General features: G+C 43.7%; 1 protein-coding gene across 2 annotated transcripts; it reads right to left on the bottom strand.

The window, feature by feature from the left end:
* Positions 1-48,905: 48,905 nt before the first annotated feature.
* Positions 48,906-106,912, bottom strand: MAPK11 (mitogen-activated protein kinase 11). Of its 2 annotated transcripts, none has more exons than XM_040411982.1 (12): positions 106,862-106,912; positions 87,591-87,720; positions 80,660-80,718; positions 75,929-76,040; positions 61,945-61,974; positions 60,310-60,357; positions 55,575-55,689; positions 55,124-55,195; positions 54,195-54,274; positions 53,035-53,113; positions 52,631-52,804; positions 48,906-50,468 (listed from the first exon to the last, which is right to left on the bottom strand). In XM_040411982.1, the coding sequence occupies exons 2-12, from the start codon at positions 87,603-87,605 to the stop codon at positions 50,395-50,397; spliced, it is 858 nt and encodes a 285-aa protein (XP_040267916.1). In that variant the 5' UTR covers positions 87,606-87,720; positions 106,862-106,912; the 3' UTR covers positions 48,906-50,394. The 2 variants fall into 2 exon arrangements, with proteins under 2 accessions (XP_040267916.1, XP_040267908.1); XM_040411974.1 differs by lacking the exon at positions 106,862-106,912 and adding an exon at positions 95,002-95,216.
* Between the last annotated feature and the right edge of the window lie 37,267 nt (positions 106,913-144,179).

Genomic DNA, 144,179 nt, shown 5'->3' with positions numbered 1-144,179 from the left:
TTACATCAACCCATTGTGTAAGGTAATTGTATCACAGGCAGAGGGGAGGATTTTGTGTGGGAGTGTTTTATTGTACATGTTTATTGTTTTTTTTTTACAAAACCCTGTGGGTGGTACTGATGTGTACCAATGTTATATAAGATCAATAAACACACAGCTCTGGCTGTCCACTGCTTGACCCTCAACACGGAGCCTTGTCTCGTTCTTGGGGGGATTCACTGTATGCTGTTAGAGACTGATTGCTAGGAGTGTAAGCCGCTTGGGTGCGTTTCCTATTCGTCTGCTAGCAGCTATTCGTGAGGTTCCGTTTGGGAGTTTGAAGTATTCCCTTGTATCCCGTTACAATTGGTGGCAAGCGGCGGATAGTTCTCACAGCCCAGAAGGACAGCTACAAAGTAACATCATTCCCTGAAATTTAAAGGGAGTCTGTCACCACTATATGACCATATACAGCACTTACATGGCGCTGTAGCACACCTATACATGATTCTAATGGTACCTTTGTTATTTTCTTTAGACCTCCAAAAGCAGGAAAAACTACGTTTATTTCATATGCAAATGAGCACTCGCAAGTGCCCGGGGGCGGCGTTCAGTGTGTAGGTGCCCAGGGGCGGTGTTCAGTGTGTAGGTGCCCAGGCTGCTCTGCCTTTTTAACCGTTACTCCTCCCCCAGCCTTTTCCTTTGCCCGCCCTCCTATTCCCTTGTATCATCCCTAGGTCCGGCCGAGATCTCACGCCTGCGCACTGCTTCGCTGGCTGGAGCATGCGCACTAGTTGAATTGATGCCATACCCAAAATGGGCATTGCAGTGTGCATGCCCCGACCCGGGGAAGCAGTGCGCAGGCGCGGGATCTCGGCCGGACCTAGGGATGATACAAGGGAATAGGAGGGTGGGCAAAGGAAGAGACTGGGGAGGAGTAACGGTTAAAAAGGCAGAGCAGCCTGGGCACCTACACACTGAACACCGCACTTGCGAGCGCTCATTTGCATATGAAATAAACGTCGTTTTTCCTGCTTCTGGATGTCTAAATAATATAACAAAGGTACTATTAAAATCATGTATAGGTGTGCTACAGCGCCATGTAAGCGCTGTATATGGTCAGATAGTGGTGACAGACTCCCCTTAAAGCAATTTAGGAAGTAAAGAGGACCTGTCACCACAAAATGCAGTACAATGTGCAGACAGAATGTTATGGAGCAGGAGAAGCTGAGCAGGTTGATGTATAGTTTTGTGGGAGAAGATTCAGTAAAACCTGTAATTTATACACATATCTCTGAGTTTTTTAACTGAAGACCACCCTTGTGAACAGCTCTAAGTACACAGGAGAGATTATAGCATTCTCTGTGTAAGTGTGTATACATAGATAGCTGTCAGTCACTGATAGCTGTATACAGAGAGGTGTTATCAGTAATTGATAGCATTACCTGTGTAAGTATATATATATATATATATATATATATAGATAGCTGTCAGTCACTGATAACTGTACACATGGGAGGTGTTATCAGTGATTGATAGCATTCTCTGTGTGTTTATACATAGATAGCTGTCAGTAACTGATAGTTGTATACATGGGAAGTGTTATCAGTGATTGATAGTATTCTTTCTGTAAGTGTGTAGACAGAGATAGCTGTCAGTCACTGATAGTTGTACACGGGGGAGGTGTTATCAGTGATTAGTAGCATTCTCTGTGTAACTGTGTATACATAGATAGCTGTCAGTAACTGATAGTTGTACACAGGGGAGGTGTTATCAGTGATTGATAGCATTCTCTGTGTAAGTGTGTATATATATATAACTGACAATCACTGATAGTTGTACATAGGGGAGGCATTAACAGTGATTTATAGCATTCTCTGTGTAAGTGTGTATACATAGATAGCTGTCAGTCACTAATAGCTGTAAAGGGGGTGGTCTTAAGTTCAGAAATACAGAGAAATAAATGCATAACTTTAATAATAAATAATAATAAATTACACGTTTTAATGTATCTTTTCCCATAAAACTATACATCATTCTGCTCAGCTTCTCCTGGGCTATAACATGCCGCCTGCAGATTGCACAGCGTTTTGTGGTGAAAGGTCTTCTTTAAGTATCTAACAGGCCTAGTGGTTTAGAGGTTAAACAAGTAAATAAAATGTCTCCATATTTTGTATACCACAGACCATATTGCAATTGTAGAATACAATTACGTACTGATGATATGGGTGCATAAAAAAACTCCTACGAAAAAGAGGAAGAGATAGTGAGCTTCTCTTTCCGTAAGGTATTGCTACATTCTGGATTGCATCTATACAGAAATAACCCACAATTAAATGAGTATATTCCCTACGTGTTATTACTGCAGAACAGAAACAAATGAAAGGAAAGGCAAAGATTTCCATTGCTGTCAAGGACTTCATGATCTTAGAACCACTAAAAGCAACTGCAATAAGTGAGGTACTTGCTCGGCAGCAACCAAATACACAGAAAATTTAAAATTTTATTAGAAAGAACATGTCTTCCAAACAATGCACCACCTGTGTCCATGAACTGTGTGAATTGCAGCTCAGCTCTACTGTATGTAAGTGAATGAACCTCAGATGCAATACCACATACAAACTGTAGACAGAGTGGCACTGTTTTTGAAAGAAAGCAGGCATGTTTTTCTAATCCTTTACAACACCTTCAATTGATTTAACACCTTAACTCCTTAAGGACCTGGCTCATTTTCACCTTAAGGACCAGGCCATTTTTTGCAAATCAGTCCAGTGTCACTTTATGTGGTGATAACTTTAAAACGCTTTGACTTATCCAAGCCATTCTGAGATTGTTTTTTCGTCACATATTGTACTTAATGACACTGGTAAAATGGAGTAAAAAAAATTCATTTTTATTTATAAAAAAATACCAAATTTACCAAAAATTTGAAAAAATTTGCAAATTTCCAAGTTAAAATTTCTCTACTTCTATAATAAATAGTAATACCTACAAAAATAGTTATTAATTTACTACATTCCCCATATGTCTACTTTATGTTTGGATCATTTTGGGAATGACATTTTATTTTTTTGGGGACGTTACAAGGCTTAGAAGTTTAGAAGCAAATTTTGAAATTTTTCACAAATTTTCCAAAACCCACTTTTTAAGGACCAGTTCAGGTCTGAAGTCACTTTGTGAGGCTTACATAATAGAAACCACCCAAAAAAAAATCAAAACTGATTTGACAAAAGTCGTTAACCCTTTAGGTATTCCACAAGAGTTAATGGCAAATGGAGATAAAATTTCAGAATTTAGATTTTTGGGCAAATTTTCTATTTTAACCACCTCAGCCCCCAGTGCTTAAACACCCTGAAAGACCAGGCCACTTTTTACACTTCTGACCTACACTACTTTCACCATTTATTGCTCGGTCATGCAACTTACCACCCAAATGAATTTTACCTCCTTTTCTTCTCACTAATAGAGCTTTCATTTGGTGGTATTTCATTGCTGCTGACATTTTTACTTTTTTTGTTATTAATCGAAATTTAACGATTTTTTTTGCAAAAAAATGACATTTTTCACTTTCAGTTGTAAAATTTTGCAAAAAAAATGACATCCATATATAAATTTTGCTCTAAATTTATTGTTCTACATGTCTTTGATAAAAAAAAAATGTTTGGGTAAAAAAAAAATGGTTTGGGTAAAAGTTATAGCGTTTACAAACTATGGTACAAAAATGTGGATTTCCGCTTTTTGAAGCAGCTCTGACTTTCTGAGCACCTGTCATGTTTCCTGAGGTTCTACAATGCCCAGACAGTACAAACACCCCACAAATGACCCCATTTCGGAAAGTACACACCCTAAGGTATTCGCTGATGGGCATAGTGAGTTCATAGAACTTTTTATTTTTTGTCACAAGTTAGCGGAAAATGATGATTTTTTTTTTTTTTTTTTCTTACAAAGTCTCATATTCCACTAACTTGTGACAAAAAATAAAAACTTCCATGAACTCACTATGCCCATCACGAAATACCTTGGGGTCTCTTCTTTCCAAAATGGGGTCACTTGTGGGGTAGTTATACTGCCCTGGCATTCTAGGGGCCCAAATGTGTGGTAAGGAGTTTGAAATCAAATTCTGTAAAAACTGACCAGTGAAATCCGAAAGGTGCTCTTTGGAATGTGGGCCCCTTTGCCCACCTAGGCTGCAAAAAAGTGTCACACATCTGGTATCTCCGTATTCAGTAGAAGTTGGGGAATGTGTTTTGGGGTGTCATTTTACATATACCCATGCTGGGTGAGATAAATATCTTGGTCAAATGCCAACTTTGTATAAAAAAATGGGAAAAGTTGTCTTTTGCCAAGATATTTCTCTCACCCAGCATGGGTATATGTAAAAAGACACCCCAAAACACATTCCCCAACTTCTCCTGAATACGGAGATACCAGATGTGTGACACTTTTTTGCAGCCTAGGTGGGCAAAGGGGCCCATATTCCAAAGAGCACCTTTCGGATTTCACTCGTCATTTTTTACAGAATTTGATTTCAAACTCCTTACCACACATTTGGGCCCCTAGAATGCCAGGGCAGTATAACTACCCCACAAGTGACCCCATTTTGGAAAGAAGAGACCCCAAGGTATTCGCTGATGGGCATAGTGAGTTCATGGAAGTTTTTATTTTTTGTCACAAGTTAGTGGAATATGAGACTTTGTATGAAAAAAAAAAAAAAAAAAAAAAATCATCATTTTCCACTAACTTGTGACAAAAAATAAAAAATTCTAGGAACTCGCCATGCCCCTCACGGAATACCTTGGGGTGTCTTCTTTCCAAACTGGGGTCACTTATGGGGTAGTTATACTGCCCTGGCATTTTCCAGGGGCCCTAATGTGTGGTAAGTAGGTAAATGACCAGTGAAATCCGAAAGGTGCTCTTTGGAATATGGGCCCCTTTGCCCACCTAGGCTGCAAAAAAGTGTCACACATCTGGTATCTCCGTACTCGGGAGAAGTTGGGGAATGTGTTTTGGGGTGTCTTTTTACATATACCCATGCTGGGTGAGAGAAATATCTTGGCAAAAGACAACTTTTCCCATTTTTTTATACAAAGTTGGCATTTGACCAAGATATTTATCTCACCCAGCATGGGTATATGTAAAATGACACCCCAAAACACATTCCCCACCTTCTCCTGAGTACGGAGATACCAGATGTGTGACACTTTTTTGCAGCCTAGGTGGGCAAAGGGGCCCATATTCCAAAGAGCACCTTTCGGATTTCACTCGTCATTTTTTACAGAATTTGATTTCAAACTCCTTACCACACATTTGGGCCCCTAAAATACCAGGGCATTATACCTACCCCACAAGTGACCCCATTTTGGAAAGAATAGACCCCAAGGTATTCGCTGATGGGCATAGTGAGTTCATGGAAGTTTTTATTTTTTGTCACAAGTTAGTGGAATATGAGACTTTGTATGAAAAAAAAAAAAAAAAAAAATCATCATTTTCCACTAACTTGTGACAAAAAATAAAAAATTCTAGGAACTCGCCATGCCCCTCACGGAATACCTTGGGGTGTCTTCTTTCCAAAATGGGGTCACTTGTGGGGTAGTTATACTGCCCTGGCATTTTCCAGGGGCCCTAATGTGTGGTAAGTAGGTAAATGACCAGTGAAATCAGAAAGGTGCCCTTTGGAATATGGGCCCCTTTGCCCACCTAGGCTGCAAAAAAGTGTCACACATCTGGTATCTCCGTACTCGGGAGAAGTTGGGGAATGTGTTTTGGGGTGTCTTTTTACATATACCCATGCTGGGTGAGAGAAATATCTTGGCAAAAGACAACTTTTCCCATTTTTTTATACAAAGTTGGCATTTGACCAAGATATTTATCTCACCCAGCATGGGTATATGTAAAATGACACCCCAAAACACATTCCCCACCTTCTCCTGAGTACGGCGATACCAGATGTGTGACACTTTTTTGCAGCCTAGATGCGCAAAGGGGCCCAAATTCCTTTTAGGAGGGCATTTTTAGACATTTGGATACCAGACTTCTTCTCACGCTTTGGGGCCCCTAGAATGCCAGGGCAGTATAAATACCCCACATGTGACCCCATTTTGGAAAGAAGACACCCCAAGGTATTCAATGAGGGGCATGGCGAGTTCATAGAAATTTTTTTTTTTTGGCACAAGTTAGCGGAAATTGATATTTTTTATTTTTTTCTCACAAAGTCTCCCGTTCCGCTAACTTGGGACAAAAATTTCAATCTTTCATGGACTCAATATGCCCCTCACGGAATACCTGGGGGTGTCTTCTTTCCGAAATGGGGTCACATGTGGGGTATTTATACTGCCCTGGCATTCTAGGGGCCCTAAAGCGTGAGAAGAAGTCTGGAATATAAATGTCTAAAAAATTTTACGCATTTGGATTCCGTGAGGGGTATGGTGAGTTCATGTGAGATTTAATTTTTTGTCACAAGTTAGTGGAATATGAGACTTTGTAAGAAAAAAAAATAATAATTCCGCTAACTTGGGCCAAAAAAATGTCTGAATGGAGCCTTACAGGGGGGTGATCAATGACAGGGGGGTTGATCAATGACAGGGGGGTGATCAATGACAGGGGGGTGATCAATGACAGGGGGGGTGATCAATGACAGGGGGGGTGATCAATGACAGGGTGGTGATCAATGACAGGGGGGTGATCAGGGAGTCTATATGGGGTGATAACCACAGTCATTGATCACGCCCGTGTAAGGCTTCATTCAGACGTCCGGATGCGTTTTGCGGATCCGATCCATCTATCAGTGGATCCGTAAAAATCATGCGGACGTCTGAATGGAGCTTTACAGGGGGGTGATCAATGACAGGGGGGTAATCAATGACAGGGGGGTGATCAGGGAGTCTATATGGGGTGATCACCACAGTCATTGATCATGCCCCTGTAAGGCTTCATTCAGACGTCCGGATGCGTTTTGCGGATCCGATCCATCTATCAGTGGATCCGTAAAAATCATGCGGACGTCTGAATGGAGCTTTACAGGGGGGTGATCAATGACAGGGGGGTAATCAATGACAGGGGGGTGATCAGGGAGTCTATATGGGGTGATCACCACAGTCATTGATCATGCCCCTGTAAGGCTTCATTCAGACGTCCGGATGCGTTTTGCGGATCCGATCCATCTATCAGTGGATCCGTAAAAATCATGCGGACGTCTGAATGGAGCTTTACAGGGGGGTAATCAATGACAGGGGGGTGATCAATGACAGGGGGGTGATCAGGGAGTCTATATGGGGTGATAACCACAGTCATTGATCATGCCCCTGTAAGGCTTCATTCAGACGTCCGGATGCGTTTTGCGGATCCGATCCATCTATCAGTGGATCCGTAAAAATCATGCGGACATCTGAATGGAGCTTTACAGGGGGGTGATCAGGGAGTCTATATGGGGTGATCACCACAGTCATTGATCATGCCCCTGTAAGGCTTCATTCAGACGTCCGGATGCGTTTTGCGGATCCGATCCATCTATCAGTGGATCCGTAAAAATCATGCGGACGTCTGAATGGAGCTTTACAGGGGGGTAATCAATGACAGGGGGGTGATCAATGACAGGGGGGTGATCAGGGAGTCTATATGGGGTGATAACCACAGTCATTGATCATGCCCCTGTAAGGCTTCATTCAGACGTCCGGATGCGTTTTGCGGATCCGATCCATCTATCAGTGGATCCGTAAAAATCATGCGGACATCTGAATGGAGCTTTACAGGGGGTTGATCAATGACAGGGGGGTAATCAATGACAGGGGGGTGATCAGGGAGTCTATATGGGGTGATCAGGGGTGATCAGGGGCTAATAAGGGGTTAATAAGTGACGGGGGGGTGTGTAGTGTAGTGTAGTGGTGCTTGGTGGGACTTTACTGAGCTACCTGTGTCCTCTGGTGGTCGATCCAAACAAATGGGACCACCAGAGGACCAGGTAGCAGGTATATTAGACGCTGTTATCAAAACAGCGTCTAATATACCTGTTAGGGGTTAAAAAAAACACATCTCCAGCCTGCCAGCGAACGATCGCCGCTGGCAGGCTGGAGATCAACTCTCTTACCTTCCGTTCCTGTGAGCGCGCGCGCCTGTGTGCGCGCGTTCACAGGAAATCTCGCGTCTCGCGAGAGGACGCGTATATGCGTCCAGGAGGAATGAATCAACCACCTCCAGGACGCGTCTGTGCGTACAGCGGTCCGGAGGTGGTTAATCCATTTTTTTTACAGTAACAAAGCAAGGGTTAACAGCCAAACAAAACTCAATATTTATTGCCCAGATTCTGTAGTTTACAGAAACACCCCATATGTGGTCGTAAACTGCTGTATGACAAAACGGCAGGGCGCACAAGGAAAGGAACGCCATATGGTTTCTGGAAGGCAGATTTTGACGGCCTTTTTTTTTTTACACCATGTCCCATTTGAAGAACCCCTGATGCACCCATAGAGTAGAAATTCCATAAAAGTGACCACATCTAAGAAACAACACCCCTCAAGGTATTCAAAACTGATTTTACAAGCTTTATTAACCCTTTAGGCGTTCCATAAGATTTAATGGAAAATGGAGATAAAATTTCAGAATTTAAGTTTTTTGGAAGATTTTCCATTTTAATAATTTTTTTCCAGTAACAAAGCAAGGGTTAACAGTCAAACAAAACTCAACATTTATTACTCTGATTCTGCAGTTTATATAAACTGTTCTGCTTCGCGTTATTGAACTGTTGTATAACACTAGTCAGACAGCTTAACAATAATTCAGAAGTCAAGAAACGTGAGACATCAGATCTGTATGTATTCTTTTTTCTGAATAACTTTGTAAAACTACAATATAAACATAAACAAAACATATGTGTCAATACATTACACATAATACAGCAGCCTTACTCCATCAGTGAGAGTACTCACAGACAATTCCATCATAAGTCCAGGAATAGATCAAGAGCTCCTCTGCATGCAGCCTGCTGGATCCAGGAGCAGTCATGAAATGGAGGAAATACAGTTCCAGGTTAAAGGTTACTGCATCTGACTCAGAGAACAATACACTTCCTGTAAAGTTCTGGCGAAGTAGAAACTAACTTTGACCACTAGATGGCAGCAACGTCAAACATAACATTTCAGTATAATCTTTACAGCACATTACACACATTTATTATGCACAAAATGGGCAGAACACTCCCTGTCTGGCATAATTAATTATGTCACTACCTAAATAACTACTGCTATGCAGAAAAAACATATAAACAGGAAATGGAATCCTAGCTAATCGGAAACTAAAACTATAATGTCAGTTATAGGTCTAAGATAGATTTTGGAAGTCCCATTCTTTGCAATCTTGACCTCCACCTTCCTAACCTTGCCATCCCTGCTTGGTAGAGCATTGACAATAAGTCCTACAGGCCACTCGTTCCTGCTCTCTTGGCTGTCTTTCAACAGAACAACATCACCCACTTTTACATTTGGGCGATCCTCAGTCCATTTCCTACGGCGTTGCAGATTTGACAGATACTCTCTCTTCCATCTTTTCCAAAAGGTGTCTGCCAAGCATTGTACTTGCTTCCATTGTTTCGCATGAACTTGTGTTGTACTTATGGTTCCGGATGGAGCAGACAAAGAGTTCACTTTTTGAGTCAACAACATTGCTGGGGTAAGGACCATAGGTGTATCCGGGTCTGAGGACACAGGAACTATAGGCCTGGCATTCATAATAGCTGTAACCTCTGCCATAAAGGTGCTTAAAGTCTCATGGGTCAAGTGGGCAGTTTTGGTTTGTAGCAACATAGCGTCCAAGATTCGCCTGGCAATACCTATAAGTCTCTCCCAGACACCACCCATGTGTGAAGAGTGTGGAGGATTAAAGACCCATGTACATCCTCTGTCTTGGAGAAAGTCTTGCAATTGTGATTCGCTGGCACAAATGTTAAGTTCCTTGCAGGCTCCTACAAAGTTTGTTCCTCTGTCAGAACGGAGCAGTTTTGCTGGGCCACGAATTGAGAAGAATCTCCTCAAGGCATTAATAAAGCTTGATGTTGACATGGTTTCAAGTAGCTCTATGTGTACAGCTCGGGTGGACATACAAGTGAAAAGGACTGCCCATCGTTTACTGTCTGCGCTGCCTCCTCTAGTGCGGCAGGTTAAAACAGACCATGGACCAAATACATCTAAGCCCACATTGGTGAAAGGTGGTTGAGCAATTACTCTGTCCTCTGGTAGCTCTGCCATCTTTTGACTTTGTAACCTTCCTCGCAGCTTGCGACAGATGACACATTTGTGTATGACAGCTGTACCAAGCGTTTGCCACCAAGAATCCAGAAACCTGCGGATCTAATTGCACCCTCTGTGATGTGTCGCCCTTGGTGAACTACTTGTTCATGATAGTACCTAAGAAGCAGTGTCGCAATGTGGTGATCATAAGGTATAATGACAGGCTGTTTCTCTTCCTCTCTAAGTTCTGCAAGAGACAAACGTCCACCTACTCTCAACAACCCATTTTTGTCTAAAAAGGGGCTAAGCTTCCTAAGACGGCTTAGTTTTGGGAATGTCTTTTGTTTTTTGATGCAGTCAATTTCCTTCTGGAAATGTTTGTTTTGAACAGAAGTGATTATAACAGACTTTCCCTGAGCAAGTTCTTCTAGATTGACCTGTTCATGGAAACTTTCCCACCTTCTGACCTGATTGCTGCTGGTTTCCCTCTGGAAGGTTTTAGCGACATGGATGAGTCTGGCTAGGGTCTTACCTAATATCTTCCAGCAAGAAAATCTATCAAAGCAATGTGAGTGAAGTGTGGCTTCAGAAGCTCTGGTGCTGAAGCTTATAATTTCCGATCTGATTTCAGGGTCAGCTTCAGTCTCTATTAGTGGAAAAACATTAGCAGTGTCTATATCCTCACAGTGTGGTTGGTACAGAAAGGATGGGCCTGAGAACCATATAGAGTTCTGAAGGCATGCTGCTTGAGTAGGCCTAGTGGCATAATCTGCAGGGTTTTGCTCTGTAGATACATAGAACCACTGATGCTGGTGTGAAGACTGCCTGATTCTATTCACTCTGTTGGAGACATACAGATAGAACCTCCTAGTGGTGTTGCAAATGTACCCTAGGACAGTCTTGCTATCAGTGAAGAATTTCACAGCATCAAAATCAGTGTCTAGTTGATCTGTGATTAGCTCAGACATTTCGACTGCAAGTACGGCAGCACACAACTCTAAACGAGGAATAGTGTGGGCTGGTTTTGGGCTTAATTTGGACTTTCCCATGACAAATCCAACATGACACACATTTTCTGCATCAATTACTTTCAAGTAAGCTACTGCACCTATAGCTGTGGTGGATGCGTCTGAGAAGATGCATAGTTCTTTCCTGCAAGCTGATGATAGAGATATAGGCACATAGCATCTGTCTATCTTTGGGTGCTCTAATGCTTGCAAGGATTCTGTCCATTGAACCCACTCACTTAGCCTCTCTTGTGGAAGCAATGCATCCCATTCACTTTTCCCAGATGACATTTCACGAACTAAGGCCTTACCTCTTATAGTCACAGGTGATACAAACCCTAGGGGATCATAGAGGCTATTTACGGTGGATAGAATGCCTCTACGTGTAAAAGGCTTTTCCTCTGAGGAAACTCTGAAAGCAAAACTATCATTTTCTAGATCCCAACTTCGGCCTAGGCTTTTCTGCAAGGGAAGGGTGTCCATACCTAGGCAAAGATATTTAAGGTCCTTAGCTCTGTCTGCTACAGGGAAGGCTTTTGCATGCAGTATATAGCGACGGCAGGAGAGGGGCTATTGCCAAATACGTGCACTTTCATTCTGTACTCGACAATTTCTTTGTCTATGTCATTGTCTTTGTACCAGAGAAAACGTAGAAAGTCTCTGTGGTCTTCTCTGACAAGAAAGCAATAAAACATTTGTTGCACATCTGCTGTGAAAGCAACGGGCTCTTTTCTGAAGCGCATGAGGACACCTAGCAAAGTATTGTTTAGGTCAGGGCCACTCAACAGTACGTCATTTAAAGAGACTCCTTTATACTCTGCGCTGGAATAAAAAACTATTTTGATTTGGTTAGGTTTGTGCGGATGGTAAACACTAAACATTGGTAGATACCAGTGTTCCCTGTCTGTCTCAAGTGGTCCTGCAACTTCAGAGTGATCATTGTCTAGCATCCCCTTAATGAATTCAGTGAAATCTCTTTTCACTTCTGGCTTTCTCTGCAGTGTTTTGCTGAGTGAATGCAAACGCTTCATGGCTTGCTCCCTGTTACTAGGCAGAACACGTCTGGGTGTGCGAAAGGGGAGAGGAGCCACCCAACTGTGATTGTCATCTTGGTAAGCCTCTTTATCCATAATCTGCAAGAAGATCTAATCCTCTATAGCAGGGGTGGGCAATTATTTTTTCGATGGGGCCACATGAGAAACTGAAAATATTTTGGAGGGCCGGGCCAAAAGGCTAAACTCAATACTGCATAAAATCAATTGTATTTCTTTATAAAAAGCAGTAAATATCATTGTTGGACAACTGGTACGAGTACTTGTTATAGTTAAACAATGAAAAAGTGAGGTTGCCTTACAAGAAAAAAATTTAAATTTATTAAACAAAATTTCCCAAAACAATGAACATTTTTCACTATTTGTGACTCATATTAGTGAAAGCCATTGTCCCCCTGTGAATCCAGCCATTGTCCCCTGTGAATCCAGCCATTGTCCCCCTGTGAATCCAGCCATTGTCCCCCTGTGAATCCAGCCATTGTCCCCCTGTGAATCCAGCCATTGTCCCCCTGTGAATCCAGCCATTGTCCCCCTGTGAATCCAGCCATTGTCCCCCTGTGAATCCAGCAATTGTCCCACTGTGAATCCAGCCATTGTCCCCATGTGAATCCAGCCATTGTCCCCTGTGAATCCAGCCATTGTCCCCCTGTGAATCCAGCCATTGTCCCCCTGTGAATCCAGCCATTGTCCCTCTGTGAATCCAGCCATTGTCCCCCTGTGAATCCAGCCATTGTCCCCCTGTGAATCCAGCCATTGTCCCCCTGTGAATCCAGCCATTGTCCCCCTGTGAATCCAGCCATTGTCCCCCTGTGAATCCAGCCATTGTCCCCCTGTGAATCCAGCCATTGTCCCCCTGTGAATCCAGCCATTGTCCCCCTGTGAATCCAGCCATTGTCCCCCTGTGAATCCAGCAATTGTCCCACTGTGAATCCAGCCATTGTCCCCATGTGAATCCAGCCATTGTCCCCTGTGAATCCAGCCATTGTCCCCCTGTGAATCCAGCCATTGTCTAATGTGAATCCAGCCATTGTCCCCTGTGAATCCAGCCATTGTCCCCTGTGAATCCAGCCATTGTCCCCTTGTGTACAGAACACCCCCCCGGCCCCCCCCATCATATACAGAACACCCCCCCCCCCTTACAATAGTACACACCCCTCCCCCCCCCCTTGCCTTTAGAAACGTAATGCTCAGAGATGATCAGCCATGTGTTAGTCACACTGACTACACACAGCACAGGGGGAGGCGGCCGCAGCTTCATGCTTGTCGGCTCTGTGACTGTCAGTGTCAGACAGTCACAGCCGATACTATGAGAGCCGCGGGCGCTGCGCTGTTACAGAGAAGGGAATAATTGCGGCCGGCCGGGTCCCGGGTACGGCTCGCACGAGGCACCCCCCCCCCTGCTGTGTCTTACCTAGACAGTACTGCCGCTGACGCTGCCTCCCTGCCACCGCGCCATGCCACACGCAGCACGCCGAGTCGGAAGTCCTCTTCATTCGCGGAGGAGGGGTATCGTTGCTTGGCACGCCTCTGGCTCCGCCCGGGGGCCGGATTAAAAGGTCCGCCGGGCCGTAGTTTGCCCAGGTCTGCTCTATAGAGAGGGCCTGTTTATCATCATCTTTAGTTTTCTGAAATACTGTTATCCCTAGATTGTCCGTCTCAATGTTGGAATTGACTTCTTCTTTACCATATAGTGTAGAAGAGTCACAGTGTTGTGTTGACCTGCCAAAGCTTTCCTTGACAATGAAGTTGTTGTGACAGGGACTGAGAAGAGATGTGCGTCCATTTGTTAACACAGACGTCTTCAAAGTGCTAATGTTGTCAGGCTGGTGCACTGTCCCCAGGCAAACTTCTCCTACAATGACCCACCCCAGGTCCAGTCTCTGTGCATAGGGGGCATTATAAGGTCCATTGATTTGCTGGCGTACCTTGTGTACCTGAAGGATATCTCTTCCAAGAAGTAGAAGGATAGAAACATCTGGCTCAACAGCTGGGATAAGGTGAGCAATTGAGCGGAGGTGAGGATGGTGATGAGCTACTTCTGGAGATGGAATCTCAGTTTTGTCGTCAGGTATCATGCCACACTCTATTAGGGTAGGAAGTGGGAACTACACTTTCTTATTGAAGGATTCAATGGTAAAGTCAGTAGCTCTTCTTCCTGTGGTTTCAATTGTCCCCGCACATGTCCTTAGAGTGTATGGAACTGCACTTGCCTTAAGGTTAAAGATATCAAAGAAATCTGACTTTGCAAGGGATCTGTTGCTCTGTTCATCTAGCACTGCATACATTTTCACTGCCCTTTCTCTCTTGCCAGTGGGATACACAGTCACTAGACAGATTTTAGAGCATGATCGTGCACTCTTGCCTTGTCCACATACTTCTGTGCAATTAGACATTACAGAGGAGAGTGGGGTCTCTTGTTGCTCCCTGCCCTGATCTTTCCTGGGTTCTACAGTCTCTAGTGGGGCAGGAGCAGGGCCAGGGTGCAAAGCTGCAGTATGTCTCTCACTGCCACATTCTGTACATTCTACTGGTATTTTGCAGTCTTTGGCAATGTGATAAGTAGATCCACAGCACCTGAAACAGATGCCGTTTTGTTTAAGGAAGGACATCCGCTCTGCAATGGGTTTGCTTCTAAAGCCTTTGCATTTCTTTAGTGGATGTGGTTTTTTGTGTATTGGACAATGTCTATTAGGGTTTTCTATGGTGTGTACCTTGTGGGTGCTTTGGTAGTCTGTGACTTCTGAAGGTACAGCTGTTTTGTGTGTGGATACATAGGTCCTACCGTGAGGTCTGTGAGGTCTCTCAGGTCTGTGTGATTGATTGCCGCTGGTGGTGAAGGCGAAACTGGGATCACTTCGGATTTTCGCTTGCTGTCGGACAAACCTAGAAAACACAGAGAAAGGGGGAAAAGCGACTCCATAATCTTCTTTGAATTTACCTCCCACAGACATCCACTTGTCTTGCAGATTTGAAGGTAGTTTCTCTACTATGGGATTAGTGCCTCTAGCTGTATCTAGATACGAAAGTCCTTGCAAGTAGCCATCCTCTTTGGCATATTCTATCTCTAGTAGAAGATCACTTAGTTCTTGTAGCCGCACTTTGTCTCTGTAGCCCACCTCGGGAAAGACTTCAAGTTTTTTAACAGTGCTCCTTCTATTGCCTCTGGGGATCCATACGTTTCTTCTAGTCTTCTCCAGGTCATGTTGAGTCCTACTTCAGGGTTGAACAGGTTTGCTCTTCTCATCCTCTTAGCATGCTCTGCTGACTCAGTACCAAGCCATTTTATCATTAAATTAAGCATTTCTGCTGGTGATAAGTTCAGACCTTCAGTGGCATTCAGAAAGGAAGATTTCCATGCCCAATAGTTTTCAGGACAGTCATCAAATTGGAGAAAGCCTGAGCTAACCATTTCTTTGCGGATGAGATATTTGGTGACATCCACTGCACATTGTTGTTCGCGAATGTAATCTATAGGTTGAGGTGATGGGAACACTTGTTTTTTGTTCTTAGGGGTTTCTGGTGCTTCATTCTTGGTTTGCTGGCAGCCGCTGTCCTCATGTGGTTGATTGGGCCTGTTCAGGGGGTATGTTGATCTCGACCTGAATTCCTTTGCTTCAGGTTTAAGAGACTGTTCCTTTGTATGCGCATCAGTAAGGTTCTGGACATACTCACTTGTACGATCTGCAGAGAATAGAGGTTTTTCTGGAACCTCCTAGTCTTTATATGATTTTTCACTTCCTGACCGACTTGTTCCCATGTAGGCAGCGGCCTCTGCTTCAGCAACTGCAGCTGCAGTCTGTCGCTGCAGGATGAGCAATTTTGATTCTAAAAGCGCTTCTTCTTGTGCTATGGCAGCTTCCCTAGCTGCTCTCTCTTGTTCTATGGCAGCTTCCCTAGCTGCTTTCTCTTGTGCTAGGGCAGCTTCCCTAGCTGCTGTCTCTTGTGCTATGGCAGCCTCCCTAGCTGCTGTCTCTTGTGCTATGGCAGCTTTCTTTGCTGCTAACTCCTGCATCATCATGGCTTCTTTTTCTGCGTACTGTAGCTGGACAGCTTCTGCCTTGGCACGAGCTCTAACTGCTGAGGAACTTGCTGAGGGCATCTTGCTAGCCCGTGAAGTTCTGGACACATGCGACTTTGCATCGTCTTGCTGGGCACTGGGAATGTTCTCCCTGCCTTGCTGTGTCGGCGGTAGCGTGGCATCAGCCCGGTACTTTGTTCCTGATCTTAGACTCATGCTGCAATAATGGCATCTCAGTTTATTCCAGACCGCCACGTGGGTTGTCTTTTTACTGTTCTGCTTCGCGTTATTGAACTGTTATATAACACTAGTCAGACAGCTTAACAATAATTCAGAAGTCAAGAAACGTAAGACATCAGATCTGTATGTATTCTTTTTTCTGAATAACTTTGTAAAACTACAATATAAACATAAACAAAACATATGTGTCAATACATTACACATAATACAGCAGCCTTACTCCATCAGTGAGAGTACTCACAGACAATTCCATCATAAGTCCAGGAATAGATCAAGAGCTCCTCTGCATGCAGCCTGCTAGATCCAAGAGCAGTCATGAAATGGAGGAAATACAGTTCCAGGTTAAAGGTTACTGCCTCTGACTCAGAGAACAATACACTTCCTGTAAAGTTCTGGCGAAGTAGAAACTAACTTTGACCACTAGATGGCAGCAATGTCAAACATAACATTTCAGTATAATCTTTACAGCACATTACACACATTTATTATGCACAAAATGGGCAGAACAGAAACACCCCATATGTGGTCGTAAACTGCTGTACGGGCACACAGCAGGGCGCAGAAGGAAAGGAAAGCCATTTGGTTTTTGGAAGGCAGATTTTGCTGGATTGGTTTTTAGACACCATGTCCCATTTGAAGCCCCCTGATGCACCCCTAGAGTAGAAACTCCAAAAAAGTGACCCCATTTTGGAAACTACGGGATAAAGTGGCAGTTTTGTTGGTACTATTTTAGGGTACATATGATTTTTGGTTGCTCTATATTACACTTTTTGTGAGGCAAAGTAACAAAAAATAGAAATTCAGAAATTTCATCTCCATTTGACATTAACTCTTGTGGAACAGTTAAAGGGTTAACAAAGTTTGTAAAATCAGTTTTGAATACCTTGAGGGGTGTAGTTTCTTAAATGGGGTCACTTTTTGGAAATTCTACTCTAGGGGTGCATCAGGGGGGCTTCAAATGGGACATGGTGTCAAAAAAACAGTCCAGCAAAAACTGCCTTCCAAAAACCATATGGTTTTCCTTTCCTTCTGCGCCTTGCCGTGTGGCCATACAGCAGTTTACGACCACATATGGGACATTTCTGTAAACTATAGAATCAGGGCAATAAATATTGAGTTTTGTTTGGCTGTTAACCCTTGCTTTGTTACGGGGAAAAATTTATTAAAATGGAAAATTTGCCAAAAAATAGCTGTTTTGGCACCGTTTTTATTTTTTATTATTTACAACGTTCATCTGACAGGTTAGATCATGTGCTATTTTTATAGAGCAGGTTCTTACGGATGCAGCGATACCTAATATGTATACTTTTATTTATTTATTTAGGTTTTACACAATAATATAATTTTTGAAACAAAAAAAATCATGTTTTAGTTTCTCCATAGTCTGACAGCCATATTTTTTTCAGTTTTTAGGCGACTGTCTCAGGTTGGGTATAATTTCTGCAGGATGAGATGACGGTTAGATTGGCACTATTTTGGGGTGCATATGACTTTTTGATCGCTTGCTATTACACTTTTTTTGATGTAAGGTAACAAAAAAATTGCTTTTTTGACACCGTTTTTATTTACCGTAATTTTTTTTACAGTGTTCATCTGAGAGGTAAGGTCATGTGGTATTTTTATAGAGCAGGTTCTTAAGGACGTGGCAATACCTAATATGTATACCTTTTTTCTTTATTTATTTAGGTTTTACACAATACAGGGAGTGCAGAATTATTAGGCAAGTTGTATTTTTGAGGATTAATTTTATTATTGAACAACAACCATGTTCTCAATGAACCCAAAAAACTCATTAATATCAAAGCTGAATATTTTTGGAAGTAGTTTTTAGTTTGTTTTTAGTTTTAGCAATTTTAGGGGGATATCTGTGTGTGCAGGTGACTATTTTTATTACAAAAAACAAATATATACCCATTTCAATTATTTATTTTTACCAGTGAAACCAATATAACATCTCAACATTCACAAATATACATTTCTGACATTCAAAAACAAAACAAAAACAAATCAGTGACCAATATAGCCACCTTTCTTTGCAAGGACACTCAAAAGCCTGCCATCCATGGATTCTGTCAGTGTTTTGATCTGTTCACCATCAACATTGCGTGCAGCAGCAACCACAGCCTCCCAGACACTGTTCAGAGAGGTGTACTGTTTTCCCTCCTTGTAAATCTCACATTTGATGATGGACCACAGGTTCTCAATGGGGTTCAGATCAGGTGAACAAGGAGGCCATGTCATTAGATTTTCTTCTTTTATACCCTTTCTTGCCAGCCACGCTGTGGAGTACTTGGACGCGTGTGATGGAGCATTGTCCTGCATGAAAATCGTGTTTTTCTTGAAGGATGCAGACTTCTTCCTGTACCACTGCTTGAAGAAGGTGTCTTCCAGAAACTGGCAGTAGGACTGGGAGTTGAGCTTGACTCCATCCTCAACCCGAAAAGGCCCCACAAGCTCATCTTTGATGATACCAGCCCAAACCAGTACTCCACCTCCACCTTGCTGGCGTCTGAGTCGGACTGGAGCTCTCTGCCCTTTACCAATCCAGCCACGGGCCCATCCATCTGGCCCATCAAGACTCACTCTCATTTCATCAGTCCATAAAAACGTCTTGAGATATTTCTTGGCCCAGTCTTGACGTTTCAGCTTGTGTGTCTTGTTCAGTGGTGGTCGTCTTTCAGCCTTTCTTACCTTGGCCATGTCTCTGAGTATTGCACACCTTGTGCTTTTGGGCACTCCAGTGATGTTGCAGCTCTGAAATATGGCCAAACTGGTGGCAAGTGGCATCTTGGCAGCTGCACGCTTGACTTTTCTCAGTTCATGGGCAGTTATTTTGCGCCTTGGTTTTTCCACACGCTTCTTGCGACCCTGTTGACTATTTTGAATGAAACGCTTGATTGTTCGATGATCACGCTTCAGAAGCTTTGCATCCCTCTGCAAGATATCTCACTATTTTTGACTTTTCTGAGCCTGTCAAGTCCTTCTTTTGACCCATTTTGCCAAAGGAAAGGAAGTTGCCTAATAATTATGCACACCTAATATAGGGTGTTGCTGTCATTAGACCATACCCCTTCTCATTACAGAGATGCACATCACCTAATATGCTTAATTGGTAATAGGCTTTCGAGCCTATACAGCTTGGAGTAAGACAACATGCATAAAGAGGATGATGTGGTCAAAATACTCATTTGCCTAATAATTCTGCACGCAGTGTAATATCATTTTTGAAACAAAAAAATAATGTTTTAGTCTGAGAGCCATAGTTTTTTATTTTTTGGGCCATTGTCTCATGTAGGGGTTCATTTTTTGCGGGATGAGGTGATGGTTTGATTGGTACTATTTTGGCGTACATACAACTTTTTTGATCACTTTTATTACCTTTTTTTGGGAAGTAAGGTGAGCAAAATTTCAATTTCATCATAGTTTATTAAAAAAAAAAATTTATGCCGTTCACTATGCGGGGAAAGTAACATTACCATTATAGATCAGGTCGTTATTGACGTGGTGATATCAAACATGGGTAGTTAATTTTATTTTTTTAATTTCTAATCAGTGATAGTGTGTTTTTTTTATTTTAACTTTTTTTTTCTACATTTTTTTGACCCAGACCCACTTGGTTCTTGAAGATCCAGTGGCTCTGATGTCTGTATAATACAGTACAGTACACTATATAGTGTACTGTACTGTATTTTCACTTTACAAAGTCTGATCAGACTTCTGCCTTTATCAGAAGTCTGATCAGCACCATGGACAGCCGGAAGCCTGTGCCACCGTCGCTGCCACAACAGAGCAGTGGGTGATGGGGAGGGGGGCCCCGTCCCTCTGTGATCCCGTCAAGAATCGGGGGCTGAAAAGGCACAGCAGCCCCCGATGGGAGAGGGAGGGAACTCCCTCCTTGTTAACCTCTTCCATACAGTGGTCCCTACGGACCGCTGCATGGAAGGGGTTAAACGGCTGAGATCTGTGTGATGATGTCAGCCGTTTCAAGCAGAGTGTCAGCAATGTGCTGACACTCTGCTTTACAAGCTCGGCCATCCTAAGAGACGGGGCGGGCGGATGATCACGTGCCTGCCTGCCCCCCCAGCACCGCCTCACCTCCTCCCCGCACAGCCCGCCTGCACATCACAAAGAGAGCTTCAGGTGGGGGGTTAAACATAAAAAAAAAGCATTTAGAAGTTTCTGATCCCCGCGGTCACTGACTGCGGGGATCAGAAACTTCTGAAAACGCTGCAAACCGCAGGTCTGAATTGACCTGCGGTTTGCAGCGATCGCCGATACGGAGGTCACAGGACCCCCTTCCGAATTGAACCAGGGTGCCTGCTGATTGATTTCAGCAGGCACCCAGTTCCGATCACCGCCCACCGCGCGGCAGTAATCGGAACTACACAGGGCGGAATGCTATTACTTATGCAAACCATTCTGAGATTGTTTTCTCGCAATACATTGTACTTCATGATAGTGAAACATTTATTAAAAAATCCATACATTTACTGAAAATTTTGAAAAATTTGCAATTTTCAAAATTTTAATTCTCTGCTTTTAAGGCAGATAATGATACATCATAAAAGAGTTATTACTTTACATTTCCCATATGTCTACTTTCATGTTTGCATCATATAAATGTAATTTTATTTTTTAGGATCTTATATGGCTTAGAATTTTAGAAGCAAATTTTTAAGAAAATTTCCAAAACCCACTTGTAAGGACCACTTCAGTTATGAAGCCACTTTGTAGGGCTTTGTGGTGGAAACCACCCATAAATGACCCCATTGTAGAAACTTCACCTGTCACCACCAGTTCTGTGAGAAGGTCTGGCAGACGTCCTTCTCTACCTCTTGCATGACGTTCTTTGTTTTGGTTTCACTTTGTCATCTCCTTTCCTTCTCCCAGGTGTCACCTATTTAGATTAATCGTCTCCCTTTATAATCCCTCCCATACTGCCTCACTTTGCGGTTTATACTACTTCCTGGATGAAGTGTTCACTGCTGGAGGCTGCTGCTGCCGTTTGCTCAGATAAGTCTTTTCATGTATTGTGTTTCCTTGCTGGCTTGATTCTAGGTGACCCTGACTCCTTCCGTATTATATGGTTTTCAGGTGTCACACAATATTAGGTACATGGGCATGCAATCGTCTACATTGAGACCCTTGCATGAGCATAGCAGTCAGGGAGAGCTCTTAGGGTTTTATAGGGCTCACCTATATGCTCCTTAGTTTGGGATCAAACCAGTTGAACGTTTATTCATATGTTCCAGCTATCTGCAACATCATCCGTGACATTATAAACCGCCGTAACCGTCTTAAGCATGGATCCGGTTTCAGCCTTGATTGACCGTATGCAAGGTCTTTCGCTGGAGGTAGCAGATCTCCGTAAAACTGTGTCTCAGTTTCAGGTGACCGGTTCTGCTGGCGTTCATGGAGTTTGTTCCGAGCCTAAGATCTCGCTTCCGGATACGTTCTCCGGGGGTAGTGAGAATTTTGTTCGCTTTAGAGAGGCTTGCAAACTCCATTTTCGCCTACTTCCCCGATCCTCTGGTAATGAGGAGCAGAGGGTGGGGATCATCATCTCGCTGCTCAGGGATAACGCTCAGTCTTGGGCCTTTTCGCTGCCGGTGGGGGCACGGCCCCTCCGACCGGTGGATGAATTTTTCTGTAGCCCTGGGGCAGATATATGATGACCCGGATCGTATTGCTCTGGCTGAATCTAAACTGCGTCTTTTATGCCAGGGTAAACAGTCCGCAGAGATATATTGTTTTGAATTTCGGAGATGGGCAGCTGATACTGGTTGGAATGATGTTGCACTCCAAAGTAAATTTTGCCATGGTCTTTCAGAAAGATTGAAAGATGCATTTGCTTTTCATGAGAGACCAGCCTCGTTAGAATCTGCCATGTCTCTAGCTGTTCGTATTGACAGGCATCTTAGAGAGAGAGAGGAGGCTACTCCTTCCTGTCATATTCAGCCCAAGGACAGTGGGGCTGTCTCATTCAGTGCGCAGGGGTCTCAGTCTCTCTCAATCCCCTCTGAGGAGGAGGCCATACAGCTGGGTTTGCTTGCCTCTGATAGTAGAGGATTCAGCTCTCAGAGGAGGGTTTGTTTCTGTTGTGGGGGTAAAAATCATTTGGCTAATGTTTGCCCCTCTAGGAGATTCATGGAGTTTTCTGAGGGTAATAAAAAAGAAAAAAAAAGAAAAAAAGCCTCTAAAAACTTTCCATTTGCTACTATTTGCAAGGTTGATGCGGAAATTGAAGGTTTGCCGTTTGCTTGTAGTTCCCGTTTTCTTCTACCTGCCAGGGTGGCGCTAGACAGCAAGAACATTGTTTGTGATATTTTTGTAGATAGTGGAGCAGCTGTCAATCTCATTGATAATCAATTTGCAATAACGCATGGTTTCCAGGTATGCACTTTGGAAAATGTTTTTGCTATCGATTCCGCTCCACTTTCTCAAAGATCGTTAAAGGGCATAGTTCACAATATCCTTTTGACTGTGGGTGACGCTCATGTTGAGGATATGTCATGTTTTGTCCTAAGCGGATTACCTACTCCTCTAGTGTTGGGGCTACCCTGGCTTACTAAACATAACCCCACCATTTGATTGGCAAGCAAGGCAAATAAATGGTTGGAGTGAGTTTTGCAGAGAGAATTGCCTCACGGCGTCTCTTTCAGAGGTGTCTACCAAGACTGTACCATCTTTTCTCTCTCAATTTTCGGATGTGTTTTCCGAGAGTGGTGTCCAGGAGTTGCCCCCTCACCGAGAGTACGACTGCCCTATTAATCTCATCCCAGACGCCAAGCTGCCAAAATCACGTTTATACAATCTCTCCCAACCTGTAAAAGTCGCTATGCGTACTTATATCTCTGAGAGCCTAAGAAAGGGACACATCCGACCCTCAAAGTCACCTGTTGCCGCTGGGTTTTTTTTTTGTTAAGAAAAAAGATGGTTCTTTAAGACCTTGTCTGTATTTCAGGGAGCTGAACTGTATCACAATTCGTGACCCATATCCGCTTCCTCTGGTCCTGGACCTGTTTAACCAGATTGTTGGGGCTAAAGTTTTTTCTAAGTTGGATTTAAGAGGGGCATACAACCTAGTCAGGGTCAGGGAAGGGGACAAATGGCAGATGGCCTTCAATACCCCTGAGGGTCATTTCGAGAATTTGGTAATGCCCTTTGGTTTGATGAATGCTCCGGCCGTCTTCCAACATTTTGTGAACAGCATTTTTTATCATTTAATGGGGAAATTTGGTCTGGTGTATCTAGATGACATTTTGATTTTTTCTCCTGATTTCAAGACTCATCGGGAACACCTACGTCAGGTCTTGCTGATTCTGTGGGAGAATAAATTGTACGCTAAACTGGAAAAATGTGTGTTTGCGGTTCCGGAGATTCAATTTCTTGGTTTTCTTCTCTCCGCTTCTGGTTTTCGCATGGAACCTGAGAAGGTCCGTGCTGTGCTTGATTGGGAGCTTCCTGAGAATCAGAAGGTGCTGATGCGGTTTTTGGGTTTTGCCAATTATTACAGAAAGTTCATTTTGAATTATTCCTCTGTTGTTAAGCCACTCACTGATATGACTAAAAAGGGGGTAGATTTTTCCTCATGGTCGGTAGATACGCTTAAAGCCTTTTCTAGTATCAAAGAGAGTTTTGCTTCCGCTCCCATTTTGGTACAACCTGATGTCTCTCTACCTTTTATTGTTGAGGTGAACGCTTCTGAGGTGGGTGTGGGTGCGGTCTTATCTCAGGGTCCCTCTCCTGCCAAATGGCGATGTGTGCCTTTTACTCAAGGAAACTCTCCTCTGCAGAGAGAAATTACGATGTGGGAGATAGGGATAGTTGTTGGCCATCAAATTAGCTTTTGAGGAATGGCGCCATTGGTTAGAGGGAGCCAGACACCCTATTACCGAGTTTACCGACTATAAGAATCTGGCCTACTTGGAATCGACAAGCGTCTGAACCCGAGACAGGCCAGATGGTCTTTGTTTTTTTCTAGGTTTAATTTAATTTTGTTGTCACGTTCCGCCCTGGGGTTAAAAATGTGAAGGTGGATGCTTTGTGATGTTATTTTCCAGGAGGGGGGAACTTTGAAGACCCGGGTCCCATTTTGGCTGAAGGGGTGGTCGTCTCTGCTCTTTATCCTGATTTGGAGGCAGAGGTTCAGGCAGCCCAGGCAGAGGCTCCTGATCTTTATCTTCCTGGGAGGTTGTTTGTGTGTGTCACTTTACGACACAAGGTTTTTAAGGAACACCACGATACTGTCCTTGCTGGGCACCCGGGGAGTAGAGCCACAGTGGATCTCATTGCTCTGAGATTCTGGTGGCCGGCTCTTCGTAAGACGTTTGAGGGTTTTGTGGCAGCCTGCGAGACCTGCGCTCGTGCCAAGGTCCCTCATTCACGGCCATCGGGTTCTCTCCTTCCGCTACCCATTCCTTCCCGTCCTTGGACGCATCTGTCCATGGACTTCATTACGGACCTGCCTCGTTCCTCTGGGAAGACTGTGATTCTGGTTGTAGTGGACCGTTTTAGCAAAATGGCGCATTTAATTCCCTTTTCTGGGTTACCCAATGCTAAGACGTTGGCGCAAGCGTTTATTGATCACATTGTTAAATTGCATGGCATTCCTTCAGACATCGTTTCTGATAGGGGCACGCAATTTGTTTCCAGATTCTGGAAGGCCTTCTGTTCTCGCTTGGGGATTCGGTTGTCGTTCTCTTCTGCTTTTCACCCGCAGTCGAATGGTCAGACCGAACGCTCAATCAGAATCTGGAGACATATCTGCGCTGTTTTGTGGCAGAGAATCAGGAGGATTGGTATTCTTTTTTGACCCTTGCTGAGTTTGCTTTAAATAACCGTCACCAGGAGTCCTCTGATAAGTCACCATTTTTTGGTGCATATGGGTTTCATCCGCAGTTTGGGACATTCTCTGGAGAGGGGTCTTCTGGTTTACCTGATGAGGAGAGATTTTCCTCGTCTTTGTCATTTATTTGGCAAAAGATTCAGGGTAATCTGAAGAGGATGAGTGAGAGATATAAGCGTGTGGCGGATAAGAGACGTGTGCCTAGTCCGGACCTGAATGTGGGTGATCTGGTGTGGTTGTCTACAAAGAATATCAAACTGAAGGTTCCCTCCTGGAAGTTGGGTCCTAAGTTTATTGGGCCTTACAAGATCTTGTCCATCATCAATCCCGTTGCCTTCCGTCTTGATCTTCCTCAGACTTGGAAGATCCATAATGTTTTTCACAGGTCCCTATTAAAACCTTATGTCCAACCCACTGTACCCTCCTCTTTGCCTCCTCCTCCGATTGTTGTTGATGGTAAACTTGAATTTCAGGTCTCTAGGATTGTGGATTCTCGCATTATCCGCGGTTCTCTCCAGTACCTCGTTCATTGGGAGGGTTATGGTCCTGAGGAGAGGATGTCGGTCCCAGTGGCGGACATTAAGGCCACTCGTCTCATCAGGGCTTTCCATAGGTCTCATCCTGAGAAGGTGGGCTCTGAGTATCTGGAGTCCACCCGTAGTGGGAGGGGTACTGTCACCGCCAGTTCTGTGAGAAGGTCTGGCAGACGTCCTTCTCTACCTCTTGCGTGACGTTCTTTGTTTTGGTTTCACTTTGTCATCTCCTTTCCTTCTCCCAGGTGTCACCTATTTAGATTAATCGTCTCCCTTTATATTCCCTCCCATACTGCCTCACTTTGCGGTTTATACTACTTCCTGGATGAAGTGTTCACTGCTGGAGGCTGCTGCTGCTGTTTGCTCAGATAAGTCTTTTCATGTATTGTGTTTCCTTGCTGGCTTGATGCTAGGTGACCCTGACTCCATCCGTATTAAGTGCAGGGAGCCGGTTGTCATGTCCCCTCACTATTATAGGGTTTTCAGGTGTCACACAGTCTCAGGTACGTGGGCATGCAATCGTCTACCATTGAGACCCTTGCATGGGCATAGCAGTCAGGGAGAGCTCTTAGGGTTTTATAGGGCTCACCTATATGCTGCTTAGTTTGGGATCAAGCCAGTCAGTCGTTTATTCATATGTTCCAGCTATCTGCAACATCATCCGTGACAACACCCCTCAAGGGTTTCAAAACAGATTTTACAAACTTTGTTAACCCTTTAGGTATTGCACAAGAATTAAACTTTATTTGGCAGATTCTCCAATTTAATTCATTTTTCCTGTAACACATCAAGGGTTAACAACCAAATAAAACTCAATATTTATTACCCCAATTCTACAGTTTACAGAAACACCCCACATGTTGTCTTAAACTGCTGTATGGGCACATGGCAGAAGGAAAGGAGCACCATATGAATTTTGCAGGGCAGATTTCACTGGGATAATTTTAAGTTTCCATATGACATTTAAAGACCCCGTGATGCACCCCTAGAGTAGAAACTCCAAAAAAGTGACCCCATTTTGGAAATTATAAGATAAGGTGACACTTTTATTGGTACTATTTTGTGGTATATATGACTTTTAATTGCTCTATATTGCGCTTTTTGTGATGCAAGGCAACAAAAAAATAGCTGTTCTGGCACAGTTTTTTTTTTCACTTGACAGGTTAGATTAGTGATGGGCAAACTATGGTCCGGCGGACATTTTTATCCGGCCCGCAGAGCTGTCTGGAGGCAGCAGGAGTGGAGATGAGCTCTTCCATTTTGGAAGCGCTCATCTCCATATTCATCTGTATCGCCCTCCTCAGGACAGCGATACAGATGAATACAGATGAATGGTGCAGAGGAGCAGGGGAGAGGCGTCTCCCTTGCCCGTTCCTCTGATAGGCTACAGGCATAGTGCCTGTAGCCTATCAGAGGCCAGTGCAGGTGGCGCTATGACGTCATTGCGCCGCCTGAGCCGTACAGAGCGGGACACAGGCCGGAAGAGGCCTGCATAGCATTACTGACAGCAGCATAAGGTAAGTATATGTGTTTATTGTTTTTTTTTATTTATAGTATACTGTGGCAAGAAGGGGGGTGGGGGCCCTATATACTGGCACAATATGGATTGGTACTATGGAGTAGTGGGGAAGCACTACGGGGGCCACTATTGAGAAGGGAAGCACTATGGGGGCCCTATATACTGCCAAAATATGGGGGGCACTAGGAAGAAGAGGGGAAGCACTATGGGGGCCACTATGGAGAAGAGGGGAAGCACTATGGGGGCCCTATATACTGGCACAATATGGTGGGGCACTATGGAGAAAAGGGGAAGCACTATGGGGGCTCTATATACTGACACAATATGGGGGGGCACTATAGAGGAGAGGGGAAGCACTATGGGGGCCCTATATACTGGCACAGTATCTATTCTGCGAAATGCAACAACAAAGCCAACTCCAGACTTTGATGCCTTAGCAGAAAAGGGAGACCAACAACACTGTTCCCACTAAAATTGAAGGTTAGGTATAAATACTATGTTATGAAAGAAATACATTGCATAAAAGATTTGCATACATTTACAACCATGTACCCCTTCTCCTCATTTTCATTCACACTGTTTATCAATCACCATCAATAATTTGATCACTATATTGTATGGGTTATTATGATTACAGGGATACCAAATACTGTTGTTTGATATTTAATAAAGAAAAACAGTAAAATGATACGATAAGGCATAAAAAAATCCCATCTTCACAGCAGAGCTTTTCTATAGAGGGGTAGGTAAGGCAACTTAACAATGCACAGATGATCTGAAACCTGTAAAATAATCTTTATAGTAAAAGGTATGGCAGAATTTTTTTTTATATCGGAGACCCGATATGTTCCTGACTGGAAGATATTGGCAAAGTTCTCAGCTTTTAAAATTGGCTTGAGGAATTAGCTAGTATTGTCAGTTGTGTATCATTTTTTTCAGTGATTTGTGTATGTATATATTTTTTCATCTGCACAATGTATCATTTTGTGTAAGATGTCCTTGTGGTGCATGCGGTCCGCCCCGGCATCCTCCATTGTACGCATTTTTTGCTGGGAATTGCCGTTATCTGCGGACCACATGCGGAGGAATTGCTTCCCCGGTTATAGACACGCTACAGTGTCTGGGTTTGAAGCATTTCCACCCGTTTAGGCCACTTTTTTCCGAGAGTTCTTGTGCCCCATTGTATGCTAATTTGTTCCTGGGCTGGTGGGAAGAGACCCTGGTCTGCATATATGGACCAAGTGGGACTGTGGGCGCGGTATATATTGATGACATCTTCATCATATGGAATGGTAGTGAGGTTTCCTTCCATTCCTTGGTGGAGATGCTTAATGATAACAACATTGGGTTATGTTTGACCTGTGAGGCAGACAGTAAACGTCTGCCTTTCCTTGATGTTCTTATCTCTAAAACAAATGGAGGCGAGCTTGATACGTCTGTATACAGAAAACCTACATCTACTAATTCCTTGCTTAGGTGGGAGAGTAGTCATCCTCTCCCGCTTAAGAGATGGATTCCCAAGGGGCAATACCTCCGTCTTATGAGGAATTGCTCCACTAAACGTGAGTTTATCAGGCAGGCTGATGACCTACGAGTTAGGTTTCGCCAGCGAGGGTACCCAGATAGGGTTTTGAGGGGAGCCTTTAGGTCAGCACTACAGGAAAATAGAACTAGTCTCCTCACTCCTAAATTCCACCAGGTACAGACCCCGAGGCTATTCCGCCTAATCACTACATATGATAGGGCGGCATGTGAAATTCGGGAGGTCATTTGAAAAAACTGGGGCACTCTTTTGATGGACCCTGACTTGAGGGAGGTTGTGGGCGAGTACCCACACCTTAACTATCGTCGTAGACGCAGCCTTTGCGATAGATTGGTTTCTAGTGAATATATACCCCCTTCCCATTCTGGCTCTCCGTGGCTAAGAGCAAATGTCAAGGGGTGTTACAGGTGCAGCGGCTGCATCGTTTGCACCCACTTGCAGACCGGGAAAACGTTCCACAGTAACATCACAGGTAAAGAATATTCCATCTATCACTACATCAACAGCCAAACACGCAGGGTGATATATCTCCTGACTTGTGAATGTGTCAGGGAATATGTGGATAAGACCATCTGCGAGTTCTGCAGAAGAATTGGTGAACACCTAAATTATATTTCCAAGGCCAAAGACACACCATTGGCCAATCATATTTACAGTCACCATAATGGCAAAGCTCGCGTGTCTGTTATGAGCATAGACAGAGTCCTTCCCCCACGGCGTGGGGGGGACTGGGACCGTGCTATTCTCTAACGTGAGACTCGTTGGATTTATTATCTTAAAACCATGGCCCCATTGGGTTTGAATGAGTAGCTTAACTTTAGCTGCTTTATTTGAAAAATATGCCTTTACCATTAATTCTATCCCCCCTTTCTCTCTATCTTCCCCTTAATTCTCTCTTGGTCCTCTGATTCAACATCCAGCCAGTTGCTGCGTAGTTAAGGCTGGTGGCTCATTGGTTAGCCATCTTAAGCTTTGTACTAATAGTTTTGTTGTAGTTACCAGAGGCTCTGATTACTATGAGTCTCCATTGCAACCTTTGATGCTCGGCTTAACAGCCTGAGGCATCCAGGTTGCTATGCATACAGCCCGCCTCCTGATCGTATATGTAACCGCCCCTGCTATGGGACGCCGTGCTGGGGCGCGGCATCCTCCTGCGCTGCGATCCATGCCGGTGGGGTGTTGCACTGCAGTGCGCCGCTCCTCTGCCTTGCGTTCCACCGGTCGCGTGACTTCCTCTACCTGGCATCACGTGACCGGAAGTAGGGGCGTTCCTGGAATACCAGCGCGTTGTTTTCTGCATTTAAAAAGCGCTGACAGGTAGGCACTCCTTGCTGACAGCCGTTTATTCTGATACTAGACACTGGGTCACACCTGGACTCAAGCAGGCTTCACCCATTGGTGTGCCTGCGTACAGGTTATTTGTGGTTTTTGGGTGACCTTGTCCCACTGGCTTGGCTCCCCTTTAGGAGTTTCTTTTTCCCTTTTTGTGTGTAAGCTCCAACCACTGCCAAATTTTGTGTTTATAGTTACCCCTCTTTCTAATGGAAGCCTTTACTTTTGCTTGCCATCATATATGTACATCTCCCCTGATGAGTTCATGTGGAATGAAACGTGACATGTCGGGAGTTTACCACCAGTAGGGTGTACTAGGGATAGCGCCCAAGACTAGGAAAAGGTATCCGGACGGGGTCACCCCTTGTGGGGCAAGCACTTCATATAGATAGGTAGGGAGATATAGTCCCTGCCCCTTGTTAGGGTGATTTAGGGACTCTCTGCTCCTGACTCCTATCCACGCCGAGGTCAATCGTTGGCACCATCTCTGAATGGTATCTCAGTCTACTGTTTGGAAGCCCGCCTTATTGAAAGTGATTCGACTATCAACTTCTACAGCCTCTGATGGGTGAGAGCGTTCCTTTTATATGTTATCTTATACTGTTACCATTCAGTGGTTGTTTGTCCAGGCCCACCCCGGCTGTCTTATTGTTTGTCTTTGAGGGTTTCACCCTGGTTAGTGCTTCTTATTTTAAACATATTTGTTAAATGTTAAGTTTTACCCCCTTTGTCCCCTAGGGGATCAGTATATTGTACAATATTGTGAACATATTATTTATGGTGATTGGTAGAACAATTTTTTTCCCTTTCATTTCAATAATATACTATTTAGTGTTATGCCTGTCAAGAAAATAGCCTTTTAAGCACAGGAAATTCAACAGAGCAGGTCTATAGTGCAATGGTGACACTTCTGCCTGACATACAGAAGGTCTGGAGATCAAATCTTGATGAAGACCTTTCAAATCATTTCTTTAATAAAAGTCTATGTGCTGGAAGACGGTTCCCCCCCCCCAACCCTTATCCATCACAGCTTTATTAGTATTCACTGCCATGGATCTGTGATGTCCCAACTGGAAGGGGAAGGAGAGGCAGAGACCTGACACTAAAAAATATTCCCCATGAGTCTTGTGCTGCAATCTAAACACAGAGTGCAAGTCAGAGATCGCAATGACACTGGATGAGTCAAAATGCACTTAGAATGTCATCATCTGAAATTATATAAAGTGGTAAGGTTGACTGCTGGCCTGGTACTATTAATTTTTTGTGTAACTGAAAAACCCCTTTAAACTGTTGAATTATAAAAAATGAAATAAAAGTTTAAGTACACTTTAACACGTATGTAAATGTGTGGAATTTTGGTTTCCTCACTTGTTCCCTTCATTCACACCCACTCCCATCCCTTAGGTGAACTTGGTGACCATACAGTATGCCTTTTTGAACTATGTACTAATTGTTTGATAAATTATTTTATTAAAAAATAGAAAATGTAGTTGAAATGAACCTGTTTGATATCAAATAGACTTGATCCTAACATTCTCAGTTTTAGGCCTCATGCACACGACCGTTGTTCTGGTCCGCATCAGAGCCGCAGTTTTTGCGGCTAGGGTGCGGACCCATTCACTTCAATGGGGCCGCAAAAGATGCGGACAGCACCCCTTGTGCTGTCTGCATCCGTTGCTCCGTTACGTATGCCACACAAAAAAAATATAACATGTCTTATTTATGTCCGTTTTGCGGACAAGAAAAGGCATTTCTACAATAGGCCGCCTGTTCCATTCCGCAAATTGCAGAAGGCACACGGGCTGCTTACGTGTTTTGCGGATCTGTAATTTGCAGACCGCAAAAAAAGGAACGGTCGTGTGCATGAGGCCTTATAGGTGACTGAGCATCTGACAAGAGATTGTTTAGCAGACAGACCCGTACGCCCATAATAGGTTAATATAAACACAAGAACAACGCTGGCCCACATGCCAAAACTACAGTTAGTATATGCAATACATATTGCTGCAAATTCAGGGGGCCAACAAATAAAAAAAATATAAGAGTACCAGCTCCTACAACAAAACACAGAACCTACAAAAATTGAAGCTGCTGACGGCAAAAAGATAATAACCAGGAACCAAGGGAGCGACTCACCTACAGAGCTCAGTGTACCCAAACCAGGATGGCGCTACCCCGACGCGCGTTTCGGCGTGCCTTCGTCAGGGGCTAACGCCATCACCGTGGATCATGTGGCTATAAAGGCCTCTGTAGGCGAGTCTCTCCCTTGGTTCCTGGTTATCTTTTTGCCGTCAGCAGTCTATATATTTCTTGTCCCTGTTTTATGGGCAGTACATCTTGTTGTGACACTCTTTTTTTGGACTGCTGGGAACATTTTTGGAGACTTTGTCCCTTATGCATATTATGCTGTAATATATGAGACTCAGCCACACAGATATAGGTTTACAAATTGCTGTTTATTATAATATGTAGCCAGTGTCCCACTAGGATTGTGTTTTTCTTTGCTGCTACCTTTTGTAATTAAAACGTCTTTTATGTATGTACAATTGTAATTCAATAAAGTATATTTTTGTATTGGCACCCGTGAGCTTCAATTTTTGTAGGTTCCGTACACCCATAATGCCTGATGCAGTTGTTCAACCTGGCCATACAAGTTCAGTGATATCGATGATGAATGATCTTTCAAGGAACGTTATGCCAAAGAGCGATGTTTCATCCATCGGGCAAAAATTAAAACAATGATGAGTTTCACCTGACAAACATTAGTTTTGGTTGAAATTGTCAGTTTTGATCAACCTTAGCCTAATGTGTATGGCCACTTTAAGTGGGCCTTTAAAACATATTTCTTCAAGGAGGCCTATTTAGCTTTTGCGCATGTATGAAACTAGATTTACCCACATTTCATTTGTTGCAGTGCACTGCCAGCTCGGAGTCCAATATACTGTATTCCTAAAATGTGGGTTTCCACTACTCTCCAGCCACAGATTGACTGCTTTCTCCTTTGTACTGTGCATAGTGAGAAAGCTGTCAATGATGGACCTCCCTTATTGGTTCTGCGGGTCTCTTGTTCCTTCCATCACTTTCCCATGTGTTTATACAACCATGTGAGACAGCTGTCATTTTATATAGCATGTACTAGAGACACAATCAATAGTTTTTCATATCAGGGATTTAAGATGGTACCACTCAGTATCAGTAAGGGAGGCTCAAGTGGCACTGGGAAAGGAGCAAAGAAAAAAAAGAAAAAATCATAAAAAGACTAGAACATAGCATAAAAAGAGTGTAATTTGAGATGTTATTTTGCCATTATCTCGCACAATGTTTTTATGTGGTTTTTCATTTCTAACTCACTTATCTGGTTGACTAATAATTAACCTTGGTGCTTCTAACGTTACTTATATCTCCTACAAGACAGCTTATTTTCTTTATAAATTTCCAACCTTGCACTATCATAAGGATTCCTTCCACACTTCTGATAAGGAGACTTGTTGGATGGCTATGCTTGTGCTATCAGCTGTCATTCTGATTTCCAGTTCGTTCAGCAACGACCGATGTATTTAGTGGTACTGCGCACAGTGATCCACAGTCAGTAGATGGAAATCACTTGGATTACTGTCCCATGGCAGATTTCAGATTGGTTAGGTGATAATGCCATTTATGTTCTGCTTTGTCTATCATAGTGACACTTTCTGGTTAGCTTGCTATTATCTCATGGTTTATCTCTAAGGAGGTTGACAAGAGGATTTCCAGGGGTATTCTGGGACATGAAATACACTTAATGCTTCATAAGGCAGAACACCAATATGCTTCTTCAAAATACCTACTTGTCACATATAAATGTGTTTTTTTTTCATCTCTCGGATTACATTGTCTGTATGTCTGATGTGATGTTCATGATCTTGGTACCCTATTTAATGAGACTGATAAGTTGTCTCTGGAAAGCACCCTATGTAGTTCATACACAGTATGACCTGCTGGAGTTGATGTGGAGCATGTTAGAACATCAGAAATAGAAAGGCTTACTTGCATGTAAGCTGTTCTCAACATTGCAGAAAACCCTTTTAACCCTATAGGGTCTCAGCTGATCTACCTTATTCCTGAAAAATACTACCAGTGAATTTAGAACAGGGATCAGCAACCTTTGGCACTCCAGGTGTGGTGAAACTACGAATCCCAGCATGCACACTTGCTTGGCTGTTCTCAGAACTCCTATAGAAGTGAATGGAGCATGCTGAGGGTTGCAGTTTTACAACAGCTAGAGGGCCGGAGGTTGCTGACCCCTGGACTAGAACAAGAGCATGCAAGCTGTTAAACCTGAAAGGGCATTTCTCCTTAATCTAAAAAAAATAATAATCATCAGCAAAAAACATACCACCTTAACTTATCCTTCTCTGCAACGTTACTAAAATTCAATCCAGCTGTTCCTCAGATGACTCCCTGTAGGAAAACCATTGACCTGTTCATGAGTGCAAGAGAACCATTTACTAAGCTATATGCTGATCATCTATAACATTACCCTTTCAGGAAGTCTTGTCTTCAAATATGGGGCCTGCTCGCACGTTCAGCGGGCGTCATAGCCGCCGGGTTTCTGCTGTTTAAAACAGCAGACACCCGCAGCACATGTATGTGATCAGTTCGGAAGCCGCGCGCCTGCTCCAGTAACGGCGTTCCCCGACTGAGATCGGGGAAGCTGTTACACTGATCTAATAGCCGGAAGCCTCAAGCAGGTTTCGGAGGCTATTAGAGGAATATACCAATACTGGCCACTAGGTGGCAGCACTGTATTGTTATATTGAAAATGAAATGTTCAATGATGGCTATATAGCCATCAATGAACACAATGGGCAATCTAATGATCGCCAGTTATAGTCACCCAGGGTGACTTAAAAAAAAAGTTAAAAAAATAAATAAATAAAAAAGTTAAAAGTTTTTAACCCCTTAAGGACGCAGGGCGTATCGGTACGCCCTATTTCCCGAGTCCTTAAGGACTCAGGGCGTACCGGTACGTCCTACCTTGAAATCGGCATTCCGGCGCCCCAGGGGTTAATCGGAATGGGATTTCGGCTGAAATCATTCAGCCGGCATCCCGTAACAATGCAGGGGGGGGTCATTTGACCCCCCCGCATCGACGATCGGAGAAAACCGCAGGTCAATTCAGACCTGCGGTTTTCTGCGTTTCCGGTCCATTCGGGTGTCCTGTGACCCGATGAACCGGAAAAAGACTGCGATCGGTGGCGTAATTTTACACCACCTATCGCAGTCCGAGGATTTGGAGAGGCGGTGCTGGCCCTGGTGCTGAACGCCGCTGTCCAGGGTGCTGATTGGAGCAGGGGAGAGAGGCGCGAGATTCAAACTTCCTGCGCTCCTCTCTCCCCTCCTCTTCCTGTCCAGCACCCTGACCGTGCAGCACCGTCCAGAACGAGCTCCTGTGTCCCCACAATCGGCATCCATCACCCTCCTGCACCCGTCGCCACCCAGGTAGGTTAGGGTCAGTGAGGGAGAGGCACCGTTAGGCAGGGAAAGAAGGGAAAAGTTAGTTAGAAAAAAAAAAAAAAAAAAAAAAAAACCTTTTATTTCCAAACTTTCCTTGATCCATCCATCAGACCCCAGATCCCCCCCTGCCACTTGCCCCCACCACCAGACGCCGGTCAGTGCAGCCGAGATGAGGACATTTTGGGGCCTCGTGCTGCATATGGGTCTAGTCCAAAAACCCAGTGTCAGGCAATACTGGAGTGGGGACGTCCTATACCAGACCCCACTGTACAGTATGGTCATGACACGTCCCCGGTTTGAGGCCATCCGGAAATGTCTGCATTATTCCGATAATGCAGCATGTCCCCCCCGAAGTGATCCTGCCTATGACCGGCTGTACAAGATACGGCCGGTCATCGATCACTTTGGGGCCACATTTCAGCAGGCCTACGTACCTGGAAGGGAGGTCGCGGTTGATGAGTCTCTCGTTGCGTTCAAGGGGAGACTCAGTTTCCGCCAATATATTCCCACAAAGCGGGCGAGGTATGGCGTGAAGCTATACAAAATTTGTGAGAGTACCTCAGGGTACACTTACAAATTTCGTGTGTACGAGGGGCGAGATTCCCGGATTCAACCCCCAGAATGTCCCCCCACTCTGGGTGTTACCGGGAAACTCGTGTGGGACCTTATGTACCCACTGCTGGATAAGGGTTACCACTTGTACGTGGACAACTTTTATACCAGCATTCCCTTGTTCAGGTCCCTTGCCGCCAGATCCACGTTCGCTTGTGGGACCGTGCGGAAAAATCAACGCGGCCTCCCTGCCTACCCCCTCCAGGTACCTATCCCCAGGGGTGAGACCCGTGCACTTACCAGTGGAAACCTGTTGCTGGTCAGGTATAAGGACAAGAGGGATGTCCTTATGCTGTCCACAATCCACGGTAACGGCATCACCCCAGTCCCTGTGCGAGGTACCGCGGCAACGGTCCTCAAGCCCGATTGTATCGTCGCCTACAATCGGTATATGGGAGGAGTTGATCTCTCGGATCAAGTCCTCAAGCCATATAACGCCATGCGCAAAACCCGGGCATGGTACAAAAAAGTTGCGGTCTACTTGGTGCAGGTTGCCATGTACAACTCTTTTGTACTATCCCGAAGCGCTGGCAGCACAGGGACATTCCTCCAATTCTATGAGGCAGTCCTCAAGGACCTGATCTTTTCGGACCGGGAAAGAGCAGGCCGGAGTACCTCGGGAATTGGAGGCGCCCGGATCGTCCCTGGCCAACACTTTCCAGGTGTGGTCCCCCATACTGGAAAGAAGGGACGAACCCAAAAAAAGTGCAGAGTGTGTCGCAGGAGGGGGATACGGAAGGACACCACCACTCAGTGCGACACTTGCCCCGATCATCCGGGCCTCTGCGTTATCGATTGCTTCAGGGAGTATCACACTTCCATGGAGTACTAAATTTTTATAATCCCCAACAGTCCACTAGAGAACATAAAAAACTATGGCTCTCAGACTTTGGAGACACGGAAACATTTTTTTTTTCCCAAAAAAATATTAGTTTTAGTGCAGGCATCCTCAAACTGCGGCCCTCCAGATGTTGTAAAACTATAACTCCCAGCATGCCCAGACAACCTACAGCCATCAGCAGGGCATGGTGGGAATTGTAGTTTTACAACATCTGGAGGGCCGCAGTTTTTAGGATGCCTGCTTAGTGTCTCCAAAGTCTGAGAACCATACATATTGGACATCGTCGCGTGCGTAAAAGTCGTCGCTATAAAAATAACTTTTGCCCAAACGCCTCGGATGAACGGTGTTAAAAATATTAAATAAAAACGGTGCCAAAACACCCATTTTTGGGCAAAATTTCCATTTGAATCCTTTTTGCCGGTAATAAAGCAAGGGTTAACCGCCAAACAAAACTCAATATTTATGGCCCTGATTCTGTAGTTTGCAGAAACACCCCATATGTGGTCGTAAATGGCTATATAGCCGCACGGCAGGGCATAGAACGAAGGGAACTCCATATGGTTTCTAGAAGGCAGATTTTGATGGACAGTTTTTTTTTTGACACCATGTCCCATTAGAAGCCCCCCCTGATGAAGCCTAGACTAGAAACTCCAAAAAAGTGACCCCATCTAAGAAACTACACCCCTCAAGGTATTCAAAAGTTACTTTACAAACTATGTTAACCCTTTAGGTGTTCCACAAAACTAAATAGCGAATGTAGAAACAATTTTAGAATTTTTTTTTTGTTACATTGCCTCAAAAAAGAGTATTATAGAGCAACCAAAAATCATATTTACCCCTAAAATAGTCCCAAAACAACAACCACCTTATCCCGTAGTTTCCTAGATGGGGTCACTTTTGTGGAGTTTCTACTCTAGGGGTGCATCAGGGGGCTTGAAAGGGTACATGGTGTAAATAAACCAGTCCAGCAAAATCTGCCTTCCAAAAACCATATGACGTTCCCCTTCTTCTATGTCCTGCCGTTTAGCCAAATAGTAGTTTACGACCACATATGGGGTGTTTCTGCAAACTACAGAATCGGGGCAACCCATTTTGAGTTTTGTTTGGCAGTTAACCCTTGTTTTACTCCTGGAAAAAATTGATTATTTTGGAAAATTTTCCAAAAAATAGAAATTTCAAAATTGTTTCTCCATCTGCCATCAACTCTTGTGGAACACCTAAAGGGTTAACAAAGTTTGTAAACCCAGTTTTGAATACCTTGAGGGGTGTACTTTCTTAGATGGAGTCACTTTTTTGAAATTTCTATTCTAGGGGTGCAACAGGGGGGTTCAAATGGGACATGGTATAAACAAAACCAGTCCTGCAAAATCTGCCTTCCAAAACCCATATGGTGATCCCCTCCTTCTATGTGCTCCCGTTCGGCCAAACAGTAGTTTACGACCACATATGGGGTGTTTCTGCAAACTACAGAATCGGGGCAACCCATTTTGAGTTTTGTTTGGCAGTTAACCCTTGTTTTACTCCTGGAAAAAATTGATTATATTGGAAAATTTTCCAAAAAATAGAAATTTCAAAATTGTTTCTCCATCTGCCATCAACTCTTGTGGAACACCTAAAGGGTTAACAAAGTTTGTAAACCCAGTTTTGAATACCTTGAGGGGTGTACTTTCTTAGATGGAGTCACTTTTTTGAAATTTCTATTCTAGGGGTGCAACAGGGGGCTTCAAATGGGACATGGTATAAACAAAACCAGTCCTGCAAAATCTGCCTTCCAAAACCCATATGGTGTTCCCCTCCTTCTATGTGCTCCCGTTCGGCCAAACAGTAGTTTACGACCACATATGGGGTGTTTCTGCAAACTACAGAATCAGGGCAACCCATTTTGAGTTTTGTTTGGCAGTTAACCCTTGTTTTACTCCTGGAAAAAATTGATTATATTGGAAAATTTTCCAAAAAATAGAAATTTCAAAATTGTTTCTCCATCTGCCATCAACTCTTGTGGAACACCTAAAGGGTTAACAAAGTTTGTAAACCCAGTTTTGAATACCTTGAGGGGTGTACTTTCTTAGATGGAGTCACTTTTTTGAAATTTCTATTCTAGGGGTGCAACAGGGGGCTTCAAATGGGACATGGTATAAACAAAACCAGTCCTGCAAAATCTGCCTTCCAAAACCCATATGGTGTTCCCCTCCTTCTATGTGCTCCCGTTCGGCCAAACAGTAGTTTACGACCACATATGGGGTGTTTCTGCAAACTACAGAATCGGGGCAACCCATTTTGAGTTTTGTTAGGCAGTTAACCCTTGTTTTACTACTGGAAAAAATTGATTATATTGGAAAATTTTCCAAAAAATATAAATTTCAAAATTGTTTCTCCATCTGCCATTAACTCTTGTGGAAGACCTAAAGGGTTAATAAAGTTTGAAAAAACAGTTTTGAATACCTTGAGGGGTGTAGTTTCTAGAATGGGGTCATTTTTGGGAGGTTTCTATTATCTAAGCCTCACAATATGACTTCAAACCTGAACTGGTCCATAAAAAGTGGGATTTTGAAGATTTCTGAAAATTTCAAAATTTGCTTCTAAACTTCTAAGCCTTGTAACATCCCCAAAAAATAAAATATCATTCCCAAAATGCTACAAACATGAAGTAGACATATGGGGAATGTAAAATCATCACAATTTTTGGGGGTATTACTATGTATTACAGAAGTAGAGAAACTGAAAGTTTGAAATTTGCTAATTTTTCAAAATTTTTGGTAAAAATTGTATTTTCTTATGCAAAAAAATTAACTTTTTTGACCCAATTTTAGCAGTGTCATGAAGTACAATATGTGACGAAAAAACAATCTCAGAACGGCCTGGGTAAGTCAAAGCGTTTTAAAGTTATCAGCACTTAAAGTGACAGTGGTCAGATTTGCAAAAAATGGCCAAGTCCTTAAGGTGAAATAGGGCCGAGTCCTTAAGGGGTTAAAAATATAAAAAAACAAAATAAATATAAAAAAAGTTCAAATCACCCCCCCTTTCCTTAAAAAACTCCCAAAAAACGTAACCATAAACATCATGGGCATTGACGCGTGCAAAAATGCCCATAAAATTAAAATATAACAATATGAATGCCATACGGCAAATGGGAAAAAATTAAAACAGCCAATTCGCCATTTTTTGTAGAATAAAGGTAACAGGTCAATTTGACCACATAGTGAACGATGTAAAAGACAAACAAAAACAAACCAAAAAAAATAATTCCACCCCATTTGGAATTTTTTCCCCCGCTTCCCTCTACATTGTATGCAACTGTAAATGGTGACATTAGAAAGTACAACCTGGCCCGCAAAAAAATAAGCCCTCATAAGGTTATGTGAACTGAAAAATAAAAGTTAGGGCTATGGGAAAGCTGGGAGTAAAAAACAAAAACATGGAAAATCACAAAGTTCTCTAAGGCCCCTTTCACACGGGCGAGTATTCCGCGCGGGTGCAATGCGTGAGTTGAACGCATTGCACCCGCACTGAATCATGACCCATTCATTTCTATGGGGCTGTGCGCACGAGCGGTGATTTTCACGCATCACTTGTGCATTGCGTGAAAATTGCAGCATGCTCCTCTTTGTGCGTTTTTCACGTAACGCAGGCCCCATAGAAATGAATGGGGTTGCGTGAAAATCGCAAGCATCTGCAAGCAAGTGCGGATGCGGTGCGATTTTCACGCACAGTTGCTAGGTGACGATCGGGATGGGGACCGGATCATTATTATTTCCCCTTATAACATGGTTATAAGGGAAAATAATAGCATTCTGAATACAGAATGCATAGTACAATAGGGCTGGAGGGGTTAAAAAAATAATTTAACTCACCTTAATCCACTTGTTCGTGCAGCCGGCATCTCTTCTGTCTTTATCTGTGAGCAATAGGACCTTTGATGACGTCACTACGCTCATCACATGATCCATCACCATGGTGATGGATCATGTGATGGACCATATGATGAACGCAGTGACGTCATCAAAGGTCCTATTGCTCACAGATGAAGACAGAAGAGATGCGGGCTGCGCGAACAAGTGGATTAAGGAGAGTTAAATTTATTTTATTTTTTTAACCCCTCCTGCCCTATTCTACTATGCATTCTGTATTCAGAATGCTATTTTTTTCCCTTATAACCATGTTGTAAGGGGAAATAATACAATCTACACTACAATTAACCCAAACCTGAACTTCTGTGAAGAAGTTCGGGTCTGGGTACCACAGTCAGTTTTTTATCACGTGCGTGGAAAACACATTGCACCCGCGCGATAAAAACTGAACATCGGAACGCAATCGCAGTCAAAACTGACTGCAATTGAGTACCTAATCGCGCGGGTTTGCTGCAATGCACCGGGACGCATCCGGACACGCTCGTCTGCAAGGGGCCTAAGGGTTAAACCCACATTCCTGTATTATAATATATACACTGCTCAAAAAAATAAAGGGAACACTTAAACAACACAGTGTAAGGGTCCATTCACACGTCCGTTGTTTCTTTCCTGATCTGTTCCGTTTTTTGCGGAACAGATCTGGACCAGATCTGGACCCATTCATTTTCAATGGGTCCTGAAAAAAAACGGACAGCTCAATGTCTGATTTTTTTTCAGGACCCATTGAAAATGAATGGGTCCAGATCTAGTCCAGATCTGTTCCGCAAAAAACGGAACAGATCAGGAAAGAAACAATGGACGTGTGAATGGACCCTAACTCCAAGTCAATCACACTTCTGTGAAATCAAACTGTCCACTTAGGAAGCAACACTGAGTGACAATCAATTTCACATGCTGTTGTGCAAATGGGATAGACAACAGGTGGAAATTATAGGCAATTAGCAAGACAACCCCAATAAAGGAGTGGTTCTGCAGGTGGTAACCACAGACCACTTCTCAGTTCCTATGCTTCCTGGCTGATGTTTTGGTCACTTTTGAATGCTGGCGGTGCTTTCACTCTAGTGGTAGCATGAGACGGAGTCTACAACCCACACAAGTGGCTCAGGTAGTGCAGCTTATCCAGGATGGCACATCAATGCGAGCTGTGGCAAGAAGGTTTGCTGTGTCTGTCAGCATAGTGTCCAGAGCATGGAGGCGCTACCAGGAGACAGGCTAGTACATCAGGAGACGTGGAGGAGGCCGTAGGAGGGCAACAACCCAGCAGCAGGACCGCTACCTCCGCCTTTGTGCAAGGAGGAACAGGAGGAGCACTGCCAGAGCCCTGCAAAATGACCCAGCAGGCCACAAATGTGCATGTGTCTGCTCAAACGGTCAGTAACAGACTCCATGAGGGTGATATGAGGGCCTGACGTCCACAGGTGGGAGTTGTGCTTACAGCCCAACACCGTGCAGGACGTTTGGCATTTGCCAGAGAACACCAAGATTGGCAAATTCACCACTGGCGCCCTGTGCTCTTCACAGATGAAAGCAGGTTCACACTGAGCACATGTGACAGACGTGACAGAGTCTGGAGACGCCGTGGAGAACGTTCTGCTGCCTGCAACATCCTCCAGCATGACCGGTTTGGCATTGGGTCAGTAATGGTGTGGGGTGGCATTTCTTTGGAGGGCCGCACAGCCCTCCATGTGCTCGCCAGAGGTCGCCTGACTGCCATTAGGTACCGAGATGAGATCCTCAGACCCCTTGTGAGACCATATGCTGGTGCGGTTGGCCCTGGGTTCCTCCTAATGCAAGACAATGCTAGACCTCATGTGGCTGGAGTGTCAGCAGTTCCTGCAAGACGAAGGCATTGATGCTATGGACTGGTCCGGCCGTTCCCCAGACCTGAATCCAATTGAGCACATCTGGGACATCATGTCTCGCTCTATCCACCAACGTCACGTTGCACCACAGACTGTCCAGGAGTTGGCAGATGCTTTAGTCCAGGTCTGGGAGGAGATCCCTCAGGAGACCGTCTGCCACCTGATCAGGAGCATGCACAGGCGTTGTAGGGAGGTCGTACAGGCACGGGGAGGCCACACACACACTACTGAGCCTCATTTTGACTTGTTTTAAGGACATTACATCAAAGTTGGAACAGCCTGTAGTGTGTTTTTCCACTTTAATTTTGAGTGACTCCAAATCCAGACCTCCATGGGTTGAAAAATTTGATTTCCATTTTTTTATTTTTGTGTGATTTTGTTGTCAGCACATTCAACTATGTAAAGAACAAAGTATTTCAGAAGAATATTTAATTAACTCAGATCTAGGATGTGTTATTTTTGTGTTCCCTTTATTTTTTTTGAGCAGTGTATTATTGTGTAGGTCCCCTTGTGCTGTTAAACAGCTCTGACTCATCAAGGCAAACTCAACATAGTCTCTGAATGTGTTCTGTGGTATCTGGCACCAAGACATTAGTTGCAGTTCCTTTAAACCCTATAATTTGCAAGGTTTGCACTTGTTTTTCCAGCATACCCCACAGATGGTTGACTGGATTGAGATCTGGATAGTTTGTAGGCCACGTCAACACATTGATGATTACTTATTTACCTGATGAAGGTGACATTTTGAACCCCGAAACGTGTTGTTCTATGTACATATGTTTGTTATGTAAATAAAGAAGATTCACCTACAGATACCTGCTTGAACCAGTGATTTTGCGCCTGACCAGAATTTCCTTTACTACATGTCAACACATTGAACTCTTTTTCAGGTTTCTCAGACCATTCCTGAACAATTTTTGCAGTGTAGCATTAGGCAATACTGTTGCCAAGAAGTGGTGTACTTGATCTGCAACAATGTTCGTATCATGAATGCAGGGACAAAGGTTTCCAAGCAGAACATTGCTCGGCCTGATATAAGCGATGCACATGCATCCTGGGCATCAACATAATGACAAGGCTACCTTCTACAATTGACCCATGATCCAATTCTGATACTCACATGCCTACTGAAGGTGCGATTGGCAGTGGACATGGAATCAGAATGGACATTTTGATGATTCAATGGCTACAAAGCAAGTCGTGATGCACTATATGTACCGACACCTTCCTATCAGAACCAGCATGACCTTTTTCAGGAATTTGTGTTACAGTAGGTCTTGTCTGGGACTGGACCAGACAGACTAGACTTAACCCTCCACATGCATCAATGAAACTTGGACATCCATGAAAATGTTGCTGGTGTTAACTGTTGTGGATCCAGCACTGTGTACCGCCCTTACTCTGGCAACCTAACAAGCAGCAGTGACATCACGTCAGCGGGTTATATAAACCTATCTCCAGCAGCAGGATGTCACTTGATTATTCAGGAAGGTCTGTATCCCTGCTACTAGTTTTTTCCACTTCTAACTCTACTACATACACCTTAACAATATTCCAATCCCGCTACATCGGTTCTGCCACTGCATCAACACTATGATATCAGACTTGCCACTATTCCAACTCTGCTGCACTGCATGACACTGGTACAGCTTAGCTACTCTGTGTGCGCTTCAATTCTGCTTCGTTGATTTACATCTACAGCTTAGGGTGGGTTCACATCATGTTTTATGCCTCAATTTGCTGTATAGGTTACAAAAAACGCAGCACAGCACGTCCGTGTATTCTGCACGGTCCTGTTAAAAAAATAAATTAAAAAAATGTATATACAGTCAGGTCCATAAATATTGGGACATGGACACAATTCTAACATTTTTGGCTCTATACACCACCACAATGGATTTGAAATGAAACGAACAAGATGTGCTTTAACTGCAGACTGTCAGCTTTAATTTGAGGGTATTTACATCCAAATCAGGTGAACGGTGTAGGAATGACAACAGTTTGCATATGTGCCTCCCACTTGTTAAGGGACCAAAAGTAATGGGACAATTGGCTTCTCAGCTGTTCCATGGCCAGGTGTGCGTTATTCTCTCATTATCACAATTACAATAAGCAGATAAAAGGTCCAGAGTTAATTTCAAGTGTGCCATTTGCATTTGGAATCTGTTGCTGTCAACTCTCAAGATGAGATCCAAAGAGCTGTCACTAGCAGTGAAGCAAGCCATCATTAGACTGAAAAAACAAAACAAACCCATCAGAGAGATAGCAAAAACATTAGGCGTGGTCAAAACAACTGTTTGGAACATTCTTAAAAAGAAGGAACGCACCGGTGAGCTCAGCAACACCAAAAGACCCGGAAGACCACGGAAAACAACTGTGGTGGATGACCAAGGAATTCTTTCCCTGGTGAAGAAAACACCCTTCACAACAGTTGGCCAGATCAAGAACACTCTCCATGAGGTAGGTGTATGTGTGTCAAAGTCAACAATCAAGAGAAGACTTCACCAGAGTGAATACAGAGGGTTCACCACAAGATGTAAACCATTGGTGAGCCTCAAAAACAGGAAGGCCAGATTAGAGTTTGCCAAACGACATCTAAAAAAGCCTTCACAGTTCTGTAACAACATCCTATGGACAGATGAGACCAAGAGCAACTTGTACCAGAGGGATGGGAAGAGAAGAGTATGGAGAAGGAAATGAACTGCTCATGATCCTAAGCATACCACCTCATCAGTGAAGCATGGTGGTGGTGGTAGTGTCATGGCGTGGACATGTATGGCTGCCAATTGAACGGGTTCTCTTGTATTTATTGATGTGACTGCTGACAAAAGCAGCAGGATGAATTCTGAAGTGTTTCGGGCAATATTATCTACTCATATTCAGCCAAATGCTTCAGAACTCATTGGACGGCGCTTCACAGTGCAGATGGACAATGACCCAAAGCATACTGCAAAAGCAACCAAAGAGTTTTTTTAAGGGAAAGAAATGGAATGCTCTGCAATGGGCAAGTCAATCACCTGACCTGAATCCAATTGAGCATGCATTTCACTTGCTGAAGACAAAACTGAAGGGAAAATGCCCCAAGAACAAGCAGGAACTGAAGGCAGTTGCAGTAGAGGCCTGGCAGAGCATCACCAGAGATGAAACCCAGCGTCTGGTTATGTCTATGTGTTCCAGACTTCAGGCTGTAATTGACTGCAAAGGATTTGCAATCAAGTACTAAAAAGTGAAAGTTTGATTTATGATTATTATTCTGTCCCATTACTTTTGGCCCCTTAAAAAGTGGGAGGCACATATGCAAACTGCTGTAATTCCTGCACCGTTCTCCTGATTTGGATGTAAATACCCTCAAATTAAAGATGACAGTCTGCAGTTAAAGCACATCTTGTTCGTTTCATTTCAAATCCATTGTGGTGGTGTATAGAGCCAAAAATGTTACAATTGTGTCGATGTCCCAATATTTATGGACCTGACATATATATTTATTTTTAACAATAGAACTCTATGGTGAATGGTTGCCACTGTATGGCATCAGTCTGAGGCATCTGTATAACGTATACGTTAAACAGATGGGAAAAATGTGATGTGAACCCACCCTTAGCATTGAACAGTACTACTACAGCTCAGCTACTCAGTGCACTTCAACACAATGCATGTCCACAACTCTGCATTATACAGCACTATTACAGCTTTGTTAGACCAAGTGTTCCTCGGCTCTGTGTCACTGCAGCTTTAGTTCTATTCCAGCTACACCAGCAGATCTTCTATGTCACCGCTTCTGCTGCATTCGTGTTCCTGCCCTGTTGCACAAGACATGCACACCCAGTCCAGCGGCTTAGCAGATCCAGCTTACCAGGTGAGCCATAACTGGTTCACCCGGTTGATACTGGAAACACTTCAGAAGAGCTGCCATTTTTGGAGATGTTCTGACTTGGTGGTCTGGCCATCACAAATCAGCTTATTTTTTTTTAACAATGGGTGGGGGGGGGGGGGGGTCAGGAGATGATTTTTAACCTATTTGCTTCAGTGACAGGATCTTTGCTTATGAATTCAAATTACTTTAAAAAAAAAATAAGAAAGTAAGAAAATTTCTTACACAGTCCAAATTTGCATATGAAATGTTCAACCTGTAAGACCAATTTTAATTAAAGGGCATCTGTCAGCAGATTTGTACATATGACACTAGCTGACCTGTTACATGTGCACTTGGCTGCTGAAGGCATCTGTGTTGGTCCCATGTTCATATGTGCCCACATTGCTGAGAAAAAGGCAGACTAAGGGTCCATTCACACGTCCGTTTTTTCTTTCCTGATCTGTTCCGTTTTTTTTCAGGAACAGATCTGGACCAGATCTGGACCCATTCATTTTCAATGGGTCCTGGAAAAAAAATCGGACAGCACAATGTGTGCTGTCTGTTTCCGTTGTTCCGTTCCGCATGTCCGAAAAAATATAAAACATGTCCTATTCTTTTCCGCAAAAATCGGATCCTGGACCAATACAAAGTCAAAGGATCCGCAAAAAACGGAAGACATTCGTATGTCATTACGTATGTCATCCGTTTTATGCGGATTCCGTTCCTGGAAATTAGGCTTCCTCCCCAGTATTAAATGTGACCAGTGCGGCCCCCCTCCCTCTATATTCATTGGTGGCCAGTGCGGATTCCCAGTAAGTTTTCTACAGATCAGATTTTTCACTTCGTGAAAAACTCAGATCCGACAGTATATTCTAACACAGAGGCGGTCCCATGGTGATGGGGACGCTTCTAGTTAGAATATACTGAGAACGGTGTACATGACTGCCCCCTGCTGCCTGGCAGCACCCGATCTCTTACAGGGGGCTGTGATCTGCACAATTATTGTGCGAATCATAGCCCCCTGTGAGAGATCAGGTGCTGCCAGGCAGGAGGGGGCAGACCCCCTCCCTCCCCTGTATTAAATGTGACTAGTGCGGCCCCCCCCTCTATATTCATTGATGGCCAGTGCGGATGTGACCAGTGTGGCCTCTGTGTTAGAATATACTGTCGGATTTGAGTTTTCACATGTTTCCGTTTTTTGCGGAACAACGGATCCGCAAAAAACGGACCGAAAATCGGGATGTAGAAAAATACGGACGTGTGAATGTAGCCTTAGAGGTTCTTCTCTAACTGTAACTGCCGCGGCGTCGGCACTTTGATTTATAAGGCCAGCCAACTGAAAACATCATCACGCCTGGCCCTGACGAGGGTGCGGCTGTGCCAGAGAAAGCTGAGCCTCTAGGTGTAATGGCAACACCCCTCATTTGCATATATCAGATAATTTTTCTCAGCAATGTGGACACATATGAACATGGGACCAACACAGATGCCTTCAGCTGCCAAGTGCACATGTAACAGGTCAGCTAGTTTCATAGGTACAAACCTGCTGACAGATGCCCTTTAATTTGTACCTTCGTGTCCCTTTAGGAACAAGCATGAAATCAGTGACCCCGACTGAATGTAGTTGGTGAAAAAAAATTAAGATCTATTATCCACCACCTTGATTACTAAGGCCGATTCACATTTTAATTATTTGGTCAGTTTTTTTCCATCATTCACATCAATGGGGCACAAAAAAAAAGGAAATGCATTCTGTTTATGGAATGCACACGGCTGGTATGTGTGTTTAGCAGATCCACAACGGACCACAAGATACCCAACGGTCGTGTAAATGAGCTCTTATTGTGAGCCAAAACCAGGTGCGGGTCAAAAAACACAGAACAGGAGGAACTCTTTCCATTATACCTGATCTCTGAGGAGGCTTCACTACTGGTTTTGGCTCACAATAACTGATGGAAATAACTGACAAAAAATCTGTAATGTGAACCTGACCTTACTTTGCCTCATTAACAGTCATACCAGGAAAAGGAGAGGAAACAGACCAGAAATAATTAAAAGAACGATTTTATTGGCAGCAGGACAAATACAAGGCTTACCAACATTTCTTTATTCCACATTGCCTCCCAAACAGCTAAAGAGAACTAATAGGAATGACTCTGCCCAGCCACCCGGTGAAGGCACCCGCTATAGAAGCTGGCAAAAATGCTCTCCATTCAAGGAGTAAACTTTTCCCTGATAAGTGAATTCATTTTACATTAAGCTTCCCTTCTAATATCATTATAAACTTCATTGTAACATGCAGAAATCACACACTAATAAAAAGCAGATTTTCACATTCATGGGAAATATTTATGTTGCTGTAATACGCCGAGCGGTATAATATAGCAATGCATATAAATAAGGTTCACCCACAGTGTTTACGCAGGATGTCAAAACTACCTCTCAACACCCACACATCACTGTGCTCAGAGAAGTCTATCATAACTAGAGATGGGAAGGAAGTACAGAACAACAACAGACTTTGTCCCATAGTGAGTGTGACAAATTCACTATTCAGAGAATAAAGTGGTAGCCGCAAAACCCAGAAGGGAAAAGCAGGTTACCATTGGGAACAGTTAGACGGAGTGTCTACAAGAGTACAAGGACAGCCATTTTCCAGTAGTAGTACATACATGATTCTATATACTGAATATTCTTAAAAGTGAATCCACCTTTTCTACACATTACCCGTTGATCAGTTTACATAAATGAATGTCCCATCATAACATAAAATGTAACCCGATTCCATATCCAATATTACTGTGTCGTAGTGTACATCTTCATGAGAACAATCACAAAGTGGTAGAGCGGTGGGGAGTTGCAAAATTAGTAATGATGTATCTGTAATGCTGACAGCTCAGAAATCACCCCCTAGATTGTAGAGTAATGTTGGCAAGTGTGGTTGTATGTCCTTCCCTACAATCACCTGCTCATCATGAAGATCTCCTCCACAGTATGAGGAGGAGCAATCGCTAATACAGAATCATCATTTGCCAGCAGCAGATCATGTTTAGACGGCATTATCTGCTGCCAGCAAACGATGACTTAGGTGACCGCACAAGGGTTTCAGGTAATCGGTGAACTTGTACACTTAGTGGTCAGACCATGTCTATGAAGCTAGATAAATTAGACCTTGATCAGTGTTCAAATGCTGGCCTACAGATGGCTATGAAAATAAATAAAACCAAGTTGTGAGCATTCTGATAAGAGCCTGGAAGAGTTGGACAGATATATGATATCTTCTGAACTGATACTCGTACAGCAGATATCCAGGGAACTTAACATTTATAAAAACTACATGCGACTGTGCTTGAGTGTAGTATTTAAAAATCGGGAGACTGGAAGAGTTATTTCCAGAAAGGTGATAGCAGCAGTCATGAGCTTACAATGATGGTATTTTCAGGACCCTCTTGTCTTTGGTCAACAGAAGCCTTTTACGTTGCAAAAGCCAAAGTCAATACTGTAATTGTCCGTTGTGAGGAGGAGAAAAAGCAATCTTTACTGTTCGATTTCCAGATTATCAATTTTAATATCAGGTGACTTAAAGCTAACCACTTCTTCGTAAGTAATCTCTGGTGAGGAAAGAAAGAAATAAAAAGCCATATTAAAGTTTAAATACATAAAAAAAAAAAAAAATTTAAGCTTCTATTCAAAGGGATACTACCATTAAAAAAAAAAAAACAACAACATCATATTAACAGGAAATATTCTACTTATTTTTTTTATAGTACAGCTACACAATGACACTGGTCACAAGACAGCTGTTGTGGCCAGGAACGCAGGGGCATCGCAATGTAGCAGTGATCCCATAGAAAGGAAAGGCGTCACAGTCAGGGCACACAAGCGACTCGTAGCGCGACCCAATTTATTTCTATGGGGTCACTGTTACACTGCAATGTGCCTGAGATCCTGGCTGTGATCAGTGTGGCCATACCCCAATTTATCCTTTGTGTGGACTCTTAGCACAGCAAACAGCCTCATTTTACTTTCTCAGTCAGACCATTCACAGTGGCCAATAAAAGAAAGGAGGATAGGTGACTCAATTAGAACGTCACACATTACAAGTGCAATGCTCTTCTGTGGACATCTTTATCTAGACTGGTCAAGAGAACAATAGATGTGTAATACTGTCATCCCTATTCTACATTTATTATTATACTAATAAAAAACAAAAACAACCATGGGTGTCAGTTGCCGAATAAGTGTACACTGCAATAGTGCGGCTATATGAACAGACTACCCAACATTATATAACTGGACAAGCTTTTTAAATACAGGACAGAAACAAGAGAACTAAAGCTCATAGACGTCCAATAATGAAAAATAGTATACTTTATTAGTTACAAAAAAATCAATGGATAATAAAATACCATAAAAAAGGAGGATAAGAAGCAAGTAACACCATCCCAGCATTACAGAATCTAAATGTATAGCGTCACATGAACATGCACAAAAATTGATAGAGGCGGTCCTAATATAAAAACATCATGGCAAAATTGCCAAACAATATAGCTATAACAGGTAGTACCCCCCAAAGGGTGTTATACAAAAAGACGCAGCAAGCATCTGCTGTATAGACCAACTGGAGCCATATCCTGACTGTGTGACAAGCCATGAATGCTCACACAGTCAGAATATGGCTCCAGTGGGTCTATACAGCAGATGCTTGCTGCGTCTTTTTGTATAACACCCTTTGGGGGGTACTACCTGTTATAGCTATATTGTTTGGCAATTTTGCCATGATGTTTTTATATTAGGACCGCCTCTATCAATTTTTGTGCATGTCCATGTGACGCTATACATTTAGATTCTGTAATGCTGGGATGGGTGTTTCTTGCTTCTTATCCCCCTTTTTTATGGTATTTATTATCCATTGATTTTTTGTAACTAATAAAGTATACTATTTTTCATTATTGGACGTCTATGAGCTTTAGTTCTCTTGTTTCTTTCATTTATTATTATACTAGCAGATAACATCTTACCGTTACAGCAGAGGATTACCTGTCTACATAAGAGTTTTAGCTCTCTCTAATGACTGCTACAGAAGGACAATATTTTGTAGTTAATTTAGTATAGTACAATGGTATAGTACTGCCGAAATGAAAAAACATGCAAACATTTTTTACATTCTGTGAATACGAGTTTAAATAAAATTAGGCCTTTCTGATGAAAAGTGTACCTTTAGTATTAACATTTTTCATCAAAATTTATAGGAAAGCAGTGTGGATCAAAAACATGTAGTCATTGACCACAGTGCCAGTTGTGATAATGTCAGTTATGAATTAAATGGCACATGTCCTTGTCATGGGGACCATAATTATGTCCCAAATACTTGAGCTAACTAATGTGAAAGTTAAAAAAGCTTTGGCAGCAGTTTAATCTCTGAGAACAAAAGGATGGGGTATGTTAAAATCCAACATGTCTGACCCTTCTCTCCCCCAATCATTTTTTGGGATAACTCCTTTTAAGTTGGCAACTGTCATTTGTCCTGTGCATCAATAACAGCACAATTAAAGAATCCAAATAGGAGTATGACTGTATTTTTCAAACATATTATAGCATTTCAGACACTTTTTGGTATGGTGGTGGTCACTATCCAAAAATATCACCTTTCAGGACCACCACCGTCAAGAGCTGACATTCTACATTATAACATTGACATACAGGAAGTGACATAAGTATGTAGGCTTCTATTATTCACACTTGTGTATCTGGCATACAAACAACCCTTTACCTTTCCATTCTTCAACTGTGCGTTCCTTATTCTCTGTAGATTCGTCGTAGGGCTCAGCCTCGGGCTCATCTTCTGGATCATGATACTGCTCAAAGTAAGGATGTGCAAGGGCTTCAATAGCTGCGATCCGTTTATCGCTGTCTAAAATCAGCATCCGTTTCAGCAGATCAATTGCTAAAGGATAAGACATCGCGTCAAAATCTTGCTACGGTTAGAAAAAGAAGAGAGCAACGGACCCGTGGCAGCCGGTCTATGCCAATTTACAGGCTTCAGCTGCCTGATCACCCCAGACCGCTTTTTATAGAGAATGACTGTGCTTGTACATCTACTTGCCATTTTAATAATATCAATTATGATCTACACTCAAAGTACAAAACTCACAGACTACCGCAGAAGTCACATACCTAGAGGATTGGCACCGCGAAACATCTCATTCAGATCCTGCTGCGGCATGTGTGGCAAGGATTCAATATACCTCCTAGCCTAGTTAAACAAAACGGATTATTCACAAAATTTGTAATACATGAATGGCTTACAATAACTAAACTGCGAGTTATAACTTTCTTAAGCAAAAATGCATTTGTTGCAGTTTCTATTATAATTTTAACCAGATTTCACAATAAAAACTCATCATTAAACAGATCTCTTAGACCTGAATAGGCCGGTGTACTTACTGTATAAATCCTTTTTGAAATTTCAGTATAGTGCTTTCACAAGCTAAATCAATCTCTGCCCAACTAATGGACAAGCTCCTTAGAGTGTACCTCCTCGCCTCACACTGCTGGATACAAGCTGCAACTAGTCAGGCTAGGTGGGCAACCTGAACTTGGCTTCTAACTGCACTTATAAAAGTATTCCGCTTAATATCAGAAGGTAAACTTTCAAATAGGATTATATAGTCATTCTGACATGGATTTTCAATGCACAGGAAGTACACTAACCTCATCAAGACCAATAGATCTATTTAATAATGTACGCAGACTGTATTGTGAATTCTGGAGACAGATCCATTTAAATGTAGCAAGTTTCTAGACCACCAATCAGACTTATTACAAAAATCATAGGAATCTTATGGACATTTGATCAATAGAGTTAGAGCAAACGTATTTTCTTTCCGTGTCCATTCCGTTTCTTTTGCAGACCGCATGCAGAACTATTCAATAGGTCAGCAAAAAAAAAAAAAACTTGTGCATTACGTTTCCATATGTCCATATTTCCGGAAAAAAATAAAAAATAAAAATGAATATGTCCTATTATTGTCCACATTATGGACAAGGATAGTACTGTTCTATTAGGGGCCAGCTGTTCCGTTCTGCAAAATACATACTGTTGTGTGCATGAGCCCTTACCATAATACACGTCAGATCACATGAAAAGCAAATGTTGGATGAAATGCATTTGCCAATAACAGTGATATTTGGTATGCACAATCAATTTTGATCAACTGTTTTGATATTTTGAGAGCTTGGATTTTGCAATAGCAGTCCCCATGATCACTGCAGAATGAACAAACCGTGATGGGTATTGCTACAAATGAATGTAGCTTTAAGCGTGAAGAACTTACATGCTCAGAAGAAATTTTCATAAGAAATTCAGAATTAGGTGTGCCTACAACTTCCATTATCCTCTTCAACTGGTCAATATCTGAAGGTATTCAGGAAAACTGTATGTGAAACATCATAATATAACCAAATACTTGATGATTGTCAGATTATTGCTCCTAGAATGAACACTTCAGGGTCCTGTTTATCCAACAAAACCTGACCAATACAAACCAGCTCCTTTCATTCAATTCAAGGGACAATCGGCACGATTTACTATGCTTGCCACACTTCTATTGCAATTTGCACATAAAAATATTTGGTATGTGAAAAATTTTATTAGTGTGCATACACACCTTAAAGGGGTTGTCCCACGAAAACTATTCTGCAGTTTTCAAACCAGCACCTGGATCTGAATACTTTTATAATTGCATGTAATCAAAAGTTTATTTCATAAAATGTATATCTGTATAACGCCACCTGCTGTTTGTTCTTTTTCTTATTTCTCTGTCCTTCTCACCAGTTCCATCTTTCTGCTGCTTCCTGAACTGTGATAGGGAGAGAGCTGCAGCAGAATGGACACGCCCCTGAGCTGCAGCAGAATGGACCCGCCCCTGAGCTGCCAGTTAGACATAATTCTAGTAGAGCAATTGGAGCAATAAATAGGGAGATCTCTGCATGTGAGGTACAGAGCTGGTTCTGGCTTTGTTAGCGATAGTTATGTTGTTTACGTCGTCTGATTTTCATTTTTTACATTAATTATGGGATAACCCCTTTAAAAGGTAGGTTCACATAGGCGGCATATTTTCCATTATTCTGTTCTGGTGAGGTTGGAGAAGGTCACGGCTCTACTGCGATTGTGCTCTCTCAAACAGCTGATTTTTGGGCATCCCAGGTGTTGGACCCCCACCGATCTGATACTGATGACCAATCAACTGTAATAGAAGGATACAGTCGTTTCCTGGAAAAAGAGCTTTGCCTTTCAACAGCTCTGCCATAATGCATCCAACTGACCATATGTCAACTGAAATTAAAAAACAAAAAAAATAAATAGAAAAAGCACATAAAATATTATTAAAAAAAATAATTTTATGTTTTTGACCTGTGGTAAAAGTTTAATCTGTAGCGGTCAAAAAGATGATAGGCCACTGCTTTAAAGACTCAGGGGTAATCTTACATAAGGTTCTTTAGGGGTTAAAGTGGTTTATGGTTTAGAGCGGCATATCTGTTGCTAGAGTGGCCTTCATAAGTGCTAGGGTTATAGAAACATATGAGTGGGCTATGCTGTTCCTGTAACACCTATGAATGGCTGAGATAACAATACCTATTTCAGTTTATGATTAAAAATATAACAATTGCTTGATCAAGAGCAATCCAATTGATTTTGTATCTTTTTCCACTACCTGTTTGGTTGTAGTGCATCCAATTTAACATTATCTCTGGCGCTCGATACCATCTGGTTGCTACATATCCAGTCATTTCATCATCTGTCTGTCTTGCCAGCCCAAAATCTAAAATCTGCAGGAAGAAGAAAATAGCTATTAGCTATTTTTGACTCATATCATTAACAAGATGTCTTAAAGAGGACCCATCAACACAAAATGCAGTGCAATGTGCAGACGGCATGTTATAGAGCAGAAGATGCTGACCAAATTGATATTACAAGTTTTACATTTTCAACAAAACTATATATGTACATTTAAACCTCTCCTTTTTTATACTTCGGACCAGCTATCTACAGTTGCAAGAAAAAGTATGTGAACCCTTTGGAATGATATGGATTTCTGCACAAATTGGTCATAAAATGTGACTTAGATGAAGATCAGATCACAACAATAGACAATCACAGTCTGCCTAAACTAATAACACACAAAGAATTAAATGTTACCATGGTTTTATTGAGCACACCATGTAAACATTCACAGTGCAGGTGGAAAAAGTATGTGAACCCTTGGATTTAATAACTGGTTGAACCTCCTTTGGCAGCAATAACTTCAACCTAACGTTTCCTGTAGTTGCAGATCAGACGTGCAGAACGGTCAGGAGTAATTCTTGACCATTCCTCTTTACAGAACTGTTTCAGTTCAGCAATATTCTTGGGATGTCTGGTGTGAATCGCTTTCTTGAGGTCATGCCACAGCATCTCAATGGGGTTGAGGTCAGGACTCTGACTGCGCCACTCCAGAAGGCGTATTTTCTTCTGTTTAAGCCATTCTGTTGTTGATTTACTTCTATGTTTTGGGTCATTGTCCTGTTGCAACACCCATCTTCTGTTGAGCTTCAGCTGGTGGACAGATGGCCTTAAGTTCTCCTGCAAAAGGTCTTGATAAACTTGGGAATTCATTTTTCCTTCAAAGATAGCAATCTGTCCAGGCCCTGACGCAGCAAAGCAGCCCCAAACCATACTTCACTGTTGGGGTGAGGGTTTGATGTTGATGTGCTGTGCCTCTTTCTCCACACAAGGTGTTGTGTGTTTCTTCCAAACAACTCAACTTTGGTTTCATCTGTCCACAGAATATTTTGCCAGTACTGCTGTGGAGCATCCAGGTGCTCTTGTGCAAACTGTAAGCGTGCAGAAATGTTTTTTTTTTGGACCGCAGTGGCTTCCTCTGTGGTATCCTCCCATGAAATCCATTCTTGTTTAGTGTTTTACATTTCGTAGATTCGCTAAAAGGGATGTTAGCATATGCCAAAGACTTTTGTAAGTCTTTAGCTGACACACTAGGATTCTTTTTCACCTCATTGAGCAGTCTGCGCTGTGCTCTTGCAGTCATCTTTACAGGACAGCCACTCCTAGGGAGAGTAGCAGCAGTGCTGAACTTTCTCCATTTATAGACAATTTGTCTTACCGTGGACTGATGAACAGCAAGGCTTTTGGAGACACTTTTATAACCCTTTCCAGCTTTATGCAAGTCAACAATTCTTAATCGTAGGTCTTCTGAGAGCTCTTATGCACGAGGCATCATTCACATCAGGCAATGCTTCTTGTGAAAAGCAAACCCAGAACTGGTGTGTGTTTTTATAGGGCAGGGAAGCTGTAACCAACACCTCCAATCTCATCTCATTGAGAGATGCACCTCCACTGTGAATGTTTACATGGTGTGTTCAATAAAAACATGGTAACATTTAATTCTTTGTGTGTTATTAGTTTAAGCAGACTGTGATTGTCTATTGTTGTGACTTAGATAAAGATCAGATTACATTTTATGACCAATTTGTGCAGAAATCCATATCATTCCGAAGTGTTCACATACTTTTTCTTGCAACTGTATGTATACACACTTACACAGAGAATGCTATCAATCACTGATGACACCTTCCTTGTGTTCAACTATCAGTGATTGATAGCATTCTCTGTGTAAGGGCTCATGCACACGACCGGATGTATTTTGCAGTCCGCAAAAAAACGGATCCGCGAAAAATACGGATGACGTCCGTGTGCATTTTGCAGAATGGAACTGGCCCCTAATAGAACAGTACTATCCTTGTCCGTAATGCAGACGATAATAGGACATGTTATATTTTTTTGCAGAACGGAAATGGAATGCACATGGAGTACCTTCCGTTTTTTTTTTTTTGTAGACCCATTGAAATTTATGGTTCCGCACATGGCCCGCGAAAAAACGTAACGGACACGGAAAGAAAATACATTCGTGTGCATGAGTCCTAAGTGTGTATACAGAGCTAGCTGTCAATCACTGATATCACCTTCTTCTTGTAGAACTATCAGTGACTGACAGCTATCGATGTATATACACTAAGGGCTCATTCAGATGGCCGTATGCTGTCCGCAAAAATGCGGTTCCGTTTTTTTGCGGATTAGATGCTGTCCCATTCACTTTTATGGGGCCCTTCCATTGCACGGCTCAGCAAAAAAATTAAACATGTCCTATACTTGTCAGTGAAATTCAGGACATGGCCCTATTAAACTCTATGGATCAGCAAAAAAAACAAATGCAAACCGTTTTTTTGCGGACAGCATACGGCCGTCTGAATGAGCCCTTACACAGATAATGCTATCAATTACTAACATCACCCCTGTGGACAGCTATGTATACAATCTTACACAGAGAATGCTATCAATCACTGATTATGCCTCCCCTGTGTACAACTATTAGTGACTGACAGCTATCTATGTGTACACACTTACACAGAGCTATAACTGAAGTCAGAAAGAGCAGAGAAGTAAATGTATAAATTACAAGTTTTATTAAATATTTTCCCATAAAATAATAATGAAATGTATATACAGTGGATATAAAAAGTCTACACACCCGTTAAAATGTCAGGTTTCTGTGATGTAAAAAAATGAGACAAAGAAATCATTTCAGAACTTTTTCCACCTTTAATGTGACCTATAAACTGTACAACTCAATTGAAAAACAAACTGAAATCTTTTAGGTAGAGGGAAGAAAAAAAATAAAATAAAAATAAAATAATATGGTTACACCCTTAACTAATACTTTGTTGAAGCACCTTTTGATTTTATTGCAGCACTCAATCTTTTTGGATATGAGTATCAGCATGGCACATTTTGACTTGGCAAGATTTGCCCACTCTTCTTTGCAAAAACACTCCAAATCTGTTAGATTGCGAGGGCATCTCCTGTGCACAGCCCTCTTCAGATCACCCGACAGATTTTCAATCGGATTCAGGTCTGGGCTCTGGCTGGGCCATTCCAAAACTTTAATCTTCTTCTGGTGAAGCCATATCTTTGTTGATTTGGATGTATGCTTTGGGTTGTTGTCATGCTGAAAGATTAAGTTCCTCTTCACGTTCAGCTTTCTAGCAGAAGTCTGAAGGTTTTATGCCAATATTGACTGGAATTTGGAACGGTTCATAATTCCCTCTAGCTTAACTAAGGCCCTAGTTGCAGCTGAAGAAAAACAGCCCGTTGGCATGATGCTGCCACCACCATGCTTCACCGTGGGTATGGTGTTCTTTTGGTGATGTGCAGTGTTGTTTTTGGGCCAAACATATCTTTTGGAATTATGGCCAAAAAGTTCAACCTTGGTTTCATCAGACCATAACACCTTTTCCTACATGCTTTTGGGAGACTTCAGATGTTTTTTTGCAAAATGTAGCCTGGCTTGGATGTTTTTCTTTGTAAGAAACGGCTTTCGTCTTGCCACTCTACCCCATAGCCCAGACATATGAAGAATACGGGAGATTGATGTCACATGCATCACACAGCCAGTTCTTGCCAGATATTCCTGCAGCTCCTTTAATGTTGCTGTAGGCCTCTTAGTAGCCTCCCAGACCAGTTTTCTTCTCGTCTTTTCATCAATTTTGGAGGGACGTCCAGTTCTTGGTTATGTCACTGTTGTGCCATATTTTCTCCACTTGATGACGACTGTCTTCACGGTGTTCCATGGTATATCTAATGCCTTGGAAATTCTTTTGTACCCTTTCTCCTGACTGATACCTTTCAACAATGAGATCCCTCTGATGCTTTGGAAGCTCTCTGTGGACCATGGCTTTTGCTGTGGGATGCGACTAAGAAAATTTCAGGAAAGACCAACTAGAGCAGCTGAACTTTATTTGGGGTTAATCAGAGGCACTTTAAATGATGGCAGGTGTATGCTGACTCCTATTTAACATGATTTTAAATGTGATTGCTTAATTCTGAACACAGCTACATCCCCAGTTATAAGAGGGTGTGCACACTTATGCAACCACATTATTTTATTTATTATTTTGTTTTCTTCCCTCCACCTAAAAGATTTCAGTTTGCTTTTCAATTGAGTGGTACTGTTTGTAGGTCACATTAAAAGGTTGAAAAAGTTCTGAAATTATTTATCTTTGTCTCATTTTTTTACAGCACAGAAACCTGACATTTTAACAGGGGTGTGTAGACTTTTTATATCCACTGTATATATCAGGCATCCTCAAACTGCGGCCCTCCAGCTATTGTAAAACTACAACTCCCACAATGCCCTTCTGTAGGCTGTTCGGGCATGCTGGGAGTTGTAGTTTTGCAACAGCTGGAGGGCCGCAGTTTGAGAATGCCTGGTATATATCAATCTGCGCAGCTTCTCCTTTTCTATAACATGCTGCCTGCAGATTGCACTGCATTTTGTGGGGAAAGGTCCCGGTTAAAGATTTCTACAGCAGGCAGTGTATGGGAAGGATACTTACTCTCAATTCACAATCTTCATTTACAGCTAAATTGCTGGGTTTCAAGTCCTAAAATGTAGTAAAAAGTAAACCACTATAAATAGAATGTTATTACAAGAGGCGATAATCATACATGAAGAATATATACAAATGGCTTGGTGCTTAAAGAGGACCTGTAAGCTTTCCTGACATGTCTGTTTTAGTAAATAGTATTTAACAGTGAATGACCATTCTCTAGGATTTTTTATTACGACTATGTTGTGCCGTTCCTCTATTATTTCTGCTAGGTCTGTATTAATAAAAGCACAACTGGGTGTAAAAAGTTGGGGGGGGGTGTCCCTACACAGTCTGACACTGTCCAGTCAGTGCTGCCAGTGTCAGACTGTTAAGGTACACCCCTCTCCTCCAAACTGGCAATAAATGCCTAACAGGAATAACAGAGGGATGAGAAAACATACTAAAGAAAAGAGGCTCCAATGCAACTACCGTATTTTTTGCTTTATAAGACGCACCTAGGTTTTTGAGGAGGAAAATAAGAAAAAAATATTTTTTAACCAAAAGGTGTGCTTTTGGTGGATTTTGAACTAATGGGGACCTGTGGCTGACGCACTGTTATGGGGGACCTGTGGCTGACGCACTGTTATGGGGGACCTGTGGCTGACGCACTGTTATGGCAGGAGCGCGACTGACTGACTGACGTCACGCGCCGGCCGGACCGTTGCATTGATAGAGTGAGTACTGTTTCAGGCGATTAGGCTAGTTTATCAAAGGAGAGCGATTGCTTCAGCATTAAAGAAATAGACTTTACATACAAAGAGACTGCTGTGCACGGGGCCTAGTGTAATACAGTCACTGCACCGGGCCCCTTCGCGAGTCTCCAGCCCCTCCTCCCCGCAAAACTGTAACTGATGTATGGCCGGCTGCACTGTGCAGCATACCGGCCAGCGATACATCAGTGTCAGCCATGTAAAAATGACACCATCGCTTTATAAGACGCACTGCCATTCCCCCCCACTTTTTTTTTTTTACGGTAGTTACTAAAACACGTTAGAAGAGGTAACAGATCCTTTTCTAAATGGGTTCTGTCAGCAGTTTTGTCCATACTAAACTACTGTCAGCAGTAGATGGGGGCTGGGGAGGGGGGATGCCTTTTGAGAAATACACAGAAGGTGGCGCTTCCATGTGAACGGCAATCTGTTCTTTGCATTGATCTGCTTCACAGCCCTTCCCCTCTGCTCTGAGTGACAGCTGTAGCATCCAACCAGGAGTCCACTATAGCCACCGCTCAGAGCATAGGGGAGGGGCTGTGAAATGTAGAGAGCAGAGAGTAATTCATAGTGAAGCTCCACCTGCTGGTCTCATGCAAACCTGGCAGAATAGAAGTTAAACATACTACTCCTGATATAAGCTCCATAGAAGGAATGTTTCTACTGCTCTCTCCAGCACCTACCTAGTTCTGTCAACAGTTTGACATGATCAGAACTGCTGACAGATTCCCTTAAAAAAAAATAAAAAAAAATTCTACTGCCAGATGGAATCCAACAACGTTCCAATGTGCAAAGCAGTGCACAGAGGAGCCATGTAAAATTCCTGGACGTTTGGACAAGCCTGTTTATCTTTCCTCTAATTTTCAGAAAGGATGTCTAATTGACTTACCCTGTGGATAATTCCTGCCGAGTGGATGTACTATGGAAACAAATTAAAAACGGTTATGCATCAATTGTCACAGTCTGATATACATAATGTTTTTATGCCAAGCGTTACTTTGTTAATTTCCAGAACACTGAAGGGAAATCAAACTGTACAGTACAGTTGTCTGGTTTCAGGTATCAGAAGAGAAGTTAGAACTGTACATTATATGGGAGGGAGTTATCTTTAAAAGTTATGTTTCAACTCCATTTGTTGAATGGGCCTATATAGGACCGGATTCATATACCGAGCTTCAGTGGAGTGATGGTTTTTAGTGTTTTTTCACCCCAACAAAACACTTAGTCTACAGGAACATATGAATATCTTGCGTGTGGCGTTTTTGTGGTCAGAGATTTTTTTCCCCCCCAAATCAGTGATCTAGGTATCGCATTTTTCTTTACAGACCTCAAAGAGAACCTGTCGCCCCTGTTTTTTTTTTTTTTTGTAAAAGCAATACCTCATACTGTAGTCCAGGTTCAGGACATGCCATCCTGCCATCTTTGATGATCCGCTCCTCCTTTGCGCCACTATGCCCCCATTTGGTTTTGGTGCCTAATATGTTAATTACTAGCATCGGTACAGGGAGGAGGAGCCAGGGAGAAGACCAGCTATTCTTGTGAAATTTACCAAAACTTGGTAACAGGTAATGTAACAAAATACAGCTAGTAATATGCTCACTTACATGGCGTGTTCTTACGAGATTTCCCAAATCTCACGAGAACAGCTCATCTTCTTCCTGTCTGCGAAGGGGTCCATAGCCATTGGACAGCATCACAGCCAGGGAGAAGGAGACACCCACTGAGAAGAGCAGAGGTCTCCTACTCTCTGCACCGATGTTAGTAATTAGCAGCGCATCGGAGGAGCGGATCATGAAATAAAAAATAGTAGGATGGCATTTCCTGAACCTGGACTACAGTATGAGGTATTGCTTTTGCAAAAACTGGCGACAGGTCCTCTTTAAAACCTTTCAGATAGTTTAACGAACATATAAAATGCATGTACTAAAAATAATTGTGTTTGTACATAGTAGGCAATAAAATGAGTAGCGCTGCAGCGGGGAGGGGCAGAGTAGTATACTAAAACCAATCAGACAGAAGGTATTTTTTTAGACTACCTCATAGTCCCTGTATGCACTGTAGCTAAACTGTGGTCACAGATCAGCTCTCACTCTCACTTTAGCTTTAGATAGGTCATCAGCATGTGATCGGCGGGTGTCAGACATTCGAGACGCCCACCGATCAGCTATTTGAGAAAGGATAGCTCATCAGTAAGAAAAAGGTAAAGAACTCCACAGTCCACACTAGGGATCGACCGATATTGATTTTTTAGGGCCGATACCGATACCGATAATTTGTGAACTTTCAGGCCGATAGCCGATAATTTATACCGATATTCTGGGAATTTTCATTTTTGAGAAAAAAAAAAATTCCTACACAAATCTGCTGAAAATTAATATGTTTATTGTTAATGTGTATTTTTTTTTTATAAATCTTTTTCATTTATACTTAATATTTTTGTGTTTTTTTTTTACTAACTTTTAACCCCCTTAGGGACTAGAACCCTTGTCCTATTCCCCCTGATAGATCTCTATCAGAGTGAATAGGATCTCACACTGTCCCTGCTGCTCTGTGCATAGTGCACACAGCAGCATGGAGCTGAACATGGCAGCCAGGGCTTCAATAGCGTCCTGGCTGCCATGGCAACCGATCGGAGCCCCAGGCTTACACAGCTGGGGCTCCGATCGGAGGAGCAGGGGAGAGGGGATCCTGTGGCCCCTGCCACCAATGATTAATACTGGGTGGGGGGGGGGGGCGCGCACTGCGCCACCAATGTTTTTACTATTGGCCGGGATTTGGATGGGGGTGGGGGGCGCACTGCGCCACCAATGATTAATACTGGGGGGCTTGGGGGGGCGCACTGCGCCACCAATGAAGATAAGTCTATCGATCATTCATATACAGGAGGCGGGAGCTGGCTGCAGAATCACATAGCCGGCTCCCGACCTCTATCAGCGGTAGCTGCGATCCGCGGCACCTGAGGAGTTAACTACCGCGGACCGCAGCTATTGCTCATAGAGGTCGGGAGCCGGCTATGTGATTCTGCAGCCAGCTCCCGCCTCCTGTATATGAATGAATGAAAGGCTTATCTTCATTGGTGGCGCAGCGGCCACAGCCCCGCCCCTCCTCTTATGTTCTATCCCCTCATTGGCGGCAGCGGCAGCAGCAGCACAGGGGGAGGAGACACTGCTTCCTTCTCCCCTGTGCTGCGGAGGGAACACAGAGAGCGCTGTCAGCAGCGCGTTCTGTGTTCCCCATACGTTATCGGTATATCGGCAAAATAGATGCCGATACCGATAACGTTCAAAATCCTCAATATCGGCCGATAATATCGGCCAAACCGATAATCGGTCGATCCCTAGTCCACACCAAATACCTTTTTTATTAGGGTCCATTCACACGTCCGCAACGTGTTTTGCGGATCCACACAACACGGACAGCGGCAATTTGCGTTCCGCATTTTGCGGACCGCACATTGCCGGCACTAAATAGAATATGGCTGTTCTTGTCCGCAATTGCGGACAAGAATAGGACATGTTCTATTTTTTTCGGGAACGGAATTGCGGACCCTGAAGTGCAGGGCCGCAAATCTGTGTCCGGGCAGCCATAGGAATGAATGGGTCCGCAATTCCGTTCCGCAAAATGCAGAACGAAATTGCGGACGTGTGAAAGGACCCTTAAGCAGGCAAGCCAAAAAAACTTATACATTTTGGTCCTTAATTTGTGGATCATTTTTAAACGTGACTGCCACAGGGACCCGTGATATAGTAGTAAACACTATGTACTATGGATACAACCGCCTCATTCGCACAGAGAAGGCGCTCATCCAATGATGAGACAGAAAGTGTGATTAAGGGTCCATTCACACGTCCGTTGTTTCTTTCCTGATCTGTTCCGTTTTTTGCGGAACAGATCTGGACCCATTCATTTTCAATGGGTCCTGAAAAAAAATCAGACATTGAGCTGTCCGATTTTTTTCAGGACCCATTGAAAATGAATGGGTCCAGATCTGTTCCGCAAAAAATGGAACAGATCAGGAAAGAAACTACGGACGTGTGAATAAGGCCTAAGACTACTTCACACTCCCTGTAGTCAAAATGTAGTCACAGATCTCAGCTGGGCCCTGATGGTGATCAGCTTGAAGGGAATCTGTCAGCTCCAAATTACCCCCCAAAACTAGCGCAAGCGGTCTATAGTGTCAGTGATACTGAATCTGAATCTGCAATTTTTTTCATTTCATACTCACTTGCATTGCAAAACTGTGCTTCCACAAACCAACAGTAAAATGCATTGAGAGGACTCCCCCTTGAGTCTTCTCCATTATGTGCCTGAGCACGGGAGTCCTCTCAATGTATTTTACTGCTAGTTTGTTGGAGCACAGCATCAGGATACTAGTGAGTAAGAAGAGAAAAATGACATAACTGAACTCTGCATCATTGACACTACACACAACTTACTCTAGTGTGTGGGGTGTTTCGTTGCTGACAGATTCCCTCTAAACGCCACCAAGCATGAGGAAAATAAATGGTAATATCAGCCCTGAATATCAGTACTGACTTGCATATCATTTGCGAGCTCCTGACTCGCCAGTCGCTTTAAGAAGAATGACATTTCTGAAGCATTTTTTTATGCACTTTCAATGACAAAATTAAAAAGGTACCTAGAACCTGGACGACATTTTGCAAAGAGTAAGAATAAGAACACACATTATAGGACATATTTAGAAGTGGCAGTGCCATATACAGAAGTGATGTGGCAACTGACTGCTGCAGCCAATCACTGTCCTCAGCGCTCTACTGGCTGCAGTGGGGGTACCGGACCAGAGCCACAGAATACCACTGCATGAATCATTAGCTTAGTGGGACACGCTGCTAGCGCTTGGTAGAATGGCATTATTACAAGAGAAATAAATCTGTCAGACCACTACAGGCTATTTTATAAAACACTGCTACAAGATGTCAGCAGATTAGGATGAAAATGAATACCAGTATTAGCCAGGCATTTGTATACATATGATAATTCAATTCTTCAAAATCCACACCAGTGCTAGCAATTTCCATTGTTCTGCTCAGTTACAGGAGCATAAACACAAAAAACACTTAAATGCGGATTTGGCACACAATTGAACAGACACCACTGACTATAATGGGGTGCGTACAGTAGCGGTTCAGGAGCCTGCTTTTTAACTTGACAAAAAGGTCCTGCGTGCAGTCTGTGACGGTTGCTCCAACACAGATGTGAATGAGCCCTAACAAGTCTCATTGGTAGAGTATTCTAACTCAGGTCTCCGCAGATTCTTCATGCTGGAAATGGATGAGCGTCAAAATCAGACTCCACCATTCTGATCTTCTGGCAAGCATTTTTAGTACCGTACAGAACATTGCTTGTGGTGTACTTTGCCTTTAAACTGCTAAAGCGAGAAATTCTAATGTGGTCTGAAACAGTCACCAAAATGAACATACATTTAACTAGCTTTGTATTTGTACATGGGTAAATACTAAAAGGGTTAACTCAGCAGATATAATCTCTACAGCGTTCTCCTGGAAAGAAGATGAAGAGAAATAAAAGAATATAAAAGTGGTGTACATGAACAATAAGGAAAGAGGCCGGGAGCCTGAAAACGCATTTATATACACACGGGATCCAACTGTGCAAATATATCCATATGGATATTAAGAAAAGTCATAAGGCAATAGTACACTGTAGAAAGGGCGGTTTAGTTGCACTACTATTTCCTCCAAGTGTTGCAGGAACATTGACTATATTGCAAGAGCACATCTCTGCTTTACCCCCCACAGGTCATGGATAATAGTCATTTCACAACATGGCTTACTTTTTATGATCTATACAAGGAATATAACATTTAATGATGGCACAAGCCCTTTAAAAGGTTAAGTTCCAGCTTGCAGGCACTAAAATAAAGAAACTGTATTCGGAAAACTATTCTATAAGGATACACCATTAGGAGAACGTTTATAGCAGATGTAGGCCTTATTCGCACGTCCATGTCCGACATCGGTGGAAAATGGCCAGTGTTTCATCCATGAAGATGCCCGTTGTTGGTCCAGGTGTCACCCATATTCCACATGCACCTTCTACTAATGGTCAATCAACACTACTCACAGAACACAAATGCCATTCATGTTCGATTTTACTGACCCATAACCTTCAAAAGGGACACGTCTGGTCTGCAACACAAACCAAAGTAGTTTGTGCTTCCGTTGTTTTTTTCACCGACGATGTGTGAAGGTCTATGATTCACTGACATGTGAATGACAAGCCCATATTCCACACATGACCACTGCAGCCAAGCACCAGCCTCAGTGGTATATGGCATTGTTCCTGGCAACTGTCTGTTCATTACAGGAGGTGAGGGCTACATTTACATGTAGCAATCATCTACTCTGTACAGGGACAAGAGATTGTTCATCCCCATAGAGCATCCTCGTTTCTAGACAGCAGATCCCCGTTTACAAAGGACAATCTGCTGTCGCAAACACTAAATTAATGAAGGATGCAATCATGCTTGTTTATCAAGTGAACAGTTGCATGTTTACACAGGGCTATGATTTGGAGTGGGCTTCCCTGGGAACGATGGTAACCCATAACTGCCCCGATCATTAGCCTATAATGTAGATTTAAAAAAGACAGCATGCTGGCTACCTGCAGCTGTATTATTGAGGTTAACAGTAAGTACTAAGCTCCCATGCTCCCTCTAGTGGTGGATGCACGTAGCTAACATGTTATGTTTTAACCCCTTTAGGACCCTGGGATTTTCCGTTTTTGTTCTTTTTACTCTCGGCCTTCTCAGAGCCATGACTTTTTTATTGTACTATTCACATAACCGTATGAGGGCTTGTTTTTTGCGGACAAGTTGTACTTTCTAATTGCACCATTTAATATTGCATTACGATGTAGTGGGAAGCTGGAAAAAAGAATTCCAAATGGGGTGTAATCAGAAAACCACCCGCCAGTTTGTGTGTTTTGTTTGTACGCCTCTCCCTATGTGGTAAAACTAACCTTCATACTCCGGGTCACAATTCGGGTTATGAATAAGACAACACTACATTTATGTCGTTTTTCTTGATTATTAATACGGGGGGGGATCTACTTTTACATTTATTTATTTTCTTTTCATTGCCATATTCTGATTCCCATAACTTTTTAAAAGTTATGTCTACGGACTGTGTGGGGACTAATTTTTAGCAAGGTTATCTGTAGTTTTTATTGATACCATTTTTGAGTGTATATGACTTTTTGATCATTTTTTATTTTAAAAAAAGCGACGAAAAAATAGCAAACGGGGCATACTTTTTCCTTTATGGTATTCACCGTACAGGATAAATATGTTTATATTTCAATGGTTTGACCATTTTAGGACACGGCGAGGCCCATGATGTTTTTTTTTATTGTTTATTTTAATCATGGGGAAAGAGTGGTGATTTAAATTTTTATATCTTTTTTATATTTCTAAAAAATTGTTTTTTTTTTTAACTTTTTTTTTTTTAAGCCGGGGGGGGCTTAAAAAGGGGGGGGCCTAGGGTACATGAAATCAGATTGTTTTTCCTATGCACTAATGTAATTTAATACAGTGCTGCCTCAGGATACAATATTTTCAACATACAATGGTCTTTTCTGATCTATCGTAAGTTGAAACCAGACTCAATGTCTCAGACTCAGACCCAACCAATCAAGGCCACTTCTCTGGTAAAACAGCTGTATTAGATGCTAGTAAGCAGCTATCCCTGACTGTTATATGTAAGGACTTGTTTTATTTGTCTTACTTATCTGCTTATTTTTCTTAAATCCTCATTTTCTCTAATCTTGGATAACATTTTGGGGCTTTGGAACCAATTACTCAATTTACAATCGTTTTAACATATAATGGTTGTCCTGGAACCAATTAAAATTGTAACTTGAGGGACCACTGCACACTAGTGGATAGGAAATTCAGTATGTTCCAATGCAGTGCTGCCACCTGCAGGCCTACATTGAAATATACTTGTGATAGGCCTGGTAGACTCTCGCAGGCTCTGGCCTACCACCACCAAAAAAACTGCTTCCCCGATCTCAGCGCGGAGAAACTGTTCCAGTCCCAGGAGCTGACCACAGGATTAAATGTCGGAGTTCAGTGTGATCACTAATCAGACATTAGCCCCGGTTGTCTGCTGTTTAAAACAGCTGAAACCCAGAGTCTATGGTGCACGCTGTGAAGATCGAAATACTGTGTGGGTCCAGAAAGGGGTAAAGGGAACCTGTCACCATGAAAATGCAATGAGCAGACAGCATGTTATAGAGCAGGAGGAGCTGAGCAGAATGATAAATAGTTTTGTGGGAAAAGATTCAGTAAATCCTGTAATTTATTCATTTAAATTTAGTTAATTCTCAGCTTTGAAGTCAAAGAGTCGGTCCTATCAGTGATTTACAGCTACAGTCCTGATCAAAAGTTTAAGACCACTTGAAAAATGGCAAAAAATCATATTTAGCATGGCTGGATCTTAACAAGGTTCCAAGTAGAGCTTCAACATGCAACAAGAAGAAATGAGAGTGAGACAAAACATTTTTTGAGCATTCAATTAATTGAAAATAACGATTAAACTGAAACAGGGTGTTTTTCAGCTGATCCAAATTTTAGGACCACATGCCTTTAAAAGGCCAAATCTGTGCAAAGATGTGGATTCATTGTCATTTTCTGTCAGGTAGTCACACGTTGTGATGGCAAAGGCAAAAAAACTCTCCCTTTTTGAACGTGGTCGGGTTGTTGAACTGCATAAGCAGGGTCTCTCACAGCGCCATCGCTGCTGAGGTGGGACGCAGCATAGGCGTGCGCACGGGGTGTGCCGGGTGTGCCTGGGCACACCCAATCAAGCCGACTTGAGGTTTACAATGTGCGGCACTGCAGGCAGCAGAGCAATACAGCTTATGCCTGAAGTCTCCAATAACAGAGCTCTGTGCATTACAGAGCTCTGTGATAAGGGAGGAGGCTGATGATTGGCCAGTATCAGCTGGCTGCCGTGCCATTGGCTGATCCTCTCACACCCCCTTCTCTCGGGAGCTGAACACAGCAGCAGTAGCTTCCTTTTCAGTTATTATGAAAACAGGAAGCGCGCCGCCCCTGCTGCTGATGAAGTGCCAGGGACAGCATAGGAAGGGAGCCATCACCATGTGCCCAGGTGATGTGCCCATGTGAAGTGTCCTGCAGGCTTCTATCTACTGCTGGGTGGGAGCTCCATGTAGAGCTTTATTAATTGAAAAACTTATAGCCAAGACAGGGGCTAAAAAAAAACTGCTTCTGACCCTTATGTTAAAACATTACTTTCATTTGATGGAAAAAAATCATTTTAAAAAGCTGCTGTTTCTCTAGATGACATTATAGTAGTGGTAATAGAGTCTTAGGGGTCTATAAAAGCAGCTACACTATTTTTTACAGACCTTTGAGACTCTATTAACACTACTATTAACATAAGGTCATCTAGAGAAAAAGCAGGTTTTTTAAATTCTTTTTTTTTTCCGTTTAGGTGTTAGAGCAATCTAATGAAAGTTATGTTTTAACACCTAAAGGAATTTTTTTTTAAAAAACCTACTGTTTCTTTAGATGACCTTATGTTGATAGTAGTGTTAATAGAGTCTCAAAGGTTTGCAAAAATAGTGTAGCTGCTTATGTAGCTACTATCAACATAATGTCATCTAGTAGAGAAACAGCAGCTTTTTAAAAAAAAAAATATATATATATTTCCTTTAGGTATTAGAGCAATCAAATGAAAGTTATGTTTTAACATAAGGGTCAGAAACAGGGTTTTGTTTAGCCTCTTTGTTATTAGTTTTTCTATGTAAGTTCTCTGGATCAATGAGATTTTTTCCCCCGTATGGTTTTATATGGAGAGCAATGTCCAGTGATAACAGAGAGGACTATACTGTATATTGTACGGGATGGTGCAGCGGTTTATACTGTATATTGTACGGGATGGTGCAGCGGTTTATACTGTATATTGTACGGGATGGTGCAGCGGTTTATACTGTATATTGTACGGGATGGTGCAGCGGTTTATACTGTATATTGTACGGGATGGTGCAGGGGTTATACTGTATATTGTACGGGATGGTGCAGGGGTTATACTGTATATTGTACGGGATGGTGCAGCGGTTTATACTGTATATTGTACGGGATGGTGCAGGGGTTATACTGTATATTGTACGGGATGGTGCAGGGGTTATACTGTATATTGTACGGGATGGTGCAGGGGTTATACTGTATATTGTACGGGATGGTGCAGGGGTTATACTGTATATTGTACGGGATGGTGCAGCGGTTATACTGTATATTGTACGGGATGGTGCAGCGGTTTATACTGTATATTGTACGGGATGGTGCAGCGGTTTATACTGTATATTGTACGGGATGGTGCAGGGCTTATACTGTATATTGTACGAGATGGTGCAGGGCTTATACTGTATATTGTACGGGATGGTGCAGGGGTTATACTGTATATTGTACGGGATGGTGCAGGGGTTATACTGTATATTGTACGGGATGGTGCAGCGGTTTATACTGTATATTGTACGGGATGGTGCAGCGGTTTATACTGTATATTGTACGGGATGGTGCAGGGGTTATACTGTATATTGTACGGGATGGTGCAGGGGTTATACTGTATATTGTACGGGATGGTGCAGGGGTTATACTGTATATTGTACGGGATGGTGCAGGGGTTATACTGTATATTGTACGGGATGGTGCAGGGGTTATACTGTATATTGTACGGGATGGTGCAGGGGTTATACTGTATATTGTACGGGATGGTGCAGGGGTTATACTGTATATTGTACGGGATGGTGCAGGGGTTATACTGTATATTGTACGGGATGGTGCAGGGGTTATACTGTATATTGTACGGGATGGTGCAGGGGTTATACTGTATATTGTACGGGATGGTGCAGGGGTTATACTGTATATTGTACGGGATGGTGCAGGGGTTATACTGTATATTGTACGGGATGGTGCAGGGGTTATACTGTATATTGTACGGGATGGTGCAGGGGTTATACTGTATATTGTACGGGTTGGTGCAGGGGTTATACTGTATATTGTACGGGTTGGTGCAGGGGTTATACTGTATATTGTACGGGTTGGTGCAGGGGTTATACTGTATATTGTACGGGTTGGTGCAGGGGTTATACTGTAATGTACGGGATAGTGCAGGGGTTATACTGTATTGTACGGGATAGTGCAGGGGTTATACTGTATATTGTATGGGATGGTGCAGGGGTTATACTGTATATTGTATGGGATGGTGCAGGGGTTATACTGTATTGTACGGGATAGTGCAGGGGTTATACTGTATATTGTACGGGATGGTGCAGGGGTTATACTGTATATTGTACGGGATGGTGCAGGGGTTATACTGTATATTGTACGGGATGGTGCAGGGGTTATACTGTATATTGTACGGGATGGTGCAGGGGTTATACTGTATTGTATGGGATGGCGCAGTGGTTTGAATGCTCTTTGATGTGACAATTATCTTAGGTTTTCCTATCGCCCACCTTTGATGGCGCTGTGCCCAGCTCTGAGCCGATCCCGCTCAGCAGCTGCCAAGGCTTAGAGGAAACACTGGTTCTGTCACCCCCGTGCTGCACTTTTTCGCCCCATAAGATGCATTTTTTCCCCCAAAAGTGGGGGGAAAATGCCCCTGCGTCTTATGGGGCGAATACTAATCAAGTTATTTGTACCAGAGGGCCAGAAAGCGCTATACTCACCTCTTCCTGGTCCTCATGCGCTCCACTGTGAAGGCTGCGCACAGTGTGAGGCCGCGCTGTGACCTCACACTGTGCGTGCCCACACAGCATACTGTACAAGAGGATTACCGAGCGGTGAGGAGCGGCAGCGTCCGGAGCAGGAAAGTGTTATTTTTTATTTTATTTTATATGGGGCACGGGGGATTGATATGAGGCACTGGGGGCTGATATGAGGCACTGGGGCTCTTATCTGAGGTCTGATTGGGGGTCATTCACATTGGGGTCTTATTGACATTGGGGGTCTGACCTGAGGTGTAATGAATTTTTTTTTTATTATTGTCCCTCTCTAAAACCTTATAGGGCGAATAGAGCGTCTTATAGGGCGAAAAATACGGTAAGTTTAAAAATGATTTCTTCTCCCCTCATTATATTGATAGTGCAGGTCTGTATGTATACAGAGTGTGTGTGTGTGTGTGTGTGTGTGTCTGTGTCTGTATATATATATATATATATATATATATATATATATATATATATATATATATATATATATATATCTATATATATATATATATTACATACATACACAGGTGCGTGCGCTGCGTCTGTGTTTCTGCTTTAGGGTGCACACCCTAATGCAATAGGCTGCGCACGCCTATGGGACGCAGTAAGACAGTCATTTGGAATTTCTTAAATGATCCTGGAGGGTTATGGAACAAAAAAGTCAAGTGGAAGACCAAAAAAATTTCATCATCACTGAGCCGGAGGATCCAATTGGCTGTCCATCAAGACACTGGACGATCCTCGACCCAAATTAAGGCCCTTACTGGTGCTGACTGCAGTCCCATAACCATCAGACGGCATCTGAGACTAAAGGGCATCAAAAACAAAAAACGTCTTCAAAGACCTCGTCTCCTTGAACGCCACAGAACTGCTCGTTTGGACTTTGCAAGAGAGCGCCAAACATGGGACATTCAAAAGGTGGAAGAAAGTTTTATTCTCCAATGAGAATTTTTTTTACCTTGATGGTCCTGATGGTTTCCAACGTTACTGGCATGACAAGCAGATCCCACCTGAGATGTTTTCTATGCGCCACAGTGGAGGGGGCACCATAATGGTCTGGGGTGCTTTTTCCTTCAGTGGAACAATGGGGCTTCAGGAAGTGCAGGGGCGTCAAACGGCCGCTGGTTATGTCCAGATGTTGCAGAGAGCATTCCTCATGACTGAGGGCCCTCGTCTGTGTAGTAATGACTGGGTTTTTCAACAGGACAACGCTACAGTACACAATACCCGCAGGACAAGGGACTTCTTCCAGGAGAATAACATCACTCTTTTGGCCCATCCTGAGTGTTCCCCTGATCTAAATCCAATTGAGAACCTTTGGGGATGGATGGCAAGGGAAGTTTACAAAAATGGACAACATTTCCGGACAGTAGATGGCCTTCGTGCGGCCGTCTTCACCACTTGGAGAAATGTTCCCACTCACCTCATGGAAACGCTTGCATCAAGCATGCTGAAACGAATTTTGAAAGTGATAAACAATAACGGCGGAGCTACTCATTACTGAGTTCATGTTTGGAAGTTGGATTTCTGTTTTAGGGGGGTTTAGTTTTTTTTTGGAGGTGTGGTCCTAAACTTTTGATCAGCTGAAAAACAGCCTATTTCAGTTTATTCGTTGTTTTCATTAAATTAAATGCTCAAAAAAATGTTTTGTCTCACTCCCATTTCTTCTGCATGTTGAAGCTCTACTTGGAACCTTGTTAAGATCCAACATGAATCCAATATGATTTTTGGCCTTTTTTCAAGTGGTCTTAAACTTTTGATCAGGACTGTATCTTGGTACAGACAGTCATAGAGGGAAGGATGTCAATTACTGATAGGACCGACTCCTTGACTTCAAAGCTCAGAATGAGCGGGAATTAAAATGAATAAAAAACAATTTTTACTGAATGTTTTAACACCAAACTATATAAATCGATCTGCTCAGCTCCTTCTGCTCTGTAACATGCTGCCTGTGGCTCAAACACCATGTTCAACGTGACAGTTTTCCTTTGAATATGTAGTAGGCCCATGGATTTGCTGCTCTGCACAAAAACAGAGCTCCAATCACAATAAAGACACATGAAGTGAATTCTCTCTTACTTACAACAATCTTGTTTTTTGTTCGGGGATTGAATAAAATTACAGGTCCATCTTAAATGGGTGAATGAAAATGATCAAGAAGTTTTGTGCTTGTATTTAGGAGAAAAAAAAAAAAAAAAAAAAAAACAGTCCTTCATCTAATGAGTGTGGAAATACAGTATGATGCGTATTACATGCGGAAAATCCACGGCATAATACAGTACCAGCTAAGGCTACTTTCACACTAGCGTTTTTTGCGGATCCGTCATGTATCTGCAAAAACGCTTCCGTTACAATGATACAACCGCATGCATCCGTCATGAACGGATCCAGTTGTATTATGTCTTATATAGCCATGACGGATCCGTCATGAACACCATTGAAAGTCAATGGGGGATGGATCCGTTTTCTATTGCGTCAAAGAAAACGGATCCGTCCCCATTGACTTACATTGTGTCAGGACAGATCCGTCTTGCTCCGCATCACATCACGGACAGAAAAACGCTGCTTGCAGCATTATTCTGTCCGTGATGGGAGTGCAACCAAATGGAATGGAATGCATTTTAGTGCACTCCGTTTCGTTCAGTTCTGCCTCCATTGACAATGAATGGGGATAAAGCTTAAGCGTTTTCTTCCGCTATTCAGATCCTATGACAGATCTCAATAGCGGAATTGAAAATGCTAGTGTGAAAGTAGTCTAAGTAGATGAGCTTTCCAAAATCTCATGTACATGGTGCAGAAATTAACCAAGTGTAAATTGACCTGCGGAAATCTGCAGAACGTCAATTGTTTGTGGATTTTCAGTGAAGATTACACCATTTGCAATGCAAACGGTGAGATCTGGGAAAAATCTGCGTCCACAACAAAATCCTCAAGTAACATGCGGATTTGGTATGGAAACGCAGCAAAAACCACATGAAAATCCACATATGTACACTGCTATATGCATGTTCCTTAGACTGCCTTAGTATTTCCTACTGTTAAACCGCAAGTAAAACCGCTTCTGGTGGCTTTGTGTAGGAGTAAAAATGTGTTACCTTGAGTCCCCGAAGTAACTGATATATAAGGAATTGGATGTGATCATCTGTCAACTTCTGGCACTTCACAATGTTATTTAGGTCTGCTCCCATTAGATTTGTTACTAGATACCTAAAAAGAAGCAAGCATATTATAGAATTAAACAAGCAGAAACACAGCACACTCTCACAAAGGCAATACTCCTACTGAGCACCCAATATTCTGTACGACATAAGTCATTCTGTGAGGAAGGAATGAAACCATTTCCTACACTGGATATTATGTCAGTTATCTCTATGTAGAAAAGCATCACTCTAGTAGTAAAGCAAATAACTGTGCGGGTGTACAAACACGTGACGTGCATATGGATAAATAGTCTATTGCAGTGGTACCCAACCATTTTTCGTCTGAGGGCCGCACTAGACATGGTGTAAATTTTGCGGGCCAGAACCAGGTAGCTTTGCCAGAAAGAAATGCAAACACTGTGAGGAGGCACGTGTGAGCATTACTAAAATACATAATACGTAGGCCTACACTTGTTCAAATCTGCGTGGGAGGCTGCGTTTGGAACCTCTGTTGCAGATTCTGTCGAAAGACCAGACAAAAAAGCCTTGTATGCAGCACTTTTGTGTCCGGTAAAAAGTCAGGATCCCGAACGGAAACTGAATGGATCCCATCATAGTCGGTGGAGTCTGTTCAGCTTCATCCCTGTGGGGTGACAGGAGGAGGGGGGGGAGCAGGGTCACTAGAGGGGTGACAGGAGGAGGGGGGGGAGCAGGGTCACTAGTCGGGTGACAGGAGGAGGGGGGGGAGCAGGGTCACTAGTCGGGTGACAGGAGGAGGGGGGGGAGCAGGGTCACTAGTCGGGTGACAGGAGGAGGGGGGGGAGCAGGGTCACTAGTCGGGTGACAGGAGGAGGAAGGGAGCAGGGTCACTAGTCGGGTGACAGGAGGAGGAAGGGAGCAGGGTCACTAGTCGGGTGACAGGAGGAGGAAGGGAGCAGGGTCACTAGTCGGGTGACAGGAGGAGGAAGGGAGCAGGGTCACTAGTCGGGTGACAGGAGGAGGAAGGGAGCAGGGTCACTAGTCGGGTGACAGGAGGAGGAAGGGAGCAGGGTCACTAGTCGGGTGACAGGAGGAGGAAGGGAGCAGGGTCACTAGTCGGGTGACAGGAGGAGGAAGGGAGCAGGGTCACTAGTCGGGTGACAGGAGGAGGAAGGGAGCAGGGTCACTAGTCGGGTGACAGGAGGAGGAAGGGAGCAGGGTCACTAGTCGGGTGACAGGAGGAGGAAGGGAGCAGGGTCACTAGTTGGGTGAAAGGAGGAGGGGGGAGCAGGGTCACTAGTGGGGTGAAAGGAGGAGGGGGGAGCAGGGTCACTAGTGGGGTGACAGGAGGAGGAAGGTAGTAACGCTTTACAAGAGGTGAAGACAGCTACAAGTAATGTTTCAATCTCAGCAACAGCAATTTGAGATTTTTCACTGGGGATCATGAATATCAAGGTGAGATGTCATCACATGCTTTATTACAGAAGCGTCTGAATAATTCCGGAGTACGGGAGCTCGGGGACGCCATCTGCCTCTATGCAGGCTTTGCCATGTTCATGAGGATTCATTGTAATTATATATTTTGTTGTAGAATGGGAAGAATGGTCTTAGATAAGATTCTACTGGGCATGGTGTAGCTGCAGAGATGACTATAATGAGCTACTAAACCACTGCACACGTTAACCGTACAAATCAATCCCTGCCATAGAATGCGGCAACATAGGAGAGGGGAGCAGGGTCACCGGGGACCAGTCACATGAGTCCACGGCACCTTGCCTCTCCAGCGGCCCTGTCATGTTTCCCAAGGTCCTCCGGCAGCGCGCCCTTCTCTCCTTACAACAGCCACCCGGGAGCTGGCATCGCTGCGCTGCCTGTGCCGTTCACATCGCTCACTGTGCTGATGAATGTGGTCACTGCACGGGCCGCATGACACACCTTCGTGGGCCGGATTTGGCCCGCGGGCAGTAGGTTGGGCATTACTGGTCTATATAATTCATAGGTTAAGACAACTGCCATATTAAATACATAGTCAGAGTGCGCTAGTCTAGTGACTAACATTTCAGCCCTTTGTAGTGAAGCTGTTCGGCCTCCACCCTGCTGACTAAGATGTAGTAGTTACTTCATTATAATGTGTAAGAAATGACTACCAAGCCTAGATAATTGTCAATCATTCAAGATACTAACAACTAAGTCTACTTTCACACTGGCGTTTTGGTTTCTGTTTGTGAGATCCGTTCAGGGCTCTCACAAGCGGTCCAAAACGCATCAGTTTTGCCCTTATCCATTCAGAATGGATAAGGATCCGCTCAGAAAGCAGCAGTTTGGCTCACTTCAGTCTCCATTCCACTTTGGAGGTGAACACCACTGCTTGCAGCGTTTTGCTGTCCGCCTGACGAAACTGAGCCAAACAGATGCGTCCTGACACACAATGTAAGTCAATGAGGACGGATCCGGTTTTCACTGACACAATAGAAAACGGATCCGTCCCCCATTGACTTTCAATTGTGTTCAAGACGGAACTGTTCTGGCTATGTTAAAGATAATACAAACAGATCCGTTCTGAACAGATCATGCGGTTGTATTATCTGAACGGATGTGTTTGTGCAGATCCATGACGGATCCACACCAAACGCGAGTGTGAAAGTAGCCTAAGGCATAGAGAGGTAGATTTACGAATTCTGTTTACACTAAACTGTTTAAAAATGGACCAGATTTATCAACGATTTATGCTTTTTCTGACTTCAGTTGCGCATATGGGAGCTGTTATCAGTAATTGATGGCATTCTCTGTGTAAGGCCGCATGCACACGGCATTTCCGTGCATTGCGATCCCCAATGCACAGGCAACATCCGTGCAGCGGGCCGGACCCATTCAACTTGAATGGGTCCGTGGTCTGTCCGCACCGCAAAAAAAATGACATGTCATTTATTTGCAGTGCGGAAAAACGGAAAGAAACACCACGGAAGCACTCCCTAGTAAGCACTTCCGGTGTTCCGTTCCGTGACTCTGTTCCGCATCTCCGGAATTGCGGACCCATTCAAGTGAATGGGTCCGCATCCGTGATGCGGGGTGCACGCGGCCCAACGGCCGTGTGCATGAGGCCTAAGTGTGTATACATAGAAAGCTGTCAGTCACTAATAGCTGTACATGGGGGAGGTGTTATCAGCGATTGATAGTATTCTCTGTGTAAGTGTGTATACATAGATAGCTGTCAGTCACTGATAGGGTACTTTCACACTAGTGAGCCCCTATGACGGAACTCAATACCAGTTTTATCCCAATGCATTCTGAATGGAAAGCAATCCGTTCAATATGCATCAGGATGTCTTCAGTTCAGTCCCTTTTAAGAGTCAATAGCGCTGCATGAGTTCAGTCCCTTTTCCGGTATTTGGCCAGAGAAAATACCACAGCATGCTGAGGTATTTTCTCCGGCCAAATTCATTAACACTTGCCAGCGGTATTTCCATTGAAATGTATTAATGCCAGATCCGGTACCAAGTGTTCCGGAAAAACGGATCCGGTTTCTCGGTCTGAGCATGCGCAGATCTTTAAATCTGTGAAAAAGATAAATACCGGATCTGTTTTTCCGGATGACAGCAGAGAGACGGTTACGGTATTGCAATGCATTTGTCAGACGCATCCGGAAAAAAATTATATCCGTTTGTATACGGATTTCGGAATCCGGCAGGCAGTTCCGGCAATAGAACTGCCTGCCGGATTCTTCTAACGCTAGTGTGAAAGTACACATAGTTGTACATGGGGATGTGTTATCAGTGATTGATAGCATTCTCTGTGCAAGTGTGTATACATAGATAGCTGTCAGTCACTGATAGTTGTACACGGGGAGGTGTTATCAGTGATTGATAGCATTCTCTGTGCAAGTGTGTATACATAGATAGCTGTCAGTCGCTGATAGTTGCACACGGGGGAGGTGTTATCAGTGATTGACAGTATTCTCTCTGCAAGTGTGTACATACATAGCTGTCAGTCACTGATAGCTGTACACAGGGAGGTGTTATCAGTGATTGATAGCATTCTCTATGTAAGTGTGTATACATAGATAGCAAATGTATATACATTAGAATAGAACACCATTTGCGGTGCGACTAAAAGGGTTCAATACAATCAATATTCCAAATAGATTCAGTGCACATGCAAAAGATAAGTTTCCAATTTATTGCTTTATCCAGTATTTACACATTATTCTCCATTATCCCAGCAGTATAAGGTAATTTGTTATTTCAAGTTATATGTTATTTCTCAGATGAAGCAAAGTGACAACGTTTAGGTCATGGTGACCTTTGTCAAGTCTCATCTGCGTTTACGTGTGGAAGATGTACTGCTGGCTCACAAGGCTGTATATAAGGGAGAAAGTACAGGCAAGCCAGTTTGCAGGGGGAAGGCAGCAATATCCTGGACACACATCCAGCATGTACTGCTGGGAACAACATGTCGACCTGAGAAAATGTCAGGTGGTCTGAAAATGATTGAAGGAATCATAACGGCAGACAAACTTATTTTCTTACTTGAGGTAAAAATCAAAATATGACCAAAAATTATTTTTCCGTGTCTGAGGTGCCATAGCTTTTAATTCTATCACACAAATATTCAGGTAGACATTTATTATGGACCTTTTACTTTGCTATTCTTTAAAAATGTACATTATGTCATACATGTTAATATGTTATAGGTGATGCCAATACCTACACTTCATTAAAAGTTTCAACTGAAGTAGATGGCGTAAAGACATCCAGTAGTCCTATGACCTGAAAAACAAATGGAAGGTTTATGCCAAGAAAGTTTCACATTCAAAAGTCTTTAAAGCAATGATATTAGAAAGGGTTAAAAATCAGAGAAAAACGGGGTCTGGAAATATTGGCCCAGATTTACTTATCCTGTAGATGGCGTAAACCTGCACCAGATTTACTGCAGTGGCTCAGGCTAGATGATAAATTGCCCCGCCCCTTTCCACTAAGCCCCACCCACTACATGCACAAAGTTGTGCCAAATTGCACCACTTTTTAGGCAGATTCTAGGTGAAGACATATTAGTAAATCTGGACCATTGTTCGCCAAACATCTACTATAATTTGATGGCGTACAAGGTGCATTGCAAACAGTTAGCAGTATAGAGAATTCAGGGATATGTCAGTTTGTCACGTGATTCCAGCTCCCGCCGGCTTCCCCTGCTGCAGGACCTGTATGGCTCCGGCGCGCGCCTATATCAACCAATAACAAAGCTCCTTGCTGTAAGGAGCTTTGCTATTGGTCATTTCAGGCAGCATCGCTGCGCTGCCTGTGCCGTTCACAGCGCTCACTGCGCTGATGAAAGTGGTCACTGCATGGGCCGGATTTGGCCCGCGGGCAGTAGGTTGCAGGGCTGTGGAGTCGGAGTCGGGGGAAATTTTGGGTACCTGGAGTCGGAGTCGGCAAACAATGCACCGACTCCGACAAAATTTAGATTGGAATAAAAAAAAAAAAGCAAGTTTAAATGTCCCAATTCACAAAAAGTTATAATTAATGACTTCTCTACTGTAAGAATAAAGACCAATGCATGCAGTGCCTCACGTAACCGCAAAACGAACACGTTAAGTGACCGTGAAGAAGCATGCTTTTCATATGCTTCACTATATGGCACGCAACGCACAATTAGGAGCTGCAATACTTAGGCCTCTTTCACACGGGCGTTGCTGAAAAATGCGCGGGTGCGTTGCGGGAACACCCGCGATTTTTCCGCGCGAGTGCAATACATTGTAATGCGTTTTGCACTCGCGTGAGAAAAATCGTGCGTGTTTGGTACCCAAACCCGAACTTCTTCACAGAAGTTCGGGCTTGGGATCGGTGTTCTGTGGATTGTATTATTTTCCCTTATAACATGGTTATAAGGGAAAATAATAGCATTCTGAATACAGAATGAAAAGTAAAATAGCACTGGAGGGGTTAAAAAAATAAAAAATAATTTAACTCACCTTAATCCACTTGATAGCGCAGCCGGCATCTGCTTCTGTATTCTTTTCTTTAGGACCTGGCTAAAGGACCTTCGATGACGTCACTCCGGTCATCACATGGTACGTCACATGATCTTTTACCATGGTGAATCACCATGGTAAAAGATCATGTGACGTACCATGTGATGACCGGAGTGACGTCATCCCAGGTCCTTAAACTATAGTTAATGCTCTCCACAGGTCCTATACAGTAAAAGAGTCAGACGGAGATGCCGGGCATCGCGAGCAAGTGGATTAAGGTGAGTTAAATGATTTTTATTTTATTTTTTTAACCCCTCCAGCCCTATTGTACTATGCATTCTGTATTCAGAATGCTATTATTTTCCCTTATAACCATGTTATAAGGGAAAATAATAAGGTTCGGGTCTCCATCCCGATCGTCTCCTAGCAACCGTGCGTGAAAATCGCACCGCATCCGCACTTGCTTGCGGATGCTTGCGATTTTCACGCAACCCCATTCATTTCTATGGGGCCTGCGTTACGTGAAAAACGCACAAAGAGGAGCATGCTGCGATTTTCACGCAACGCAAAAGTGATGCGTGAAAATCACCGCTCGTGTGCACAGCCCCATAGAAATGAATGGGTCGGTATTCAGTGCGGGTGCAATGCGTTCAACTCCCGCATCGCATCCGCGCGGAATACTCGCTCGTGTGAAAGGGGCCTTATACTTTCCATTGTGTTGTGTTCTGCTTTTACAGGGAACGCAGCGTCCATGTGTAACCTAGCCTCCCACTGATAAGGGATTAAACTAAACTAAACTATTTTTGAACTGGTAAAGATCCTGTTCCTGATGTTTATGCCTGCTGCTACTATCCAGCCACTTGATTGATTAATAAAAAAATAAAAATAAAACTTTGTTTTCATTGTGTTTGTCTTTTGCTTAAACTGTGCAATACAGTAGACTGTTGGCTTCCCAGCCAGTAGTCCTGTGGTAGGTTGCGTTTCTTTCCATCAAGGAATGTATAAAATACATTCGCATATTAATAGAGAGGAGTCGGAGTCGCGGAGTCGGAAGTACATAAAACTGAGGAGTCGGAACATTTATCTACCGACTCCACAGCCCTGGTAGGTTGGGCATCACTGGTCTATATAATTCATAGGTTAAGACAACTGCCATATTAAATCCATAGTCCAAGTGCGCTAGTCTAGTGACTAACATTTCAGCCCTTTGTAGTGAAGCTGTTTTGCCTCCACCCTGCTGACTAAGATGTAGTAGTTACTTCATTATAATGTGTAAGAAATGACTACCAAGCCTAGATAATTGTAATGCAGGTCAATCATTCAAGATACTGACAACTAAGGCTACTTTCACACTGGTGTTTCTGAGTCCGTTTGTGAGATCCGTTCAGGGCTCTCACAAGCGGTCCAAAACAGATCAGTTTTGCCCTAATGCATTCTGAATGGATAAGGATCCGCTCCGAATGCATCAGTTTGCCTCCGTTCAGTCTCCATTCCGCTTTGGAGGTGGATACCACTGCTTGCAGCATTTTGGTGTCCGTCTGACGAAACTGAGCCAAACGGATCCGTTCTGACACACAATGTAAGTCAATAGAAAACAGATCTGTCCTCTATTGACTTTCAATGGTGTTCAAGACGGATCAGTTTTGGCTATGTTAAAGATAATACAAACGGATCCGTTCTGAACGGATGCATTATCTGAACGGATGCATTTGTGCAGATCCATGACGGATCCGCACCAAACGCGAGAGTGAAAGTAGCCTAATGTGTTAACACTAAGCAACTCATGCAAGCTCTTCTTGCAGCAAACTGAAGACATGACCGCCACAGAGAAAACATACAAATTCATTTCAACATATGTCCTGTTAGGAAACCACTAATGAGGTTTATATTCTCAGAGAAAACCTTTTATACGTTCCCCAATAGGTTAATTCAATTCTAACCTCTCATGTAGGAGTACTTGCTAAAGACAGTCAAATAAATCCCATTCTGATGGATTAGATCAGCAGGATAATTACATTGGAGCCTAGAAATCAATGATGAAAATAGGCTTAAAAGGAACCAAGGCTGCAATTTCCTAATATATTCTTTATGATGGGGCTCACAGCTTCAGTCGGCACAGTAAGGTGTGTCACAGCACAATGTATGGGAGATGGGAATGACTCATACAAGAGACAAAGCAGGCAAGATGGAGTATGCAGGCGTTTCTGCACTGCCGTCTACAGAGATACTTTCCCATGCCCACAAAACTGCAATTGTGCCAGAATGAACCTGGGATGAGTTTTCCCACCCTCCATCTGCAATCCAAAGCGGCCTTTAAACAGAATGTATTGCACATGCCACATACTTGAGTAATCTTTTTATTGCGTAGCATATTCTGTTCGCCTGTATGGAAAACACCCTTTCACATTAAGGCCACCTGCACACGTTGCAGATTTAGGCTATTTTCACACTGGCGTTTTGGCTTTCCGTTTCGGAGATCTGTCATGGGCTCTCACAAGCGGTCCAAAAAGGATCAGTTTTGTCCTTATGCATTCTGAATGGAAAAGAATCCGCTCAGAACGCATCAGTTTGTCTCCATTCTGTCTCCATTCCACTTTGGAGGTGGACACCACTGCTTGCAGCGTTTTGGTGTCCGTCTGACGAAACAGCCAAACGGATCCGTTCTGACACACAATGTAAGTCAATGGGGACGGATCCGTTTTCTATGACAATCTGGCACAATAGAAAACTGATCCGTCCTCCATTGACTTTCAATGGTGTTCAAGACGGATCCGTCTTGGCTATGTTAAAGATAATACAAACGGATCTGTTCTGAACGGATGCAGACGGTTGTATTATCTGAACGGATCCGTCTGTGCAGATCCATGGCGGATCTGCACCAAACGAGAGTGTGAAAGTAGCCTTACGAGCGTTTTTTTCCGCGCAGATTCTCATGCGGGAAAACCAAAATACCAGTACCAGCAGAGTGTATGAAAATAGACAAATCTCATGTACACTTTTTCATCCCATGCGGAAATTGGCCTGATGTTCCTTTTCAATGCAAGGGTGAGATCTGTGGCAAAAAAACTAAAGAAACACTTGCGGATTTAGGTGCGGAAAAGCACAGAAATCCGCTCGAAAATCTGTGTGGAATTGGAGAAGAGCCAGCCGAAGGCCTCAGTCACACTTGGAGAGATTTTTGTATCATTATTTCCCAAACAAAACATGTAAGGGATGAAAATCTTCCCATTAGGGTGTGTTCACATATGGCAGATTTGTTGTTGATCTTTCTGGATCGGCACTGCGCCATAAAACTATTACAGGGCTAATCCGTTAGTGGATCAATCTGCAGCAGAAATCACAGGGACCACATAGCGTGCCCACTGCTGAATTTCAGTCCCAGGTTTATCTGAAATGGGCAGTTTTTTTGCCGCAGCATCAATGCACTGCAGTGGTAGAAAGCCGTGGGTATCATCCGCCAGCGTAAACGTGACATGCTGCGCCCAAAACTCTGCAGGTCAAGTTAGCTTATACTGCAGGATTTTTCCATATTGCGTAGATGAGGTTTCTCATCCACTTACCTGCTACTGGGTATGTGGGGACAAACCCTTTCCGGTACAAATTTCTGAAAAATCCATGGCGAATTTGCCTGTCATGTGAACATGGTCTAAGCTTAACAAGGGAAAATATGGATTTAACAGGTTTTCCAGGATTTGAATACTGATGGCTTTCAGGGCAGCTCCTGCGCTGATTGGCGGAGGTGCAGGATGTCAGATCCTTGCCGATCAGATATTGATGGCTAAGAAGCCAATTTATAAGCTATCCTGCATTGCTAATGTGCGGTCTGTAGCCTTTCAATTGTTCCTAATATTGGATGGTTTTCCCTATGGCTCTATACGGGATCCTTTGCAATCTGCTTCCATTGTCTTGCCATGCTGGAAAACTATACTTAGCGCCCCACTAATTATTTCTTGAATGGTAAAGGGATTCTGAGTTTACATATACATTGTTTTCAGAAACCCATCTTTCCATGGTCTGTGTCTGGCATTTCAGCCTGGCCGCCAGCCACTTCAAGTGCCTGGTCACTTTAAATCTGACAGTAGGTGCAGTTTAGACATTGGCAACTGAACTGTATTACAATCCTTAAAGGGACTGTCCAGACATTTTTGACTACTGTGAGCAGCATGCTCTCTTGACCTGCTCTCCACCACACCATTCAAGCTTCCTTCAGCGCTCATCTTGTAAACTTCCACACGGACGGGGTCACGTGTGTGGCCGCAGCCAATGACTGCCCCTAAGTGGCACATCGTGTACCGCGTAGGGACATATCACAGCCGGGAGACTGGTGACGGGAGCCGAGGACCCGGATTGGCAATATGCTCACAAGGCAGGCTGCATAGTATGTAACTAATGTGGTCACACTTCTCATGTACTGAAGCTTAGGCAATCTCTTCCCAGTACTTGTTGGAGGTAGGGTGGCAGCATACTGGATTTTAAGGAGTGCTTCTTTAAAGCCACTTTCTGTTTAATGTCCTCTGACACACAACCGATGGGTAGACAAGATGCTAAAGCTTCATTTCCAGACAAAAGGTTTCGTACAGTCAACAATAAGCCATTTCAATTATAAAATGGCAGCAAAATCAATCATTCAGACTGAAGAGTCAGGGCTGTGGTCTATCAGACCTAGGGCTTGTGCACATGGTGGTATTAGAGCTCTGAGATGTACAGAGGTGTTCTAGCTTAGAAGTTAGGCACCTGGTTGCCATACAGCATCTGCACATACAAGCTCCATGACCGTTTTCTTTAGGCTTCATGCACAAAACCATATCCGTTTTGTGTTCCATAAAATGCGGACCGGCAAAATATGTTTGCTGTCCATGTTGCATTTGACTTCTGTTGGTCCATGGACCATGTTCCACAAAAAGATGGAATGGACATAAGGATGCAGAAAGCAATGGTGAACACCACCAATGGCAGGAGCCCTGATATTGATGAGCTGTGGCTCCCCCACAGATGACTGGCAGCCGCCTTCTTATATTGTGTATAGGGAGCAAGCTGCCAGTAAGTGGTGGGGTCATGGATGGGGCACAGCCAGGAGCTCATGAACATGAGGACTCCCAAGTGTAGGCATTACGCTGAGCGCACGAAGCTGCTCACCACATGATTTAAAGAAAACTACTATTTTTCCTCTCTCTCTGGTCTCTGACACCAGTGTATGCCGCTCTCAGATAGGTCAGCATTAGCCTGGTGACAGTTCCCCATTAAGCATAACTGCTTTGAACTGTCTAAGTGTATTGTCCATCAAGCTCATTTTGTAACATTGCCACATAGTAAAAGATTTCACAACGTGCTGCTGCCATAAAAAGAAAATGACTCATTGGTTAAAGGTGTACAACCCCTTTAAGCTGGCCACACACATTAGATGTATATTGGCCAACCATCTTATGGCCTCCTGATTCTCCCCCAACGACAGAAGCCAGGTGAGATAAGGACCAGGCTGTTGGATGTCAGATCCTTTGTTCTCTGGGAGATCAGCTTCTGTGAGAGGAGCCTGACAGCGGCTTTCTCCTCTTAAGAAACACATGCAGGTTGGGAGAGAGCGTTATCTAATGTGTATGACCAGGGCTAGAGCGCAATAACAGTATCATACAGATGTACATCCACTGTAAGACTGATGAATCCATTTCTCACGTTTTCATGTTTCATGTGCTTGAGCAAACGCAGCTCTCTGTAGGTCCGTCGTGCATGAACAAGGGACTGAAAGGGTCTGGAAAGCTTCTTTACTGCCACCTTTTGTCTCGTCTTTGTGTCATATGCGGAACTGGAAAACAAAGTAATAAATGACAGTAAAAACAGAGAAGCAGTAAAGTGCTGTAGTTTCCTCCCTAACTTGTGTGCAAGATACAACCAAGGCGAGGAAATTTCTTTAAAGAAATGTTTTTCCTTGTACAAATAAATCACCTTCTCTGTGCTTAGATTTCATAAGGCAGGCGCAGGGCATCATTGTGACTACAAAATTAAGTCGGCACAGATAGTACTGCCTCCATATTTCCCCCTATGTATCAAGTGAAAAAGATTAAGCCAAAACTTCTGCTCAATTCTCCTGTCCGCTGGGGGGGGGGGGGGGGATTTTTCAGCTACTTCTACGATCAAGGAGTAAGAGAATGGAGACCAGCACATATCGCATTCTATTAAACCTCCAGAGGCCGCCTACATGGGTGGAGGATCATTTGTATGTTTGTTCGGTCAATCATCAGCCAGTCTAAGCACCCCACCGATTAGCCGACACTCGTTTGTCAGCTGATCTGATCTTTTAGCACGGTGCTGGTGACACAGTGTAAAGTATAAGGGCGACGAATGATCATAGTAACGATCATTCATCCCCCATGCACTTTCCATCAGCCTGCAAAGAGCTTCTACTCGTTTTATCGTAAATCGGTAGATGGCAGGTATGGACACCAAGATTTCCCATACTTCTGTAAATTTAGGTGATAATTTCAGTTTATAACTATTTAACATAGACTTTATCAATTACAAGGACCCAGATTGAACTTGTCAAATTTTTGTTTTAGGAGAAAATGCTTTTTAAACACAAAGCGAACGCCATGGTTAATGCCGGTTTTTAATGACAGTTTACAGATCTTTTGCTAATTGCTATTTTATTGTAACCTGAAAAGATTTACATTCACACTAGGGAAGCTTAACTGTCAATGCACCATTATAACAATTAACACAAGTGATATTTGCACAGAGGGAGCAGTTATCACACCCCCTGGGGAAATACTAATTCTATTCTCCAGCGTCACAAACAATACAGAGCATCCTCCAACATATACTAATGTGAAGCGAGGAACACAAGCGCACGCCTCTAACTCCAGACCCAACACTCGCCTGCTCCTTGATATACTTTTATTTATTCCAATTTATTAGCATTTTCACTCCTAAAAATAGAACATAACATTTTAGTTGCCCTGCAATGTTCAAAGTTATGTAAAATGGGGCCCCATGCCTCCAAATGCTTTAAAATAAAAATCCAGTCCTTTCTCACGTGCCGCTCTCTGCTCCAAGTCTGGTCCTCCTCCCACTGTTTGTATTCAAGGCTGCAGTGGTGATGTAGCGGTATGTGACCGCCGCAGCCAATCGCTTCCTCACTGCTATAGACCGTGATTGGCCGCAGCAGTAATGAGGCATATACCTGTACGTCAACGCTCCAGCAGGAGGTGGACTGTAGTGCAGGGAATGGAGCAGGAGAAAAAAAAGGGAGTGCAGGATTTTTTGTTTGTTCTTTTAAGGCCTCATGCACACAACCGTTTTTGTGGTCCGCATCCGAACCGCATTTTTTGCGACTCGATTGCGGACCCATTCACTTCAATGGGGCCGCAAAATATGTGTGCTGTCCGCATCCGTTGCATCGTTCCGTGGCCCCGCAAAAAAAATATAGCATGTCCAATTCTTGTACGTTTTGCGGACAAGAATAGGCATTTCTACAATGGGCCGCCCGTTCCGTAAATTGCGGAAGGCACACAGGCGGCTTCCGTTTTTCTGCGGACTGCAAAAAACGGCACGGTCGCGTGCATGTAGCCTAAAGGTGTTCACCCCCTGGTGCCTTTCTGGCAGACCTGTCAGTGTGGCCAGACATGTGGAGGGAATTATACTTACCTGATCCCCCCCACTGCTGTTTGCTGGTCTCCATCGCCCTGTTTGACAACTATCTGAAACCGGGGACGTGTCCCCATGCGTCAAGTCATTGGGTCACGTGATGAATGGGGCATACGCCACCGCTGCGGCCATTCTTTGACTATAGTGATCACGTGACCTGTGTGAACGCGGGTAGACTGGAAATCTGCAGAGGCAGCAGGGAGAAAAGGAGTGGGGACCAATTAAGTATACTTTCCTCTGCAGGTCTGGCCACGTTGGCAGCAAAGTTCTAACAAACCTCATCCATGTGCATGAAATCAATTTATGGCTTGGATTTTCACCACAGATTCCGGGGCACATTTATTAATTAATAAACCCCTAAACTGGCGGTGGATGCGCTGGAGTTATGAAGAGGCACTGGCCTAACTGTCTTACATTTAGACCTTTTTCTTGGCCTGAAACAGGAGTAGAAAATGGTAAATCCGATGGGCCTGCAGGCCTTTCCCCTTTTAGACCTGGCTATTACATGCAGTGATCTCCTCCGCAGCATGGGAAGGAACGATCATTATGCCATCACTTGTTCCCATGCCGTCTAGTTGTTAGCCAGTAGCATATTGTGATTAGACACCACCATCTGCTGCCTGCAAACTATGATTTTTGCTCGTGCATCAGCAATCGACGGCAGTATTGGACTGCTAGATCATTAACGATGAACTGGCCAAGAATCAGCCAGCCTAAGGGCGGGTTTACATGGGCCGATGGGACAGCCGATTGTCGGGAAGGAAGCATTCTGCTGCTTGCACAGTGAAGGAGATTGCTGCTTTTACATGCAGCGATCTCCTTCACAGTATGAGGTCGAGAGGTCGCTATAGTGATCCCTCCTCCCCATACAGACCCATTGTTTCTGGCTGTTTAGACCGCACCATCTGCTCCCCAGAAACAATGATTGGTGGGCGCGAATGACAGGATCACCCGACGAACAAGCTTCAGGTAATCGGCGGCACATTTAGATGGCCCGATCATCGGGAACAGTCGTTTCCAATAATCTGTCTGGTTATTGGTACATGGAAATCCAACATAAAACAGTGATTTAAACAGCAGGACATTTCCTTTAACACACCCTTTAAGCCGGTGCATGAAAACCATTCCAATTCCCTGTGGAAAGATGAAATGCTTCTTTATCTACTGCTTGTTAAATAATTTAGTTCTTATGTCCTGGCTAATAAGAAAACCTGCGTCCATGGACACATCTGCATTCATAAAGGGTTAATTTAAAAAAACACGTTGGTTTTGTATCTGCAGTAGCTATGCTTAGGAGGCCACATCCCACGTGGAACGTACATTAAGGCTACGTCTACACGACGACAATAAGTCGCGCGACAGATAGGGCACAACTACCCTGCAACATTTGTAGCACTAATGTCGCGGGACAATTTTTATAATGGCAGTCTATGGTGTCGCACTGCAACATGCTGCGACTGCGACGCAACAGTCGCAGAAAAATCCATCTCGGATGGATTTCCTGCAACTGTTGCGTCGCAGTATGTTGCAGTGCGACACCATAGACTGCCATTATAAAAATTGTCCCGCGACATTAGTGCAACAAAATGTAGCGCGACAAATGTCGTCGTGTAGACGCAGCCTTAATCTGCAGTGAAAAATCTGCCCGTTTTCCAGCGGAATTTGGACGGCTGGATCTTTTATCGCAGAACGCACAGACGCTGTGAGCGTACTCAGTGACTAGTCATTCATGAATGTTTATCGCTGCCATAATAATCGTCTAGAAATGCAGGGAGGAGTATATCCATCCAACTGGAACGACTCGTTCCAAGACCTGAAATGCTCATAATTGATTATGCTATTAACCAAATTCCATAGCTCACTGGGGGTCATTTACTAATATTTTTAGGCCAGTTTTTGCCATAAAAAAAAAAAAAAGACCCCTTTTTGCAACCTTTTTGTTGCATGGACCTGTTTACGCTGTTATTTCCTCCTGGGTGTGGCGGGGGCCAGAACGTCAGCCTCGGCAAATTTACTAACATTTACAAGTGGAAAAAGCCGAAAAATGTTTGCGAATAACTACTCCACGCAGGCAATGGAGTTGTTTTCCACTTCAGGTGCACGGACTGCCGGAGATGCGCCTAAGTACATACCTCATCATAAACTACCCGCATCCTCCTCCGCTGCAAGGAAAATCAGACTGTCATAAAACAGCGATCTTTGTAAATGAGCCCCCCCATATGTTTTAGGGTATGTCTACACCAGGGATCGGCAACCTTCTGCACTCCAGCTCCTGTGCAACTACAACTCCTAGCATGCACACTTACTTGGCTGTTCTTCCACAGAAGTCAAAGGAGGATTCTGTTCCCTAGGATTGAGTTCCGTCCTAGGGGCTCAATACCGGAAAAGAACTGATCAGTTTTATCCCCATGCATTCTGAAAGGAGAGCAATCCGTTCAGGATGCATCAGTTTAGTCTTTTTGACTGATCAGGATGGAGATAATACCGCAGCATGCTACGGTTTTATCTCCGGCAAAAAAAACTGAACATTTGCCTGAATACCGGATCTGGTATTTTTTTCCATAGGGATGTATTAGTGTAGGATCCTGCGCAGACCGAAAAAAAAAAAAGGTGAAAAAAGTAAGTGCCAGATCCGTTTTGCTGGATGACACTGGAAAGATAGATCCGGCATTTCAATGCATTTTTTTGACTGATCAGGCATTTTTAAGACTGATCAGTCTTACTAATGCCATCAGTTGGCATACGTTTTTCCGAATCCGGCAGGCAGTTCCAGCGACTGAACTGCTTGCCGGATCACTCTGCCGCAAGTGTGAAAGTAGTCTAAGACTGATCAGGATCCTGATCAGTCAGAAAAATGCATTGCAATACGTAATCCGTCTTTCCGCTGTCATCCGGAAAAACGGATCCGGCATTTATTTTTTTCACCTTTTTTTCGATCTGCGCATGCGCAGAAGGGAAGGACGGATCCGGCATTCCGGTACTTTGAATGCCAAATCCGGCACTAATACATTCCTATGGAAAGAAATACCAGATCCGGCATTCAGGAAAGTGTTCAGTTTTTTTTCGCCGGAGATAAAACCGTAGCATGCTGCGGTTTTATCTTTTGCCTGATCAGTCAAAAAGACTGAACTGAAGACATCCTGAACGGATTACTCTCCATTCAGAATGCATGGGGATAAAACTGATCAGTTCTTTTCCAGTGACGGAACTCAGTGCCAGAAAAGAAAAACGCTAGTGTGAAAGTACCCTTAACAGTACTATTAATCTTCTTTCCATGTGCAGCCAACATTATCTCCTCAGTCCATCGAGACCCACAGAAATTTCAGTGAATGTCCTGATGTCTTCCCGATAACACAAAATGATAGTTTCATTTCCTTTCTATTCGGCCTCACGCACACGACCGTTGTTTTGGTCCGCATCCAAGCCGCAGTTTTGGCTTCACTTCAACGTGGCCGCAAAAGATTCAGACAGCACTCGGTGTGCTGTCCGCATCCGTTGCTCCGTTCCGTGGTCCGCAAAAAAAATATAACCTGTCCTATTCTTGTCCATTTTGCGGACAAGAATAGGCAGCTATATTAATGGCTGTCCGCAAAACACACACGGACACCATCCGTGTTTTGCGGATCAGCAAAACACACAACGGTCGGGTGCATGAGCCCTTAGCTAACATATTCTCTTACTATAAAAAATGGTATTACTGGTGTGAGCCCTGGAACCAACAGGGCACACCAGTGCAAGAGCGTCTAGCCTTCCTTCAAACCTCATGACTGATGGAGTAGTCACCAACGTCTCCTCTGAAGTAATGGGCTTGCTGGACAGCACGGCTTCTCCGTAGAAGGTATGGAGTGTCTGGTACAAGACGTGGCGTACACGTCTGTATGGAAACACTCCTGTAAGTGGATGTCTCACCTGGGTTTTTAGCTGCAATAGATCAGGCGCTGCAGAGAATTCAATGTAAAACCTATGGGACATTAAATAATTGTCGGCTGAACCCTCACTCAACCAACAACTCTCCCCAGCCTCCTCCATACACTCCTGCTTGGATCCTGAACGGGAGAGGGGAGTAAGTCACTGCCAAGCTTCCCAAGAATACAAGGCTCCGGAAGCTGAGATACACATGTAAAATAATGTGTGTGGGGTAGGCTCCCGAATTTACCCCAAAGGGAGATGCCACATTCGATATGACTGACGTGTTTGGCCAATATTCATTTAATGTGTATGGCCAGCTTAAAGGGGTTGTACCACTAATATACCTACTTACCTGCGTCCCTCCTGATCCCCGCATGGACACCGCTGCATCTCCCCGTCGCGCAGATCAAAACATGAGGTGACAGGGGGAGCAGCCAATAGCAGGCCGCCATGGGGACGAGTGTCCCAAGCATTGAGGGTGACGCTAGGACCGATGCAGGTAAGTATAATCTATATGAGGGGCCCGGGCATTGGGGGGGCATGTTTTGTACATTGGACAACCCCTTCCCTGTAAGCTTCCCATACACAATAAAACAAAATTGATCAAAACAAACAATTTCAACCAAAACAATCGTTTGTTGGGTGAAATTTAACAACAGCAGGAGATATTTTGCCAACATTTACACCCCTTTTAAGCTCATGGCTCCGACATGCCCTCTCCACTCCCCAGTGGCAAGGATGCCGTAAAAACATCACGCGCGACAAACCATTGTCACACGACAGTTAACAAGATCCAAAAAGGGTCTTGCAAGTTTATTTATTTTTACTCCAAACTGCCGTTAGTAAATAACCCCCAAAGTTTCAAAGAAAGATATTTCATCCATAGTCGATCTTTCCAAGATTTCACAACTGATCGGTGATGGCCCGGCAGCCGGACCCCTGCTGATCATGTTTGGGATGGCACCGGCTCCGCGGTCTTCTCCCTGCTCACCAAGCACAGCGCCGTCCATTTGATAGCGGCTGTGTTTGGTATCGCGCCTAGCCCCATTCACTTCTCATGCAAGATCCTGCGCCCATACACTGGGACAACTGGCCCTGCACCGAGCCAATGCCCCAGGACTGAGCACATTACAGCAAGGCGACCACAGGGCACCAGAATACAAAACCCATGGCGTAGAGCGCCTCATCAGACGCAGCATAGAAGCCCCTCTGGTTGTGCCAGGACAATATGGACATAACGGGTGCAAAGTACTGGTGAAATTCAGCAGGAGGAATGGCATTCAAGCCCAGCACCATATTTATCAGCCCCCACTTTCCCTGACACTCAGGAAGCAGTAGTAAAAGGGGCAAGGCTTGCCAGCCAAAAAAACAACCATTCTAGTTTCCCCAGCTTCTCATTCAAGTGAGCCTGGCACACTACAAGAAGTGGTATAGACATGGAGGGGCTGCACACCTCGTGCCTAGAGATCCCGGCTGCAGGGCCCCGGGGAGGAGGAGGAGGGGGGAAGCACTTGTCCCTGGCCCTTACACCTACCAGACAGAGCCGTAGGCCCCGGAGCCCACCGGGGTGAGATGCTGGTACCGCTCCGGCACCTCCCACACCGTCTTGTTCAGCTCCTGCCGGTAAAATCCGCCGCGGCTGCTCATTTTGTGGAACCGGCAAACAGAGCTCTGACTGCCCGGGAGGAAGGAGGCGGGCGGAGGCGGAAGGAGGAGAGGTCTGGGCTGTGGGGGAGGAGAGGGGAGTCGGGTGGAGGGAGGTGACATGGGTGACACACGGGGAAGCGCCTCAGCTCTGTGGTGACAGGACGCCTGTGTGTAATAAGCTGTGCCGGGCTCACACCTGTTATTACAGAGGTCCTGTAGGTAGGACATGGTGTGTAATAACCTGTGCTGGGCTCACACCTGTTATTACAGAGGTCCTGTAGGTAGGACATGGTGTAATAACCTGTGCCGGGCTCACACCTGTTATTACAGAGGTCCTGTAGGCTAGGACATGGTGTAATAACCTGTGCCGGGCTCACACCTGTTATTACAGAGGTCCTGTAGGTAGGACATGGTGTGTAATAACCTGTGCTGGGCTCACACCTGTTATTACAGAGGTCCTGTAGGTAGGACATGGTGTAATAACCTGTGCCGGGCTCACACCTGTTATTACAGAGGTCCTGTAGGCTAGGACATGGTGTAATAACCTGTGCCGGGCTCACACCTGTTATTACAGAGGTCCTGTAGGTAGGACATGGTGTGTAATAAGCTGTGCCGGGCTCACATCTGTTATTACAGAGGTCCTGTAGGCTAGGACATGGTGTAATAACCTGTGCCGGGCTGACATCTGTTATTACAGAGGTACTGTAGGCTAGGACATGGTGTGTAATAACCTGTGCCGGGCTCACACCTGTTATTACAGAGGTCCTGTAGGCTAGGACATGGTGTAATAACCTGTGCCGGGCTCACACCTGTTATTACAGAGGTCCTGTAGGTAGGACATGGTGTGTAATAACCTGTGTCAGGCTCACACCTGTTATTACAGAGGTCCTGTAGGCTAGGACATGGTGTAATAACCTGTGCCGGGCTGACATCTGTTATTACAGAGGTCCTGTAGGCTAGGACATGGTGTGTAATAACCTGTGCCGGGCTGACATCTGTTATTACAGAGGTCCTGTAGGTAGGACATGGTGTGTAATAACCTGTGCCGGGCTGACATCTGTTATTACAGAGGTCCTGTAGGTAGGACATGGTGTAATAACCTGTGTCAGGCTCACACCTGTTATTACAGAGGTCCTGTAGGCTAGGACATGGTGTAATAACCTGTGCCGGGCTGACATCTGTTATTACAGAGGTCCTGTAGGTAGGACATGGTGTAATAACCTGTGCCGAGCTCACACCTGTTATTACAGAGGTCCTGTAGGCTAGGACATGGTGTGTAATAACCTGTGCCGGGCTCACACCTGTTATTACAGAGGTCCTGTAGGTAGGACATGGTGTGTAATAACCTGTGCCGGGCTGACATCTGTTATTACAGAGGTACTGTGCGCTAGGACATGGTGTGTAATAACCTGTGCCAGGCTCACACCTGTTATTACAGAGGTCCTGTAGGCTAGGACATGGTGTAATAACCTGTGCCGGGCTCACACCTGTTATTACAGAGGTCCTGTAGGTAGGACATGGTGTGTAATAACCTGTGCCGGGCTGACATCTGTTATTACAGAGGTACTGTAGGCTAGGACATGGTGTGTAATAACCTGTGTCAGGCTCACACCTGTTATTACAGAGGTCCTGTAGGCTAGGACATGGTGTAATAACCTGTGCCGGGCTCACACCTGTTATTACAGAGGTCCTGTAGGTAGGACATGGTGTGTAATAACCTGTGCCGGGCTGACATCTGTTATTACAGAGGTCCTGTAGGCTAGGACATGGTGTGTAATAACCTGTGCTGGGCTCACACCTGTTATTACAGAGGTCCTGTAGGTAGGACATGGTGTAATAACCTGTGCCGGGCTCACACCTGTTATTACAGAGGTCCTGTAGGTAGGACATGGTGTGTAATAACCTGTGCCGGGCTGACATCTGTTATTACAGAGGTCCTGTAGGCTAGGACATGGTGTGTAATAACCTGTGCCGGGCTCACACCTGTTATTACAGAGGTCCTGTAGGTAGGACATGGTGTAATAACCTGTGCCGGGCTCACACCTGTTATTACAGAGGTCCTGTAGGCTAGGACATGGTGTAATAACCTGTGCCGGGCTCACACCTGTTATTACAGAGGTCCTGTAGGCTAGGACGTGGTGTAATAACCTGTGCCGGGCTCACACCTGTTATTACAGAGGTCCTGTAGGCTAGGACATGGTGTAATAACCTGTGCTGGGCTCACACCTGTTATTACAGAGGTCCTGTAGGTAGGACATGGTGTAATAACCTGTGCTGGGCTCACACCTGTTATTACAGAGGTCCTGTAGGCTAGGACATGATGTAATAACCTGTGCCGGGCTGACATCTGTTATTACAGAGGTCCTGTAGGTAGGACATGGTGTGTAATAACCTGTGCCTGGCTGACATCTGTTATTACAGAGGTCCTGTAGGCTAGGACATGGTGTGTAATAACCTGTGCTGGGCTCACACCTGTTATTACAGAGGTCCTGTAGGTAGGACATGGTGTAATAACCTGTGCCGGGCTCACACCTGTTATTACAGAGGTCCTGTAGGTAGGACATGGTGTGTAATAACCTGTGCCGGGCTGACATCTGTTATTACAGAGGTCCTGTAGGCTAGGACATGGTGTGTAATAACCTGTGCCGGGCTCACACCTGTTATTACAGAGGTCCTGTAGGTAGGACATGGTGTAATAACCTGTGCCGGGCTCACACCTGTTATTACAGAGGTCCTGTAGGCTAGGACATGGTGTAATAACCTGTGCCGGGCTCACACCTGTTATTACAGAGGTCCTGTAGGCTAGGACGTGGTGTAATAACCTGTGCCGGGCTCACACCTGTTATTACAGAGGTCCTGTAGGCTAGGACATGGTGTAATAACCTGTGCTGGGCTCACACCTGTTATTACAGAGGTCCTGTAGGTAGGACATGGTGTAATAACCTGTGCTGGGCTCACACCTGTTATTACAGAGGTCCTGTAGGCTAGGACATGGTGTAATAACCTGTGCCGGGCTCACACCTGTTATTACAGAGGTCCTGTAGGCTAGGACATGGTGTGTAATAACCTGTGCCGGGCTCACACCTGTTATTACAGAGGTCCTGTAGGCTAGGACATGGTGTAATAACCTGTGTCAGGCTCACACCTGTTATTACAGAGGTCCTGTAGGCTAGGACATGGTGTAATAACCTCCAGCACTGCTAAATCACTAACTCAGCTCTGCTTCATCTGACTCTGCTGCTGTGCTCCTTCCATCCAGTGACAGCTCGCTCCACCTGCCTGTATCCCCAGTGCTTGCACTAGAGCGTTCTGGCCTGCTCGGCCAGCTGCCACTTAACCGGGACCACTCTTGCGGTAGCGACCTGGTGTCTCCCCTGCAGCTAAGAACAGCTTCCGCATCTTGGAGCAGGATAAAGGGTAAAACCAGGGGAACACTTAGATTCCACTCCCAAGAGTGGCCCAAAGCCAAACTGGTAAGTTGGACAGCGGGTCCACACCCGTTGGAGCGTTACAAAGTGCCTCCAGTATTTACAGTTGCAAGAAAAAGTATGTGAACCCTTTGGAATTATATGTATTTCTGCACAAATTGGTCATAAAATGTGATCTGATCTTCATCTAAGTCACAACAATAGACAATCACAGTCTGCTTAAACTAATAACACACAAAGAATTAAATGTTACCATGTTTTTATTGAACACACCATGTAAACATTCACAGTGCAGGTGGAAAAAGTATGTGAACCCCTACACCAGGCATGGCCAACCTGCGGCTCTCCAGCTGTTGTAAAACTACAATTCCCACCATGCCCTGCTTTAGGCTGATATCTATAGGCAGTCTGGGAATGCTGGGAGCTGTAGTTTTGCAATGGCTGGAGAGCCTCAGGTTGGCCAACCCTGCCCTAGACTAATGACATCTCCAAGAGCTAATTGGAGTGAGGTGTCAGCCAACTGGAGTCCAATCAATGAGATGAGATTGGAGGTGTTGGTTATAGCTGCCCTGCCCTATAAAAAACACACACCAATTCTGGGTTTGCTTTTCACAAGAAGCATTGCCTGATGTGAATGATGCCTCGCACAAAAGAGCTCTCAGAAGACCTACGATTAAGAATTGTTGACTTGCATAAAGCTGGAAAGGGTTATAAAAGTATCTCCAAAAGCCTTGCTGTTCATCAGTCCACGGTAAGACAAATTGTCTATAAATGGAGAAAGTTCAGCACTGCTGCTACTCTCCCTAGGAGTGGCCGTCCTGTAAAGATGACTGCAAGAGCACAGCGCAGACTGCGCAATGAGGTGAAGAAGAATCCGAGAGTGTCAGCTAAAGACTTACAAAAGTCTCTGGCATATGCTAACATCCCTGTTAGCGAATCTACGATACGTAAAACACTAAACAAGAATGGATTTCATGGGAGGATACCACAGAGGAAGCCACTGCTGTCCAAAAAAAACATTGCTGCACGTTTACAGTTTGCACAAGAGCACCTGGATGTTCCACAGCAGTACTGGCAAAATATTCTGTGGACAGATGAAACCAAAGTTGAGTTGTTTGGAAGAAACACACAACACTATGTGTGGAGAAAAAGAGGCACAACACACCAACATCAAAACCTCATCCCAACTGTGAAGTATGGTGGTGGGGGCATCATGGTTTGGGGCTGCTTTTCTGCGTCAGGGCCTGGACGGATTGCTATCATCGAAGGAAAAATGAATTCCCAAGTTTATCAAGACATTTTGCAGGAGAACTTAAGGCCATCTGTCCACCAGCTGAAGCTCAACAGAAGATGGGTGTTGCAACAGGACAACGACCCAAAGCATAGAAGTAAATATACAGAATGGCTTAAACAGAAGAAAATACGCCTTCTGGAGTGGCCCAGTCAGAGTCCTGACCTCAACCCGATTGAGATGCTGTGGCATGACCTCAAGAAAGCGATTCACACCAGACATCCTAAGAATATTGCTGAACTGAAACAGTTCTATAAAGAGGAATGGTCAAGAATTACTCCTGACCGTTGTGCACGTCTGATCTGCAACTACAGGAAGCGTTTGGTTGAAGTTATTGCTGCCAAAGGAGGTTCAACCAGTTATTAAATCCAAGGGTTCACATACTTTTTCCACCTGCACTGTGAATATTTACATGGTGTGTTCAATAAAAACATGGTAACATTTAATTCTTTGTGTGTTATTAGTTTAAGCAGACTGTGATTGTCTATTGTTGTGACTTAGATGAAGATCAGATCACATTTTATGGCCAATTTGTGCAGAAATCCATATCATTCCAAAGGGTTCACATACTTTTTCTTGCAACTGTATATTCCTCAGTTTAGTGTCCTCAGAAATTATAATTCCTCAGCCCCTCCACCATACAGTCCCATGTAAATAACATTAATTTCCTCCCTCCGCCATAGAGTCCCATGTAAATACCATCACACTATTGCAGCACGCCAGACCTGCAGGGTATAGCGAAGTGAGGTCACGGTTATGGGCAATCGAGGGCTACTCACTGTATTGGAGAACCCTGGGCAGGCATGCGGCAGTGAAGGAGAGGTAGACACAAGTTCCTCTGGGGCACACTCCGTATGTAGGGACCAGGCCTGATGGTGGATGAGGTGCCCTGGATGTTACCGGTATTTTGAGTGCCTGAAGCAAGGTCCCTTTTGGATTCGTGACGCCAGTGCCTGTAACGGTGGCACACCGATTTATAGTTGGAATAAGTGAGGTACACAGGTGGTATAGTGAACCAAACGTTGCTTTACTTAAACAGTCCAACTTTGTACATCAAGATAGTAATGCAGTCCTTTATATCACAAGCAGGCTTATTTCACAAGATGGCAGGTATTGATCATGCAAGATACTCAGAGGGTAAATCCACAACACACTCAGAATCAGGCTGTACCTTTCCTCAGAAATAGTGTACACTGTTCTTTTAGAACTCCTGTCTGGTTTCTTATCCCAAGGCCCGGATGCCTAAATGCTGGCTTAAATCCTTGGTAAATATATATCTTCCTCCCGTATTAATCCTTGCTTTGCTTTATAGTTCCTCTGCCTATTAGTTTACTTATCTTGGCTGGAAATATCCTTACTTGGCTTGTGGATGACTGCAGGTTTCTCCCAGGAGGTGCTGTCCTACAACTGGGGTATCTCAACTGAGCTAATCCTAGCCTCTGGAGCTTCAGGCAGACGAAGTAACTCCTCTAGTCCCCGACTCCCCTGGAATGAACTACCACTCCCCTGTCTGGGCCTACCTATATATAACCAGGGCTCTCTGGCTCCCTCTAACGCCCGGGAGGCTAAACTGCACCCTGACAGGCCTGACACCCAGTTAACTCAGGGAAAATGCATACACATGACATTAAATGCAATTAAGACACATTAACCCCTGTTGTGTAGTGCCCACCTTTACCTAGTGGGACACTACACTATCTCTCCAGCCCCCTCCAATATACAGTCCCATGTAAATAACATCACCTCCTCCCCGGTCGCCTTCAACATACAGCCCCGTGTAAATAACATTACCCCTTCCCCAGCCACCTTCAACATACAGTCCCATCAACTCCTTAATATTCTATCCCATGTAAATAACATCATTCCGCCAGACACCTTCAACATGCAGTCCCATGTAAATAAAATCACCTCCTCCCCAACTACCTCCAACCTGCAGTCCCATGTAAATAACATTACCCCTCAACATTCAGTCCCATGTAAATAATATCACTCCCGAGTCCCTCCCACAGCTGCCTTCAACATATAGTCCCATGTAAATAACATCACTGTGGCCCAGCCACCTCCAACATGCATTCCCATGTAAATAACATCACCCCCTCAACTTTCAGTCCCATGTAAATAACATCACTCCACTCCACTGTCCCATGTAAATAACTTCCCTCCCTTCAGCCCTAACATACAATACCAGTTAAATAACTACAACTCCCAGCATTCCTCTGCCTCTCCCTTCACTTACCTCTCCTCATGTAGCAGACCTCACCACAGCTTCTTCCCAGGACTTCTCTTCACTGCTGAGCCGTCCTCTCCTGCACTGGTCACATGAAGGTGACATCATCGCAGTTCCTTTTCAGCTACTGCATTAAGAACTGATCACATGGACTGTGATGTCATCACAGGTCCTTCAGCTCTTGCAGGGCATTAGATTCAATTGTATTGCCGTCCTGAGGATGGCAATACAGTTGTATCTATCTGGCGGGCAGTACATTTGGGGCCTGGGACAAAACATCAGGGGCCCAGGCCCCGAATGTTTAAACCTAGCAACGCCCCTGACCTCAGTAACCATCCACATAAAGGAAAGTGACAGAGCCTCAACCCTTCTCAGCAGGCCCAAATCCTCCTCACTGCACTCACCACAAGGCGCTCCACTCCTCCGCAACCTGTGTGGCACAACAATACAACGTCTGAATGTGTGACCCCAGCCAAGCCACGTGCCCATCACCACTGTCCTAAAGGTGCACAAAAATACAGTGGCTGCTATTAAATGCATGTAAAGGTAGATTTAGATTGTACATGCAGCAATCACCTCCACAGTATGACGAGGGACCATTATTGTGATCGCTCGTCCTCATCGAGCTGCACTGTTTCTGGGCAGATCACAGTTTAGACGGCACACTCTGCTGCTCAGAAATGATACTTGCAAGCACGGGCAGATTGTCAGGGACGAGTGCTCATAGGAATGTATAGGGCCCCTAGGGAGTTGAGCTTGGGGGACACACGGGGGCAATGACACCATTAGTTTAGATTAGTGTTGTGTTTCTCTCTTCCTCTCCTGTCCCTGTTTTCCCACTCTTTCTTTCTTTTTTTTTTTTCAACTTAGATTTTATTATGTTTTTGTGAATGTTTTTGTCTTTCAATGACAAATTACATCAATGTAACAAACATGAGTACATAAATAAAAAGAAGGAGAAAATGAAAAAAAATAGTATTTTGAAGAAAGGAAACTTCAGTTCACTTCTATAAAGGCAGTAGCGGTAGGCGTAAGTCCCAGGGCTGCCAAACCTTTAAGAACTTGTCCACTGTACCCCGCAGGAGGGCAACCAAATATTCTGCAGAGCGAATGTCCTGAATCCAAGTTTACAGGTGTGATCTAGAGGGAGAAATGGAGCACTTCCAGAACAGGGCAATGAGGCACTTAGCGGCCTGTAGGATATGGAGGAGCAGCCTGGCGCTCGTACCCTAGCGCCTCACTTATCGCATTCACTAGAAGTACCATAGGGTCCCTCGATATACAGTACACACATTTAGCGTTTCCCGAGCCACCCGTATCACCTGCATCCAGTAGGGTACCCCCGCTCTTTCTTTTAGGTTTACCTCAGAAGATTTTCATGGATCCAGTTATTATCCGGTTTGATGTGGTTTACAGAACTCCTGCATGAAGGTCCGCCCCAAGTCAAGATCCCCTCCTGATTGGTTGTACAGCGCTCACAGCGGGAAAAATTACTCTTTAAATTGCAGGGTTTTGCGGCACTTCATGGCCAGTCGAAGAGGACCGGATCGTCACCCCTCCCTATTAATTTTCTCCCTTTTTTTGTTTTTGTCCCTTTGCTTTATTAGTGGGGCTGTATTTCTCAGCTGTAGCTGAGTAGATTTTGGTGATTAATTGAGGATTTCGAATGGTACATTAATTAATTAAGTCGGATGTTTTTAATTATTTATCAAATTATTTAATTTATTCATGGTGTTGTATTTTAAGGTTACCCATAATAAAGCATTGCAGCCATTTTAATTCTATAAGAGGTTGTCATGTCTTTTATTTATTACTAACAGAAGGACCCGGCTTCGCACAGGTATATTTCATCTATTTAATTTAATGTTTGTGTGTGTCGTTAAAAGATATCGACAGTATGCACTATAACAGTGACCTCTACAGCACCACGCCCCTTTAACAGTGATATCCACAGTCCCCCACCCCTTAGCACTGCTCCCCCCCACATTGCCCCACCACTTTAAAATGGGCCCTCCACAGCAGCCCATCCCATTAACTTTGACCTTCACAGGAGCCCGCCCCTTTAACAGTGAGTTTCACAGAACCCCACTCCCTTGACAGTGACCTCCTCAGGGGCCTGCCCCCTTAACAGTGACCTCCACAATACCCTGCTGCCTTAACAGTGACCTCCACAGCAGTTACCCCTTTAAAAGTGGCCCCTGCCCCTTTAACAGTGACCTCCACAGTGTCCGCCCCTTTAACAGTGACCTCCACAGCGGCCTTCCCTCTTAACAGTGACACCCACAGTGAATGCCTCTTTAACAGTGACCTCCACGCGCCCTGCCCCTTTAATGCTAGGGCTACACGACGACATGTGTCGTGCAACATTTTGTCTCAACAATTTTTATAATGATAGGCTATGGTGTTGCACTGCAACCTGTGACATGCTGCGACTGCGCCACGACAGTCGCAAAAAATCCAGTCGCAGCATGTCACAGGTCGCAGTGCAACACCATAGCCTATCATTATAAAAATTGTTGAGACAAAATGTTGCACGACACATGTCGTCGTGTAGACTATCATTATAAATACTGTCGTGGGACATCAATGTCGCGCGACACATGTAGCAGTGTAGTGCCCTATGTGTCGTGCGACACATCGTTGTGTAGCCCTAGCCTAAAGCTGATCTACAGCAGTGAAGAAAATGGCTGGGTTGTTATGGAAACCTGGAGTAAAACTGTGTGTATGTGGAGACTATGGGCCTGCGAGCTTCTTTTGGCTGATAAGGGACATTTGACGGTGTGTATGGCAGTTGGGATATGAAGAGAAAGACTTGCAGGCTAGTATTGGCTAATGCAGGTCATTTTTTGGGAATATCTCCGGAACAGTACGTCCTAGAGAGCTGTGACCCCCACAAAATTTCTTTCCAGGTTGCAAGGGATGTGTATACCAAGTTTAGTTGAAATCGATGGTTGCGTTTTTGAGTGATCGCGGAAAATACATAGATACACACATATATACAACCTTCTTTATATATATATATATATATATATATATAGATTTATTATTATGCAGTTATTAAGTGTTGGAATTTTAAGGGTGTCATTTGCAACGGACGGTTGGGCCCGTGTCTGGGGTATCCCTTACCCTTTAAGAGGTTTTTACGATATATGTCCCTTTGTAAGAGTCGTCGTGACGCCAGTTGCATTGCTGCAACGAGGACCTGGAGTCCCCTTTAAGTAGATGAAATAAGTGTAGATACCCAGATGTAGGATTGCCAGAGTGGTGTACAGTGACCTACAATCAACCTCCTTGAAGGTGTTGGGTGCTCCTACCTGGATATCCTTGGATGCCAGACGTGGTTGTCCGAAGCAGTGATAAAAGGGTGGTTAACTTTGGATGGTGAGTCCAGACTTTTCTTAACGTTAAACACAGCTTTACTTTGCATAAACTTGCATCAAGGAACAATCTTCCAACTCTATCTAGGTCATGAGCAGGTTTTGGCATGAAAGTGGCAGGCAAACACAATCAGCTCTGATACATCTGTACTCTCTCAGCTCTGCTATGTTGGCTGGGTTAAATAGGAACTTTTCCTCTCCTGCTGGAACTTGGTTTTCAGTAGTATGTCTCTTACTTTAATCCTAGGAACTTCTTCCTGGCCTCAAGCTTACTTAGCTTGACTTTTAGGCAATGCAAGCCCAGGAGGGGACATGCAACCATGTAGAACTCACAGGCAGGGACGAGGCCAGCTCCTTCCCCGGGAGGGGATCCTTGAGACACACCCTGTCCCCAGGAGGGGTAGGCTGGAACGGACTTTTAACTAATCTCCTCCCTCTCTCTCGAGGGCTAGAATGGAAAGACAAGTTCCATTCTATGTAAACTAGCACTGCCAATGTTGCCGCCATCTGCGTTACATGTTAACAGTAATTCTCAAGGAAATACATACACACATATTACCAATCTAATGGTGCCTGCCCTGTGAATCACAATCATTGGTGGTCCAGGGTTAATAATTTTATGCAGTCCTCTGCGTCAGTGCGTATTACAGGCTCTTGTATTTCTATAGGACTGTATGATTTTGATGTATAGTGGACTGGTTTATAATGATTGGCAGTGGTGTGCCTAGAGTGTTTGGCACCCGGAGCTGGTCCTTTCTCTGGCACCCCCCCTTCCCCCAATACTTTAAAAATATTGTAGTATTGCCCCCTCATTGTACAACCTTCACAGTAGTTTTGTACAGATGTAAGCCCCCTCACAGTAGTTATGCCCACAATGTGCCCTCTCACAGTAGTTATGCCCACATTGTGTCCCCCTCACAGTAGTTATGCCCTCTCTGTGCCCTTTTCACAGTAATAATCCCCATTGTGCCCCCTTCACAGTAATAATCTCCATTGTGCCCCCTGTATAGTAATAATGCCCACTGTGCCCCATCCATAGTAGAAATCCCCATTGTGCCCCTTCACAGTAATAATGGCCACTGTGCCCCCTTCATTGTAATAATGCCCTCTGGCTCTGTGCCCCCTTCATAGTAGAAATGCCCATTGTGCCCCCTTCACATTAGTAATGCCCTCTGTGCCCCCTCCATAGTAGTAGAGCCCTCTGTACCCCCAGCCCCCAGCTGTTTGAAGAGAGGGCAGCACTCATATGAGAGCTCCTTTCTCTGTTCACCTGCTCGCCGTAGCATTTGCAGTGATGAGCAGGTAAACAGAGCAGAGAAGGCGGTGTTTATCCCAAAAAAAAACAGACAACCCCTTTAAAGACATACTTTGAAAACATTACATACAGCGCTACAGAACATAAAGGGGCATACAGAACCACATACCTTTTACATCCAGTGACTTATCTTCTCTGATGTAGATATTCTCTTTCCTCTTCTTCTCCTGTTAGACCAGACCACAATGTTGACTTCTTTCAGTGTTCTTTCGTCAGCACAAAAACACCCCGTTATATTGTGCGCTAGCACAAAAAAATCCCCCCTTCCTCTCAGATGAGACCCCCATATTAAACCCTAAATGAGATCCCCCAATCTCAGACCAAACCCCATTTAGACCTCTATGTCAGACCCCATATAAGACCCCAGTTTTAAACCTCAGATCAGACCCCCATTAGACCTCCATGTAAGAACCCGAACAAATATCAGTCCTCAGATAAGACCCCCATATAAGACCCCCATTAGACCTCCAGACCCCCGTATCAGACCTTCAGACCCCCATATCAGACCTTCAGACCCACCATTAGACCTCCAGACTCCCACTAGACCTCCAGATCCCCATATCTGACCCCCATTAGACCTCCAGACTCCCCATTAGACCACTCCAGACCCCCAGTCAGAACTCCAGACCCCCAGTCAGACCTCCAGACCCCCCAGTCAGACCTCCTGACCCCCCCAGTCAGACACCCCCAGTCAGACCTCCAGACCCCCAGTCAGACCTCCAGATCCCCCAGTCAGACCTCCAGACCCCCATTAGACCTCTCCAGACCCCCCATTAGACCTCCATATCAGACCTCAGATCAGACTGTAAAATAATAAAGTAACTTACCTCTCCTGCCGCCACTCTCCCTGTCCTGGCTGTCACCTGACCTCCTGCAGCGTAAGGTCAGAGCGCGTGCTGTACGTCCTAATGGTGCAGGCAGCCAGTACACAGCAGCGTGGACCCTGAGAAGAGCAAGCAGGAGAAGGGGTAAGTACTGTACAGCGCTCACAGCGCTTCTCTCCCCCTCCTCCTGCAGACTAGTGAGCGCTTCCATTATGGAAGCGCTCACTAGTATTCCCTTAATAAGATGCACTGTATTTTATAAAGGGAAAAGCAATGAGCGCCTCCATCTGTATTGATGGAAGCGCTCATTGCTTCTGTTCTGGCACGCCACTGATGATTGGTATGACTGGTATAACTGGTATGGGTAACTTGATGTGCTGTTTACAATGAAGTTTCATCTTGTAGCATTTTCGGTGCCACAGTTCCTCTTTTGCAAAAATTATTATTTCCCGTTTTATGTTAATATTTAACTTGTTTAGTCAGTTTCCAATAAGGAAGTATTCAAACCAGCACCTGGATCTGAATACTTTTGTAATTTCATGTAATTAAAAATGTAGTATAGCCAGTGAGCTGTGATAGGGAGTTGCAGCGTCCAGGACACGCCCCCTAAGCTGCAGCAGAAAGGACACATCTAGCAATTCATCCATGTACAGTACAGGACTGGTCCTAGCAATGTTAGAAATGTTAGAAAGTGATTGTCATGTACGATATCGTGTGATTTTCTTTCTTTACGTTAATCATGAGATAATCCCTTTAAGGTAAAAAGCCGATTTTATAATATGGCAGTGCTGGAGGGTAGTGATTAAAAGTTCCAACAAGATAACACCCGCCCACACAACGTGCTCTTCAGGGTATCCAGCAGCTCAATCACCAGATCTCTCCCCATTGAGAATGTCTGGGACCAGATGAGGAGACGGATCTCCCATGCACAGCAGCCAACAAACACCTTGGCTAAATTACCGATCCAAGTATCCAGCATCTGTATGGCCATTACCATGCTAGTGTGGCAACCTGTATCACAGCAAAGGGAGATACCACCCAGTATTAATGTGCCCCTGCCTCAACATACTGCAGGTTCTGTCTTCATACATGTTCACACAGTGTGCAGTCTGACATTCAGCATAAACCATTCCTGTCTTCCAAATAAGAGGACTGTTCTTTGTAGTGTAACTTGTTTATTGGTAAAACAGAATTGTTTGATAAAACTACAAGAATACAAATAGCATGTATATGTATAAAGTATAGATAGCATGTACTATACCATTTGCATTAACACTGAAGCACGTGGCAAAATGGCTGCCTATACATAAGATTATATGTCTAGCTAACAGTAGTAACAACTCCCTGAGTAACAATTACAACTAGCTGAACAGCTCTGCATAACACAATATTCCTGAAACAAAGGTAGATCTCTCATCAGATATGCTTTTACAAGGATGGTGGAGTTTGAGAAGAAGACATGCATAGGACAGCTCTGCTGATGTGTCCTGGAAACTGGAGGCTTCTCTTTCCCAAGATGCTTTTCACTCCCATAATGCAGTGCACCACCCACAATGCAGTAGTCTTTGTAACAGAAAAACAAAGTATAATACAACTTAACACAGCTAGATGGTGCTATAACCACATTAAACACTTCAAAATTACCAAGGCTCTGGAAAAATGAACTAGAATAATTTTCTAACCCTGCTGGGCAGAACACTGCAGAACCCAAAATAAAGAGAAAGGTCACCACCTTTGTTGTGTGATCATTGACCAAGCACCACTAGCAGGTTCTACTTTGTCAATCTCAGCTCAATCACATTCGTTTTCCAGGTGTTCTTATTTCATTTTCTACTAGTGTATAATCAGGGCCGAATTGGCCATAGACCCTACAGGGAAATTTCCTGGTGGGCGGATGCCCAGGGTGCCACCCAAGCCCTTCTTCAGTTCCATAGCGATCTGACACTCTATGCTAGGCACATTCAATTGTATTGCCGTCCTGAGGACCTGAGGCAGCATTATTTTCTGCTGGACTGTGGTATTTGGTTCTAATTATGTTGGCCCTGCCTTTTGTCAATTTGGACCCGCCTGCAATATTGGGCCACTTTTATTTTTTTATTTTTTTCCAGGGCCACTTTAAGTTCCCAGTCTGCCTCTGTGTATAAGCATTGTGGAATGAGTGCCAAATACCCTTTTAGCAGTTTTCCCATAGCAGACCATCACCACACTATACCTCTTTTCCAATACAAACACACTTTTGCAGTAGAAAAAGGGGTTGTGTCACTTCAGCAAATGGCATTTATCATGTAGAGAAAGTTAATACATGGCACTTACTAATGTATTGCATTTTTCCATCACATTGTACACTGCTTATTTCCATGGTTACGACCACCCTGCAGTCCATCAGTGGACTGTGGGAGCTCACATAGGTTGGTGCTTTTTCCTATAGTCTGCAAGCACAGCCATGCTGATGGATCACAGGGTGGCTGCGTTGCTGGCATAGCTCTGTTACTGTCGCAACCAGCTCTGGTTAAAGTTGGCTTGTTTGACCTATCAGGGAGCAGGAGCGCTGAACCAATCAGGCTTGGCATCAGCGTCCCATGCTTCCAGAGGGCGGGCTATTAAATTACATAGCTACTGGCCACAGCTGCCTATGACTGGTATTCCTGCCTCAGGTGGTCCTGTCCCATAGAAGAGAGGGATGAGGGTGAGGAGCTGCCACGGGAGGAGGAAGAGGATGATGATGACAGCGGTCAGGATGACCAATCATCTCAGTGGGGGGCAGAGATGGAAAGAACTTGGTCCTTGGGGAGTACCAGTACTATCAACATCATGGAGTAATTTTTTCATATTCCATGCTCGGCTGAGGAAAATTAGCAAACGGAGATGTACCGCTTCAACACCCAGGTTCAAACCTACCTGGACTCTGGTCTTTCTCTGGTACATACCATGTTCTCTGACCCCCATGGATTTCTGGGCAGGCAGACTGAAACAGAGGTCTGAACTGACCCAGTATGCTCTCTCTGGTCTCTTTTTTTTCCAGCCTCCAGTGTCATCTCAAAGAGGGTTTTCAGCGGGCAGGGGAAATTGTGATACCCAAACGGATAAAGCTGTCCTCTGACAGCGGACAAAGCATCACTTTTGTTAAAATGAATAAGGCATAGATCCGTGAGGATTTTCACACTCCTCTAACATGTAGTGTCCCACTAGGTAAAGGTGGGCACTGCACAAAAGGGGTTAATGTGTTGTTATTACCTGTAATGTTATGTGTATGCATTTCCCTGTGTTAGCTGGGTGTCAGGCCTGTCAGGGTGTAGTTTAGCCTCCCAGACGTTAGAGGGAGCTGGAGAGCCCTAGATATATATAGGAAGGCCCAGACAGGGGAGTAGTAGTTCATTCCAGGGGACTAGAGGAGTTACTTCGTCCACCTGAAGCTCCTGAGGCTAGGCTTAGCTCAGTAGAGACACCCCAGTTGCAGGACAGCACCTCCTGGGAGAAACCTGCAGTTACCCTCAAGCCGAGTAAGGACAATACCAGGTCAGATAATTACCCTGATGGGCAGAGGTCCTATAAAGTAAAGCAAGCGCCAATACTGGAGGAAGGATTTATATACCAAGGATTAAAGCCAGCATTTAGGCATCCGGGCCTTGGGATCCAGCCAGCTAGAATAGCTGAAGGGGATAGAGCAGCATTGCACTGCAAAGTATTGACCGTTGTGCCCTCCAAGTATCTTGCATGATTTAATACCTGCCACTATTTAAAGTCTACCTGCTTGTGAAGTATTGTTCAAGGGACTGCATTATCATCACTAACTGTATGTACAAAGTTGGACTGTGTTACCAAGTAAAGCAACGTTTGGTTTATCCACTGAGTACTCAGTTATTCCTCCTATAAATCGGTGTGCCACCGTTACTGGCACTGGCGTCACGAATCCAACAGGGACCTTGCCCCAGGCACTAAAAATACCAGTAACATCCAGGGCACCTCATCCACCATCAGGCCTGGTCCCTATATACAGAGTGTGCCCCAGAGGAACTGTGTCTACCTCTCCTTCACTGCCGCATGCCTGCCCAGGGTTCTCCAATACAGTGAGCAACCCTCGATTGCCTATAACCGTGACCTCGCTTCGCTATACCCTGCAGGTCTGGCGTGCTGCAAACAGAGGCTGATGAATAGATGTGCCCTTGCTAATGGTGCCTCATCATGCCACTGCCACAGTCTGCCTGCCTACCATCATGTTCTGTACCATATGGCTGCTGCTGCCACCCTCATGCCACTGTCTGCCTACAATCATGTTCTGTATCATATGGCTGCTGCCATCCTGCCGTTGTCCGCCTAGCTACCATCATGTTCTATACTATATGGCTGCTGTTAACACCATCCCAGCAGCTGCTGTTCCCTGCTGCTAATCCCCTACTGCCGCTTCCATTACCCCTACTACTACTACTACCATTACTGCTACACAGTCACCTCTAATACTACTGCCACACACATCTACTGCCTTGTCTGTGCCATGCTGTGCTGTTACTTCTACCTCTGCTACTACTATTGTGGCCACATGCCACTACCCTACCTTTTCCGCATCCACACTGTACTGCTGCTGCTCCCAATGAAAAGGGAGAATTTTTTGAGGATAGTTCAGAATAATTAACACTTGTTCAGGCACAAATTCTGCCCCCATTATGACATAATTTTTAGATGCTTGTGCAGAATCAGCCACAGTTTCTTTTTTACAATTAACACTTGTGCACATATAAATACATGCAGACATTCTGCCCCCGTTGAGGCATAATGTTTGGACATTTGGTCACTGCTTTAAAGGTTTTGAAGGTTCTACTGTGGTCCTCACAGTTCCCTGATCTTTATATCATTGAGAATCTGTGGATAGACCTCAAAAGAGCATAGCATGCAAGACGGCCTAGGAATCTCACAGAAATGGAAGACTTTTGCAAGGAAGAATGGATAAAAATCCCTCAAATAAGAATTCAAAGACCCCTGGCTGGCTACAAAAAGCATTTACAAGCTGTGATACTTGCCAAAGGGGGTGCTACTAGGTACTAACCATGGAGGGTGCCCAGTGTTTTGCTTCAAGCCCTTTTTCTTTTTTGTTATTTTGAAAATGTAGGAGCTGAAAATAAACAAATAGGGGGTCATTTATCAAACTGGTATAAAGTAGAACTGGATTAGTTGCCCATAGGAACCAATCAGATTCCTCCTTTCATTTTCCAAAGGAGCTGTTCAAAAGGAAAGGTGGAATCTGATTGGTTGCTATAAGCAACTAAGCCAGTTCTACTTTATACCAGTTTGATAAATGACCCCCATAATTTTTGCTTAAAATACAAAGGGAATGTGCCATTTTTAACTTTATGCCTTTTGGAGATCATTTCATCTTCATCTTGCTTAACTGTTCATAGTAACAGTAATTTTATACAGGGGTGCCCAAACTTTTGCATAGCACTGTATGTGTGCCAGTGTCACGCTGACATTATTTGCTAGGAGAATAGAGAGTGTTATATACCAGTTTTTAGGGCAATTGGAGTTAATTTAATTATTTTAAGAATTTGGCAAATCGGACACTAAATGAATTTCAAGAAATTCGCTCATCTCTAATATATATATTGTGACACAGTGAGGGTTTGTGTCTGGCAAGGAAGGTATTTTCCTCCCAGCATGTGCGGCTGGGCTGGCCAGCCAGGTGAGGTCAAATACCGTACCAGAGTTTAAGTGCCTGTCCGGGTTTTGGCAGCACCTGGCTGTCCATAAATAGGCAGCTGGGCTCAGAAGAGATGTCTCTGTTTTTGGGATCTGAGGCTTTGTGCCGTGCTGGAGGGCTAAGAGCTGCATGCTGGGGAAACAGGCCCCCTAAAGCCAGCAGTGTACTACTAGAGGCAGAACTGCCAGCAAGGTGACTTGTGTTATATGAACTTTCCACTGTGCGCGAACTAACACCAAGACTGCAAAGTTGTATTTTGCCTCTGTACTGCACCCGCTTACCCTATCTACCAGAGCGATACCCCACAATATATAGTATATAGATATGTGTGTGTGTATTTTTTTCATCTATTAAATATTTATTCTTGAAGACATCTTGGAACTGTTATACCATTCTATGCAGATGACCTAAAAGAGAGACTCCTTGGTCTGGGAGGGAATCTGTGTACTCAAATAGAGAGAAGAAAATTGAGTGGTCTGCAGTTATCCCCCCAAAAACAAACCACCAGCCAATAACTGCTGGTGGGGTTGTGTGGGGCAAATGGAATTGTATACATCAAACCAAAATATAAATCCCCCACAAAAAAATAATAAACAAATACTGAATAACAATGTCTTTATTAATTTACACAAAATATAAACATAGAAAATCAATCACAGCAGCAGCATGACATAAAAAGAAAAGAGGGTACAGTTGTCATGTAGTAAGTAATTTCATAAATCAGGAGGGCTTAATTGATCTTAATGGGGCAAATTGATCGTCAAACTAGATGGGTACATAAAATTAAATTAAAGGGGTTGTCCGGGTTCAGAGCTGAACCCGGACATCCCTCCATTTTTACCCAGGCAGCCCCCCTGACTTGAGCATCGGAGCAGTTCATGCTCCGATTGTCTTCTTTGCCCTGCACTAAATCGCGCAGGGAAAAGCATTTTTTGGAGATCCGGTGACATACCGGGCTCTCCATGGGGCTGCCAGGAAGCCCGGTGACGTCACCGGCACTGATGGGCAGGATTTAGCGCTGCCCTAGCCAGGAAAACAGCTAGGACCGCGCTAAAGCCCGCCCAGAGTCGGTGATGTCACCGAACACACTGCCGGGTGGAAGCTTCCACCCGGTAGTGTGTTATGATAAACAAAAGAGCCCGTTCCCTGCGCTATTTAGCGCAGGGCAAGGGAGCGCTCGGAGCATGAGATGCTCCAATGCTAGCGTCAGGGGGGCTGCCTGGGTGAAAATATGGGTATGTCCGGGTTCAGCTCTGAACCCGGACATCCCCTTTAAATACAAAGTGCATAGTGCTAGCCAAAATGGAGGATATAAGTCCCAAGACATTAGACAATGAAAGCAGCAATACATAAAGACCAATAGTGGTTTCACATATTGAGAAGACCAGGCATAGCCCAACATGATAGTCAGATACAGGCCAGTGTTGCCTCCACCCCGACGTACGTTTCACTGTTCAGCTTCCTCAGGGGATTTTTCTTAATATTCAAAATCACTATTGGTCTTTATGTATTGCTGCTTCCATTGTCTATTGTCTTGGGATTTATAGCCTCCATTTTGGCTAGCACTGTGCACTTTGTACATAATTAAATTTTATGTACCCATCTAGTTTGACGATCGATTTAAACGCCCAAATAAGAACAATTAAGCCCTCCTGATTTTTGAAATTACTTACTACATGACAACTGTACCCTCCTTTCTTTTTATGTCATGCCGCTGTTGTGATTGATTTTATATGTTTATATTTTGTGTAAATTAATAAAGACATTGTTATTCAGTATTTGTTTATGATTTTTTGTGGGGGATTTATAGTTTGGTTTGGTCTGCAGTTATGACAAATATACATTATTATGATTCCTAATTGACATGCTTGCTATAGCTTTAAATGTTGTAAGGGACCATTTATTTCCTATATTTTTTGTTATAAATGTATTTTAAAGAATATATTAATACAACACTACTTGTGTTTAAAAGGCTTACAGTGGTGGTGGTTTCATTCTAAATAACTTTTTTTGCTGTTTTTTTTTAGCTTTTTAGTGCACACAAAGGACAATGTGAATTGCTCATGCTTTGGTGCTTTATGCGGGTTAAGAAATCCCACTGTTAGCATATGAATAGAATCCCAGCTGCTCTATAGTGGTCTGTCTGCAAGCATGTCTTGGCATGTACCTTATGGTAGTGTAAATACAAATAAAGATACATTCCTTAGATGATTCCTTGTATTTCTAGAAATGTTTTTTTTACCTTATTTTGTGTTATAAACATTATAAACCTAGTAATAATACAACATCCACCATGCGTGATAACTGGGGACTGATCAAAATTCCTCTTGGTTCACACTGTTATCAAAACTGGGCATATGGATGATCTTCAAACCGCTTGTTAAGCCATGGCAGTGTGCACTAAAGAGAATTTAATGTACACTAACTAGTTGAAGATGCAACTTCCTCCATTATAAGTCAGATTTCCCAGCCGCTGCTAAGTCCCCAAAAGCACAAAATCCAGTTTACCAAGAAACAGTTTGGCTGCACTGTTTAAAGTATAACGACGCTTTGAGTAATAAGTGGACGGGTCTAACAGAGTAGACAGGGGCTCGCAGTTCCCGCTTAAACATGGAGAAATTACCCCAAGTCTTTGTTCACACAGTGCAGATTTGGTGAAAGCAGAATAGGATCCTAAAGAAAGGGGAGAAGAAAGGTAAAACTTCTATACAGTATCTGTTGGCAAAACATAAAAGAAGACATGTGTAAAATTGCTTTGAAACCTCATTTATTTGCAAAAAAAAAAGTAAGTGAACCCTTTTGAAGTACCTGAATTTCTGCATTTATTACTAAATAAACTGATACACAAACGCTTGTGCCATCCACATCTTTTATTGAGTAAACCGTCAAAGTGCAGGGAGAAGGAGTGAGAGAACCACTGTGTTAATGACTTGTCCAAGCTTAAACCCCCTTAATAACCAGACCACTTTTTACAATTCTGCACTACACTACTTTCACGGTTCATACAACTTACCACCCAAATGAATTTTACCTCCTTTTCTTCTCACTAATAGAGCTTTCATTTGGTGGTACTTCATTGCTGCTGACATTTTAACTTTTTTTGTTATTAATTGAAATTGACCGAAATTTTTGCAAAAAAATGACATTTTTCACTTTCAGTTGTAAAATTTTTCAAATAAAACTACATTTCTATATAAAATTTTCTCTAAATTTATTGTTCTACATGTCTTTGATAAAAAAAATGCAATAAGTGTATATTTATTGGTTTGCGCAAAAGGTATAGCGTTTACAAACTATGGTGCAAAAATGTGAATTTCCGCATTTTGAAGCAGCTCTGACTTTCTGAGAACCTGTCATGTTTCCTGAGGTTCTACAATGCCCAGACAGTAGAAACACCCCACAAATGACCCCATTTCGGAAAGTAGACACCCTAAGGTATTCGCTGATGGGCATAGTGAGTTCATGGAAGTTTTTATTTTTTGTCACAAGTTAGTGGAAATAATTTTTTTTTTTTTCTTACAAAGTCTCATAAAGCGTGAGAAGTAGTTTGAAATCCAAATGCGTAAAAAATGCCCTGTGAAATCCTAAAGGTGCTCTTTTGAATTTGGGCCCCTTTGCGCACCTAGGCTGCAAAAAAGTGTCACACATGTGGTATCGCCGTACTCAAAAGAAGTAGGGCAATGTGTTTTGGGGTGTATTTTTACCTATACCCATGCTGGGTGAGAGAAATATCTCTGTAAAATTCAACTTTTCCCATTTTTTTATACGAAGTTGTCAATTTAGAGAGATATTTCTCTCACCCAGCATGGGTATATGTGAGAAGACACCCCAAAACACATTGCCCAACTTCTCCTGAGTACGGCAATACCACATGTGTGACACTTTTTTGCAGCCTAGGTGCGCAAAGGGGCCCAAATTCTAAAGAGCACCTTTTAGGAGGGCATTTTTAGACATTTGGATTCCAGACTTCTTCTCACGCTTTAGGGCCCCTAAAATGCCAGGGCAGTATAAATACCCCACATGTGACCCCATTTTGGAAAGAAGACACCCCAAGGTATTCCGTGAGGGGCATGGCGAGTTTTTATCACAAAGTCTCCCTTTCCGCTAACTTGGGACAAAAAGTTCAATCTTTCATGGACTCAATATGCCCCTCGGCGAATACCTTGGGGTGTCTTCTTTCCAAAATGGGGTCATTTGTGGGGTGTACTGCCCTGGTATTTGAGGGTCTCCGCAATCATTACATGTATGGCCAGCATTAGGAGTTTCTGCTATTCTCCTTATATTGAGCATACGGGTAATGAGATTTTTTTTTTCCGTTCAGCCTCTGGGCTGAAAGAAAAAATGAACGGCACAGATTTCTTCATTCGCATCGATCAATGTGGATGAAAAAATCTCTGCCAAAAAATGTGCAAAAAAAAAAAAAGGAGGGGAAAGGCGTCTGCCAGGACATAGGAGCTCCGCCCAACATCCAAACCCACTCAGCCCGTATGCCCTGGCAAAACCGATTTCTCCATTCACATCAATCGATGTGGATGAATAAATCATTGCCGGAATTTTTTATTTTTTTTATAAAAAATGTTTGCCAAAGCATATGAACACCGCCCCTCAGCTCATAAGCCTCGGCAAACGTATCTTTTTTACTGCAGAGGAGAAATCTCGTCTTGCAGCGCCGCATACGCCGACTTTTGTGTAATCTGACAGCAGCGCAATGCTTCTGTCAGAATGCACATCAGTGCTGCAGCTGGTTCATCGGTTGGTCCACCTAGGTAAAAAAAAAAAAACAAACAGGCCGCAACGCAATAAATTTATTAACATTAACTTTATATAACATTTGAACAGAACATTAACTTTTATAAACTTTATTGAACTTTTGGAACAGAACATTAACTTTTTTGCTTACCGGTGATTTTTTTTTTTTTTTACCTTTATAGGACAAACCTCCCCTTCCCCATGGGACAATGTGCAAAGCGCAAATCGCCCAGAGATGTGGCGAAGTACATTATGCACTTTGTCCCAGGTGAAAGGAGAGGTTTGCAGCAGCTCTGTGTGAAAGGGACCTATGCTAATAGTGTACCTGTGTGTGGTACTTCAGGAAACACTCCCCTAAGCATAGGGCAGGGTGGTCAGGGCAGTCAGGACAGAAATAGCGGGTGTCACGCCTTATTCCACTCCTGCTACAGACACAACATTTTTTTCGGGGTGGCACTTCGTTTGAGGTACCAGCAACGACATTGGGGAAATGTCGCTCGTGTAGACGGCTCACTACACTGGTGGTTGGGGCACGGAACCTCCTGGATACAGGAGGTTCTCGATGATCTCTTCCTGAAATTTGAGGAAGGATCTTGTTCTCCCAGCCTTACTGTAGAGAACAAAACTATTATAGACAGCCAATTGAATTAAATATACAGACACCTTCTTATACCAGCGTCTGGTCCTGCGGGAAAGTAAATAAGGAGCCAACATCTGGTCATTAAAGTCCACGCCTCCCATGAGCAAATTATAGTTGTGGACACAGAGGGGCTTTTCAATGACTCCAGTTGCTCGTTCAATTTCGATTGTCGTGTCTGCGTGAATGGAGGAGAGCATGTAAACGTCACGCTTGTCTCTCCATTTCACCGCGAGCAGTTCTTCGTTACACAAGGCAGCACTCTCCCCCCTTGCAAGACGGGTGGTAACGAGCCGTTGGGGGAAGCCCCGGCGACTAGGTCGCGCGGTCCCACAGCAGCCAATCTGTTCTAAAAACAAATGCCTGAAGAGGGGCACACTTGTGTAGAAATTGTCCACATAAAGATGGTACCCCTTGCCAAATAAGGGTGACACCAAGTCCCAGACTGTCTTCCCACTGCTCCCCAGGTAGTCAGGGCAACCGACCGGCTCCAGGGTCTGATCTTTACCCTCATGGACTCGAAATTTGTGCGTATAGCCTGTGGCCCTTTCACAGAGCTTATACAATTTGACCCCATACCGGGCACGCTTGCTTGGGATGTGTTGTTTGAAGCCAAGGCGCCCGGTAAAATGTATCAGGGACTCGTCTATGCAGATGTTTTGCTCGGGGGTATACAAATCTGCAAATTTGGTGTTAAAGTGGTCTATGAGGGGCCGAATTTTGTGGAGCCGGTCAAAAGCTGGGTGGCCTCTGGGGCGAGAGGTGCTGTTGTCACTAAAGTGCAGGAAACGCAGGATGGTCTCAAATCGTGTCCTGGACATGGCAGCAGAGAACATGGGCATGTGATGAATTGGGTTCGTGGACCAATATGACCACAATTCATGCTTTTTTGTCAGGCCCATGTTGAGGAGAAGGCCCAGAAAAGTTTTAAATTCGGAAACTTGGACGGGTTTCCACCGGAAAGACTGGGCATAAAAGCTTCCCAGGTTGGCGGCTATAAATTGAGTGGCATACCGATTTGTTTCTGCCACGACTAAGTCCAAGAGCTCCGCAGTCAAGAACAGCTCAAAAAACCCCAGTGCCGATCCGATCTGAGCTGTCTCAACCCAAACTCCAGACTGGGCGGTGAAAGGGGGAACTACTGGTGCAGCTGAAGTTGGGGGCTGCCAATCAGGGTTTTCCAGCACCTCAGGGACTCTAGGGGCTCTACGGGCCTGTCTGTGCGGTGGCTGCGACGGGGGAACTAATGCACGTGCCACCGTACCAGCTTCAACTGCCCTTCTGGTGCTCGCCACTTCACCATGTTCTACGGCAGTGCTGGTACTAGGTCCAGGATGGGCTGCACTGCTGGTGTATGCCTAACCACGTAATCCGACAGCGCCAGCCCCACTCTGCTGCCCTTGAAGCGGATCCTGCGCAACCTGTGGTCTAGCAACACGGGGCCGGGTACGCCTGGTGGTATCAGGGACCTCAACCTCATTGTCCGAACTTTGGGTCAGACTGCCACTGCTTTCTACAGGTTCGTATTCTGACCCGCTGGATTCGTCAGAAGCCTGTAGGCCTCTTCAGAAGAATACCCCTTACTTGCCATTTGGTCAACTAAATTTAGGGGTTATTCCCTGAGACTACTCAAGAAAAAAAGCAAGCCTGTCTTACAAATGGGAGGCTAGCGAAGTACAGGAAGCTGCTGCGATTGATAAAAAATATCAAAACTGATTTTTTTTTTTATCGCCGCAGCGCTTGTGAAGTCATTGTGCAGTGATCAAAAAAAAAAAAATTTTTTTGTCACTGCGGCAGGGCAGGTGTGGGTGAACGCACGTGTGGGCGACCGATCAGGCCTGATCGGGCAAACACTGCGTTTTGGGTGGAGGGTGAGCTAAGGTGACACTAATACTATTATAGATCTGACTGTGATCAGTTCTGATCACTTACAGATACTATAAAAGTACCAATGCTGATTATCAATACGCTAATCAGCGAATCAGTGACTGCGGTGCGGTGGGCTTGGCGCTAACCGACGCTAACTACCTACCAAAGGGGCCTAAACTAACCTAAAACCTAACAGTCAATACTGGTGGGAAAAAAAAGTGACAGTTTACACTGATCACTTTTTTCCCTTTCACTAGTGACTGACAGGGGTGATCAAGGGGCTAATTGGGGTGATGGGGGGTGATCTGGGGCTAAATGTATAGTGTTTTATGTACTTACAGTGATGTGTGCTCCTCTGCTGGAACCAACCGACGAAAAGGAACCAGCAGAGAGCACAGAAGCCATTTAACAGATTATATTTATAAATATAATGTGTTAAATGGCTTCTGATTTGATTTTTTAAAAGTCACCAACCTGCCAGCGATGATCATTGGCTGGCAGGATGGTGACGAACTTCTCCTCTAACTTTTCCCGGCCCGCACTGCGCATGCGCGGGCCGGCTATGCTCGAAATCTCGCGTCTCGCGAGAGGACGCATCAGCGCGTCCAGGAGGAATAACCCTGCGTTCGGCGGTCCTGAGGAGGTTAAAACAAGGTATTTCAATTGAGATCCGTCATAGGGTCTCAATACCGGAAAAAAACGCTTCCGTTTTGCCCCCATTCATTGTCAATGGGGACAAAATGTAACTGAACAGAACGGAATTCTCCAAAATGCATTCTGCATTCCGTTCTGTTCTCATACCGGAGAGCAAACTGCAGCATGCTTCGGTTTTCTTACCTTCATGGGATGCGGAGCAAGACGGATCCGTCACGACCCACAATGCAAGTCAATGGGGACAGATCCATTTAACTCTTACACAATCTGACACAATAGAAAACGGATCTATCCCCCATTTACTTTCAATGCAGTTTATGACGCATCCGTCTTGGGTATGGGTAACGGAAGCTTTTTTGCTGAACCCTGCCGGATCCAGCAAAAACGCTAGTGTGAAAGTAGCCTTAGGAGCTGAAATGGAAAGTACAGATTTAAAAGGTACTTTGCTCATGAAATAAAGACACACAAAGCCTGCTTCCCGACAAATCTGAAGGAAAAATTGGTTAGTGTGAACTAAAAGCAACAAAAGAATTGCTAAAGACCCAGATGTACATGAATCCATGGTTACGCAAATTGTCTATAAATGTAGAAAATTCAGGAATGTTAGTACCTTTCCTATAAGTAAGCATCATGTTATGATCACTCTAAGAGCACAACAGAAAATCCTGAAACAGGTGAGGAAAGAGTAAGAGCAGACCTACAGAAGACTCTACAAACTACAAAAGCTTTGGTTTATGTGGCTACTATTAGGGCGCATAAATACAAGCTGAAAAGATGTTGGGTAATGCATCAAGACAATGTCCAAAGCTCACAGGTAAATCAACTTGAGAATTAATGAAAAAGAAGGAGAATTTGGTTTGGAATGCTATGGAATGACCTGAAGAGAGTTGTGTTTGCAAGGCATCCCAGAAATATTGATAAATTGAAAACATTTGTGGGGAGGAATGGTTCAAAATTCTCTTTAACATTGTGCAGGCATCTACAGTATGTGTCACGCTCATGTGTGGGAGGAAAACACCACACCATGCATAGGAGGGAAAGGGAATACAGAAATAAGGCCTGGAAACTAGGGAAGAAAGATGGACACCTCATACAGAAAACCCTAACTCCAGTCCTGACTGACTACCAGTATGAACGGGCCCCAAAGGTAGGAAAGTTCATATACCGGATACCTAGAATCCTATATCACCCTATAGGACCCTGGATCTAATGTCAGGACTGAGTCAACCTGTTCCTCCAAAGGGAAGGACGAACAGGAGTCTCCCTCAGGCCTAATGACAAACAACAGTGAAAGGCAACACACGAATAAATCACAACAAAATACAAAAGGGAACGGAAACACTTATCTTCAACGAAGCTTTGGTAGCACCAGGAACTCAGCCGAGAACCAAACACAAGCTAACCACAAGTCCAACAGAAGCTATAAACCGCACAGCATTGTGGGAGAAACAACAATAAATAGGGAAGTTTAAATTACCACAATAGCCACACCTGGGGATAGAAGGTGTGGCAAGCACCAGAAACAGCACAGACGTCATTTGATCCAAAAGGAAAACATGTCAGATCAATCCACGTGTTGCCAGTCTCACAGATCTCCTGCCACCTGTCGCGGGAACGTCCGTATGTCTCGGTACGTCCGTGACACTATGTTTCCATATAATAGGATTAAAGGGGGATTCTCATCCACATAGCATATGCCATAATGCTAATAGGTGCGAATTTCACACTTGCTTGATTGTAGTTGGAACTGCAGTAGAAGCAAATAGAGTGAGCCACGTGTGCGTGACCACCTCTCCATTCACAGTGGCCTCTACAACAGGCAGGATGAGGGTCAGGGCCCCCCATTCAGGACATAGGTGAGAGTTCCAGATATTAGTATTCCTCTAAATGTCTTAAGATAGTGTCTCACCTACTCTCATCTGTTAATGAGCGACAGGTAGTTGCCACATCAAGACAAGCATACTGCTGATTGTGCAGGCACAGCAAGTGTAGTACACAGCTGCAGACATATTCTAATGATGGAGATCAGAGGAACCTGATATATATGTCAAATTGGTAGAAATAAAAACTTCATGTAGTCAGGCAAAAGGCAAGCCCTCACATGATCACATAGAAAAATAATTTTGGCTCTCACAATGCAGGTGACACAAAAATGAATGTTACTTTCATAAAACAAGTTATATTTGGTATCAACATATTTGTACAGACCTGCAGAATAGAGGTACGGTAAGTGGTTATTTCTTACTGTACTGTACAGTGGGGGAAAAAGCACAAAAAAGAGTGGTGAAACACCAGGTGGCGTCATACTGTGTAAGTGCATCTCTTCTCTGCTCCTAGCTTCAAAACAGGGCCCCCAAAGTGTAGGGAGAGCACAATGCACATGCACTGCCATCTCTCCATTCAACGATACTGGACTGCTGAAAATAGCTGAGCCCGCGCTCAAAAACGTAGAAAAGAGGCGGCACTCCAAATCAGGTGAAGGGTGGTGAACCTAATTTTTTTCACCCCAACTGCAACATTTCAGCCCAACTCAATGGTGCCTTTTTCAAGCCTGCGCTCAGCTATTTTTGGAACTCCCATACCCAGGAGCGGACTGGAAACTTAAAGTGGGCCTGGAAAAAAACACTAAAAGTGGCCCCATGTTGTAGGCAAATCCAAATTGACAGAGGATGGGGCAACGCAAGTAGACAGGAGCTAGCAATACCTTAGTGCAGAACACTATACTGCCACCCCCTAAGCAGTATTGAACGGTATCACTGTTCTGAGGACAACTATACAGATGATTTCAGGAGGGCACCAGCGGTCATGTGCGTAAGTTCCTGATGCTTCCCATCAGATCCTTATGTGTCGGGCCAGTGGTGGGGAGGAGGGTTCAGGTAGTCCTCTGGGCATCAGTCCACAGGAAAATTTCCCTGTAGGATCTATGGCCAGTCCACCCCTCCCTGTAGGATCTATGGCCAGTCCTCCCCTGTCCCATACCGGTGAATATAATGACATCCATGTGCATTCCGTATTTTGCGGAACGGAACAGCTGGCCTCTAATAGAACAGTACTATCCTTGTCGTAATGCAGACAAGAATAGGACATGTTCTATTTTTTTGCGGAACGGAAATACGGAAACGGAATGCACATGGAGTACCTTCCTTTTTTTTCCGGACCCATTAAAGTGAATGGTTCTGCATACGGTCCACAAAAAAAAGGAACGGACAAGGAAAGAAAATACATTCGTGTGCATGACCCCTAAGGCATCTTGCACACGACCGTATGTATTTTGCGGTTTGCAAAAAACTGATCCGCAAAAAATACGGATGACATCCGTGTGCATTCCGTATTTTGCAGAACAGAACAGATGGCCCCTAATTTAACAGTACTATCCTTGTCCGTAATGCAGACAAGAATAGGACATGTTCTATTTTTTTGCGGAACGGAAATACGGAAACGGAATGCACATGAAGTACCTTAGGCCTCTTTGACACGACTGTATGGCTTTTTCAGTGTTTTGCGGTCTGTTTTTTGTTTCCGTTGTGTTTCTGTTACGTTTTTCCGTTACGTTTTTCCGTATGGCATATACAGTATACAGTAATTACATAGAAAAAATTGGGCTGGGCATAACATTTTCAATAGATGGATGCATTTCCGTATGTGTTCCGTTTTTTTTTTTGCGGACCCATTGACTTGAATGTAGCCACAGAACGTGATTTGCGGGCAATAATAGAACATGTTCTATCTTTCAACGGAACGGAAAAATGGAAATAAACGGAATGCATACTTAGTACATTCCGTTTTTTTGCGGAACCATTGAATGGTTCCGTATACGGATCGTATACGGAACGCAAAAAACGTTTGTGTGAACGAGCCCTAAGTCTGATTCTACCAGAAAAGTTTATTCCACAGTATGTCATTAAATGGCATCATTACGTAACGTCTACTCAGGGGCGTAACTACCATAGCGGCAGACCAGGCTACTGCTATGGGGCCCAGGGCAAGAGGGGGCCCAGTCGTAGTTGGGGTTATCTCCTCTTCTACTGGAGGTGAAAACTTGGTCAGAACTCTACCCTCAAAAGAAACAACTTTTAGCAAACGAGGCAGTTGAAAAATGTCCCAAGGGTCATTAAAAAGGGTTTAGGCAGAAACCCTTCTGTCCTGTTTGGGGGGCCTGGTTTATCCTTACTATGGGACCCTTACTTCTCTATGTACTCCACTGGGTCTACTGTTTATTAGAGAATCCTAGTTGTGTCTCTTGTCAAGGGTTGCAAGAGTTGTCAGAAATAAGGATTTGGTACATAGATGAGCCACCAATATTCACGGTGACAAACCAGATTACAGAAGGAAGCATAATAATAGGTCAGACAGAAGGTGACTTATAATATGACTTAATTGATGGTTATTTGCCCCTTCTCCACTAATTGCTGTCAGCGCTAGTTATTACTCATGACTCCCACTGTGCAACGGACTAGAAATTGCTGTAAAGAAAAGCCTTGTGGAGAGGACGAAGGAGGATGGATGTGTTATAGTGGATTAGGTCACGCTGATGATCACTGATATATCATTGGCATTCCAATACTTATTATATTACTTCCTAAATTTCATTCTGTGTTGTGTACTTGCAACCCAATACTGAAATGTGGGATAGGAAGAGGAAGAATGTGCATTGATTTCCTATAGGAAGATAATAGACAATGTAGAAGCCTTTCTAGAATATCAGTGAATAAAGAACAGTTAAAGGTCATCACTCCCCCCCCACCCCCACCCCTCGCTCCAAACCACACACGGATTTCTGCATCCCTATTCGGTGAATGGAACTGATTTCTTGACATTTCCTGCAACAAAATCTGATGTATGTGAAGGCAGCTTGGGGGAGATTCATCATTCACATTACACCTGATAAGTCCCGTTAAAAACTCACAGGTACGAATGCGCATCTCCCCTTTTTCGCCCTCCTCGCCACGTTTCTAAAAGGAGGTGTGACAAGGGTGGTGAAGTGGCCGTGGCCGGACACAGCAACAAATTTATCTTAATTTAGGCCAGGTTTCTGAGGTAAATGAAGACAGAAATCTGCGGCAGCTCTGAGCTGTTGTAGATTTCTGGTTAGATGGTGCACGGACTGCAATAGGATGCGCCTAATTTATGAATTAGGCGCATCTTCCGGCAGCGCAGGGGATATCAAGACAGGAGCAGAAAGCGCCAGTCTTGATAAATCTCCCCCTTTAAGTTTTAGCTTGTGACACAGTCCATACTGAGTAAATTGCATCCGATTGGAGGACATTGAAGTCTCATGGTTTCATGGCTGTAAAACTTCAGCAACTTGTCCCCTCATATTTTAAAGGGAACCTGTCAGCGGCAAAAATCACCCCAAACCGCCAGCAGTACCTTCAAGTAGCCGGCAGTGTGTTTTGAATGATGATTTTCTTCCTGCAGTCAGATGCGGTAAAAGCAGGGAAAACGATCTTTTATCCCCTGAGCGCGCTATTTTCTAGTCACTCTTGAAGTCAAGTGGGCAGCGGCCTCCTTACTTCAAGTCAAGGTAACCGCGCCCCATTCCCTGCCCCTTCACTGTGACTGATAGCCGGCTGTTCGGCAAAGCCAGCCGGCTGTCGAGCATAAGTGCTGTCAGCAGGGCCGGTGCAAGGATTTTTGTCAACACAAGCGAATCTACATTTTGCCCCCCCCCATCATTTCACATTTCTGCCCCTCATGATTCATATCCATTTCTTGCCCCCCCATCATTTGACATTTCTGCCCCTCATGATTCATGTCCATTTCTTGCCCCCCATCATTTCACATTTCTGCCTCTCATTATTCATGTCCATTTCTTGCCCCCCCCCATCATTTCACATTTCTGCCCCTCATGATTTATGTCCATTTCTTGCCCCCCCATCATTTCACATTTCTGCCCCTCATGATTCATATCCATTCCTTGCCCCCCCCATCATTTCACATTTCTGCCCCTCATGATTCATATCCATTTCTTGTCGTCCCCACCATCATTTCACATTTCTGCCCCTCATGATTCATGTCCATTTCTTGCCCCCCTATCATTTCACATTTCTGCCCCTCATGATTCATGTCCGTTTCTTGCCCCCCCATCATTTCACATTTCTGCCCCTCATGATTCATGTCCATTTCTTGCCCCCCCCCCATCATTTCACATTTCTGCCCCTCATGATTCATATCCATTCCTTGCCCCCCCCCCCATCATTTCACATTTCTGCCCCTCATGATTCATATCCATTTCTTGTCGTCCCCACCATCATTTCACATTTCTGCCCCTCATGATTCATGTCCATTTCTTGTCGTCCTATCATTTCACATTTCTGCCCCTCATGATTCATGTCCGTTTCTTGCCCCCCCATCATTTCACATTTCTGCCCCTCATGATTCATGTCCATTTATTGCCCCCCCCCATCATTTCACATTTCTGCCCCTCATGATTCATGTCCATTTCTTGCCCCCCCATCATTTCACATTTCTGCCCCTCATGATTCATGTCCATTTCTTGCCCCCCCCCCATCATTTCACATTTCTGCCCCTCATGATTCATGTCCATTTCTTGCCCCCCCAATGTGCCAATATCATAGTGACATCCTCTCCCCCTGCCCCCTAATGTGCCAGTATCAAGTGCCTCTCTCCTCCCCACTCCATGTGCCAGTATCATGGCGCCAATAGCCCCCCCCCCCCCCCCCCCCGTGGCAGTAAAGTAACAGTCCGGTATTTGTATTTAAAAAAAACAAAAAACACTTTTATACCTCCATGTCAGCGATGCGATGCAGGCCTCTTCATCTTCCTGTGTTCCCACCAGCCTCTAGTGTTGAAGATTTGGTAATCGTGTTCTTATTTAGCCTGTCTTTCAGAAAAGTTTATGATGGGATTCGAACCCATGACCTTCTGTATCAGAGGCAAAGCACTTACCCACACAGCTATGAGAGCTGTAAAGCCAGTTACTTAAAACAAAAAGCCACTTGGGCTGCCTTATCATAGAGCCGGCCCTGGCTGTCAGTCACAGCGAAGGGGCATGGAAGTGGGCGCAGTTACCCTGACTTGAAGTAAGGAGGCCGCTGCCCGCTTGACTTCAATAGTGATAAAGACGCCCTAAATTAGGGCATTTAAGATACACTCTGGTGTTCCAAATCAAAGTACCCCCCCCCAGGGGTTAATATTAACGCGTGGCTGAGAGACTAGATGCTGACACATAGATGGTCAATGCAATCTCTAACTTTTATTACATGGGGTAAGCCGTATATACATCTTCAGAAGAGGGCAGTCCTCACTGAGGCTTAAACATTGTTTCATTGGTCAAAAAGGAAGAAGAGATAAGAGAGAGGAGATAATACACCTGCATCTGCGCACTGGGCCCTACTTTGGAATGTGAACTAATGTAAACATCTGGTTACCATCGCCATTTTGTAATGGCTTCTATTCTAACAATAATACTGCATATGTCATATGTGACACTTCAAAGAGGTGCTTCTCTATAGGCAGTGAATAATATATACATATCATTAAGCCATATGATTGGCTTATGCACTCCACCACACTCTATGGGACACCTGTAGAAAGATGAGAAACCAGACACCTCTCACAGCACAGCTCTTTGCCCCCCTCTCTTCTACAGTCTTGAAACAAAAAGAGGGGTGGGAGGAAGGCACTCGGAAAATAAAAAGTTAACTCATTACAGTCCTAGAGATACAAAATATAGAATAAAATTCACACATCTTTAACAGTTCCCCCTTAAATTTCATTCTCTCCCTAAACCTAAACATCTGTCCGAATGCTCCGCCTCCTCTTCACCAGCTTCCACGACAAGCCATACCTAGCGAACAGCCTCCCGTGACACTGGATTTGAGCACGGGGAAGTCAGATGATCTTTCCCTAACCGGCGTTGACATTATATGGGGGGACTGGAGGTCATCAGTACTCCTGATTTTCTGGATCGAAGATTTCATACAATTTTTCCATATTATTTTGAGTCATGATCAACAGTCACACAAGGGAAAACCAGTCTCAACACTTCCTTGAAATCAATCCAATTTTCCTTTTCTTTGAGCTTCACTGTGCATGTGGTCAACAACACTCGGAATGGACCATCAAACCAGGGTTTTAGGACTTTTCTAACGTGTCTTTTCCTACCACCCAATCTCCAGACACAAGTGGGTGGGTTCCTGGTACTTTATCAAAACCTGGAAGTGAAGCAAAAACTCAAAAATGTACTTTAGTCAAATGCTTGTACAAACTGATCACATAATCTTCCAGACAACCATGTTGCATCTGAAGCTGCTGTGGGAAATAAATCCTATCCTAGGGCCTGACCCAAAAAGGACCTTAGATGGACAAAGGCCTGTCTCACGGTTAGGCGTATACCTTACTAAAAGAGGGCTACCAGCAGGCACTCTAAGGCTTTTTGAATCTTTAACTTAGTGTCCCGTTCAGTTCCTTTTCCCTACTCTACGCTGCTTTGTGGATGGTACGAAGCATGTAAGGCCTGTCCTACACCCAAAACCTTCATCATCTCCTGCATCACTTCACCTGTGAAGTGAACACCTGTGTCACTTTCAATGATCTAAGGTACCCCATGCCTGCACACAGCTTCGGCCATAATCTTCTTTACTTCTTTGGCTACGGTTTTGGCCATCCTGAAAACAAGTCACATATCAATACATACTCATACATGCCCACCTTGTGTATTTGAAGGTAGTCTGTAAACGTTGAAACAGATACAAAAAGCAAGACGTGTTTTTTGGATACCTTAACCACCTTGCCCACGTTGTTCTGGACACGAACCATTTATCCTTGAGTATGTCTGACTGTTACAGTGCTGAACCCTGGGGCGTACCATATGCTACGTACTAAATCACACATAGCAGTTTTTGTCTGGTGCATCACTCCATGGGTTGCCTGTGCCATCGTGGGGTAGAGGGACCTGGGAAGGTAAAGTTTTCCCTTCTTATTTGTAGTCCCCCCTTTTCCATCCACCAGTCCCTTTCCTCCTTCCCCATCTGGTTCTGTAAGGTCTTAAGAACTTTCGGGAGACAGGAGGAGTTATTTCAGGGACCTGAACTGTGGCCACTTAAGACAGGGGTCTGCTTAGGTAATTTGTCAGCCATTTTTGCCACCTGATGTACCGTGGCTTTCCCCTTTGCCTCCTCTGCATCTGTTTACAGTGGCCTTTCGTTGCTATCATCACCTCTCATGTTAGTGACAAGAGGGCTTCCATCAGAGACCTCACTGCTTCCCCATTTTCGATGGGTTTACCTGAAGCGATCAAGGAGTCTCTGGCTTTCCATGTGGGCCCATAGTCATGGGCTATCCCAAAAGCACACCTGGAATCAGTGTAAATGTTGGCTGTTTTTCCATCTGCATATCTGCAAGCCATCTTCAGAGTCTTTTGAGCAGACATGTGTGGTAGTTCACGCTTAATCACCACTGCCCAACCTGTGTAGTACCTGCCATCCTGGCCATACCTTGATCCATCCACAAAGAGCACATGATCTAGATTACCTAATGGCTGATTTACCAAATCCCACTACCTCTTGTGACATCATCTGCAAACAGTCAGGAGCCTCTTCCTTTGAATCTGGAAGAAAAGTTTAAAGTGCGGTGCCCTAACTCTTCCCTCCCCCCTTGGTCCAGAGGCAACAGGGTGGCTGGGTCCAAAGTATTACACCTTTGGAGAGCAACATTGTCAGGCAACAAAATGGAACACTGCATTCTCAAATAACGGCAACAAAACAATCATTTGGATTGTACGTTCATGAGGATAGATGTAATATCACCATCACTTTGTGGTTCAGAACTATCTCAGAGCTTTCATCAGGCATAGCTAGTATAACTACTATAGCTCTGATGCAGAAAGGGGCACCTCTGGCCACGGGATCAAGTCTGGCTGAATAATATGCTACGGGGCGTTATTGCTGGCCATGGGTGATGACTGCTGAGTCATGGCCACTCACTTCATAACAATACAATCTAAATGTAATAATCTGATAGGCCCAGTGTGGGGGAACACAAAATTGCCAGTTCTAGGCATAAAAAGCATCTACCACCTCATCTGTGAGGCGGTGGGGACTAAAGGACAAATCAATCACAGTGGAGTGATCAGGGGTAATGGGAACCTGAGCCAACAAGGTGTGTGTATTGGGCACGATGTGGGTGTTAGAAACTGTGGCTTCATTAACGGCATGTAGGTCATGTACCATCCAATGGTGAGTGGTTTTGCTTTTCTCAGCTTCTGGGAGTACTGATACAAACATGGACCAGGGAATTTTGTCACTAATGGCCAACAAACAAAGTTCCTGGTCGTTGAGGGCACCTGTAAGCTTCACAGTGCCGTACTCCTGATGTGAGATACCAGCATGTTCTTTTGCAAGCAAATCTGCACCCAGGAGGCAACAAGGGGCATTACCACTGACCAGCAAACGGGCAAGCGCATCTTGGTTAGGGGCAAATCTAATATGGATGGTTTCTGTTGAGAAGGGAGCGTACTACTTTCCCATCCACTTCTACCCAAAGACTGGTGTGCTTGGAGAGTAAATCAGGGGAGGCCATGTTTGCTGTGCACAACTGTCTTGGCTGCTCCAGTATCAATCAAAAACGGGACTACTTTTTTTATCACCCAGAGTGAGGGATATCATTGGGCCAGACTGAATCTGCTTAAAATTTTTAAAAGTAGAGCCGATACTGGATTCCCTGTTTCCTAATCTTGATCTAACTCCCCCCCTTCCTCCCTGTCTTTGTGTTCTCCTTATAACAAAAAACATGGGTGTCTGTGGGGACAGACAGTGATCCGGGCATGGTCAACATAGAATACAATCCTCTCGTCTGGTGTGGACGAGGAATACCACACACAGCACAACACTCTCTCTTCTGGGATCTGGGTCCCACAGACTCTGCAGGCCCATCATAGGGTGGCAGACTTACTTTTTCCTCACTTCAATGAGGCGTTTGACATCAGGGCTGTAGCAATGCCAAAGGAACACTACCTATGGTTGGCACCACTGAACCACCCAATGCCGCTTGATGTTACTTTGCATTTTGGCTTACAGAAGTATCCAACTTTTCCTATCGCGGAATTAATAGACTGGAAAAAAAAACAGGACTTCTCATCTTCCATAGGAGTGTCTTATAACTAGGGGCAAAAGGGCTGTCGTTGTCTGTAACGTCCACCCCTATCCTCCTCCCTCCGCTCTGAGTCATCTAAGTCCACCCCTTTCAGTCGGACACTGTGGTCCTCCTTTTGTCTGTCAGTAATGTGCCAGCTATCTATAAGAACAGAGCTCTGATGTGAAGCACAACACTTAACATGTAACACGTAACTTCAAACATTGAAACAAACAGATCTGACAATACAGACATGAACACACAAAGGGCCCATAAAAACTTTTCATTGACTTCGATAAAAAAAAATGTACAGCTTGATCAATGCTGTTGGTACCAATAAAAACCAAAAAAACTTCCAAGAAAAATAATATAAAATCCTCAATGTGCATATTATTTAAAAAACAAATACCGTACTCCATACGCATTCATATACATTTTCATGTACTCATTTTCATTAACAGCTCATAACCACGCCCTTACACATAAAATATGAATTGCATTCACAGCTCTGCTAAAAACATCCATCAGTCAGTCACAAAGCCACACCCATTCACATTCCACTGAATCATTTATGTCTCCCAACCTAGCCACACTGTTTTCATCCCAAAAACTTGCAGCACAAACAAACACAGCTGTCCTGGAAACAGATAGCCACACCACACCCAGAATTGCTGATGGTCTGTCGCTGTAAGACAATATACATGTTATAATCATACAGTCATTTTGTTAAAAGCTGGATTCCCACAGTACACTGCTTGGGAAAGAAGAAAGAAGAAAGAAGATTATTGAACAATTCTTTGTCAAATATAATAATATTACACATATAACATCACTTAATCTGCATGATTCCCTGCCCCCATGATTCCCTCCCCCCTTTCCCTGCTCCTCTTATCTCAGGAATGTTTCTGTGTGAATGTGGGGGGAAATGAATTTCTCTATTTCACAGTTCCTGACCATCTTTTTTTTGGATCTTCCCTATTAAACCAGTTCATTTCTGAACATTTAACACAAGCGCCTTTCTGATTGCAGACACTAGGGCACTTTCTTTCTTGCTAATGCCATCAATTATCATCCTGACACTGCTCTGTTTTCTCACTCGTTAAAACTCCCCCTTCAACATCACCGGAGTTCTGATGCCCTCAGTCTGTAAGCTCTAACTTCACAGTTTCTTACAGATTTTCATCCCTGTTGCCAGCCGGGCGACCTTCTGTCCGGGGCCACACTTTCTCTAACATTCTTTGTCACATTTTAAATTTCAATTCTCCATATCACATCCTGTAATCTCCCTCTTTCCTCGCTACTAGCTAGCGGCTGTATTTTCTCCTTCATAATCTTAACAACAGTATTTCAAACTAATACACACACAAAACAGCGGAGTGATCAGCACCTTTAGCCCTTTCTTCCGCAGACAAAGGATTCACCCTCCCCACTGGTTTGCTCAAATCTTACTATCACGTCTGACTAGTCAGCTGGGACTCCCCGCACGTCTTCCCCAAAACCAGGGGCCAGGCGGGCTCCGTCGCGTCTTCCTGGGGTCAGGTCAGGTGGAGAATATCACCGCAGTCTTCCCTTATCTCAAGGATCTAAAGGTCATACGGCTCCACGCGTCTCCCTGCCAGGTCAGCCGGAGTTTACTTTGTCCCACACCTCGGCGCTACAGCGCCCCCTTCCAAACCAGGAGGTTACTGTCCCCTCCCTTTGTCTGTGGTTTTACCGTCTGTGCTCAACTCACTCCTCACATAAATCACAGACACACACAAAACATATACACACCAGAGTGATCTATAATTTCAGACTATTGGTTCTATAGACTCTAAGCTTTCAGCATTGCAGCCGACTACTATACTTACATCAGTACCACCCCACAGCAGACTGAGCTATCTGAGCATGACGAAGTAAATAGCAGAAAGGCAGATGAGATAAAAAGTTTTCTCACCTTTCTTTGAGGTTGCAATCCTCTCCCCTCTGCCGTTCGTCAAGCTCAGGGGCCCGTCTTGTCAGCTGTTTGATGCTACATTCGCTCAGAGTCCCTTCGTGGTCGCCATTTTGATAAAGGCACCCTAAATTAGGGCATTTAAGATACACTCCGGTGTTCCAAATCAAAGTACCCCCCCCCCAGGGGTTAATATCCACGCGTGGCTGAGAGACTAGACGCTGACACATAGATGGTCAATGCAATCTCTAACTTTTATTACATGGGGTAAGTCGTATATACATCTTCAGAAGAGGGCAGTCCTCACTGAGGCTTAAACATTGTTTCATTGGTCAAAAAGGAAGAAGAGATAAGAGAGAGGAGATAATACACCTGCATCTGCACACTGGGCCCTACTTTGGAATGTGAACTAATGTAAACATCTGGTTACCATCGCCATTTTGTAATGGCTTCTATTCTAACAATAATACTGCATACGTCATATGTGACACTTCAAAGAGGTGCTTCTCTATAGGAAGGCACTCGGAAAAGAAAAAGTTAACTCATTACAGTCCTAGAGATACAAAATATAGAATAAAATTCACACATCTTTAACAATAGTGACTAGAAAATAGCGCGCTCAGGGGATAAAAGAAAGTTTTACCGCATCTGACTGCAGGAAGAAAATCATTAGAAACACACTGCCGGCTACAGAAAGGTACTGCTGGCGGTTTGGGGTGGTTTTTGCCGCTGACATGTTCCCTTTAAGTATATGGAAACTCCCCAACTCTCTCCAGGTCTTTTTTCACAGGTAGTAGAGGTTGGACATGTTGGATCTTTGCATTACCTCATGTGCTCTGACATTATTTTGTGCTTTATCCCTGCACTGTGATATTATTGCTTTAAATTTTTCTGTACTCTAAAATAGTAAAGTGAATTATGTCTGTATTATGACAATACTATGTGTATTATTATCCTATCTACAATATTACTATGAGCTTTATCGCTGTGCTGTCATATCAATGTGTGCATCATTTTAGTTTTGCACTTTAACATGATAATCCTTTTACTGTGTGTTAAGGCTGTATTACACCTGCCGATTTTTCGGCAGACGATCACTAACGAGCATTCGTATGAATGCTCGTTAGCAATCATCTTGCAGTGGAATACTGCCACCAAATTATTTTTTGCAGGCGGGAGATCGTGGTGTGAGGGAAATTATAAGGCGTCCATTTTGTCTACATATTCATTTTATATCTATGTTTAACCTGCGCTTACACAAGAGGGGGATCTAGCCTTGGAAGGCAAGAGTACAAATTCCACAGTGGGCCCCTACTCTCCCTATGCTGACCATTCTTTTTCTTATCAGAAAACCAAACATAGAAACTCGAAGCTTGTGTACAATAGGACAGTTTCTATTGTGTCAGTCTGTCTATAAATACGTGCACTGCTCATTGCAATAAAGGAGGCCATTATGAGAAACACACTTTTGCATGTGTCTCTGTGTCGTGACCTCCCGAGTCGGCTCACTCAATTACAGAAAAATTAGGACACCGCATCACATCAGAAATGTCAGTTTGCGACAACAGTGGTGTCTAATCACGATCTGCTGCCGGCAAACCATTATACAACACGGGGACAAGTGATGGCATAGTGATCTCTCCTCCCCATGCAGCGGAGGATATTGCTACATGTAATAGCAGTGAGCAGGCGATTACAGGGGGGGAACACTTCCCTCTCGACAATTGTCTGCCACATCGGACTGTGTAACACAGCCTTTACTGTGACATCACTGTTTGCATTAATCCTGTACAGTGACAAGATTAATCCTTGTTCTGTAACTTCTGAGAGTGAATTATATCTGTGCTCTGACATTACTGTGTGCATTATCATCATACTCTATGCTATTACAGTGCTGAGGCATCTTTTGCATTATACCCATGCTGTGACATTATTGTGTGTATTATCCCTGTATTATAATATATTTGTTTGCTTTTTTCCTGTACAGTGACATCACTATGCACATTATCTCTGTACATCCCTATGCATTATTTGTGTTGTGACATACCTGTTTGCGTTGTTTCTGTGATTACACCATATCCTCACTCTGTATAATTTCTGTATTTATTATCTCTGTATAGTACTTTGATATTACTATATGAAGTACCAATGACATCATATCATGTATTACCCTTGTCCTGTGATGTAATTTTTGTCTCTACACTATAAATATACCCTTTTCATTATGCTTGTGCTGTGAGATAATTGTCTGAATTGTGTCTGAGCTATGCATTATCATTGTACTAGGACTTTAAATGCTTTGTACGCCGTTCAGAGTGATTTTGTAAAATAATTGCATTGTACTCATTTTGGACTAAATATATTTTTTTCAATTGATCTTTATTAAACATTTTGAACCCTTTTCTCTGTACAGCCTTCAGATTCTTTAGTAGCCTGCTGTCTTTTTCCACTCTGTTCTGTCAGGCATCTCAATTGACTGCTCCTTATTTCAGATTTCTATTAAGAAATAAGGTTTATTAGATGACTGGCAGAAAGTGAAAGTACAATTCACACAGCTAGACAGTTAACCCTTTGTGACAGAACAGCTGAATATTTTTAATAAAGTTCAATTGAAAAAAACATTTTAGCCCAAAATGAGTAAAATGCAATCATAAAAAATTGCCCTGGAAGGTGTACATAGCTTTTCAGGCCAGGGTCACACATGACTGATTAGCTTCTGATTTGGTATCGCGGATTTTCATGAGGTAATCGGCAGAATGGTACAATAACAGAAAAGTCGATTAGAATTTCAGAATTCTTATCCACATGCATTAAAAAAATTCAGCAAAAAAGCTGCAAGCAACATGTAAATTTATACAGCGGATTTCATTTGTTGTTTTCACCCTTTCCAAAACAGAGGGTGAAATCTGCTGGCTTTTCTGCACCAAAGGCCGCATGTAATACATGCAGTTTTGTTGCAGTTTTTTGTGCAGGTTTTTCTGCTGGATTTTCTGTAATTTGTGAACCCAGCCTGATATTATCATGCACCTGCATTTTCCCTGTATTGTCTCACAGCTTATCCATTATTGTTGGTCTCTGCTTAAGCTTTTGATGGTTTGGAGAAAAAGTTCCTGATTGGTTAGCCTTTTCTTTAAATATTTCCTGGCTTCCACAGTGAATTGCAGGTTATAGTGGAAGTTCTGTGCGTTTGAATACAGTATCCTTGTATATTCTAGTATCTTGTTTCTTCCCTAATTTGCTTCTTGGTCAAGTGCAGTTTTGTTTTTGTACTTATTCTGGTTCATTCTTTGCTTTTGATTATTTTAGTTTGCGTTTAGTTTTCTCTCTGTATGAATCTATGTTGCCATGACTCCAATTCAGCTCTGTAATGTTTGGTTTTGTTGTCTCTGGGTCCTAATGCCCTCCTGCTGTTGTGTTAGGCTCAGTATTGCAAATTAGGGTTTTCAATAGGAATATCTTTAGGGATAATAAAGGCCAGTGTAGAGATGGGCAAATTTCTTGTAATTCGTTTTATGTCCAATTCACTGAATCAAAAAATTCAAATTGGGTTTGAATCGATTTTACGCAAGTCAAAAGTGCTCTGAGGTCTCTTATGAGTCATATTTTAGCTCTTGTCTTACTGTCTTTTTTTGGGAATTTTTGCTCTCCCCCTTTAAGCTCTTTAACGCAATGACAGCAATAACAAATCATGTCAGAATGACACTGACATATATAGCTATGGGTGAACACATGGTTGATGGTGTTAACAAAAAATTGTCCCTTATTGGGGACAGATGGTGTTGAAACACAAATGGTGTGTCTTGTGTCTTATTCTCCACAGGTGTTCCAATGGGAGCTAACGCCTGCCCATGTTTATACACACACACACACACACACACACACACACACACACGGTAGTGTCAAAAGAAGCAGTGGCTTGTTCTGAACAAGTGTCCAAAAATTCTGCCTTAACAGAGGCAGATGCCTGCCCCTGTTTATACACACATACGTGTTAATGTGACAGGGAACAGTTCTTTAAATGAGGGTCTTGGTGACTGGGTGGGCAATCCTTTTGTTGTGAGGATAGTGGGGTATCTCAAAGATACTAAACAGGTACAAAACATGAAGTAGAGTATGGATGCTTGTTTGCTCACTGCAGACATTGAGTCTTTATATACATGCATCCCCTACAAACTTGAAAACATGTCAGTTTCTTTCCATTTCTACAAATATTCAGGATTTTCTTTTGATTGCAATTGAATACCTTTTGTCCCACAATTAATTTATGCATAACAATATTTTTATAAACAACAAACTTGGCATCAATAGGGGGGAAATTCTCCCCATAATTAGCAAATTTATTTGTTGCCTGGTTTGAGGAATATTTTGTTTTCACTGACAGCAATCCTTTTTTGGATTGTTTTTCCTGGTATGGCCACTACATAGATGATATATTAGCAGTTTGGATGGATGATGTGGTGGCTATATCAGGATTCATTGCATATCTAAACAACAATTCTTTTGGTTTATTTTTTACATATAATTTTCACAAATATTCAATTTCCTTTTTGGATCTTACTATCTCAATATATGCGGACCAAATGAGAAATTCAGACTTGCAGTTATCACAAACCTACCGCAGCTAATGCAATTTTGCACTTCAGGTTGTGTCATCCACATCATGTAGTCAGAAATATCCCTGTTGATAAGCTTTTGAGAGCAAAAATTAATTGCTCAACAGAAGTTGCGTTTCAAAAAGAAAAAATAAATGTAAAACAAAGATAAAAAAAAAACTTGGCTACCAGAAGTGTGTTTTGAATTGTGCTGGAAATATGGCTAATGACAAAGTGAGGGAAGACCTTTTATAAAAGGATAAATTTCATAAATCACAGAATATATCACTTTTGTCATGAAATATAGCCAGCAGATTATAAGCAAATACTTGCCAATCTTGATGCAGGATGAGACGTTGTCTCTCATCCTCCATGATGGTTGTGCTTTTTCATCTAGAAGACCTCCTGTATTGGGATCCATTCTTCTTCCCAGTTTAGTCTTCATCCCTAGAAACCTAAACATTTTTGGATATCAATCACATCTAAATTCTTTCTTTAGATGCGGTAATACTCGATGTCTCTCATGTGCATATGCAAAACATATAAAAGGAATACAGGTGGTGGTACATAGGTTTTATAGTATGTAACATGTCAAATGGGTTGCACCACTTGTCAGTTAAAATGTAGAATTAGAGAACATCTGAATGGTGCAACCAATACTAAAGTAAAAAATACTTCTAATGTATCAAAACACTTTAGACAGATGCATGCTGGAGATGTGTCCATTATGATTTTTTCAGGTATAGAGAAAGTAAAAAAGATACAAAAAGACACCTGTTAAATAGTGAAAGCTACTGGATATTAATACTAGATACACCATTCCCAAAGGGACTTAATCACAGAACGGAACTCATTTTTTTTTTGAATCAGATCTTTTTTATTAAACATTTTACAGTGTAGATACACGTTTTAACACATTACAAACAAGGATCACATAGAGACATACTGTCCATAAGGCTAATAACAAAAAGGATATTAGCCTATGTGTAGTAATTAAATACTAAACCGACCCCCCCACCCCTCCCTCCCAACCTGCAAAGTACAAAGGCACATTGTTAAACATTTCTATTCAGACGTCGAAACGACAGCCATGAATCCCACAATTTTCCAAATTTCGTTGGGCATCCACGCTTCTGATATACCATCCGTTCATAACTCAGCATCGTGTCAACCGCACTTAGGAATTCGCCTAGGATTGGCGGCGCTGTCTTTATCCAATGTAAGGCGATTAACTTTCTAGCAACATATAACATTCTACCTATAGCTATTTTATGTACCTGACCTGTGGCCAGTTCAGAGACATATCCTAACACACACACTTTAGGGTCAGAGGGTATTCGTACCTTGTAAACGTCCTGTATTGTCTGGAGTACCAACTCCCAGTATCTCCCTAACCTCTCGCACGTCCACATCATATGCAACAAATCTGCAGAAACCACAGAGCATCTTGGACATTCATCCGTGGGCCTAAACCCTAAACGGAACAAAAAAAACGGAGTTTTGTAGACTCTATGGACAATAAACAGCTGCGAGAGTTTACGTCCTTCACTCAGGGAAGAGAGAGGTATCGCCTCCAGTATATCAGACCATTGGTCATCAGTTAATTTGCCAACATCTTTTTCCCATTTACTTTTAGCCACAAGTGGATGGGACATTAGAAACTTATCAAGCAACAGCTTATATATACAGGATATCATACCTCTCCTCGCCCCTCTAGACAAAATCTGGTGCAGTGCAGCATCTCTCCCTGCCACCTCATTCGCACCTTTAAATGTAGCGTTGTATGCGTGTCTCACCTGAAGGTACTTATAAAAGTGAGTTCTAGGCAGTTCATACTTCTCCTGAAATCTGGTAAATGACATGAACTTCTTTTCCTCCAAAAGGTGGCCCAACCTCAGAATACCCTTTCTTTTCCATGTCCCAAACTCAGACAGGGAGAGGAATTCCGGCAGCACGGGATTGTCCCACAGTGGAGTATATTCCGTATTACCGATAACCCCCCTCAGGTGCTTGACCTTATTCCACACGGACTGCATCAAGTGTCCCAAATCACCCATCGGACCACTCTTCCCAGCCCCCTTAGTCTCAAGGATCAGCAGTAGGTCATTAGCGGACAAGCAATGTTTAAACAACTGACACGACATCTCACTCGACTCCAGTTCCATCCACCCCTTAAAATGTTGGCATTGCGCAGCCAGGAAGTACACCCAGGGGTTCGGCACTGCAAGGCCCCCTTCTGTTTTAGGATATTGTAACGTTTCAAGCTTAATTCTCGGTTGCCCCTTACGCCATATGAGCTCCCTGAAGGTAGCATTGATTGGAACAAATTTGGACTTTGACAGCCAGACCGGGGAGTTATGTAGAACATAAAGTAGCTGAGGTATCAACACCATTTTAATGAGGTTAGCTCTTCCCGCCACTGACAGGTATAGTTTACACCATGCCTTAGTTTTATTACGAAATTTAATAACCAGCGGGTCAAAGTTAAGGCGCCCAAAGTCTCGGATTCTCGGGGATATATGGATACCCAAATACTTAAAGGTCGCTACACATGGAATACTTCTGTCTCGCACTGTCTGTGATTGCACTTGCCCGTCAAGCAGCATAATCGCCGACTTACTCCAGTTAATAGTTAGACCCGACAGGTCCCTGAAGCAATCAATGATTTTCATAGCCACTTCCAAGGATGGACCAGTATCCCCCAGAAAAAACAAAGTGTCATCTGCATACATCGCCACTTTATTATTAACTGTCCCATATTGGAACCCCCGAATGTCCGTTGACTTACGAATCGCTGCAGCTAATGGCTCAATCGCAACTGCAAATAGCAGAGGCGACAGCGGGCACCCCTGTCTAGTACCCTGGCCCAGACAGAACTTAGGGGACACCCCTCCATTCGCCCTGACACATGCTTTGGGTTTAGAGTATAGCACCCGAACCCAGGATATATACTCATCTCCAAATCCCATATACGCCATAACTCTCCACAGGAATCGCCACTCAATGCTGTCAAAGGCCTTGGCCGTGTCTAAAGAAAGGATAGCCCTATCTCCAACATTATCAGCTGGAAGCTGAATACTGGCAAATACTCTTCTAATATTGATTGACGTTGATTTCTGAGGCATGAAGCCTGTCTGGTCAGAGTGTATGATAGACAAAATCACTTTAGACAGACGCATGGCCAAGACCTTTGCAAGCAACTTAACATCGGTGGAGAGTAACGATATCGGTCTATATGAGTCAGGGAGAGAGTGATCCTTGTCCGGCTTAGGAATGACTACTATTACCGCCTCCTGCATAGACGGAGGTAGCACCCCCCTCTCCTTGGAATAATTGAATACCTTCAGAAGTTCCGGGAGCAACACTTCCGCAAAGGACTTATATACTTCCGCCGGAAGCCCATCCAAACCTGGAGCCTTGTCATTAGCCATAGCAGCTAATGCCGCCCTCAATTCTTCTAGCTCAATCGGCTCCTCTAACCGCATACTGTCTTCCCTGGAAAGCTTAGGAAGATTTAATGTGGCCAAAAAGGCGTCAATCTCTTCATCCGAGCATGTCACCTTGGAAGCATACAGAGAGGAATAAAAATTATTCAGTATATTCAAAATGCTATCAGTATCGCGCCTGAGGACGCCACCAGCATCCAACAGGCAGATATACATTGTGATCCTTGCTGCGCTTTTGCGATAACCGAGATCATATGGCCTACATTCTCACCTTCAGTAAAAAATTGCTGCTTATAAAACAGTCGTTTCCTCTACGGAACTCATTTTAAATAATTGATTTCGTTTAGATTATTTTTGTATTGGATTTGTATACCTGCATCATTTTGTATACCTGCAATTTGCTTTTATTAATTGCACCTGATTACTAGGGGTGGGGTTATGAGCTTACTTAAATACCCTATATATTTACACAAGTGTTAATGTCAAAAGAAACAATGGCTTGTTCTGAACAAGCCTGGAAAAATGTGCCCTTTTATTTTGGAGCAGCAGCAGTACAGTGTGGATGTAGAAAGGGTAACGTATGTAGGGCAACAATAGTAGCAGCAGTAGTAAGCAAGGCAGCAGATATGTGTGCGGCTGTGTTGGGGTAGCTGTAACGGATCTCCTGGCACCCCGACTGGGTACCTCCGTTGATGGATGCTCCTAGTGCTTTCCCAGGGCTCCAAGCACTCAACTTGACACCATAACCACCACAGACCCCGCGAACCGCCGCAGCTTGGTTGGGGTCTCACCATCCTCCACCCACACTGGACCCAAGACCGGGCTTCAGCTTCCAGTGGGTGAACCTCTCCTAAATCCAGAGAGCAGGAACCATGAACAAGCTCTTACAAGAGCTTATACTCAGGGGAGTATTGTGATATAGCAATCCCCAAGAGTGTAGTTATCTCATCCTCCAAACATGAGCCAAAACTTCATGTAAAAATGGCACTGACACCATTTTGCGTGATTCGTCCAAAGCGAATTGCCAAAACTTATGATTCCTTTTGCAGTAGGGTTTCTGTGAAATTTGTAACAAATCCAATTTGTTTTAGAATCGATTCGCACATCTCTAGGTCAGTGGTGTAAGTTTTAGGGCCAGTATTCAGGGGCAGATTTACCAAAGATTCACAGAGAGTTAGGGTGAGTTGTCTTTTTGTTCATCTCCGATTACCATCATCCATCTACCTGGCTGACATCACTATCATCCATTTGGGTCATCATCCTTTAAGAATTATCCATTTAAGAATTAAGATTATAATAGGCAAATATGATTAAATATAGTCATATAAACAAAGCTGGGGTTTGGTGTTTTAGAGATTTTTTTTTATTAGTAATGAAGCAGCATGCCCTCTCTTGATAAAATGATCTGGCACAAGTACTGTGAACTTTCCATTTCCTAAATGTCTGCCAAGATCTGCTGTATCTCACGCACAGTTTTATTGATTTCCTGTAATACATACAAACAATAGGAAGGCAGGAATTATGTCGCAATACTATTTTGTTACTTGTGATTTCTGTTCTGTTGGAGCACAACATAGTAAAACATGGGGAATTGGCACCTTAAAACAATCAGTAAAGTTACATTTATTTTAATATCTGTGTGCACGATTGATTTGCAACTCTTCAGAGGAGAAACACATTAGTGTGAATCGGTATCTGAAAATAACATATCCATTTTCTGGTCTGCAAATTGCAGATCTGTAAAATGCACATACGGTCCGTGTGTTGTCCACATGTTTTTTTGGTGGACCTATGCCCACAGGGCCACCAGAGCCCTCCTCACTGCCACTGGCTGGGTACATATTATTGGGTACACTATAGGAGTCAGTATTAGATGAAGTCCAGGCAGTATGCTAAGGATGCATTCACATGACCGTATGTATTTTGTTGTGCGCATA

This window comes from Bufo bufo, chromosome 1 (genome assembly GCF_905171765.1).
Source record: "Bufo bufo chromosome 1, aBufBuf1.1, whole genome shotgun sequence".
Taxonomy (NCBI): Eukaryota; Metazoa; Chordata; class Amphibia; order Anura; family Bufonidae; genus Bufo; species Bufo bufo.
The sequence above is the reverse complement of the archived record's forward strand: the minus strand, read 5'-3'. Positions and strand labels throughout refer to the sequence as shown.

Bases quoted from the DNA above. Each gene is read 5' to 3' on its own strand.
- MAPK11 (XM_040411974.1), bottom strand. From the start codon at position 95,114: ATGAGCAGCCGCGGCGGATTTTACCGGCAGGAGCTGAACAAGACGGTG. The intron at 87,721-95,001 runs GTAGGTGTAAGG...TTTGTTTTCCAG, and splicing joins GGGGCCTACGGCTCTGTCTG to TTCCGCATATGACACAAAGA. The intron at 53,114-54,194 runs GTAAGTTCTTCA...TTGTTTAACTAG, and splicing joins TGAAAATTTCTTCTGAGCAT to GCTAGGAGGTATATTGAATC.